The following is a 144,179-nucleotide window of genomic DNA, read 5'->3' on the forward strand; positions in this document are numbered from 1 at the left end:
TCTGCAATAAAATGCAGCAGATTTTCTACCAGACAGTTGTGGCGAGTGCCCTCTTCTATGCGGTGGTGTGCTGGGGAGGCAGCATAAAGAAGAGGGATACCTCACACCTGGACAAACTTGTGAGGAAGGCAGGCTCTATTGTAGGAATGAAGCTGAACAGTTTAACATCCGTGGCAGAGCAGCGGGCTCTGAGCAGGCTCTTGTCAATCATGGAGAATCCACTGCATCCACTGAACAGTGTCATCTGCAGGCAGAGGAGCAGCTTCAGCGACAGACTGCTGTCACTGTCTGGCTCCACTGAGAGTGAGATCGTTCCTCCCCCACACTATGCGACTCTTCAATTTGATTTTTGTATCAGTATGCTGCTGCTGGATTATGTGAGTTTCCCCTTGGGATTAATAATCTATCTATCTATCTATCTATCTATCTATCTATCTATCTATCTATCTATCTATCTATCTATCTATCTATGTTTATTTTAATAGTATAATAATGGAGTACTATCATAATATTTCTGTACATAATGAAATTGATTTGATAAAAATTAAATTAATTTACAATGACAGTACCTAAGAGCCCAACATAATTTTCAAACCTGTGTAACAGGATGGTGTGGTCAGTAGTGTCAAAAGCTGTATTTAAAACTAACAATATAATAATATTCCAGCATCAAAAGTCATTAGAAACTAACTGACAGCACCAATCAATTTCGTTCCTGTAGTGTGACCAGACTGGAACTTTATCATGTAAACTGTAAATAAGCCAGACTGAAGCTATAAGACTGCTACGATTTCAAATAATTTAAAATGAAAAGGTAAATTTGAAATCAATCATCAAAGGTAATAAACATACAGAATGGGTACTACAAGAAAATGGAATGAGCATATCGCTAGTTTTGTTAGGACACAGTCCAAGCCTCGTTTCTTGTGTTCACATTGCTATTTTGTGAATGGTAGTGGCCATGTTTTTTACCTGTAGCTAAGATGGCTGTTCACACATTATAGTGCACCTTGTAATCCCATCACCAATTAATTGTTTAGGACTGCAGTGAATGCTCTCTGTCCTTGTCTTGGTATAATTTAAAAGAACCAAACTTCTCTACATGACTTTGAGTTTATTTTTGTTAGGACTCTGTACTCATTAAATTCTGAATCTCTGCTTGAACTGTTTAACTTCAGCTCTCTCATACCATCTCTTTTTCCCAAAGAACTTATTACCTAGGTTAATTTACTTTCTGGTTCCTGACCTCAGCTCATTTTTTGACTCTGAGATTGCCTAGCCCTTTGAAATCTCTGTTTCTTCTCCTGGTTCTTATTATTTTACAATAATCAAGTGCAGACTTTCATTTGTAGTGGACAGCTGGGAGTTCTACCTGGCCATGATGCCTTCATAAGGGAAGGACCAGGGGAACGAGCTTACATGGGTCAGTACCTCTCCTGGGATGATAGAGGGCTTGCTACGGTGCCATGGGTTTGAAGCATGGAAGCTCAACTCTGTTGGGGCCCATCATCACTACTGGGGATTGTATGGGGAATGGTGGAGCTCTTCTCTCCTGGACTGCTACCCCATCTGGAAGTACGTCCAGAAGTAGATAACGGAACACCAGGAACACTTCTGAGTGTTTTATAAAAGGAGCCACTGCACTCTGCACTGGAAGCCAGAGTCGGGAGGTGGAGGACAAATTTTACTAACAGAGAGAAGGCAAAGTGCTATGTTGGTTATTAGTGCTTACTGAATACTGTATATTGTGTGCATTGGTGTGAAACTGTTGGAAGGAGTTTCCCACCACAGAATAAAGTCTTATGTGTTTTGCTTGACTTGTGTCAGTGTCTGCTTATATCAGGTGTTGGGGAGCTGGAGCCCCCAGGCGGTCACACAGCATATTCATAGCAAAAACAAAGAAAAGCAGTTGAAGGTGAAAATAACAACAGTGTAGCTCCTTCAAACCAGATTCAATGAGATGACAATCTCATCTGTTTCTACTTAAACTTTTGCAGTTACTCAGAAATAGATGCAAACGCCTTATGCCTACAACCCAGTAACATTAGATGGTATATCAAATTACCAACCTTGGCATAACATAACGTGTATCCTTCACTGGCATCATGAAGTGTTAGGCTATCCTACGTTCCAGGAATCAATGGAGGATATAAAACAAATGACAAAAGCATTACAAAAAACAAAAATAAATGGTTTTTAATAACCTGGAATTAGTAGGGTAGTCATTGCCAAGACTTCAACTGGAGGAAGTAAAAGAAGTTAGAAATTTGGAGAACAGGAGGGAGCAGTAAGGTGGGTAGTGGACCAGGCATTCCCATTTGTTGTATTCTTTTTTAGTTTGTATGTTTGTTACTCATTGTTTTTATTTCCACCCTACTCCCTCTTATAGTCTGTTGTTAATTAATTTAATAATAAAAATAAAAACATTTTTAAAAACTCTGGCCTTATTTTCATGAATTCAAGAAACATACCTAACATTAACAGAGAAAGTGTATTTTAAAATTCCAGTTGAGACCTTTTTTGAATCTTCAGCTTTTCGTACTGTATAATAACTTACAAGATATTAGAGAATGTTACAGTTTTTTACAACTATACCTGAAATGTGAGGACATATATATCTTCTCTAGATTTCTCAATGTGAGGCAATAGAGAATTCTATTGCAGGTTGTAGCAAACAATTTGCACAGGTGTCACAACTTTTGTTGATTACTTAAAATCCCTCTCTCTGTCTTAAAGCAGAGCTGCAACAGACTTTAATTGTAACCTATTAGTTGTTCCCTGAAGAAAGCCCATTAGTAAATTAAATTTAATATTTTTTCAGTGTTTGCTATCTTTTCACCATTTTAGGTCATTCATTGCAATTCAATTGATAAAATTTGAAGAAATGGAAAAACTGAGGTGTTCTAAAACTTCTGACTGCCAGCATACGCAACTGTACATCACTTCTTAGACTGGAAAAGCAAAATAAAAGAAACAAAAAACTATTCTTCACAAAAATAATAATGAACCAAACCATAACAACTGAATATTATAAGATTTTGGCTAAAAATGATTTTCCTGAATGCTTCATTTAAAGAGTTAAGTTGAACGCTATTCTCTATGATGAATCTATTGACAATTATAGTATATAGCATCTCAAAATATTCAGCATATAATACTGTCATCACTATACTTTTTTCCATTATAACAACAAATTGAAAATCTCTTGGCTTCTTTCCAAATTAACTTGAAAGGTCTTGATTAACTGCTGTATTGTTTGTCCTTGTCTGAATCCAAGATCACAAAGGTGTTGTTATTCACAGCCCTGATAAGGGCTAATACCTGCTGCACTGGCATTCAAGTGGTTTGCTAAACTACATCTATTATGATTGCTCCAGAGAGAAGAATATAATGGATGCAGGCTGTTCTCAGAGCCACTGCTCAATGCCTAATGAAAGTAAAATGAAATAAAACTCAGGATCATCAGACAATTTACGGTATCTTTAGGAGAGAACGATGGCCAGTCCTGATCCAACAGGGCTGCAGTGGCTGCAGGATTTGCCCCTGCCAGGTTCTTAACTTGATATCAGTTTTTGTTGTTAACCAAACTTCTTTCTCAATCATTTAATCAAATGGCTCCATTAGCTGTATTTGGGAAGTAATAATAATAATAAAAAAACAAGTGAGATTTTTTTTAGCACTGCTTTGAATTTTACACACTGAATTGTATTCATTTTGTACATTTAAAAAAATACATTCACTTGCGTATTAATAATTTCAACATCTGTAACATTTTCTTTTATTTCTTAACCAATAGGCAATTGACATTGATTCTCAATAAACCTTGTTTTGTCTTGGTAGAGTTCTATATTACTCTACTTTGCCCTTTTGTATTATTAATGTGTAGCCTTTGTCAGAATGCCTTAAATCCCATAGACTTCCCACTGCTTATAAGGTATTGTACTTTATAACTTCTCCCCACCTTCCCTTCTACATACTTGCTGTTACTTTAAATATCTGTAGTTAAGTCCTCATTTTATGGTTTTCTTCAGGACAGGCCACGTGCCTGTCTCAGTATGGCTGCTGAGTTGTGGTCTTCTTTTCAATTCATGATGTGTGAGATGCTCCTTCATCATGATGGTGAGAGAGAGATAGGGAGGGGTAAAGCAACTGAACTTATACATTCTTTGTCCAAATCCTTACACCAATAGGGCATTGTGCTACAGAACAATGATTCAAACCAATCCCAAACAGCCATACTTCAGACCAATGGCGGCACACAATACCTTTCATACCTGCCTCCAAAACCATTTGTTGAGCTGATGCTATCCAGCCAGGTAATTTGGCTTTCTTTGTGGGGGTTGATTGAGAGATTCCTGCAGAGAATCACTTACCAAACTGGTTTTAGACACTTCCCCCTGTCATAAAATTACAAGAGTAAGTCCTTAAAATGTTGTGGTTAGACAAATATCAAACCACCATTGTTCCTATCAATGATATAACACTAGTATTACATAGCTTTGCATAAGTTACAAATAAAGACATACAAAGTATTTATCAACTTGTATACAAAATTTCACACCACAACAACCTTTAACTGGTAAATTAAGGTTCTGAGATATCAGAGGTTGAATATTTTGATGTTACAGTCACTTTTTGGTAATCAACACGTATTTGCCTCTTGCCCTGTGTAAAAATATGAGAGTAAAAACATCATTGGGGTCATAAAGTGGGCTCCCTCCTTCCTTGATGTTTCATGGATAGACCCACTATATCTCTTCAGGGTAACCTAGGTAACCCACTTTTAAACTTCCTGCTGGGAGACCATCAGTTTGACGCCCTGTTGGAATCTTTTCTTCTTAGCAATAACTGGTTACTCTGTTACTGTTTTGTTAGTCTGCCTTAAATTAGGACCTAACAGCTTGTCAGACAGCTTGTCCTTATTAATAGCCCTGCGGCTGTTGTGGCTACAAATTCATAGCAGTCAATCTCCATGGGATCACCTTTGTCTCCCAGCCCTATTGTACTGTTTCTGCTCAAATATCTCAATATTATACTAATGTGCTTCATCAGCTTCACAGTTTACAGGCATGTTTGCCAGCATGATTATAAGATCAGCTCTGGCCAGAGATCAGTTGTAATGATCTCTAGTGGAAATGTAGGCATCTAACCAGTATCATCCATAATCTTTCAGTCCTGCAATGTAACAAGCTAGTTTAATTACCTTTTTATAGATTGTTTACTTTGACTTTTCCCTGCCAGTAAAATGGCAGCAGAGAAGGAAAAGCCAGATGCTAGGGCAGGTAATATTGATTATAGTCCTCCTTCCTTCTAGGATTAAATGCATTTGTTGGAGGATAGTGTGTCACCCTTGGTATAATCTTGTTTTGCTGTTAGTAGCAATGTGCCTTAGTGTTGCTCGTATCTGGATAAGTGGACAAGTTTGATATTTTCTAAGCCACTGATTTAGACCTTTAGTAATACTCATTGTAGATGGCTCCAAGGATGAAGCTAATTCTTCTTCCTGCCATTTCCCAGATATCCTAAGTGAGTTTCCAATGCTTTAGTTTTTCCCATCTTGTTTACTGACTTTGCCTAGCCTGTAACACGACCTTTGTGCATCTCTTCCTCCTCCTGGTGATGTACCTCTGTTATTACTAGTGTTTTCCTCTGATTAAGGTTTTTTCTATGCCGTATAAGTCTGCTCATTCCTAGGCCAAAGCCACTTCTTCTATACCATACCTGACCAACTATGCCTCCATACATCAGGGCTGATTTTGCTTGTTGCACATCTTCAGCTAGACCCCACTTCTTCCATTTTTGTCATATTGAGACCAGCCATATTGTTGGCTTATTGGATCACTTCAGGATTATGTTCTAATTATACATTTGAACTCAATATTATTTGTGTTGTTATGCTTCTGATGGACAGGTTCAGAGCACCATTTCCATAAGCTGATGTTAAAAAGACAACTGGGTAGTCCAAGCCATTTCTTTTTATATGTACTGACTACAACATCAGCTTGGGGAACAGCCCACACTGCAAACACCATACTGTATCTTCAATTTGTTAGGAGGTAGGGTTTTGTCTTTGCTTATAAAGACTTTGATGGCTTGTTCTCGGAGTTACTCACTTTGATTTATGTCCCTGAGGCTTAAATCTTACCTCTGGTCTTGACTGATCTCTGCAACACCATCGGAATGGGTATTTCATTAATACTAAATTTTTGATATGTGTTTTTCTTTGGATGAATGAGTTAATTTGAATCCAGCTTTTCCAGCCCTTGCTTAATATATGCAAATAGTTGTGGTTAGGGTGGTCATATCATCCATGTACGCACATATCGGAGGCAGCCGTTCTCCTGTCTTTTAGTGCTTTCCTCCTTCTACCCACCAAGATGCTTTAATGATCAGCTCCATTGCCATAGTGAAGGCTAACAGGAAGATGATATGCCCTGTTATTATGTCTATTTCCAAAGACTGACAGCATGTAATATACTCTTGTGTTGTGACACATAACTGTACATCCTGTAAATAATTTTTCAGCAGATTTGAAATGGTCTTTGGCAAGTGGAAGAACTCAATGGTAGTCTAAAGGAAAGAATAAGATATAGATACAAATGCATTGGTCAGGTTGAGGAATAAGACACTCCATGAAATACTCTGTTTATTTTTCTAAAAGTACTGTATACTACTGTTGCTACTATCACTGTATACTAACGTGTACAATGTAGAAATAAACTATGTAAGAGAAATTAAGAGCAGAATCTCTGCTTCTATGACTTATTAATTAACCATGAAAATTGTTTGTAGTGAAATCCTGTATACCCCTGACTTATAAAATGTTAAATAGCTCACTTGGCATTGAGGAAAACTAATAAAAAAATTCCACCTATAATGCTAAAAGATTTATAAATATTAAGCCAAGGCTTGCAACAATCACAACAGAATTCAGAGAGCTAATATACCAGCAAAATCTGTTGTATCTTCTGAAATAGCATTACCTGCCTGCAGCTCTAACATATACGTCTTAGCATTTAGAAACATTTTGATAAACTTTAAAATATGAGCTGAAATATGAAAAGTAATGTTAGCGGATAAGTAATCTTTTTAGATTTATTTTATCTGGTAAATCAGTTTAAAGGCTTCCCCATTCTTTTCTTTTGACCTCGTGTGTTAATGGAATAAGATGAGTGCATCAGCAGGCCAGGCATGACAGTCGTCTTTCACATGCTGTATATCAATCCATCACACGCATTTAAACTGACTGTAAGCGTTCCCAAATGCCTATGTCTCCACTCCACTTCTGATCCTGCCATTTCCTCTTACTTTTGCTTTAACCTCCAATCCATTTGCCTCTCATCTTTCCTCCATTGTCTCTCCTTCCTATTGCTCTTTTCGTTTCTCTGCTCAGGCTTCTTTTTATCATGGTAGGGATGCAGGTGTGTTGGTGCTGATTACTATTAATGAGACAATCAACCGAACTGCACATTTCTACACAAGAATGCATGATCGGCCGATCGCCCCCATAAACCTCCCGAGTAGCTGTGCTATGCTACCATGCACACCTGCAACCCCTCTGAAGCAGAGCACATAATTTTTATTCATTTTCTTTTAAAAATTCAAGCCACCATAAACCTCTCATATCACACATTATGTCAGGGGTCAGTACAACTTGATTGTGTGCTGAATGTCTTGGAAGGAACAACAACAGAGGTAAGAGAGTGAAGCAGCTCGGAGGAGAGCGTTAATAAATAATAAAATAGTCAAAATGATATTTACCTGCATGTAACAATTAAGTGCAGAAATGAATTCTACATGTTGAAATCCTTTCAAATCATAATGTTATGAACTTTGGATGTAGTGCATATCTTCAGTCTACACTTTGAGAAACACAATCAGACTCTTATGGATGTCTTATGGTGTGTACAGACATGTAGTTAAGATGGATTTGACAAATATGTATGCTAAAAAAATCAATAATAAAGGTTACTTGCCAGCTGTAGCTATGTGGATTATGTGCCCTTATTACTAAGAATGGAGCTTTTCTCCCATTCCATTCAGAGTTTCTGGGCAGAACAATATTTGTAAAGGCAGGGTCAGAGACATTACAATGGAATTTGTGACAAGGAAACAAAAAAATAGCTTTTACAGTAAGTTTAGCTGAAATAGCTTGGAGCATACAAAACAAAGTTCATGTGTCCTGAAAGGCCATAAAAGAACTATTAAAAAGTTAGCCATCTTTGAAATAATACTGTTTCAAACTAAAATACGGAGAACAAAACTATATGTTATTACTGTTGATGACATTTTACCAGAGCTTAGTATTAATATTAATAACGTATTAATGGAATTGAATTTGCCAAATATTCTTTACCAAAACAAATTTCTTCCTGCCATGAAACAAATGTGTAGGTGGTCTGTCAGTAAGATCTTATCAGCCTCATTAGTTGTGTATCAAGTATGTTAGAATTCCATTCATCACTTTTAGTCTACTGTAGATGGAAATGTAAGACCATAGCACTTTCCTGACATAAACATTCGCTGTTTAAGTCTATTAGATGACACGTTATTCTGAGATTTGAGAGCTGATATTTAGTAACACTGTCATTTTTATATCTTTAAGGTGGGTGCTCTGAACAATAGTGAAGGGTCTTATGTAGCACCTATATATATAATTCACTAAGGGCACGCAAGACTGTGAGCGCAAGCAAGACAGAGAGCCATGCCTGCCAAAGCCCGCCCACCAACTCTAACTAAGGGCAAGCTAGACAGAGAGCGTACACAAGACAGAGAGCCACGCCCACCAACTCACAAAGCCCTGCCCAACAACTCTAAGACCATGGGATACGCATGACAGAGCCCCATCCGCCATCTCTAATCCTACTTCCGCGTCCACCATCGCTCTCGATCAAACACCAATAATTAGCAAACAAACAAAGATAACTGGCAGTAACAGTGCAAAATTCACAATTGGTATGCCAGTTTGAAAAGATAAGTTTTGAGGGTAGTTTTAAAATGTGTTATTGAATCGAGCTGATGTATATGAGAGAGAAGAGAATTCCCGAGTTGAGAAGCACTATGAGAGACGCTCGAGCTCCCATAGCACAGAGTTTGATGTGTGGTACAGAAAGTCGAGCTGCAGATGAGAATCTGAGTGAGCGAGAGGAGTGTCAGTCTGTAGGAGATCAGTGAGGTTGTGGAGAGCTTTAAATGTTAAGAGCGGTATTTATTGTTGTATTCTGTAGTTAACAGGGAGCCAGTGCAGTTGAGAGAGAATAGGTGTAGTATGTTCAGTGGATTTACAACAGCAGGTTATTATCCTGGCAGCAGAATTTTGAATAAATTGTAAGCGATAGATACGTTTTTGTGGGATGACAGATAGAATATCATTACAGTAATCTATACGTGAGGTGACTCGGGTATTAACCAATACTTCAGTACTGTGTTGCGTAAGAACAGGATGAAGTCTAGAAATGTTTCGGAGATGGAACAAAGCAGTCCGAGAAATGTTACTTATATGGGAGGAATTATTTAATAATAATAATAATTATTATTATTATTAGTGTATAAATGGATATAAATAATTGCATGTAAACGATTCGCCAAAATCGTTTAAAACGTTATTGTTTTTCATCAGAAAACCCGATTTTCACGTCTACCTGTATTAGTTTAAATGGCACTTTTACCATTCACAATAGTGTGGACGTACTGACTTATCGTGCCAACTGGGCAACACAGTGAATGCGGCGTCTATCTATATATGTCTATGCTTTCAGTAGCCTGCTACAGGAAGGTACTCTTTCGACCATTGGCATTGGTTTCGCTCCTTGCTATTTTCGTTATACTGCGACGGTGGTTTCCTAAGCCTTTCTTATACTGAATTCCTTTCTCACCGTTTTCCGTTCCTATTCTTACACCGCCGTATGCTACAACGGGCTTCGGCTAGTATTCTTTATTATATTCGGTAGTATCTTTTTCTATTGTTCTGATGAAGAGGTTGCCTCAAGTGTCCAGGACCCTTATAATGAAATTTATAAAGTAAATTTCTGTTTTTGCACTATTTCTGTTTGGTGATAACTCAAGTGCACCCTCTGGTGAACATAATGTATTCCATTTGGAAAATTTACACACTGCACAGAAATTAAGTTCTGATTTTGTCTTTTAAAGCTTAATCCTGTAAAGCTAGCGACAAATGAATTTATGGATGTCATACCCCGCAAAATGACATGAGACACAACTGAGGAAAAATGTAAAAATTGTTTCTAGGCTCAGCTCTCGCTCTATCTATCTAAACATTTCCTTTTCTTTATTTTTATATGTTTGACTGCAAACACTTTAACATCCACATGCAACCCACCTACAGTATATATACTAATAAGTTATACTCTGCACCTATACCAAGTCTGAATTTATTTTTTTCTTTTTACTTACATTGATATTTAAATAGCGATGCCCTGTTTCAGAGGTCTTGCTTCTCACATGATGTTGAATCAATATCTGTCTAAATTGCACTCCTAGTATCATATTTCTTGATGGATTATCACATTATTATAAAATTGTAGTTTTTATTGCTTTGTCCAGTGTTAGCACAGATCTGACAATCATCAGTTTTTTTGTCACTGACATGTTAAAGAATGCAATGACAAAAGGGCACTGCTAGTTGACTGACAGCAATTTACTATTTATCTTCAAATTTCTCCAGGTTTTGATTCGCCCATTCATTTTTAATGTTTGTCTCAGGTTGGTACTCTAAGAATAAATTCACTTTAATACCAGGTTATGCACAAAAAATGTCTGAAAGTGAAAATATTAACTGTAGCTCTTGATCTGAAATGTGTACTGACACAACAAAAAGGGACAGAAAGAAATTATTTTTTGTTAAATTGTCATGTTGTAAGAGGCTAATCTTTGTCAGAAATGGGTCAAGGTCAAAACCTAAAAAAGAACATGAAACAAAACATCACCAAAGCCCAAAATTCTAAACAAAGAAGAGTTTATATTGACAGTTCTTTCAAAGGTACTAACTACATTTGTGAAAATTGTTTTGTTTTTACCCAGAAATCTGGACAATTAATGCCATTTTAAATAATGATGACTCAATAAAGTCATGCATTGTTGAGGGCAGTGGCCATCTTTGCCAACAACAACAGACTCACAAAATGGCAGCACCCATTCCTGAAAATTGAATACAGACTGTAGCATTGTAAACATAAAATATAATGGTTAAAAATCAACAAGCACAAAATGAAAACAATAACCCAAAATAAGACACAAATTGAGTATTTTTTCTTTCAAAAGTATAAATTCTTAACATTACTAGAGATTTCAGGGACACAGAAATTTAATATAGTAGGGTAACGTTTTAGAGGTGCAAAATGAAGATGTTTTGAGAAACAGCCAACAACAACAAAACTGTGGCCTTGCTTTGTGATAATAAAATTGAAGGACAGTTCCTTCCATGACTGGCTGTTGGTACACATGTCTCGATCAAGTTATGTGATGTGATAGAATTTAAATTTGAAATGTACAGTATATTAAAGAAAGACATGTTGTTCTGAACTAGGACCTTTTTGAGTCAGAAACCAGGCAGGAGGAAGCTTGTCCATTGCATTGTTTATTTTCTCTTTAGCAAATGCTTGAACAGGGAGCATACCAGTTACAGCAACCTACTAATGGACAGTGCCCTGGGCAGAGGTTGCAAGCAGGTGGTCGAAGAATAAGAGCAGAGGTATATATATATATATATATATATATATATATATATATATATATATATATATATATAATCAACTGAATTTACATAACAGTGCTGAATTACTGCATACACATCACCAGACATTTAAGTCTGATTGGTCCATTGGTATACACGCCCATCATTTGTTTGTTTCATTAGCTTACATACCCAAATAACATATCTAAACATTTCTGCTATATCCTTGGTCCTTATAATACTTTTCAATACTTCTTGAGTTCCTTTGTGCAAGATATCTGTCAAGTCTTAGGGGGTACATGATAATCAGCCAACTACTTGAACTCATCTCCCAGAAACTTATTGTTGCTTGTTATTCAGTTGACCTTTATCTGGTTTTTTGATATGGTTAAAGACGTTTCTGACATTTATTAATCCTTTATTCTGCCTATAAGATGATATATTTACAAAATGAACAGCATACCAAAACACTTCATACACAATAATTATATTACCCCTAAATGACTATGTGACCCTCCTAAGTCTAATTTTTCTTCCACAATGATAACCCACAGGGGCAAGAAAGGACAATGTCTCTAACATTCTCTTCTTCTTCTCTCCCCGCAACACAGTGAAACTGCTCAGTGAGGGCGCATAGCCCTGCAACTTTGGATTGAGTGATATAAGAAGCCCAGCTGCCCAGAAGGAGACATCTTTTGCAAACAGAGTGTCCTGCTGGACAGAGCTCCAGGGATTGACCCTTAGTTCCATGCCAAATATCTTCTGTTGGTTATTTGCCTAAGAAGGCTGCTTTGTAAACACCAAGAGGCGTAATTTTGAGGGACTTCCTTTAATTAAACATGACAACCTAGTTGGTTTCCTAATTATTTATCTTCTCTTGACCTGTCATCCCTGCAGCTGGTCCTTTGATAAATTGTTGATCCCACTCTGTTTTAGATTCTGTCTAGTACCAATGGCTTCCGGCAATGCTGAAACGGATAAAAATTGTTCAGGTGCACATAGGATATGTTCATTCTGCAGCTCTATTCTGATTGTTTTTAACTCATATGTGACATGTGATCTTTTTAGAGAAGTGTAAATGCAAAAAAAGCTAGATAGAATCAGAACTTTTTAGATCACATTTAGACTTGTTCTTCTTTTTCTGTAGCTATTGCAATTTTTATATGGGATCCATATTTGTTTCAAATATACTTCTCCAATAGGGGTTTTGCCATGATTGTTTTGGTGGGCTGCCTTTCCTGACACCAACCCTCCCCATTTATCTGGGCTTGGAGCATTTTCCAAAATGGAGACTGTTTTAGATCAGATTTAGACTATTTTACCCTAAACTACTTTGCAGTTTATGCAAACTTCATATCTCTTCACTGAAAATCAGGGATAATCAGGGTTAAAGACAGTATAGAAAGTAATGAGGCAGACTTTACAAATATTTGTGGCATTTGTTCGCCACCACTACAGCCCAGTTGTTGTATGTTATCTAACAGCAATGCCATTCCTCAAGCAGGTTTTTTTTTCAGAGAATCTTACAAAAAGGCATTCACATAAATAATTGAAAGTCAACATTCTTAGATTGTCAACCTGATGCTTAGCATTAAATCTTGCTCTCACCAATCCAGATTCTTCTCTTGTATCCCCAAGTTTCTATATACAGACCCAACAGTGATAACTGCACTTAAAACGACAGTCATTATTATTTTGTTTTCTACTGCTCTTCCTTGCCGTCATAAGTTTATGAATTTTTAGAAGCCCTGCTTTGTAAACAATATAAAGTATCACAGTAGTAAGCATATCACTGATGTTCATAGTGGCCTATTGCCATCACATCTTCATGATGAATTTGTTTTTATTGTTTGTGTCCATGTGGCACTCATTCAGGATAGGTATCTTTATACCCTCATATCAGATTTGGATTGCTTGAAAAAATAATTCAAACAATCATACAGAAATATTTGTAATAGGCCAAAAACTATAATTAAATCACCTATTGGTATGGTAGAATCACTGCCTCCCCTCTGACATTCCTGTCCAAGACTCTAGAATGAATAATCACTTCTCTATGACAAGAATCTACTACTACTTCAGTCTAGATTCTGACAAGGGTCACTAAACTAAGACTGCATTGCTTTCTGTCACTAATGCTCTTAGATCTGCTCAAGCAGCTTCTCTCAACTTGTCCTTATCCTCTTTAACCTTTCATCAGCATTTGATACCATTAACCGCTCCTTATATATCCCTTTTTTTGAGAAACTTGGAATTAGTGGTTCAGCTTTACAAAGATTTAAGTCCTATAAGTACATCTTGGATCAATCATTTTGTCTCTCCTGGTCTAACTCCCTGTCTTCTTCACAGAAACTTTCTACAGATGTGCCTCAAGGATCAGTGTTGTATTCACTTCTCTTTTCTCTCTATATTCATTCTTTAGTCAATGTCACAGCTTCTCTTACCCCCTCTATGCTGATAATGCAGAGATCTTAGATCTTCCTTTCATTTTTCTCTTACAACCAGTACAGCTTTTAGCCCAGATCTCTATCTGTCTCTCTGCACAATCTCACAATAATTACACTAAACCTTTCAAAGACAGACATCTTGTACTTGTCCTCTGATTCTTCTTCCTTGAATTTGCTACTAAGCATTTCCCTTGAAGTTGTCACCCTTTTACAATTCAGGAATCACAGTGTGACATTGGACTCATCACTTACATGCATTGAAAATCTATTTTCAACAATCCAGTCATGTCTTTTCTTTCTTAAAAATATCCAGAGGATTTCACTCTTCCTGTAATTATGCCATGTAACTCCATTTTCTGGGATTGTTTCTCATTCATTTGGGACTATTGCACTTCTATTGGATGGACTTTCTTTAGCTGCTTTCAGACCTCTCCTGCTAAACTGGTGCTCTCTGCTTCTCATCTCCTACTACTGCCCTTTTTATTTTTTTCCACAGGCTTCCTGTTGCTTCAAGGATCGTGTTCAACACTGATCTTGACCAGAAATCAAATCCAGCGCTGGCTCTCTACTTATGTCCCTTCAAGAAGTCTCCATTCTTTCTCTGCTTATCTGTTGACTATCTCTTCTACTGTCAGATGTGACAAGACTGGAAAATGTTTCTGTTTTTGTTCTATAGCTGTGGAATCACTTCCTTTTATCCATTCAAATTGCACCCAAATTACTTGTGTTAAGGGATCTTTTGAAAGCTCAGATTTTCATAAAATATTTTGGATCTGCTTAGTTCACTCTCACAGGATACCCATTGTTGTATGGAAAGTTTGCAGATGATACCAAGACTGGTGGATTGGCAGATAATCTGGTATCTGTTAAATATTTACAGAAGGACTTAGACAGCATACATATTTGGGCAGATTTGTGGCAGGTAAAATTTAATGTTAGCAAATGTAAGGTATTACACATAGGAAGTAAAAATGTTAGGTCTGAATACACAATGGGTGGTCTGAAAGTCAAGTAAAACTCATTAGAAGGATTTAGGAGTCATAGTGGACTTAACACTATCAGCTGCCAGACAGTGTTTAGAAGCCATTTAGAAAGCAAACAGAATGCTAGTTTATATAGCATGGTGTGCAGAGTACAAGTCCAAGGAGGTTATGCTCAACCTTTATATCACACTGGTGGGGCTTCATCTAGAGTACTGTGTGCAAATTTGGTCTCCATGCTATAAAAAGAAAATAGAAGTGATAGAAAAAGTCCAGAGAAGAGCGACTAGGCTGATTCCAGGGGATGAGTTATGAGGAAAGATGAAAAGAGCTGAACACGATTGAAGTGTTTAAAATTATGACAGGAATTAGTACAGTGGATCAAGACTGTTATTTTAAAATCAGTTCATCAGGAACATAGGGACACAGTTGGAAACTTGATATGGGTAAATTTCGCATAAACATTAGGATGTTTTTCTTTACACAGAGAACCAGACACTTGGGATAAGCTACCAAGTAGCGTGGTAGACAGTAAGACTTTAGGGACTTTCAAAACTAAACTTAATGCAGTGGTTCTCAACCTGTGGGATGGGCCCCCCTAGGGGGGCACGAAGTAACAAAAAGAGGGGCGCGAAGATGTGAAAAAAAGAAAACAAGAATCAAAAATATGAAAACAACATCTGTTGAAACCAAAACAAATTAACTTAAACTACATTCTGATACTAGAACATTAAATATAGAGTTAGATAAATATCAATAAAAGTTAAGTACGTATAATAAAATATGCATCTACATTTCAAAAAAATGTTAGGGGGGGCGCGATTAAAACTGTAATGAAAACTTGGGTCGCAAATACTTAAAGGTTGAGAAAAGCTGACTTAATGTTTTTTTTGAAAGAATTAATCGGGTGGGACTGGTGAGGTATGTTGGGCTAAATGCCCTGTTCTCATCTAGATTGTTCTAATGTTCTAATGAAAAAGAGTTAAAAGTTATTGATTTTTGTCTTTTTTTCAAAGTCTAATCATAGGTATAATTATGCACTATTTCTAGTCCCGTGTGCTCACTTTTTATCTTGTTTCCTGTTGCTTTGAAGCCTCCACCTTCATTCTTGTATTTTAACTTGCCTTGTAAGTTGTGGTGTATAAATGCATCTTCTAAATAAGCCACAATAATAATAGTCTGTTAAAAAATGTGGTCTTTTTCTAGCTGCACTAAAATTGGAAAAGTGTAGCAAACACTGAATACATTTTTATTTTCATTAATAATGATGGTATCGATGAGCTACTGTTTAGTTACTTTTTGTGCAGACAGAATAGCAAATCAATAATGACCATGCTTTTCTGCAGAACTGCCGACCAGCAATTCATGTGTCCAAAATAATGTGGAAACATTAATGATGAAATGTGAAGTTTACTACAGCGGTTTAGTTAACAGGCTTGCACCACACTTCTCTTATTCAAATAACTGACTCAGCTTCTCTCTGTCCTGGTTGCCCCATAAGCCTCTGTGAACAGAAGGCACAATATGCCTTAATTAGTGCTGACTCGCTGTCCCCATCTACTGGCAGAACCAGGTTTTGCATTTAGGCCTTGTCACACCATGGTATTGTCATGAATGCTGTGGGAGTTTTAAGCCAACCATTGTACTTCAGGATTATTGCAGATGGGATACGGGATTTCCAGTTGGATCCAATCTGTGATTTCTAAGATTATTTTTATTCTTACACACCTTGTTCAAAAACACAGTCTTTCAGTTAAAAATGTGACACAAATAAAAATATTTATTGAACATGCTCTGCCTATATACAGTATATACAGTGCAAGTATTCACAGTGCATCACTTTTTCCACATTTTGTTATGTTACAGCCTTATTCCAAAATTGATTAAATTCATTTTTTCCTCAGAATTCTACACACAACACCCCATAATGACAGCATGAAAAAAGTTTACTTGAGGTTTTTGCAAATTTATTAAAAATAAAAAAACTGAGAAATCCCATGTACATTAGTATTCACAGCCTCTGCTCAATACTTTGTCGATGCACCTTTGGCTGTAATTGCAGCCTCAAGTCTTTTTGAATATGATGCCACAAGCTTGGCACACCTAACCTTGGCCAATTTCGCCCAGTCCTCTTTGCAGCACCTCTCAAGCTCCATCAGGTTGGATGGGAAGCGTCGGTGCACAGCCATTTTATGATCTCTCCAGAGATGTTCAATCGGATTCAAGTCTGGGCTCTGGCTGGGCCACTCGAGAACATTCCTTGTCCTGAAGCCACTCCTTTGATATTTTGGCTGTGTGCTTAGGGTCGTTGTCCTGCTGAAAGATGAACTGTCACCCCAGTCTGAGGTCAAGAGTGCTGTGGAGCAGGTTTTCATCCAGGATGTCTCTGTACATTGCTGCAGTCATCTTTCCCTTTATCCTGACTAGTCTCCAAGTTCATGCCACTGAAAAACATCCCCACAGCATGATGCTGCCACCACCATGCTTCACTGTAGGGATGGTATTGGCATGGTGATGAGCGCTGCCTGGTTTCCTCCAAACATGACACCTGGCATTCACACCAAAGAGTTCAATCTTTGTCTCATCAGACCAGAGAATTTTGTTTCTCATGGTCTGAGAGTCCTTCAGGTACCTTTTGGCAAACTCAGGCGGGCTGCCATGTGCCTTTTACTAAGGAGTAGCTTCTGTCTGGTCACTCTGCCATACAGGCCTGATTGGTGGATTGCTGCAGAGATGGTTGTCCTTCTGGAAGGTTCTCCTCTCTCCACAGAGGACCTCTGGAGCTCTGAGAGAGTGACCATCGGGTTCTTGGTCACCTCCCTGACTAAGGCCCTTCTCCCCCGATCACTCAGTTTAGATGGCCAGCCAGCTCTAGGAAGAGTCCTGGTGGTTTCGAACTTCTTCCACTTACGGATGCACCTGAGCTCAATTTTGAGCTTCATGGCAAAGGCGGTGAATACTTATGTACATGTGCTTTCTCAATTTTTTTATTTTTAATAAATTTGCAAAAATCTCAAGTAAACTTTTTTCATTTTGTCATTAGGGGGTGTTGTGTGTAGAATTCTGAGGGAAAAATGAATTTAATCCATTTTGGGATAAGGCTGTAACATAACAAAATGTGGAAAAAGTGATGCGCTGTGAATACTTTCCGGATGCACTGTATATATATATATATATATATATATATATATATATATATATATATATATATATATATATATATATATATGCACTATTTATCTAATAATTTATATTAATTGCACAGTCCATCCATCTATTTTCTAACCCGCTGAATCCAAATACAGGGTCATGGGGGTCCGCTGGAGCCAATCCCAGCCAACACAGGGCAGGAACCAATCCTGGGCAGGGTGCCAATCCACCACAGGACACACACAACCCCCAATTTAGAATCACCATTCCACCTAACCTGCATGTCTTTGGATTGTGAGAGGAAACCGGAGCGCCCGGAGGAAACCCACACGGGGAGAACATGCAGGGAGGACCCGGGAAGCAAACCCAGGTCTCCTAACTGTGAGGCAGCAGCACTACCACTGCACCACCATGCCACCCTATCATAATTTGGTTTATTTTTTAAAAGATGCTATATATATATAATGATTTTCTATTTTTAGTTATTTAGAGCAATATATTATTAAAGAAGCCACTTGCTAATGAGCACAAATATGTCAACTTATGTTTAGAATATTGTATCATTGCATTGATTCAAGCTGCATAGTTAAATGAAGCAATTGTGAAATTATTAAAAAGAACTAAATGAAATTGTTGGGGCACAAATGTAGCTGGAGTAGTACTGCAGAAAACAGTTTGGGAAAGACTAGCTTGGCATAATACTTATTAATATTAAAAATGGTTTTCTCAGAACACAAGATAGATGGAAGAGGAAGAGAAGAGATTTAAGTTTACAGATGTAATTATTCATTGCATCTGAAATTACAAATCTGCCATCTAACAACTATTGATAAAATAAACGTGGGTTGATTTTATTAGAAAAGAAAGAAGTTATATAAATAATTGCTGGCATTTTGAACATTTTCTGTCATTTCATTATTGTTTGTAGTTTCATTTTAATCTTGAAAAAAAACCTTCAATTCAAAAACTCAAAAATATTTAGCGCAACCCACTTTTCTATTAAGGGTGATACTAATTATTTCAGAGAAGAAATATCATATGGAATGTATTACATGCCAGTATGAATTTAATGTACAGTTTTTATGCCAGCTACAATATGCTAAAGCCCATTAACAGAAATCTACACACATTTTTGAAGAGGAAAATTCAATAAAGGGATTTAAAAGAAAATGTAATATGTTGAAGTTTAAAGTTAAACTTACACTGCTGTTTATAAAATATGTTATCTATCCAAATACATTGATCTTGACCAACTTAAAATTCTGGATTGGTTATTTTCATACTCCTATATTCAGCTTTTGTAATAGTTTATTCTACCTGAAGCAGGCACTATTACCTTTTCATCTCTCCAAAGTGTTGGAGTAATGTGAAGGAGACACAGACATATCAAAATGGGAGTGTTTATGCTTATGAAATGCACAATGGAGAGTCAAACTGACACAGCTTGTCAAAATCTGAAGACAAACAAATGTGCTTTGCCTTTACAAGTATTTGCATTTTCTTTCTCTCCCTCTCTAAGAAGTGGAATAGTTTGGACTGATGTCCACATCGTAAACATCATACTAAAGCACTTCCTTCACTCCTTTTACCCCATCCCAAAGGTCTTTTCTCCTACCAGTAGTCCTTCTCTTGAACTCCCCCATCTGGACCTTCAATTTAGTGGGATCTCTGCACTGAAACAGCTGTAAATCTCTGGACAGTCTGGGTAGAGCATCATCCAGAGACTCACAGTGTTCTTTACCCTCATTAGTTCTTAGTAGCTCTTGTAGAACTGGGTCCTCAGAACAGCTTTTTATCTGTATTTATATCTCTGTATCTTGACGAAATTAGCTACCTGTAGATACTCCGAAAACAACATTATATATAATGATTTTCCTTGGCTTTAAACCATTTTCTAACATCTGTTGACTAAGTGGTCTTTGTTTTCGCTTTTATTTTCTCCCACTCAGAAGAGTCACCAACACCAGTGACATCTCTTGGGTTGAACAGAATTGAACATCTTGCAGAAAAAAATACACATTTCCTTTCAGATTGAGATTCAATTCTCTGTCTATCTTTTGCACCAATGCTCCCTTGGGCACTGCACAAGTTTAACTATCCCAAAGGGCTTCTGCCTTCCAACATTAGCTCTTAATTATGGTGCTGTTTCACTAGAAATCACTTCCTAACCTATCTAAAGCTGCAGGACACAAATCCTAGAAACACTTATTATCATGCCCTCTCATTTCGTTGCCCACCTTATTTTGCAAATGTGCAGTGCCCCCAGTGTATTCAATGCTCTTCCTAAAAGGAGACTTAACAGGTAAAGTGGTAAAGTGTTTTGCAACCCAGGTCCTTCTGAGTCTTAACACCATTTGTTGCTTCAGCTGAATGGGTTAATGTTTATGTTTTAGCCATTTCAAAACCAATTTGGTTGTTCTTTTTTAAATTCACACATGCATTCACACTGAGACTGGTATTGATTTATTTTAGCACTTTCAATTTCATGTCTCTACCAATAAGCACACTTAAAGTAAAGGGATTATAGTTCTTCTTTTGAAAATCAGTATGGTCATTATTGAGTTATGCACCTCACTTTCTTCATCCAGGTTGAAATCTTCACAGCTCCAATGCCAAACTCTAGTAGTTTTTTTTTTTTATCTTGTAGTTAAGAACCTTTCATTGAGACTGTGGAAGGTGCTTAAGGAAAACAAAATGATGTTGGTGGCACTTCCCATTGAATTATTAAGTGGGTATGTCCATTTGAGTGATAACTGTAAGTGGAACATAGGTTTGTCAATCAAGGATGGCTATCATGAGGTTATGGTCATATGCCTTGTTGACAGGATCATCAGATGGAGAGAGCAGCAAGTGTTGCAATTCATACTGAACATTTCGCATTTAATAGCTTGAGGTAATTGCCATGTGGAGTTTGCATGTTCTCCCCGTGTCTGCGTGGGTTTCCTCTGGGTACTCCGGTTTCCTCCCACAGTCCAAAGACATGCAGGTTAGGTGGATTGGTGATTCTAAATTGGCCCTAGTGTGTGCTTGGTGTGTGGGTGTGTTTGTGTGTGTCCTGCGGTGGATTGGCACCCTACCCAGGATTGGTTCCTGCCTTGTGCCCTGTGTTGGCTGGGATTGGCTCCAGCAGACCCCCGTGACCCTGTATTCGGATTCAGCGGGTTAGAAAATGGATGGAAATTATGACAACCATTTTCTTTAAAAATACAACATATGCAGAACTAGAAAAATCTAAAAATGAAAGTCCAAAAACATGCTGGTTAGGTGGATTGGTGATTCTAAATTGTCCCTAGTGTGTGCTTGGTGTGTGGGTGTTTGTGTGTGTCTGCCCTGCGGTGGGCTGGTGCCCTGCATGGGGTTTGTTTCCTGCCTTGTGCCCTGTGTTGGCTGGGATTGGCTCCAGCAGACCCCCTGTGACCCTGTAGTTAGGATATAGTAGGTTGGATACTGGATGGATGGATAATTGCCATGTGGGACTGGTGACCACACCACAAGGAGCCGGGAGAACAGCTGGGCCTGTTTAATTGTAAGGCTCAGAGCCAAACAAACAGAAAGCAAAAAAAGGCAGTTTGGAACACAAGAATGTGTTAGGCACAAGAATTAGATATACGTAGCCTCAGAAGTTAAAGAACAAAAGCAAAAGTCTGTTAGTGGGCACGCTATCTTTGTTGCCAGTTGGTTCCAGAATATGCCACCATCTTCCAAGGACAACCCATTTTAATTGAGTCCCAACCAGATAGGGCGTAGCCTGCTCGGGGCTGAAATACAGAAATACTGTAAAATATGGACAGAGGTAGCAGACATATGAAAAAAAAATATTATTCAATTCATTTTGGGGAATTGTAATTATACCTTACAATACTAAAGTGTAATACTGCAGGTGCGGAAAGATTGAAAAAGTGATGACAATGCTGAATATGACACAATGACCCAGCAAAACGTATTAATATATAGTGCAATAGAAATAAACATTAATAAATAAAAAACATTATAATTTAATTATTATTATTAAAATATACCAATAATTGTTTTTTCAGTTTCCTTCTGAGAATTGAGTCCATGGGCACACATAGGGCCTCAATTTACCACCATTTACGGAGGTGTGTCGCTCCTTATGACACCCACCTGATGCCAAACAAAAAGACTTGTTATTTTCTGAGGTATTATTTAGAAGTTCCTGCTTGTCAGCATACCTTAAATTTAGTTTTATTCATTAATTATTTGTATATTTATTTCATGCTTTGTTTTGCTATATTATTATTTTTCTATTACTCAATGCAATAATTTAATTTACAAACTGCTGAATTAAATTCAGTAAATTAATAAATGTAATTATTACTTTTGCTGCTGTTTTGTGAATCATTTGTTGAGAAGGCTTACTAGTTGGCGTATTCTATAAAGCCAGCTCAATGTGCAAACCTCACTTGATTCATCAAGCTGGACTTATTTCAGCCAGTTTTGGTTTCACCAAAGGAATCTGAGGCAACTACGTAAGTATCACCTCTTAGCCTGCTTTGTACCAGGCAAATGATGAAGGTTTGCATTGTATTTGGGCTTAAGAGTTCATGAAATTGCCAAATTATGAGAAACTCAAACTCACAAAACAAAATCTGTCTTTTTTAGCCTATCTAATGTGGCTGCATTCTTAGTTACATCATTTAAATATTGAAAACTATACTGTTTATTGAAAAGAGCAAGAACTAGTAATATATCATGTTGAAATTATTATGTGACATAGGTTTTAATGGTCGTGTTCCACGTAGCTAACATTGTTAATTATAGAAGGTACCAATTCTTGGCAAATGTCTAGCAGAAAGTAGACAAAGATGTTTATAGATATGTAATGTACAAGAAAAAAAATGCCACAGTTAAAGACCTTTCAGGATCAAGTATTGTGAGATCCTTTCCTTGAATGTCTTATTGAAGCAGATCACATACTACTTAGAGCTTTTAAGCCACCTGCAGAAATAAGGATAAGAAAGAAAGCCAATTGTCATTTTTTTCATATATATGCCATGACAATATTTGTATGTATAGTGTATAATAATAAAGAGTAACATCTATTAGATAGATTCAATTGAATGCCTCAATAATTAATTGCATTAAACCTCTTTATTATTCTTATTATAGTTCACATTGTTCCCTTTTCAATAGGGAGATAAAGACAAAATGTTTTGTAATTGAGGATCCTCAGTGAAATAGAAACTATAATTATTAAAATTGATAAGCATGGTCTGGTAGTCATAGCAATGGTTTACATTCAGATGTTTGTGCATACTATTAATGTACAAATAGTCACTTTGCTTTCCATCACCCTTTAGGATTATCCATAATATGCCCATTCCTTGAAAATCTGATAAATAAAGAAGCTGGGATTGGGGGGGTTTACATCAACAGCAAAATTAAAAACAAAAAACTTTTAAATGATAGCATCAACCCCTAGGAATATACCAACAACTGTAGAATTGGAAAAAAAAAAACTAAAATATTGAATTAACTGAAGTTCTGCTTGCCATGTCAACTTGCAGCACCAAATGCTTGACCGTTGTGCATACTTGTTTGAATCAAATTTAGTTTTCTTTGCATTTGGTGTGTTTCTGTGCTTTGTAAGCTATGCAGGGAATCTTGAAAAAGCCTTTGGTGTGCCAGGAGGTTCCCAGTGTGTCCCTAAAAGCAGATTTTACCCTAAACAATCGAAAGCTGCTGCTTTCTTTTTGTTCGCTAAATGCACATTTTTTTGTTTGCATATTGTTTGCTTTATGCCCCTGGTAGGGTCACCCAAGGCAAACTGGTCCTAGTTGAGGGATGAGACAAAGAGCGGTTCATCAAACCTCCTATGAAGAATAAAAATTTTGGACTGTGTTTTCCCTCGCCCAGACACAAGAGGCAACTTGGGTCCCCCTTCCCATGGGCTCACCACTTAGCGGAGGGGCCAAGGAGGTTGGGTGCAGTGTGAGTTGAGTGGTGGCCGAAGGCAGGGACCTTGGTGGTCCAATCCTCGGCTACAGAAGCTGGCTCTTGGGACATGGAATGTCACCTCTCTGAAAGGGAAGGAGCCTGAGCTAGTGCGCGAGATCGAGAGGTTCCGGCTAAATATAGTCAGGCTCAACTCGACGTACAGCTCAGACTCTGGAACCAATCTCCTTGAGAGGGGCTGGACTCTTTACCACTCTAGAGTTGCCCCCGGTGAGAGGTGCCGAGCGGGTATACGTATTGGCCCCCGACTTGTAGCCTGTTCATTGGGGGTTACCCCGGTGGATGAGAGGGTAGCCTCCCTCTGCCTTCGGATGGGGGGGACGGGTCCTAACTGTTGTTTGTGCATATGTGCCAAACAGCAGTCTGGATTACCCACCCTTTTTGGAGTCCCTGCAGGGGGTGCTAGAGCGCATACCTTCTGGAGACTCCCTCGTTCTGCTAGGAGACTTCAGTGCTCACGTGGGCAATGACAGTGAGACCTGGAAGGGCGTGATTGGAAGAAATGGCCCCCTCGATCTGAACCCGAGTGGTTTATTATTGGACTTCTGTGCTCATCATGAATTGTCCATAACGAACACCATGTTCAAGCATAGGGGTGTTCATATATGCACTTGGCACCAGGACACCTTAGGCCTCAGTTCAATGATTGACTTTGTGGTCGTGTCGTTGGACTTGCCACATGTCTTGGACACTCGGGTGAAGAGAGGGGCGGAGCTGTCAACCGATCACCACCTGGTGGTGAGTTGGTTTTGATGGTGGGGAAGGATGCCGGTCGGGCTTGGTAGGCCCAAACGTGTTGTGACGGTCTGCTGGGAACGTCTGGCAGAGTCCCCTGTCAGAAGCAGCTTCAACTCCCACCTCCACCAGAACTTCGACCACGTGGGGGTGGGGGACATTGAGTCCGAATGGGCCATGTTCCGTGCCTCTATTGTTGAGGCGGCTGACCGGAGCTGTGGCCATAAGGTGGTCGGTGCCTGTCGTGGCGGCAGTCCCCGAACCCGTTGGTGGAAACCGGTGTTGAGGGATGCTGTCAAGCTAAAGAAGGACTCCTACAGGATCCTTTTGTCCTGTGGGACTCTGGAGGCAGCTAGTGGAATGTGGCTTCGGTGGTTGCTGAGGCAAAAACTCGGGCGTGGGAGGAGTTTGGGGAGGCCATGGAGAACGACTTTCAGATGGCTTCAAGGAGATTCTGGTCCACCATCCGGCATCTCAGGAGTGGAAAGCAGTGCAGTGTCAACACTGTATATGGGGGGGTTGCTGCCCTGCTGACTTCGACTCGGGACATTGCGGGTCTGTGGGGGGAGTACTTCGAAGACCTCCTCAATCCCACTAATATGCCTTACAATGAGGAAGCGGAGCCTGGAGACTTGGAGTTGGGCTCCCCCATCTCTGGGACTGAGGTCACCGAAGTGGTCAAAAAACTCCTTGTTGGCAGTGCCCCAGGGGTGGATGAGATACGCCCGGAGTTCCTCAAGGCTCTGGATGTTGTAGGATTGTCTTGGTTGACACACCTCTGCAACATCACCTGGGCATCGGGGACAGTGCCTCTGGATTGGCAGACTGGGGTGGTGGTCCCCCTCTTTAGGAACAGGGACCAGAGGGTGTGTTCCATCTACAGAGGGATCACACTCCTCAGCCTCCCTGAAAAAGTCTATTCGGGGGTCCTGGAGAGGAGGGTCCATCAGATAGTCGAACCTCGGATTCAGGAGGAACAGTGTGGTTTTTGTCCTGGTTGTGGAACAGTGGACCAGCTCTACACCCTTAACAGGGTCCTGGAGGGTGCATGGGAGTTTGCCCAACCAGTCTACATGTGTTTTGTTGAATTGGAAAAGCTGTTCGACCGTGTCCCTTTGGGAATCCTGTGGGTGGTGTTCCGGGAGTATGGGGTACTGGATCCCCTGATAAGGGCTGTTGGGTCACTGTACAACTGGTGTCAGAGCTTGGTCCGCATTGCCGGCAGTAAGTCGAACCTGTTTCCAGTGAGAGTTGGACTCTGCCAGGGCTGCCCTTTGTCACTGATTCTGTTCATAACGTTTATGGACAGAATTTCTAGACGCAACCAGGTTTGGTGGACTCAGGATTGGGTCACTGCTTTTTGCAGATGATGTTGTCCTGTTTGTTTCATCAGGCCGTGATCTTCAGCTCTCTCTGGATAGGTTCGCAGCTGAGTGTGAAGCGGTTGGGATGGGAATCAGCACCTCCAAATCCGAGAGCATGGTCCTCAGCCGAAAAAGGGTGGAGTGAGAGATCCTGCCCCAAGTGGAGGAGTTTAAGTATTCATGAGTGAGAGAACAATGGAGCGTGAGATCGACAGGCAGATCGGTGCAGTGTCCGCAGTGATGCGGGCTCTGCATTGGTCTGTCGTGGTGAAAAAGGAGCTGAGCCGTAAGGCAAAGCTCTCAATTTACCAGTTGATCTACATTCCTACCCTCACCTATGGTCATGAGCTATGGGTAGTGACTGAAAGAACGAGATCGCGAATACAAGCGGCTGAAGTGAGTTTCCTACACAGAGTGTTTGGGCTTTCCCTTAAAGATAAGGTGAGAAGCTCAGTCATCTGGGAAGGGCTCAGAGTAGAGCCAGTGCTCCTCCGCATCGAGAGGAGTCAGATGAGGTGGCTCGGGCATCTGATCAGGATGCCTCCTGGACGCCTCCCTACTGAGGTGTTCCGGGCACGTCCAACCGTGAGGAGGCCCCAGGGAAGACCAAGGACACGCTGGAGGATCTATGTCTCCCAGCTGGCCTGGGAACGCCTCGGGATTCCCCCGGAAGAGCTAGAAGTGGCTGAGGAAAGGGAACTCTGGGCATCTCTGCTCAAGCTGCTACCCCCCGCGACCTGATCTCGGATAAGTGGAAGAGAATGGATGGATGGATGGATATAAATGTGTATTCTAGTAATCTGAAGTATGTTCTTTTAGTTAATTTTCACTAGTTGCCAAATGCCTGCCACAGGGAATATGCAGTTCTTTTAAGTATTTAAAGTATGAAATTCACAGTTTATAATCAAAAAGTGTAATTGAAAAGAAATCCTTTAATTTAAAAGTCAATAACATTTAGTTTTTCAATGCACAAATTTAGAGCTGTAATGTATTTAGGCATTTTTTTGATCTGTTATTGACTGCCACAAATATTTTCTAGCTTTCTTAATAATGCTTATATTTCCTTTTTCATGTTATTACAGATTAATTATTAGATCTTGTTCAGCTGCTGGAAAGACCCAGTCCCAGTTATATGTTCTTCTATTTTAGAATTGAATAAAACTTAAAGCTTCTCAAGACTATCAAATAATGCAACATGTATCCTATTAGCTTCACACTAGAAGTCTGTAGATGTTGCGGCCTTCTATGAGCTCTTTGAGTCGTCATAAATGTTCTAGATGATCCTTTTTTGGTGCTGCTTAAATATCACAAGTGTGCACAAGCATAAGCGTCTCTTAAGTTAATGAGAAACACTTTGAATTCAGAGAAACAGATAGATCCTCGATTGTAAAATGAGTTATATTCATACTAGACTTACTCAGATAAATCTTGATTTCATAAGTGTGCTTCATGGAACATACTGCATCTGCAGCTGTAGCCAGCAGCTATTCACGAATACAAATTAATTCTTTTTTCATTTCTGAAATTTTTAAAAGAAGACAGCTAATTCTGTTTAATTTTTGAAGTTGTTATTCGGTGAAGTACAATGTCCTCCTGTTATCTTTATTTAAATCTCCAGCAGACAGTGTTAGGATTGCAGCTGAAGAATGCTAAATCCCACAGTGTTTGCTAGGACATTCTAGTACTGTTTGCAAGTTGTTTTTACATCTATAGAGAGCACATTCTGCTATTCTGTATATTAACCCATTATTTGTTATTAATATATTAATCCAAAATATTTTCTTTGTAATTTAATCCATTTATCCAAACTTTAATCTGCCCAATGTAATTCAGAATAGTAAGGGACAAAGGTTATGCAGGTAGTATTGGCAGTAAAAGAGACTCCAATCTAGGAATAGGTGCCATCACAGGACATAATCACTTAAAATCATGAAGCCAAAACAGAATTGATATTTAATGTATCTTGCATGCCTTTGGGATGTGGGGTACAACAGCAGAGTATTCAGAGAAAAAATCCATACAGACCTGATAAAAATGTATAAACTCCTCACACATACTGAACGGGCTGCAGGTTGTGTTTGAACCTTAGACTTAATATCCACTGTACCATACACCTGTCACTTAATTTGAAAATACAAATTACACAGTCTATAATATCTCAGCCAAAATACTGCAAAAGACAATAAGATTAAAATACATTAACCCAGTACAGTAATTGGATAACGTGTACTTTATTCATTTTCTTTAGAGCTTGTTAAATTTTATTTGCATTTTCCATTTTTTGTATTCAGTTTCACTTTCATTTTCTACTTTTGTTTTTACTTGATACTTGTTATTTTATCTTTACAATGCAGCAACACCGTGTTTTTGTTTTTTTTAGCAAGCACCACCATTTGCTGCAATGCAATGACTCGTGGTTAGTGGTACCAGCATGATGCAATTTAAGTTGGCATCACGTGTCTCTCTTTGTCCATGTTTGTGGATTCTATGAGGTTTTTTTGAGACTACAAAAATCCCCCAGCTGCACGGTGTGCCGAAACTCTGTCAACACAAGCAGGGATTCTTTCTGTGTATATTATAGCGGTAGCTCCCATTTGAATAAAGACATTGACTGTGCCTATTTTGATTGGGATAAAATTGATTTTCCTGAAGCCTGTGGACTCAGCGTTTTCTTACAGGTGCCAGACAGTGACTGACGCGTCACATAGTACCAGATGTGGGGACTTTCACCTATGGATCTTTAACAGCCATACGATGTTCCTCTCCCGCCGGAGCCCGATAAGACTCCTGCAGGCACTCCTGCCCTTGCTCGTACCCGGGATGGGCAGGTGAACCCAACCCAAGTGTTTCCTATTCTGTTTTGAATGCACAGTAACATTGATGCGCTGGGACGAGAGGCTGGGCAGCTATTTTGGCTCCCATTTTGACTGGCTATGCTAAATCTTCCACCCGAAAGGCTTGATAATTACAATATCCTGAAGCAACAGATCCTCTCCTACATGGCTATGAGCCCCTTTGCCCAAGGACGTCAGTTTCGGCTGTGGCAAATTGTTCTGGATCACTCCATTCGGAGACAGGTCCAGGATTTGGTAGATCTGATTCAAAGTTTGTTTCATGGAGACACCTTCAAGCATAATGTGGAAAAGCTCATTATTGACTCGGTCTTGTCAGAGATAAAGGAAGAATTTTATGATGAGATGCTGCCTTTTGTGATGGAAGTGCTGTCTCTTGCCTGCATAGTTCATGGACTTCGATCTGGACCAGGCATGTGATTCTCAGGCTTTCCCTGTCATATTGAAGAGAGAAAACTTCAAGGTCACTTAAGTTGGCCAGATGTGAAATCCAGGCCCTGTTGGACTCTGATAGTGACCTCTGTGTAGTGTGTCATGACTTGCTCCAGCAGGTTACCTACACACATACAGACCAAGTTAACATTTTCTGTGTTCATGAAGACGTTAAAAAATATGAGACTATCTTACTCCCTCTGAAATTAAAATGCAGTAACTTTAAAGTTTGGACTGCCATTATCAGACACTTCACCCTGGCCTCTTTTAATAGGGAAGAGGAATGCCCTCTTCCTATGCGTCCTAGCAACCTGCAGGGCACCTCTCTCTGTAGTCAAGAGGGTGGGGCTCGCTGCTGACAAGGTCAGTCAAAGAGCCAATTTAGAGATTAAACATGACTTGTCCAGTGAGGTAGGGGACAAGCCCTCATCTGATATTCTGGGACAATTGGAGTACTCTTTGCATCAGGTGTTCACACCTTCAACCTGCATAGACCAGACAGCAGCTACAGCCCCAGAGAAACAATGGCTGGAGAAGAGCGGGGAGATTCACCAGCCTGGAGGAAGTGGAGACTGACACTCCAACTGAGTTTGCAGACTTGCAATGGGCTGACAGCAGCTTTGCATTTCAACAAGCACATGTCGCAAATGACTCTTACTATATGTAGCGGAAAGGCACGAATTTCAAAACACCATACTTTTTAATTAGGTATGGTTTCTTGTATTGGGTGATTTCCGATTGCATAGGGGAATGGCTGATTGAGCAGTTGGTGGTCATGAGTGGGCACAGAGAGACAGTTTTAAAAAATGTTCACAGCCATGTCTTGGGGGCGCATCATCTTGACACAGAGAAGACCCATGATCACATTTCGAAATGCCTTTATTGGCTGAATATGGGCCAAGACATGGAACAATTTTGTAAGTCTTGCCCTGTCATTGACCTGCTAGGGCTCCACTTTCACCGATGTCTATTTTGGATGTCCCTTTTGAAAGGGTTGGTTTAGACATTGTTGGCTCATTTCCCAAGTATAAGAATGGTTATCAGTACATGCTCATGTTGGTTGATAATGCAACAAGATAACCGAGGTTGCTGCTCTGCAGAAGGCCAACGCCCAAGCTATTGCAAAGGCTCTATCAGAAATATTCATGTATATACTAGCATTCCTCACAAGATACTAACTGACCAGGATATGGCCTTCACTCCTTGCATCATGAAACAGCTGTGTGAGAACCATGCAATTAAACAAATGAACACCACTGTTATCCAACACAGACAAATGATCTGAATGAACGATTTAACAAGACTTTAAAACAAATGATTCAGAGGGTAGCACACGATGATCCAACCTCCTGGGAAACCGTGTTGCCCTTCCTCCTTTTTGCTATTCAGGAGTCCCCCAAGGCATCCACTGGCTTAAATCAATTCGAACTGTTATCTGGATGCTGACCATGAGGGCTGTTGGATATTATTTGGGAGGAATAGGCAGGAGTATGCAGTGCAACTAATGAGGTGAAATTTGTTGATTTGAGCAGAGCAGATCTTTAAATTTTCTTCTATTGAGGTGGAGCATCAACAGTGCAAACTGAAAGCACAAAAATGTAATTATAACAAGAAAAGCAATCTTCACAAATTCAAAAAGGACAATCAGGTCCTGCTGTTGATCCTTTTCAAAGTGTGGCACAAACTACTCAAGGTGTTTGCCATGTCTGTCTCTCAGACAGAGGTTGCTATTGTTGATGATCTGACAAACACCCAGAAGGTTGAGTTGCTGTCAGTAATCGGGAGGAACTCAAATGTGTTTTTGGCCATGCCTAGGCAGACTGAAATTGGTGGAGACAAGGTCGTCTCCCAGAAGTGATGAGGAATGTGATATGCAAGGAGGTGAGGAAGATGCTTGAACTGGGTGTAAGTAGTGAAAGTAAAAGCAAGTGGCGAAACACAGTTGTTCTTGTTTGAAACCCAGATGGTTTGGTTTGGTTCTGTATAAATTTTAGACGTTTGAATAAGATTTCCAAGTTTAATGCGTACCCAATACTGTGTATTGATGACTTGTTTGAGAAATTTAGTCAAGCCTTGTATATTTCCACCCTGGATCTCACGTAGATACCCCTGGAGGCATCCAGTTGCAAGAAGACCACATTTGCCACTCAGGATGGGTTGTTCAAATTCAGCAGGTTCCCATTTGGATTCCATGGTGCACTGCTGACTTTTTAGAGCTTGATTCATCCAATTCTGAGATCACATTCTGAGTATGCTGGGGCATATCTCGATGATATAGTTATTTTCAATAATGATTGGAGGTTGCATCTTGACTTCTTGCAAGCGGTGCATGACCGATTGAGAAGTGTAAATTGGGGATGTTAGAAATGCATTATTTGGGGGAATGGTTTGATTAAACCTCAGTTTTACAAGGTGCTTGCCTATCCATTTCTGGAAGCACAGAAACAGGTTTGTGCTTTCCTAGGTCTTGGTGAGTATTATAGATGTTTCATTCCGAATATCATGTATTGGGCTGCCCCTCTTACTGATCTGACGAAGGGCTGAAAAAAACTCACCATTTTCTGGATCGATGATTGTGAGAGGTCCTTCTCTGACTTAAAGGCCATTTTGTCTTCATTCCCAGTTCTTCACACTTTTAGAAGTAGTTAATTCTACAGACGGATGTGAGTGCTTATAGTTTGAGGGTGGTGCTATCTCAGTGTTTCAATGGGGAAGAACATCCCGTCATGTTTCTGAGCAGGAAATTACTCCCCAGGGAGCATACATACTTGACCATCGAGAAGGAATGTTTGGCAATTAAGTGGGTGGTGGAGGCCTTCTGCTATTACGTGTGGGGCAGATGGTTTAACCTAGTAATGGATCATGCTCCTCTCCATTGGCTGTACTGGCAGAAAGATAGAACTCCCAACTCACTAGGTGGTTTAATAGGTTTTAGTCTTTTGCTTTTGATGTTCGCCATCAGTCAGTACATGTCATCGCAGACATCCTCTCGCATCTGGCCGAACCCAGCTATGACAGTCGCTTCATTCAACCCCCTGTGAATAAAGCTGGGGGTCCGCCGGTCAGCTGATTGTTGATGCGGGGAACAGTCTAACTCAGCCGCTAACCTGGCCCCATTACTGCTTGTTTGCTGTGTCTGTGTGTATTAAACTGGTAGCTCCCATTTGAATAAAGAATCTGACTGTGCCTGTTTTGATTGGAATAAAGTTGGTTTTCCTGAAGCCTGTGGACTCAGCATCTTCTCTAAGGTACAAGACCCTAACTTACACGTCACAATGCATTCTATAAAACGTTTTGCTTTTAGTGTAGATTTTCTGGTTACTTACTTTGTTTAGCTAAGACTCTTGTGTTTTTTTTTTTTTTTGTTTTGGCTGATATTATTGGTTCTTCAGAGGGTGAAGATTCCTAATAGTACCTAATGGGAATGGGTTGCATATGGAGTGTCTTGCAATGGGTTCCTGCAAGCAGTTAAAGCAATCAGAAAAGCTTCATTATGACGTGCATGAGCAGTTCTTCAAGAGGTAAGCACCTATCCCCAAAGGATGATGGTTGGCAGTGATTCTCAGTGTCAAAGACACAACTAAGGAAAAATTGGGTAGTGTCAAAAAAAAAAAAGTTTTAAGAACCACTGGCTTAGATACACTAGTGTTTGTCTTTCTGACCTCTCATTTTGCTTCATCTCTTCTAGTTAATCATCATATTACATACTACGATTAAATATACAGTATATAATTTTCCAAATCAACTCTGAAGAATGAACAGGTCTTCACCAAGACTTTAATATTTTGCTGATGCTTATTTTAAGAAAAATAACCAGAACAGTTTCAACTTTTGTGACCTGTTCTCTGACTGTTGTACTGTTGTTGCACAGGAGATGAAACAGATGCCAGTAGAGAGAATGTGTCCTTTTTTTGATTGTTGAGAAATTTTAATGAGGTTAATTAGGATATTTTACAAAAACAATTATATAAGATGTGTCGTTTGTATCAATCAACAAAGCTTGGTTTTCAAATGTGTTATAAACAAAAGAAGATGTTTTGTTTCATTTACATTACTAAAGTTTGCTTAGACAATGCAATGTTTAATGCTTAATTCTGCTTTTTTTGTGTTTAATGCAATAAAATGTTTTTCATAAGGAAGGAAAGCAGTTCATTAGTAATAATTAGGTTGTGTCCCTTTTGATGGAACCAATTTTGCACCATCTCCTGTTTGAGAGATAAGACAGCCTTCAGTGACAGCATTTTCAGGATATGTTTATCAAACAGTAGTAGAAAAAAATGCAGATAACATCGGACTGATCAATAGGAGTAACAGAATTCAAAGGTTAAGATGACCTCATCCTCAAAAGGAGAATCACAGGCAAAAACAGCACTTGCAGTTAAGCAGTTCCCCTTTGAGAAAATATTAAGTTCAAATTTTATTAGGAAGATGAGCTTATAAATTGAAAATGATGTTTTAGGGCAAATTAAAACAAATCAGTTATATCACAATTTGAGTTAAATTAAATGGTAGTATCTACTTATTTTTATACTAATATAATTCTGAATAATTGTAGACTGAGTAATACACAGAACAGTTCCAGCTAGATTTCAGTTATTTTACTTAAGTTTTATCAAAACTATTGCAAATCATGGTGCAAATAAGGGATGCTGGGGTAGAATATAATGAAGTAATATATGCTTGTAGCTTTTAAGCATGCCATTGTGATTTGGATAAAATGATTAAATGTTTGGGTTGTGAAATATAAATAAACAGTAATGTGTCTGTAGTTTCCATGAATCCTCCTGTCGTCAGTGTTAGGTAAACATACCACTTAAAGAGCACTGGCTAGCAGATCTACGAGTTTGTGGTACCCATTTTTCATGTAGCACAAGAAAATAAACAGAACATATTTCTGCTCTGCTTTTTTTGAAGCTTGAGCTAAATTAATACATTTTACAATATGTCCTGTGAAATCTCTTGGGCTATGTTGTAATGTGCATGTCGTTAGGCTGAGGGAGCTGTGCAAACTCAACACATTTACAGACTCATAGAAAACCTTCACATAAACACCAAAGAACATGCCAACTCCTCACAGTCACTAGAAGGTTTGAGGCATCAACAGTAAGCAAAGTGTTTAGTCAGCTGAGTTCCACTCTCTACAGCAAAGGAAGTCATCCTTGATGAGCACTGTTATACATGTTCCTCATAAGCACCATCCATTTTCAGTTACCCCGTCTATTACGGCTTCTGCTAATTTTTCTCTTTCCGCCTCTCCAGTATTCACCATGTGTTCAATATGTTGAACCTCATTATTGTTACATACTGGCTCATACAGCTAAGGTTTTCCAATGACAAATGTCGGTTTGGCCCAGCCTTTAGGCATTAGTAAAAGGAGAACTGATTAGAAATATTTGTACATGAAATAAGTAAAGAGGAAACCTAAGCTTTAGTGCTGAAAATCTGCATGAAAATATAATCATAGCTGCAACATTCATAAAACTAGCTACTGTTCATGAAAATACACACAGGAGATGATAAATGATCGAAACTAAAGTGAAGAGGACTGTCAACATATGCAGAAATTGCATACAAATGACAAAGAGAAAAATAATGCACAACTGAGGAATACAGAGTATACTGTATATACATTTAAATCTTGCTGTCCTTAACACTTAATTTTACATTAATGTGTAGGAAATATGTAGAGCTGGTTAGTACCTTAGGATTTTTCCTAACAACTTAAATTTTGGGTTCTGTATATCTGTTTTTAGATTGAGAAATTACAGGTAAAGGTCTTAACATTTGAAAATGCTTTAATAGCTTCTTATAGATGAATAACTCTAAAATAAATTACTGCAGAAATCGGAATGTGACACCTGAAAGGTTGACTCTCTCTGGAGCGGACAGAGATGGTTGACTCTTCTCCCATCCATTTGTTTTCTGTATGCATTTTGTTCAGTTTAGGACTGCAGAAGCCTGCGATATTTGGCACAGGTCAGGAGCCATCTGATTTAAAACAAAACTCTTTATAATGGAGCCCTCAGTATTTGGTCCTGCACTTTCAAACAGCATTTCATACTAAGTGTAAATAATAGACATAGTTTTAGTTTATTTGGTTAATGTGCGTGTAAATACAAAAAAATACAAAAAGTATTTTAATATTGCTAACAGTCTTATTTTTCAATACCAAATAACAAAATGCTTGCTTGTATTTAGAGAAATAAAGAAATAAAAAAAATCTGTAATGAATCCAATTAAACAAATCTATACAATATATCGGAAGAATTTAAAAGTGTTCATCCTTCCTGTTCAAATTATAGTAAGAGAGAGCAAAATGACACCACAAGAGAGGAGATACAGACCCTGTTTTTTATTTCATTTTTCTCTGTTGCATATTTATTTAAATTCTGAATTAAACAGAAGCCTTTCTTCATTCAACTTCTGAAACATTCTTCCAATTTAAGATAACCGGAGAAAAATTATGCTAACTAGTTCTGCACCTGATTTGATCCTACAATGAGGTATGGGCATTAAGAGAAGTGACATGAAAGTATAAAGAGGTCTTGACAATTAAATGACATTACAAGGCATGGGGTTTGCCTACTAAGTAAAGATAAATCAGAGGGCAACCTTTTTGAGTTTAAAATATTTGAACAGGTTATGAGAATAATGTTGGTTTTATCAGAAGATCTGAAACATTTCCTGGAACACTCTGTAGGGCTAATTATGTATTTATTATATAGAATTTTAAATCAAATATATTTTGACTAAAAATAACAGAAAAGACTTCAATAAAACTAAGAATGACCTATTTTTGTTGTCTTTGGGGAAAGTATTTTGACCTGTTTTTATGTTTGTATATTACTTTAAACTATATTACACATGAATATACTAAATGCATGAGTCTACTAATAAATAATAAAAATATCCAAAAAAACTAGCTAGGTATTTTCCCCCTTATTTGTGTAATCGAATTTATTCATATTTAGTTTTCTTATGATCTAAGAAATGAAGGTCGGGAGCATGCACTGATACAGCGTGTTGCTGCACCCACCATACGACGAACACCCTCAGGATCCCAAACATCATCATAAAATACATAAACCAAATGAGTACACACATTAGTGTTGAAGATATAATACATTGTTAATATCTGCTGTTGACTGACAAAGGAGTTCAAATTGACACCACAAAAATAATAAGCAATAAATTACACATTGTTAGCTTATTTTAGAGAATTCACTTGGTGTAAAACTTATAGTTGAAATATGTGCTGTTACAAAATGTATTTAAGCTCTTTGTTTTGCCAAATAGAAAACTTTTTTTACTTAATACCTTTTTCTTAGTTTCACTATATTTTATTTAATTTCAAAATTAATTTACTGTATTACTTTAATCTTGTCTAAAAAAAAAAAACCCATTCTGACGATGATTGAACAGCTATTTTGGGGGAACCCAGTTATATTCTAATATGAAATTGAACTGCAAACGTTTTTTATTATAATTATTTTTGTGTTTGGATTAAATGCCTCAAACTGAAATCAAGGATAACATACATTTACAATTTAATTTACACAGCCATTTCTGAACACCTTAATGATTTTTTTTTTTTTAAGCATTGGAAAATAGCTGGAGTATAGGAGCTGGGAAGAATCGTCTGAACAGTCATTTCAACGAACATCATTCACCCAGTAATCCTGAACTGGCCTCCTGTGCTGCTTCTCTACACTTCCTGTGGCGAGGACATGGGTGAAAGGCCTTCTTTTATCCCTTTTTGTTCGGAGATACAAAAATACACCTGTTTATTTTAATGTATTGTTGCAGATGAAACAATAAACTCCATAAAGAATTACGTATTCAGATTTTTTTAGAAAAGAAACAATAAATTAATTTAAAGAAATGGTGAATACAAATTGGCTCCAGTAGGAGTGTGGGTGGAAGTGGACCCTATGATGGGCTGCCATTCTCTCCGGGGCTGTTGTCTACCTCCAGCCCCTGCAACCTTGAATTTGATTAAGCAAATTGGTTGTAATGTTATGCTTGAATAAAGGAGCAAAATAAAACCTCCATCGGGAAGTATAAAATGTGTAACTGTCATAATCTAATGTAATCTAATCTAATTGGGTTTTTTTTAAAGGGTCACAGGGAGGCCAGAACAAATCCTAGTAATGCTGAGAAGAGGGTCCATCTACCCTGGGTCAGGTACAAGTTCCCTGCAAGTATAACAGCATAAGAGAAATTTGACAAACAGTAGGAGACCACTCAGTCCATCAAGCCTGTTTGTTTATGTAATAGCTAAGCCATCTCAGTATCTCATCCAGATTCTTCTTAAAGGTTGTCAAAGTTTCTACTTGAACTTCATGTGTTGGTAGTTTATTCCATATTCCTACAAGTCTTTGCGTAAAGAAGTATTTCCTGGTTTCAGTCTCACATGCACTTCCCTTTAATTTCCAGGAGTACTTAATTCACCATTAAGTTGAAAGACTTCTCCTGGGTCTACTTTACAAATACCTGATGACAATGATCCTGTTATTTCTAGTTTTCTTGTGTAAGCAATTAATGTATAGCTTAGATTAATAAAGTATCACATTTTGGTTATTATGGAGTTGGCTAAGTGATGCAGTTAAGAAAAAAGCACATCAAATATTTATAGTTCACTTAATTCTATAAGAAATAGCAATGATTTAAACATAAATATCTTTAGTAATTAGCTTCTATTTTTCTCACTATAAGTACAGTAGTACTCATTCCTTCTTCAAATATTATTAATTAATTTGCTAACTTATTTATTTCCTCAACATATTAATTATAATAAAAGGGCAAAGACTGTGTTAATATTTGAAGCAAAATGCAGAAATCAGCCATATTCTGTATGCAATGCCATTTGGCACTCATGCACACACCCACACTTGATTATTAGTATGCAAGTAAGAAGTTTACTGTACTTTGTACATTTTATAATATAATGATAATTTGGAGCCACCTTTACTTTTATAAGTCTCCAGAGAATCCCCTGAGAACACAGAGAATGTGCAAATATGCTGCAGTAAGTATGCAGGCCAAGATTCAGGCCTAGCTACTGTGACCTACAGGGCAGCAATTAGTTAATTTGTGTTAGTTTATCTCATAATACAAATGCTTATCTGTGACCTAGAACATTCTTGGTGACAGTAGGAAGAATTTGTTTGCAATATTAAAAAAAAAAAATCATACTTTGTCACACTGAGTGTCCAACTGTTTTGAAACAAAGAAACCAGTTAATATAACAACATAGAAGTTGAGTTGTTATCAAGCCAGTGCCAGTATTTCAGACTTCTTCAGTGTTTACTTTTGTTTGTTGGTTGTTGAACAAAGATCCCTCCTAGCAGGATCATATAACAAACATGTCCATTAAAGCTTATACTTCAAAGTCCATCTGCTTTAGTTGATTTACAAAGAACAAAATACCAGACTATCTAATTTTTTCCATTAAATTAACTAAAATAATCCCAAATGTATTTACTTCCCATTTAACAGGGCTGGTACCAAGATAAAGAGTCAAAATCACTTTTCTTCTGTTGCAAATAATGCAGTAAAGACTGAAATGTGCCAAGTCTATCCCACAGTGGGGTTCATTTTGCCCAAAATATGCAATTACCATTTAATGGTACTAAATAGAAATCTCCTGAGGGGATCCCTGCTTTTGAGTCCTGGAACTTTTGCTGACTTTGTGGGAATGATGCTCACAGTGCTTTGTGCAAGTATTGCGCCGGGTTGATCCTTGCCTTTCCCCCTGTTCTGGTTCATTGTTACATCTGTGAACTAATACTGGATTGTTTGGATTTGCTTTCTTCAACAGCAGACGTTGTAGGATCTGTTTATCAGATCTTTCCTTCTTAAAGTCATCTTCATAGACCTTTAGCTGTAAAAACATAACAGCAGAAGTTTTAAAGCCTGCCTTTATTAGAGAGTACTCAAAGCAGAGAGGTTTATTGATTGTATAGTAAAAAAAAAACCAAAGGTTCCAACTATAAAAATGAAGGACTAATGACAAAATATAATGAGATCAAGCTGTGATCTTCAACAGAGGTTGGAATGCCCTGTTATACCAGCATTTTCAAAATAATATGAAGTTAGCTTTAGTGGTTCCCAAAGTGCTCATTGAGCCATTCTCCCTGCTTATCTATTTATTTCTGCATCAACTAAACAAAGAAATAAATGATGTGAAATAATCTTCTCAGTATGTCAAGATAGCATATTCAGTAAGGTTTGTTACCATTAATATCATCTAATAAAACATGATTGTCCTTTTTAAGACGTACTAAACTTAACTGTGTTTGTGTGTTTGATTTTATTGAGTGAGAAAATGTGGATGAATTAAATAAAAGCAGTAAATAAATAAATAAGAATAAACTAAAATAATATTCTCAGCAAATTACAAAAACTAGATGTGTGGCTTTATAATGTTACATATAAATTCATTGCCAGAGTTGTAATGTTTTAAAAATCAATTCCTGGCGAAGTATCACTTAAAGCTGATTAGTTTCTTCAGAAAAAAAATAGGAGAGCGAGTTTTAAATATTATTTTGGAATCAATAACTAACAATTATCTATTTTACTCCAACTCCACAAATGAAAAGCAACATGTAAGTATTATTAAAGAAATCGCTGGAATAAAGTCAAATGAATATCCTAATAAAATTGTTTTGCGTTGTATCAATCTGCTGAGCAGCTTCTCATAGCTAGAATTATTTTCACTGTGTTGCTGTTGCAATGAAATAAATTTTGCAGTTAAAGTGGAAAAAATAACTGGTCACTAGAAATAATTATTTTTGTATCAAGCAATATATTCCTTCAAAAGGTCCTCAATTTGTTAATGTGATACTGTAATACAAGTTTTAAATTACATCACTCATCCCTGCAAACACACATATATTAGTGTTGATTTTACTAGTGGTACATTACACTGATTGTTTAGTGTTACATTATAATTATAATTCTTAGCAAAAGGTGTGAAGATGAAAGAAATCAGAAGGGAAAATATTTGTCAGTTTATGCTCATAAGAAGGGAGATGGACATCTGAGCTGCTGTTTGCCATAATACAAATATTTTGAGTTGTAGTAAATAATGACCAGATTATATGTAATACGCAGACATTTTGTTGGGATAATATTACCATACCATATTTTAAGACCACTTAATCCTGAGCAGGGACTGGAGCCTGAAACAGTATTACTTTCATGGATGATATCCCCCAAACCCCACCATACCTATAATGAACTTTCCTTTTCCATAAAAATTACTTTGCAGCCTTGAGCTTGGGAAAGGCACTATATAAATAAAATGTATTATTATTATTATTAATATTATTACTGGATTGGAAGCGGCTTAAAAATGTTGAGCACAAGGCGGAAACCAAACATAAATTGCGTTAACTGCATACCAGTCTATGAAAGGATATTTTTGCACGTGCCTAGTAGTGGCTATTCATTATAACAGAAATTGGGTTGTTACTTGGGCCAGGTAATGGCAGGTATCCGCGCAGACTCATGATCTTGCACAGTTGGCTACAAAGCAGAGCCAGATACTCTTGAATGCAGGTGGTGGGGTCTCGAAGCATCATGAAGGTAGCTGCTCTACCAGCCAATGAACTTCTGCAGCATCATGACTGCATATGTATGAGGTTGATTAGCATAATCCATGTATGGTTGTTTCAACGAGGCAACTAGGCAGATTTCGAGGTGTGTTCATGTATGCACATTTACATGACAAATATACTTTCTAAAGATAAATTGTGTAGTTTGTGTATATGCCAGGTTTTAGAAATCTGATTATTTTTTTGTGGTTAACATATTTCCTGTATTTTGATGTTTGCATATTTTCACACTCGAATGTATGCAACATTTTATAAATTAGACCCTTGTAAAGTAAGAAAGAATGGAGGTATGTGGAAGGAGATTACAAACTTGTTCTTCTTTACTATGTTACTACTTAGAAATGTTTCACCTAATATGCAGTCATGTTTATAAAAGCAAGGAATGTAACTATACAAAGAATGGTTAAATCTGGTCAAATAAAGTTGTGGAAGAGATTTATTATTATTGCAGTTGTCTAAACTTTTTGTAGGAAATAGCAACTTGCTTCCTACTTTCCTAGTAACCAAAATCAGTAGTTGTCATTGCCTTAGAAGGAAGAAAATGTTTCAGCAACACTGCTGCTTTAACAGACCCAGAGCTGTGTTGGTTCAACTACATCCAAAAGACATGTCCATTAGACTAGCTAGAGACTTCAAAATGACCCTGTATGAGGGTGTATGGCTTGCATGTGCATAAGTGCACCCTGAGATTGACAAATGTCCTTTCAATGGTTGGTTCCTGCTTTGTAACTCATTCTGCCATTATAGGTCTCTGCTCAGTGATCCTAGATGGACAGAAAACTTGAATGAAACTTATATTAAAATCTACAGTATTTTCACATACTGGAAAACATTAGTTCAACTATGAACTGAAAAATATAACTCATTTATTTTGGATACTGTAACTTTTGCACTTTTTTGTCACAGAAGTGAAAATTAGCTTAGGATGAGATGGATCAAAGAGCATATGTATAAATCTTTTATAAAGGAAGGATATGTATTTTGTATATATTGTAAGTCAGGAATGGGAAATTTTTATCCTGAAGAATCACAGTGGCTTAAAATTGACATTGCAGCCAATCACTTAATCAGTGCCTTGATTATGTCTGTAAATGAACCGCTTGTCATCTGGATCCTTTCCAGTGGTTTTTTTATGTTATTCTCACACTATTAACCAATTTTAATAAGAAAAGTAAGTGAGCAGCTTTAGAAATAGCTGACTGAACACATTATGTTATAAAAAATGACACCACCATTTTCTCTGAAATATTAGTCAAAAGAGCAGATTTATAAGCCTAAATTAGTGTTTTACTAAGAATTGGGTAGCAACAAAAACCTGGAATAATTACTGCCCTCCAGGAAGTTCCACCCTGTTACTACAGGCTGTTTGGTAAAGCTGAAACACAGAATAAATGCAGTCTTGTGCATGTGAGGAGAACAAAAAGCATGTGGGATACTTTCATGTAACACTGAATTGTGAAAGAAAGTAATAGTTTGTACATTAACAAAAAGGCTAGTTGAAGTTGTACACTTTGCCAAATAACATTTATAAGCAGTAGTACAAACAGATATGAAAACAGAAGCAACTTGACTGTTTGATACAGGCCTAGAAGGACATGTAAGCCATAAAAAAGTCCCCAACCCCGACTCTATCTGCCATCTTATCAGCCATTTTCTGGGTTCCTCAAGGTTGGCCGGTCTCCCACAAAATCTTAGGGGTTATTGGAGGTGAAGTATTTATGGGTGGCAGCCCTTCCTGTTGCCAACCTTCTTTAGGTGCATTTTGTGACACCCAAAACAAGGACAGCGAAAGCCACTGGCAAAACTAACAATGTATGATAAAAGTATTTAATGTTATTTTGACTTCAAAATGTGTGTGCTACATCCAGGATAAGGCATTCAGTGTATATCAATTAAATGCTAAAACAAAAATTGCTTATTGGCAATTTATTTAATTTTTTCCTAATGGCAAGTAGTTAGACATGATTGTAGTTTTACTGAAACCTTTGACCAACCTGTTCTTGTAGTAAAGCCATTTGCTGTCGCATCTCTTCCTCTTTGCGTCTTAGTTTACTGTTTTCCATCTTCATTCGCTCTCGATCTTTGTGCTCTGTCTTATAATCAGCTTCGTAGATCTGTGTCTATGAAAGAAGAATACAGGATTTTTTGTTGTAACTATAACGTTGATGTATTCTTGTGATACACACAGGAGGCCTGATGGCATTTTTAAAATTAACATTTAAGTAAAGTTTCTGAATTCACTATGTGTGTTTACCTTTTTCATATACTGTATATGCTTTTTATTTTAAAAGAAATGTACCATTATATACTATATGTAACAGAACAATAAACAGATATTTGTGTTTGCTGCCCTTGTGATATTCTAATCCAAGGCTTAGCATAAAAGATAACAAGTCAATGTTCCTTCTTTAGGATATTCATATTTCACTGTCAGGGCTGCTATCTCATGGGAACATATTCTAGAAATTAAAATGTATCAAGTCAACTAACGGGTTTCGCCATTTAGGGTGATTTATATTCCTGGTTATATTGATAAACTTATGCATTTGGCACTCAATATTACTGTAATGGATTGTTCACAATTACTCTGACACAAGCGCTTGGGCCGTAGCTTAAGATAGGACTCAATCAAAAAGAAAATTGATTTTCTTGCTGAGACAGAGACTGAATGAAATTCAAGAAATGCTCATCAAAACACATGTAGCCGAAGTTACAAATTCGCAAATGACCATGTAAATGAAGGTTTCCTCTGTGCTGAATGCATTGCAAAATAAATGAGGTTTAATAAGATATTAAATTGATTTTGCTATACCGGATTACAGAAGATGGTGATGTAAGGAATTCCAAACAGTTACTGAGTTAATCTGCATGCAGGGGGTCAAAATCAATAGGGACAAATCAAGTTATGGTAAGACAAGACTTTATCACAGTGCTTTAATATTAAGAATAATTAGTTTTTGGTTTTGAAAGTGCCAAAGGTATAGTAATTAGTGCTTCTGTCTGACATTCTGTATTGATTCTTTGTCATACTGACTGGACACGTTCACGATCACGTTCACCATGTCATTTGTGAGATGAACTGGCATCTATTTCATGTATAAGAAACTCACTCACTGACAAACCAAGAACATGGCCAGGACAAAAGAAATCTTAGGCATATATGAAATGGATTTCTGCATTTGTAAAGACTGTAGTAAAATAATGGATCTGATTTAAAAAAGCAAAGACAGTGGAAGACAAAACAAACACTTGGTGGTCAGGGAATCAAAGGCTTTGTCTAGATAGGACAATGGGAGCTCGTGGCTTGCCAGCTTTTTTGCTTTACCTAGAAGTATGAAGATTTATTCAATGATCACACATGTCAAACTGAAAAACGTGGTACTTTTTCCTCAGTTTGCTAACATTTAATTTAAAGGGCAAAAGGGTCCCAAATGAAATCATACATTTGACAGAAAATGTCTAAGAGCAAGAAAAAAAAATCAGTGACATTTTTGTTAGACACGCATTCAGTTCACAGTTTAGCTCTCAACTGTGAACACCACGAAGCATTTTTTTCTACAGTTAATATTTATACAGTCCTACTGTGGTACAGAATTAACATCAAATAGATTTTCATTACTTTGCAAACAAGCTCAGAAACCGTGAAATTAAAAACAAAACAAAACAAAACAATGGAAGCTCAAGAATAGCTTTCTTTCAAATGGTAGTTGTATTTTAATCTGAATGGTCAAATTGAATGTGGATTACAGTCCGGAACTAAAGTGAGATGTAACAAAAATGTGTGAAAAAACCAAATGATAGTAACATGGCAAGTACAAAAGGATGACTTTATATTTATTTTGTGAAAGAGATGTAATAGATAAATTGTGAAGTTTTACCATTTGACCAGACTAACATCTGAAAATCACTACACAGCTCACATACTGTACTGGCATTTTGAGATAAAGATGATTTTCAGAATCTTTGAATTTCAGGTAGAGCTAAAATGAAAAGAAGGGTTGTCTATATGAAGTTCATCCTTCATAATTCTGAACTTGATTAGGCGTGCTTGGAAATGAAAAGTTTAGAAATACAGAGTATTTTTGGAAATTTATGTATACAGTATAATACACTAGCTTTCAGGACATCACATGAAATACAAAAATATGCCTCCTCTAATACTTTATTTTCTTAGATGTAAAAAATCTCTTCTATATGCAGAAAAAGTCAAATACTGTATGTATATATCTTGTATATAATACAAGTATTCTAATGTTTATTTTCTTTCATTGCCAACTTGAGGAGGGGGTCCTTTCAGAACAGGCAGTTTATAACTTTAGGATAAACTAGAAAGGTATATTTTGAATTTTGCATTATGCATATCTTCAACTATATATTAATAGGGTATATCGGGGTGGGCAATGTCAGTCCTGGAGGGCCGCAGTGGCTGCAGGTTTTCGTTCCAACACAATTACTTAATTAGAAACCAATCCTTGCCAAACTCAGACCTTATTTAATTTTAGGTCTTGTTAGTCTGCAATGTAAGTTTCTTATATCGTAGATTCTTTCCTTTCCAAGGATGTTGTCTAAATGATTTGAAGCCTAAAATGTGTCATTTTCAGTCTGTCATATTTTTCTATTACATTTTTTATTAAATCAAACAGTGCATGATGAACACACACAGGTGTAAACAACAAGATGGAGAACTGCTGGCTGCTTTGTCATTTATATTTTATTGCTAATAAGGAGCCATTAAAACACTGAATGCAGCTGTTTAAGACTGAAATAAGCAATCAAGGGTGGGGAACCTTAACAAGTGAGACCACTAAAATGAAGCATCAAAGTATCACTTAAGCAATAAAGCGCTTCATCTAAATTAATTGACTTCTCATTAAGAAACTGGGTTGGAACAAAAATCTGCAGCCACTGCGGCCCTCCAGGACCGACATTGCCCACCCCTGGTGTATATGTATTGTGATGGGGGCCGGGCCCCATGCCCAGCTGGGACACCCCTGCTGCATATGTTCTGGGGGAGTAGCCATGGAGATGGAGTCCTCCACAGCCTGGTTGGGAGCTGAGGTGGCTGCTAGGGGGAGCTGCCTGGATTCCACAGCCCGGCTGGAGAAATCTTCAGCCCCACCCGGAGGTGCAATTGGGACCAGGTGACCAAGCACCTGGAGCACTTCCGAGTGGACTATAAAAGGGTCCAGCCACAAACACTCAGGGGCCAGAGTTGGAAGGAGGAGGACTAATCGTGAGGAGGAGTGGTGGTAGAAGAAGACAGAACTGTGTTGTGGGTCTTTGTTGTGCTTTGGGACTGTGTTGGGCTGTGGGACACGGGGAAGATGTGCCCCACGGCTGAAGAGAAAATAAAAAAAAGGTTTTCATTTTATACATGCCTCCGTGTCCATCTGTGTCGGGTCAGGCGCCTATATAGCGCCTCTTGTTACAGTGTCTTTGATTGTACTATTCTTTCTTTCTAGGCTTTTCTGCCTTGCCATTAGGAAGAAGGGACTGAAGCACTTCAAAGTATTTTAAGTAAAACTGGTTTTGCACTTATCATGAATCAGCTCCACCTTTAGGTCAGGTGCAGCACACAGGACTGTTCCCACTTAAAAACAAAAGACATTATCATTGTGTTCAGTTTTTGATCTATAAAGCAAAAACACACCACAAGAGCATAGTACATTTTTGCCAGCTAATCATTTTTTCTGATTGTTGCTTAGTGACACTCTACCAATGATGAGATAAATTTGTTCATAAAAGCTGGCTAACTGCAATAGTTGACAGAAGGGCAGATAGTGAGAGTTCCTCACAAACTCTACAAAAAGGTGATTGTACAATTGTCATTCCAACACTTGTTCTGTAGCGTCAAGCATACTTTAAGCCTCTCCCCCATTTGCTCAGCTTGTGTCAGATCATCTTCTGCTGCGTGGATACACTTATGGCAGCATTGCTACAATGATTTGAGTTCTTGTATTTGTCTGCACTTCTTTATGAAAAGGCACTTGATATCATGTTGCAATTAGCTGGAGCTATGAAGTCACATAATGGCCTACTCGCCATTAGCTACTGTTATATACTTTGAAACTGCAAAACGTGTTAATGACAGTTCCTTAATACAAAGTGGTTAATCACCAGTGTATACAGTATACCCAAAATCCACTTTTAATTTACTAAACACCCATATCACACAATTTGAAAACTGACACAATTAACAACCAATCTGGACAGTAGCAGATTTGTATGAATGTACTACTATTTCCATCATGTCATGTTTAATGGCATTTCTTTAGCCCAGTGGTTCCTGGGATGCATCTTTTCATCCAGGCTAACCTCTGCTATTAACTGGATTCAAGGATAGGCTGGCTATTATTTCCTAATTTATATACTTCGATGTCAATTCTTTATTTCTAAATTTTTCTTGGAATGTAGCCAATATGTATATTAAAAGGAGATAATTCAATGGTTTATTTCTCTTCATTTTTAAGATTTTCATGGACATCATAATTTTCATCCTTTTTTTCAGCTGTTCTGGTTATTTAAGCTGATATTACTAATTTAATGTAGGTTTGACGTCAATGGTACGGCAGTACTTCAACATTCAGTGTTGTCTGTCTTCATGTCTACTCTCATTGTCATGAATACTCATTGTTAGGTTACAATTAATGGTGTAGAAAAGGTGAAACTGACAAAAGGGAATTACTGTAAGTTCTTTGACAAAAATACAAATATTTACAAATTAATTACAAATATAAATCTCATACTACTGTACTTTTCTGAAATTGGAATAAAAGAAAAAAAGACCAGCTAATTAAACACTGTGATCAGTTTGAGTAAAATGTAATCACTAATTTAGAATCTGACCGACACAACAACTCCAAACTTTGCCATTTGAATTAGCAAATACCCTCTAGTGATAACCAATAGGTCTGTAACATTATTAGCAAATAGAACTTTCCTTTTTTGCTTTATATACAATAGATTCAGAAATTATTCAACCATCTTTACTTTTTTCACATTGTGCTATGTTGCAGCCTAGCCCTTAAATCATTTTTTTTCATCATTTATATTATTTTTTCACATCATGCAACATTTAAAATATGGCAAAGTGAAAACAGATTTTTACAAATAAAAAAACTGAAATATCACATTGACATACAGTTAGGTCCATAAATATTTGGACAGAGACAACTTTTTTCTAATTTTGGTTCTGTACATTACCACAATGAATTTTAAATGAAACAACTGTTAAAGTGCAGACTTTCAGCTTTAATTCAGTGGCTTGAACAAAAAGATTGCATAAAAATGTGAGAGAACTAAAGTATTTTTTAACACAATCCCTTTATTTCAGGGGCTCAAAAGTAATTGGACAAAATAAATAACCAGAAATAAAATGTTCATTTCTAATACTTGGTTGAAAACCCTTTGCTGGCAATGACAGCCTGAAGTCTTGAACTCATGGACATCACCAGATGCTGGGTTTCCACCTTTTTAATGCTCTGCCAGGCCTTTACTGCAGCGGCTTTCAGTTGCTGTTTGTTTGTGGGCCTTTCTGTCCGAAGTGTAGTCTTCAACAAGTGAAATGCATGCTCAGTTGGTTAAGATCAGGTGACTGACTTGGCCATTCAAGAATTTTCCACTTGTTTGCTTTAATAAACTCCTGGGTTGCTTTGGCTGTATGTTTTGGGTAATTGTCCATCTGTATCATGAAACGCCGCCCAATCAGTTTGACTGCATTTAGCTGGATTTGAGCAGACAGTTTGTCTCTGAACACCTCAGAATTCATTTGGCTGCTTCTGTCCTGTGTCACATCATCAATAAACACTATTGTCCCAGTACCACTGGCAGCCATGCATGCCCAAGCCATCACACTGCCTCCACCGTGTTTTACAGATGATGTGGTATGCTTTGGATAATGAACTGTTCCTCACCTTCTCCATACTGTTTTCTTGCCATCATTCTGGCTTTTTTAGAGGCTTATGAGTGGCTTGCACCTTGCAGTGCACCGTCTGTATTTACTTTCATGCAGTCTTCTCTTTATGGTAGACTTGGATATCGATACGCCTACCCCCTGGAGAGTGTTGTTCACTTGGTTGGCTGTTGTGAAGGGGTTTCTCTTCACCATGGAAATGATTCTGCAATCATCCATCACTGTTGTCTTCCGTGGACGTCCAGGTCTTTTTGCGTTGCTGAGTTCACCAGTGCTTGCTTTCTTTGTCAGGATGTACCAAACTGTAGATTTTGCCACTCGTAACATTGTGGCAATTTCTCAGATGGGTTTTTTCTGTTTTCACAGCTTAAAGATGGCTTCTTTCACCTGCATGGAGAGCTCCTTTGACCGCATTTTGTCTGTTCACAGCAAAATATTCCACATGCACCTCAAATCAACTCCAGGCCTTTTATCTGCTTAATTGATAATGACATAATGACGGACTTGCCCACACCTGCCCATGAAATAGCCTTTGAGTCAATTGTCCAAGTACTTTTGAGCCCCGGACATGAAGGGATTGTGTTAAAAAAATGCTTTAGTTGCCTCACATTTTTATGCAATCTTTTTGTTCACCCCACTGAATTAAAGCTGGACATCTGCACTTCAACTGCATCTGAGTAGTTTCATTTAAAATTCATTGTGGTAATGTACAGAACCAAAATTAGAAAAAAGTTGTCTCTGTCCAAATATTTATGGACCTAACTGTAAGTATTCAGACCTTTTGCTATTACACTTGAAATTTGGCTCTGGTGAATTTCATTCTATTAACTATCATTAAGATGTTTCTACACCTTGTTCGGGGTCTACCTGTGGTCAATTCAATTGATGGACAGGAATAAGAAAAGCACACACCTGTCTACATAAGGTCAATCAGCTGACAATGTTTATCAGAACAAAAGCCAAGCCATAAGGTCAAAGGAATTACCTGCACAGCTCAGAGACAGGATTATGTCAAGGCATGGAACTGAGGAAGGCTACACAAAAATTCTGCAGCATTGAAGTTTATTCAGATCACATAGTTGCTTTCATAAATCTAAAAATGGAAGAAGTCTAGGGAAACCAAGACTGTTCCTAGAGTTGGCCACCAGGCCAAACTGAGCAGTTATGGGTGAAAGGCCAAGATAATAAAAGTAAACATGAACACGATGGTCACTCTGGCTGAGCTGCAGAGGATCTGTGCGGAGATGAGAGGAACTTCTAGAAGGACAACCATCTTCACAACATTCCACTAATCTGGAATTTATGACAGACTGGCCACATAGAAGCCTCTCCTCAGCAAAAAACACATGGAAGCCTACCTGGAGTTTGAAAAAAAGGTACTTAAAGAACTGTCAGACTGTGTGAAAAAAGATTCTCTGTTTTGACAAAACTAACATTAGAATCATGTCTGGAGTTAACCAGGCACTGGTAATCACCCGCACAGCACCAATCAAACTATGAAGCTGTGGGGTTGTTTTTAAGTAGTAGGGACTTTAAGACAAGTCAGGGTTCAGGGAAAGCTAAACAGAGCAAAGTATACTGTAGAGCTATCCATCCATCCATTATCCAACCCACTATATCCTAACTACAGGGTCATGGGGGGTCTACTGGAGCCAATCCCAGCCAACACAGGGCACAAGGCAGGAAACAAATCCCGGGCAGGGCGCCAGCCCACCACAGGGTGCACACACACGTACACACACTCCTACACACCAAGCACACACTAGGGACAATTTAGAATCGCTAATGCACCTAACCTGCATGTCTTTGGACTGTGGTAGGAAACCAGAGTACCGGGAGAACATGCAAACTCCACGCAGGGAGGACCCGGGATGTGAACCCGAATCTCCTAACTGCAAGGCAGCAGTGCTTTCCACTGTGCCACCAAGCCACCCTACTGTAAAGATATCCTTAGCGAAAGCCTACTTCAGAGCACTCTGGGCTTAATGTTCAACTTCCAATAGGACTATGACCGTAAGCACAAAGCAGAGACAACACAAGAGTGGCTTAGGGACATCTCTGGGAATGTCCTTGAAGTGCACAACCAGATCCCAGACTTGAACCCAATACCTGAAAATAGCTGTCCATTGATAGTGTCCTGACAAAATGTGGGTGGATCTGCAATAGAAAAATGGCAGAAAATCCCTAAATCCAGTTGTGTGGATCTTGTTGCGTTATACCCAACAAGACACCAAGCTGGAATGAGTGCCAAAGGTGCTTCAACCATGTACTGAGGAACTGATTTGAACACTTGAACACTTGAGTCAATGTGACATTTAATTTTTTTTTTTTGTTTTGATGAATTTGCAAATATATCTGAAATCATGTTTTTGCTGTGTCATTTTGTGTTTGTTTGATATTGGGAAAAAATAAGTTTAAACAATTTTAGTGCAAGGCTGCCACATAGCAAAATGTGTCAAAATTAAGTGGTCTGAATACTTTCTGAATTCACTTTATGTTATAATAAAGTCTGTAGCATAATTATATATTACTAATATTTTTTACTATTTCATATTTCAATACATAGCTTAAGGATAATGTAAAATAGCAATCTAAGTGAAATAGCAAGTTTCATTTACCACACAGCACTAAAGTGAACTAATAAACAGGTAGAGTTTGCTTTAGTGTATTTCATGTATTAAGCATATTATCTTAGCATTGAATTGTTATACTGCCTGTTGTGTCTTTTGTACAATTCTATGTGTCTGACTAGAAAAGCTACATTTCTATTTTTTTGCAGATTTGTAGCTTTCTTGTCTAATTGTACATACAAGCAACTGCTAATGGCAGATGGAATTTGATTACAGAGTTTACAAGTTGGACATATTGGATTTACAAAAGGCTTCAAATTAGGTAGCCCTTGTCGGTCGAAATGACATTCTGGATTAGAAAGAAAAATATAATTACTGTGCTTGACCATGGGATTTCCGTGGTAGGATTTCAAATTTAATTACTTTGCAATCTGATCTGAGTAGAATTTAAATAAAGCATTGTGCATTGACCATATACCTCTTTTAACTAATCCTTTTATAATAACCAGTTTTCAGCAATGTGATTATTTAAACATGTATTAACCATTGAATCATCTATTGTTCTTTCTTAAATGGGCCAAACATGGCTTCTCCAAGTCAAGATAAATATACTCTAAGGTAAATACTCTGTAAGGGGGGTAAAAGTGTCATTTTAATCACAGGCATACAAAGGAGCAATGTTCATTTTGAAACGTGGACTTGTAAAGCTTTACCTGGCACTTCAGGGTTTGTAATTGCTCTTTCAAATCTTGCACCTCCTTATGCACACTGTTCTTGTCCTTGAAGTTCTGGCAGAGAGTACTCTCATGCTTGCCCCTTCCATGTCTCTGTGGTTCTCGTTCTTGTTCTGTGTTCCCAGGGGATTCAAGACAAGGGGCACAATGAGTGCCTCCCTTTACTGCAGCACAAAGGCTCTCAGAAGAAGATTGCAGTTGTGGTCCTGCCAGTAGTCTATAAACCATCAACTGACTCTGCAATTTAAATGGATATAATTAATAAATGCAATAAAATTTTCCTTTATCCTTTTAGTAATATTAATGAAAAGGAATGTTACGTTTATTGTATTTATTTAGTAATACCCAACAAACTGATCCAACATTAGACCAACATAGTAAGTGTAACTGATACAATAAGATGAATTAAGATTAAAATTGAGATTAAACTGATTTGTTCTAAAACCATCTTAAATTAATACTTTACATTGCTTCAGTGGCTACTGCTAATATTACTAATACCAACAATAAATTAGTGCTCTTGGTTATATTATTTATTTACACAAAGATTTATTACTCCAGATGATATATTTGAAGCATACATTGATGTTAAGACACTTATTTCAAAGTTGTCATAAAACTTTTTGCCAGTGGCCAATGAGGTCTGATGGTCCCAACTCCTTACAAAGCATTGGAGATAATAACAAAATTGGCCATTCCCTACAAAAGCATTTAAGTCTGAAATCAGGAAGTGATTTCATTCATGTACTTTCTAAGAGAAAACACTGCCACTACATACATTTTGAGAGAGACAGAGAGGTGACAATACCTTTTCTATTTACATTTTTGTGAGTAAAACTATATGGTACTGCAAAAATATGACAGAAAAGTGAATGCCTGATGAGACTTTATAGGAACACTGAACACTGTACATATGTAAACCACTGGGACAAAATGATCTAGTGGCTCTGAACCATTGGGCCTAATTAAATTACCTCTCACTTGTAATGGAGTCAAACATAATTGTCTGATGAAAAACAGATATTATTTGTATTGTGTAGCAATTATGAAAAACCAATTTAGCTTACACTGCTCAACATGTTCTAATGACTTTTCCTCCAATGTGGTTCGAACCTACCCTTCATATTTGCAAGAAAGGGCAAGCTAAGACTAAGAGCAAATGAAATGGTTTTCAGATGATGTGTTCCACCAGCTGTTACACTTGATTAGGCCTGTTTTGTTCTTATTCTTACGTTTCCTGTGCTTCCCCTATCTGGCAAATAGAATAAAAATAAAATCCAAATCCCAGACTCTGAAAAAGAATCCATCAAGTCATTATATATATTTGCCATACTGTGACCAAGTTCATTCAAGAATTCTTCGCTGAATTGTGTGTTACCTGTTTCCACCCTGAAAAGGAATGGACTATACTCGAACCAGTTTTACCACAATTTATGTGCTAAGATTTCTTTCAGATTTTTTTTCTGTTAAAGCATTTCAGCAAAGAAATTGTTATCTGGAAGTACTGGCTTATGTCTGGAAATTTTATTTATTATTTTCTGTCATTTATTTTAATGATAATCTTTGTCTGTATCTATATTAGGTTTGTAAAATCTAAAATTGGATGGCTCATTAGAAGTACAAAACACTAAGTAGACCCATGCCTTGTATTCAGATGTTATCTGTTTGTTTTCTAGATTGCTAATATAAAACAATTGGAAAGGCATATTGTATAGGTAATCGTCAGTAAATGAAAAGTTTCAAAATGGTCCTAAAATATTATCCAAAAGGATTGTTTTGTTGACCGGAGGGTGCGTTCCAGCTAAGGAGGGATCACACTCCTCAGCCTCCCTGGAAAAGTCTATTCGGTGGTTCCGGAGAGGAGGGTCCATCAGATAGTCGAACCTCAGATTCAGGAGGAACAGTGTGGCTTTCGTCCTGGTCACGGAACTGTGGACCAGCTCTACACCCTTAGCAGGGTCCTGGAGGGTGCATGGGAGTTTGCCCAACCAGTCTACATGTGTTTTGTGGACTCGGTAAAGGCGTTTGACTGTGTCCCTCAGGGAATCCTGTGGGGGGTGATCCGGGAGTATGGGGTACTGGACTCCCTGATAAGGGCTGTTCGGTCCCTGTACAGCCAGTGTCAGAGCTTGGTCAGCATTGCCGGCAGTAAGTCAAACCCGTTTCCAGTGAGAGTTGGACTCCGCCAGGGCTGCCCTTTGTCACCGATTCTGTTCATAACTTTTATGGACAGAATTTCTAGGCTCAGCCAGGATGTTGAGGGGATTTGGTGGACTCAGGATTGGGTCACTATATTTTGAAGATGATGTTGTCCTGTTTGCTTCACCAGGCCGTGATCTTCAGCTTTCTATGAATTGGTTCACAGCTGAGTGTGAAGCGGCTGGGATGGGAATTAGCGCCTCCAAATCTGAGACCATGGTCCTCAGCCGGAAAAGGGTGGAGTGCCCTCTCAGGGTTGGGAGCGAGATCCTGCCCCAAGTGGAGGAGTTCAAGTATCTTGGGGTTTTGTTCACAAGTGAGGGAAGAATGGAGCGTAAGATCGACAGAAGGATCGGTGCGGCGTCCACAGTGATCCGGGCTCTGCATCGGTCTGTCGTGGTGAAAAAGGAGCTGAGGCGTAAGGCAAAGTTCTCAATTTACCAGTTAATCTACATTCCTACCCTCACCTATGGTCATGAGCTATGGGTAGTTACTGAAAGAACAAAATCGCGAATACAAGCGGCTGAAATGAGTTTCCTACACAGAGTGTTTGGGTTTTCCCTTAAAGATAGGGTGAGAAGCTCTTTTATCCGAGAGGGGCTCAGAGTAGAGGAGTCAGATGAGGTGGCTCGGGCATCTGATCAGGATGCGTCCTGGACACCTCCTTGGTGAGGTGTTTCTGGCACATCCAACTGGGAGGAGGCCCCGGGGAAGACCCAGGACATGCTGGAGGGACTATGTCTCCCGGATGGCCTGGAAACGCCTTGGGATTCCCTCGGAAGAGCTAGAAGAAGTGGCCGGGGAGAGGGAAGTCTGGGCATCCCTGCTTAAGCTGCTGCCCCCGGGACCAGTAAGCGGAAGAGGATGGATGGATGGACTGTTTTGTTTGCATTGTAATCCTATTCTTCACACTATACAATATGTGATATTTTTCTTCTTCATCATCTTTTCCCACTTCTATAAAGGGTCAATGTGCTCAATCAACCTTCTCTAAACAGCTTGGTCCTGCATCTCCTCCCCAGTCAAGCTCTCTTCCTTCTGTTCTTCTTTGAATTTATCCATCCACCTATACTTTGGCCTTCATTGCTTTAACTTCACTTGTATTTCCAATGCTATCACTCTTTTGCCCACATATTTAATTTCTCTCTTCATCACATGTCCATACCACTTCAAACCACCTTCCTATAGTTTTCCAGATATCTCTGCCACTTTTGTTCTACCTCTGATTGTCTCATTTCTTATTCTATCTTTTTTGTAACTCAGTCTAATTTCTTCCACATCTAACTTCTTCTTCTCCTTCTTTGCTTAACATGTGTCAGCCACATACATCATTGCTAGTGTTACCACTGTCTTAAAAACCTTACCTTTAATCTTTGATCACACAATATTATTGATACCTTCCATTCGCACTACACTCTATGGGTTATATCAGAATCTGATTTTCCATCTCAGGCTACTAATGATCCTAGATATTTAAACTTAGTCACTTTTTTCAGTAGCTCTCCCTTCAGGCTAACTTCTAAACCCTGAACATCATTAAACCTTACATATTCTGTCTTCATTCCATTTATCTTCAGCCCTCTATCTTCCAAAGCCTTTCTCCATTCTTCCAACTTCCCCTCCACTTCCTCTTTTCTGCTGCTACAGAACACAATGTCATCAGCACCGGGGGAACTGGTCTTTTGTCCCATTACTCAACATATTCATAACCAGATAAAAGAGGTAAGAACATAAAAAAGATCCCTATGCAATGCAATACTATACAATTTGTGATATACGGTGCCTTAATAAATGGATTTCATCTTCAGTGATTGTACAGTGCTTGGCACACCATGTCAAATCACAGAGACAGTGTCAAAGGTCTCCCAACATTTTACATAAAATGAAAAATGGAAACCAGATTACAAATATACTCATCCCATTTATAACTAATAGGTTAAAGTTGTCCAGACAATAGAAAAATAAAAGGTATTGACTGGTCATTTGGGATTCTGACCTTAATCACTTTGGAAGTCCGTGGCAAGCCTGCATCTTTTAGTAAATTTCCCTCACTTGACACAGATAACAGTTTCACAAGAAGGAATGAAAGATGTTTAAAGTTAACAGAGCCTTAATCTAAGAGATTAATAAGCAACTTTACCTGTCAGAGGTTATTTCATAAATTACAGAACCAGAGGGATACAGACCTAAAACAATATTTCTGATTGTTAAAGTTAAATATTTTATTGCTTGCTATTTCTTTTCTTTGTGAAAGTTGATATGAGAAGAAGAATGAAATAGATCAAAATTCCAGACTGTGAGAGTCTTAAAAGAGAAGAAAATTGGTGATGGTTGCTGCTTTTTCAAGATACTGTATCTGGTGGCAATATGTGAATCCTTCCAAATAACAAAGCACAAACACACACACAAATAGAGCAACTTTCAGTATACGCTACCTCGTCTTCAGACTGGACACAAGGCACTTTGTTTCTGTGAATCTTACTCTCTAGGTATCTCACATACTCTTGAAGGTGCTGGTTCTTTCTGAGTTCTTCAAGTAGTGTTCGTTCAAAATATTCACGCTTTCCCTAAGGAAGATAAAATGGCAGTGAATCAGTTTAAAAGTAACTCAGACATCAGATAAAAACTTAAAAGTCACTAGTCATGGATCAATGTACATCTACCACTGTGTTTTCAATAGGCCAGATATAAATATTTGTCACTACTGTAGCCTAAAAAAAATCAATACATTTCAGTAGGGAAAAACAGGAAAAATAACTGATAATGCTTTGTTCCATAGCTTACCGTCACTCACTGTAACAGGTATTGACATGGCTTAAGGCATGAACAGTATGAATTGACTTAAAAATCAGATGCTTTTTTGCCATATGGATATGATTTCTAAATGTGAAATAATCTGTTTTATAAATAGTTATCAGCTGTTTCATGTTATTTAGCTGACACTTTTCCAAGCTTTTATAAATACAGGTATCAGATTTTAGTCTTATATACTTATGGAGACACATATCCAACATATATTTTTTTTTCATCAGTATCATGGACATTGAAATTGATAAGGTGACTTTGAAAACAGATATATATAAGTATTTTAGAAATTAAATATTATGTGCCAAATTATCATATTTGGCAGATACTGTGTTACTAGCAGTATTAATTAGCTAAACGTTATTATTACTTTAATGAACAAGCTGCTATACTTATAGGGTTGGACAAAGTTTCCAGTGGCATCAAACTGTCATGATAATCAAAACATTCAGATCATGAAGGAACATTTGATAGCATTTACTAACAACATTGGTCATTAAGTTTTGTCCATGAATACAGACAGACACAACTAGTACAATAATAAAAATACCACTAAAAATGAATAACTGCTATTGATTGATATCTTAAAATCAGAATAACTTGCCTCCAAGGTCTAGGTTTATATTTGCCAATAATATTCAATATTGTGGAAATGTATAAGTCAAATTCAATGCTATGTCATGAATCATACATGCAGTTTTTGGATAGTCATTTTTAACATTTATCCTATATGCAAAAACAAAAATGAAATATTTCCTCAGAAGTTATTGCATGAACATTTTCTCCAAACTTCCATTTGCAGGATCATATCATGATTAACCTTTTACCTATTCTGACTAACAATTCAATGAATAATGATCCCATTTTAAAATGTCACTCCAAAAATAGGTGTCGTTTTATTTAGCACTGGTTCTAATGCATGCTCAAATATGTATCCTGGTCCAGTGGTCAACCTTATACCTACTCTAATGCTGACCCTGTGCCTTTATACATAGGAAATTTATTGTCTCTATGCTCTTCTCAGTTTTGCCTACTTGCCTTCTTTTAAATATTGTCATTTTCAGAATTTTCCTCTGATTACCTGTAGACCAATCTATATGTTAATAGAAACACCTATGTGAGGGTCTTATTTGTGGATTTCTGCTCAGCTTTAAGTACCATTGTTATGGAGTTGCTAATCCTGTTAGGTGTACCCTATGGTGTCTGCCAGTGGATTATGAGTTTCTTGACAGGTAGGAAGAACTATGTGGGACTGGGCCCTTATATGTTGGATCCAATGTCAGATAGCATAGCCTCCAAGGCTGTGTTCTTTCACCCTTCCTGTTTTCACTTCATACAAATGATTGTAGATCCATGGACAAATCTGTAAAAATCCTAAAGTTTACAGATGACACATCTGTGGTGGGTCTCATTTCCAATAATGATATGTCTTCCTATCAATGAGAGGTGGGCCGTTAGGTAGAATGGTGTTTTTGTAACAATAGCTTAGTGCTTTAGTGCTATTAAGACAGTGGAGATGAGTATTGATTTCTGCCAACAAGACACTAAATGTCCACCTTTGCAAATGAATGGCCAGACTGTGTTAGTGGTTCAGTTGTTTTAATTCCTGGGGACTACTTTCACTAATACATTAAAATGGGACAAGCACATCACCTACATCATCAAGAAAGTTAGGTAGAAATTGTTCTTCCTTTCCAGGTTAAAGAAGCTTGGCATATCAAGTTGTATATTGTTAAATTTTTATTCCGCCATCATTGAGAGTATTGTGACCTCCTCCATCACCATTTGGTTTCCTTCTGCCTCCTCTTTTTCTAAGACTCACTTGCAGCAGGTGCTTTGGTCAGCTGAGAAAATCATTGGCTGTTGTTTCCCAACATTAAAACATCTGTTCATTGCCACAGCGAAACAGAAAACAGAAAAGATTGCATTTGATTTCACCCACTGCAGCAGCCATGTATTCATTAAATTGCTATCACAGAGGAGACACAGGTCTATTGCAACCCGGATTAAATTCCATCTCCACAGCTTCTTTTCTAAAATTATTAAGATCCCAATTGTTTTTGCAACATATAAATGGTAAATGTGCTGTTTGTCTATTTGTAAATACTTCATACTTGCTCAGCTTGCACTATTTGAAATCTACATTATTTTGTATAGTTTTTCTATCTGTTTGAGTTAATTATTGAAATCTGTAAATGTTTTGTTCAAGAAATTGTTGCATTTGTATAGTTGTTTACACAGTGTCAGGTTAATGGTGAGTTGAAATTGTGTTGTCTTGAGATGTATCTCATATTTTCCACCTAAACAAAGTCAATTCTGGTATATTATCTGATTCTGATTCAATTTTTTTTAACCTGGGTCAAGCTTTATGTCAAGCAAAATCTTTTACAATTTAGTTAGAAAAATGTGTTGTGAAATTAAAAGAATGTGTTTCAAACAAACAGCACAGTATTTCCCTGGTATTATGCATTTGAATCAGAAGGACCTGGAAATATGTTAGCCTATAAACAATGTTTGGCAAGAATGTGGCTCTATTGCTGATGTTCTTTTTCCTATAGAGTGAAAAAAGGGTCAATATTCTTTGAATCACTTTTACACGCCTGGCTCCACATATGGGCAGATGTCACCTTTAACATGCTGCTGACATTGCATCGTTGTAAACACTAAAACAAGATGCTTCAAGTGTTCACATACAGATTGCAATTTCTGTAAAGATTTATTGCTTAGGCTTGACCTTTATATCATGTTAAGTCAACATAATTACTGTAAAAGTAACAACATCTGTGATTCAATCAGTAAACTACCACCATAGCATTAGGAAATGATTATGTTTACAATTTATGGAGTATTCATAAATGCCAATAATTTAGAAGAGCCACAGAAGACCAGCTTTTGGACTAGTAAACTATGATCTAAATGCCTTCATCAGCAGGGTCCTGATTGGAGCCAAGTGAATAATGTATTGATCAAGCATACAGTAAACAAGGACAGTACATGCTGAAAAGATCGCCCATTAATACACAATACATATACACATACAAAATAATTGTTTTTCTGCAATTTATTTTAAACAGCTAAACTATCTGCATTGTTTTTTAGAGATATTGTTGGCCTTTTAAAAACATCCTGCGGCACAGGCAAGGGAGTTCTGGAGGATAAATATGCCACATTAAGGGAATTTACCACTTTATCCCTGTCTTGGCACAAATGCTTCTGTAACCAGTCATGGATATTTAAAATAAATATCTTGGATTTTCAGCAAACATGGGAATTTACACTTTATCCCTCTGTAGTTATACATTCCTCCATAAGCACCATTTAATATTAAAAATGAAACATTACGATTTTCATATGGTCCTCAAATTAAAGTGACAGTTTAGAGTTGCCAGGTACCCTAAGAAGAAAAAGAAGACACCTTACATTTATATAGTACTTTTCTCATTACTCATAGGGCTTTACATAGACAATGGCGAGCACCTTCAACCAACACCAATGTGTGGAGTTCATCAAGATGATGCAAAGGTAGCCAATTTTGCACCAGTATTCTTCCTACATATTAGCTATCATTGGGTGGTGAAGGAGTGAGAGTGATAGTTAGCCACTTAAGGACAGGGGATGATGAGGGCAATGGAGTGATCAAGTCATGGTGGAATATTTACACTGGAGATTGGGAAACACTCTAATCTTTAAAAAGCATGCCCAGGGATCTTTAATGACTACAGAGAGGCTGGACCTCTGTTTAAGGTATAATCCAAAGGACAGCACCATTTCTACAGCACAGTGTCCTCATCACTGCACTGAGGCATTGGGATCCACATACAGACTACAGGATAAACGCACCCTGCTGGCCTCGCCAACACCTCTTCCTGCAGCAACCCAAAATGTTCCTAGAAAAACTTGGATTTCCAACATCCAAGTACTGGCAGGGCTCAAACATGCTTAGCTTCAGGTGGATCACCTTTTCTGAAGTGCAAGTGGTATGCCTGCTAACACACACATATTTGGGATGTTATAGGAAATGTAACACATTTACAGGTAGAATGTGCAAATTCCACAGCACCAGTGTACGGTTCAGGGCTCAAACCCCTGGCCTCAGTTTCTCCCACTAGTCAAGTACTTGCTACCAACCTTCCTTCCAACTCTACAGTCAATGAACTTTTATAGATGAACAAAATTAACTCTTTGGGTCAAGAGTGGCACCTATAACTGCAACAGAGATAAGTACAGAATTTTTCCAAGATACTCCTGGTGTCACTGCAGCCTTGAACCTGGCTTTAAAGAGCCAGTTTTCTTAGGCAGACCCCTGGCTCTCTGCATTCACAGAATAATCCTATTGGATCCTATGGTCCTATTCGATAACTGGTTGCACTTAGTATACAGAAAAAGCAGCTGCCTTTTGGTGGTGCCTGGCCTTTCATCCTGACATGACAATATGTATTGTTATTACTAGTTCCTATTTTTCTCACATGAATAGGGCCTTGAAAAGTTCTTCCCTTGTTATGCATCACCATTGCATGCCTGCGATCTCCGCCCTGATAACAGAAATTTGTACATTAATCTATAAATAGCATAATTGTAAAATTTCAAAAAGTGAATTGTTTTAATTTGTACTGTTTGTTTCCCTAGTTTTTATTTTAATTACACTTTGGACTGTACTCATTACTCAAAAGCTCAACATCAGTGATAAAATGTCAACTAAATAAGGGTGAGCTTTCCACAAAATATAATAATTCTAAGAACATCGTAATTCCGATTTTAAAATCAATTATTAATTTATGAGGGCTTCCCAATACTCATCATTACCATTGTAGTGAGTTCAATTCTTTGTAATCTATCTGTTCCCCAACCAACTTGTTAATCACCAAGTGCTTCCTAAACTGACCAACTGTAGCAACTGACAGCTGTTATTAGACAAAGCACATTAAATTCACGGCATGGCATTTTTTTGAACATTTAGAACATTTAGTTCCCAATCTTTTTTGGTCATGGAAACCTTCAGAAGACATTTTTTTTTCCCGCAGAACCCTAACTCTGTCCCCGATTTTTACTAACCATTGTTAACCCACAACATTCTTCCTTCTTTCATCTACTCCTATTGCCTGAGTGTGCTGCATAACACAGCCGTAGTAGGTTTGGAAATAAAGACAAAATATTTGAAATATAGGCACAAACCTATATTTAGTACAAGAAAATATTGGATTTACACCTAATGTGATAAAATAAATTGTTTAATATTTGCACTTAGTAATAGTTTTAAAATTGGGCTTTATGTCCATCAGCTGAATACATAAATCTTACTCATTGTTTCTGGTGTAAGCATAAGCTGAAAAGCCTGATTTGCAGTGATAGTTGGACACAAAGGGGAGCAGAGCTTGGATAGCCTTTTTGGCTACTGACAGGTCTACATCTATCAGTCCTACCAAAGTCATTCAGTGGCAAAGATTCAAATTTTGTTTTTAAGGCAGAGGTACATTGAATTTCAAAGATGTAGCAACTTCATTAAGTTTCCGACTATTTTGGTGAGGTAAAAACATCACATGAGCCACTTCTCGTTGCGTACAAATTCGTTGTGTTGACTAGGCACAGGAAGGACCTGCCCTATGAAGGAAATGAGAAGCTCATTGTGCAGCCCCAAATTCTTGGCCAGGACTTTGCCTCTTGAAAACCATCGAATGTGTGTAAATTAGAAGCAATTGATATTGACTTTCCATTTGTTCGCAAGTCTTGGATAAATTCTTGACTGAAGTGGGCGAGACTTTAGATAAATGAAATTTTTTAAAATACTAACATTTATCCTTGAGATAATACAGGAAGATTCACTCAAAAGAGGCCCCGAATATTCTGTGATAACTCTCGCTAAGATGAAGCAAACTGGATGAAAGAATGTGAAATGTGCTCCTCAGTAAATGGAGCTTCGAACAAGCCGGGATGCCCCTCCTCAGAACGATGAGGCAGGCGCCGGACAGCCATCGCAACATTTAACCTACATTTGCAACTTCTGGTTGCATACCGCCTGTACCCTTTCTCTCAGTCACTCAACTTCTCATCAGGATGGCGGTGTACAGTATTGAGCAGTGCGTCTTCATGGTGTGAACCTATTGGGTCACCAATTCATTTAAGCGCTGTCAGAATCAACTGGATGATCATGAGTTAACGGAAGGTTACTTCCAGCAAGATGTAGCAACATGTCACACATCGGCAAGGAGCATAGCTGAAATTGAGTTCTTCTATGGCAACAGGGTAGTTTCAATGGGGATTCTGCCACCATGGTCGCTGGAACTGACACCACCAGACTTCTTACTTTGGGGTATGCTCAAAGGAAAAGTCTATCGGAACAAGTCTCACACTGTGGATGATTTAAAGGAAAACATCCAAAGTAAAATTGCTCCCAACCCCCCCGAGACACTTGCCGATACATTCAGGAACGTGGAACGCTGCATCAAAATGTGTCTGGCAGAAAACGGAAACCACATCCAGCACTGCATGTAATGCAACCGATTACACATACGTCAAGATATATAGCATATTTTTTTGGTCAGACTGCTTCATCCTAACGGGAGTTACAACAGAATATTTGGGGCCTCTTTCGAGTGAATCTCACTGTACTCGTAATTTTCATGATGAAATGTATTAATGCATGTACTGTACTGTACATGATTCATTTTTGTAGAATTTTGTTGGATACAGTACATTGTTAAGTTAAAGAATTACTCTTGTTAATAATTAAACATGTACGAGCTGAAAATATTTCTATATCCATTAAAGATTTTGAAGAATCTGTGTTATAGCAAGCTTGACTTTGCCAGAGATGTTTTTTGTGTTGCAACTAATACATGAGAGATATGGAAAGAAAGAAAAGGGAAGAGAAGAACAGAACAGAATGATCTGGAGAGAGCTGGTGTGGCAGCCATAAACAAAAATTTCTGTGAGGGATATCTATTGAATTTTGTGTCTTTGTCTCAGGCCACCACCTCACAAACCCAATATTTGCAGGTTATTTAAATTAAATTCTTGTAGCTGCTACCATCTCCTTACCTCTTGAGCTTATATATACCTATTGTTATGGCTCTCTTGATTGAACAGACAGGTTATTTGCAACCACCAATCCCTTTTTACAAGTAATTTAGCAAAGTGGAATGGGTGTACCCATGGTTTATTCATCTCTGGAACAACTCGTCATTTTGTCAGAAGGCAAGAAAGGGTGAGGTTGTTCATGGATGACTATTGGGTGATAACATGTACTTTATCCCTTGGTGCATGTAACTGATCTTAATCAGTCGCCGAAGAACAATACATTACAGCACATCTGTGAACCTGAAGCATGGTGGAATGCAACATACAGGGATAGCTATATGCAAAATATGCTTCTGTTGCTATTGTAAATTGCTGAGTGGCTTTCACTTAACCCTCGTTATGCTGTATTAGCTGTACATGCAGTGCTGCATAAAATTGCTATAATGGGATAAGGGGTTGGAAATGTCAAAATTCCTCAAAATAGTATAGATGATTTGGGCAGGCCATTGTCACTATTGGTTTTACATAGAGTATTTTGTTTAGTTCACCAGTTTCTAATTAATAGACTCTGTTTTTATTCCATTGTACTTGAGTTACACACATTTAAGAAATAAACACACTACTGTATATGCTGTTTACAGGAGTGAGGAAAATGTAATTGCACAATGGAACTTATTTACTTAAGGAATACAGGATTATGAAAAAAATCTCAAATTAAATAAATCAAATATTTATACAAGCAATTTACAAATTGCCACCAGGCTGCCCAAGTGGTGTTTGTGTCTAAAAACGAGTAAAGTCGTGATGTGCAGGTGTTTATACTCCTTAGTATTTCATTCCAGTGCCTTAATAAACAACAACACTGCACTGTTTGTCATTTCTTTTGCATTTGTCTTAAAAATAGTAGGTGTCTGAATTTGTGATGTTTATATGCTTTATTTTGATTGGCTATTAAATTATGATTTCACATTTACTTCAAATTAATTTTAACAAGTTTACAGTCCCTTGTAAAGGGAGTAAGGGGTCAGTTAAGAGGAGTTTGGAAAATCCATGAAAAAGTAGCTTATATTTTACATACTTTCCTCATAAAGTTACTTGTTAACCTCTAGCTTTCATACATTTTGGGAAAATCAACCTAGACTAAATAATTTCCAACAGTACTTTAATGACCTTTTAATTAATTCATGTGTGTATTTTAATAAAACATATACTATATTTTCATGATAGTCTTGAGGTAGGCTTAAACATCTGTCCCTTAATACTCATTTTTAACAATACCATATAAAAACAGATGTGTCTGCCCAGGTCAGTTTAGTTGTCAAAGCTAAATGTGAATTTGTATGTCACGGTCCAGCCGATGGACTTGATGAGCAAAGTTAGAAGTGGGAGAGTTCTTAGCAGATTGTAAACATGCATAAAATATTATTTGCTCTTTATTACTGCAATGCTTTTCCTATACCTAAATGTAATAACAATATACTTTCAGGCATACCTTTTGCCGGGCTTGGGGAGAAGGGATGAAGACAAGCCAGATGTTTTTTAAAAATATTATTTAGGAAAATGTTAATGTAGCATATTTTTAATAAAGTAGCAAATTTTATAAATTGCAGCATAAATTTGAGCTTTGTCTTTTCAGATCTGTGAGAGAAGAACTTTGTTTTTCCTACCTACCGTACAGATATTCCAGCACAGAAATCTGCAGAATGAGAGTAGTAACAAGGCAACTAAATAAATCAAAATATGAATTAAAGGCTGAACTAACTATTCATTTGAACTGATTGAAATTACAAATAGCAGTTACAGCTGCAGTAAAGAAATGGATTTTTGAATCCTTGATATAGACTGTCCATTACTAAAACTCTATTCATGTCTCAATTTGTGTTGTCCATGAACACTTTCAGAGGACTTATATGCACCTTTCTTTAAACTTATACAAAATCAATGGGAGTGACACTTCAATATAGTATACTAGCCAACCCGCGGCGTAGCATACGCCGAATAATTATCACCGTGAACAGTCAACGTGGCTCACAGCTGCATGTGGACTGTAGCACAGACCAAAGCGAGTGAGGATGTGTTTGGTGACGTGTTGGGGGCGGGCACATGAGCAAGCAGTGTGCATGCCTCGAGAGTGAGGGTGGACGAGGGAGGAGGGTGAGAGTTGGTGGACAGGGCTCTGTCGTGCGTTCCCCATGACGCAGGAGGAGGGTTAGAGTGGTCGGTCGGGGCTCTGTCGTGCGTACCCCATGGTCGGGCGACTTGGTCGATTATGTATACAGTGGAACCTCGGTTCACGACCATAATTCTTTCCTAAACTCTGGGCGTAAAATGATTTGGTCGTGAACCAAAGTAATTTCCCCCATAGGATTGTATGTAAATACAATTAATCCGTTCCAGACTGTACAAACTGTATGTAAATATATATTTGTTTAAGTTTTTTAAGCACAAATATAGTTAATTAAACCATAGAGTGCACAGTGTAATAGTAAACTAAATGTAAAAACATTGAATAACACTGAGAAAACCTTGAACAACAGAGAAAACTAACACTGCAAGAGTTTGTGCTATAGCGCTACGAACCGCTCGCTAAGAACACTTTTTTTTAATGAGTTTTAAGCACAGGGAAAAAAATGAACATTTGAAAAATCCGTAATTTAATAAACAACCAAAAAAAGTAACATTGCAACAATGCATGTGTGTGCCTGTGTGTGTGTCTCTCTCTCTCTCGCGCGCCTGTGTGTGCGTGTGCCTCTCTCTTGCTCGCCTGTGTGTGTCTCTCTCTGTCTCGCGCCTGTGTGTGTGTCTCTCTCTCGCACGCCTGTGTGTGTGTCTCTCTCGCACGCCTGTGTGTGTCTCTCTCATGTGGACTGTAGCACAGACGAAAGTGACTGAGGCTGTGTTTGGTGAGTTGTTGCGTGCGGGCACATGAGCAGGCAGTGGACATGCCTCGAGAGCGACGGTGGACGCAGGAGGAGGGTTACAGTTGGCAGGCGAGGTTCTGTCGTGCATATCCCATGACGCGGTAGGAGGGTAAGAGTTGGTGGGCGGGGCTCTGTCGAGCGTATCCCATGGTCTTAGAGTTGGCGGACGGGGCTCTGTGAGTTGCCGGGCGTGGCTCTCTGTCTTGCTTGCGCTCACTGTCTTGCGTGCCCTTAGTGAATTTTAAATATATAGATTAGACATTCTTAATTAACCTTCATGAGAGTATTTAACTCTCATTAAGCCTAACAGCAAATACTCAGCTATTTGAAGTCAATCAAGTGTCTTACACAATTTGTGTTTGAAGTTGGCTATCAGTATTACCTTGCTAAATATATGTATAAGATATGCAAGTGCATTACGTTTTTTTTATGTTTTAGGTGAATATGTGACTTACAATACAAATACTACCAAAGTATTACAGCAGTTATAAATATTTCAACTTACGACTACATCACAGTCATTCCAACCACTTGCTTATTTACTCTCCAGCTACTGACCACACATTGAAAGCTCATAGTTATTACTATTGTAAAAAGAATCTAAAGGCATTACTTTTAGGGTTCCTCCTTTATCTCTACATAGATTGACTGATATCCCATACAGTTTATGGCTGGTTTCTGCATTGGGCCTGATTCTGCTGCTATAGCATTTCATCAAATGATTAGATGAATGGAGATAAGGTACTATATCATTCCTGACAGTTTATACTGAGAAGAAAGCTAAATTCTTTAGTAAGGTCTAGATATTTCTACAATCAATCTTGAACTCACTTCTTAATCAAATGTGAAATGCATTTTTTCTGAATTATATGGCATCTAATTATTAGGTGGTTGTGGTGCTTGTTGACTTAAAATTTTTTTGAACTTATAGTTTATTTATTCTTCACCCAGTAATTACAAAATTGTTGCAAAGAGTATTCTATTCATCTATAATGGAACAGAAAGAGAGAATATTTTAAAGTACATCACACATATTTACTCACTGCTGCAAAGCTGAAAAATAATGCCAAGCTTGTAAATACTTTTTAACTCTGCATGTTATATAGTAATCTTGTGAACTATACTAAAATAATTCTAAAACTGCATGCCCCATTCTAACTTGCATTCACCTTCTAATTTTACTACTGTACTATCCGTCAGAAATAATTTGTTTAAAATAATATAAATGGCAACAATGTAGTAATTTAGAAAGCATAATAAACTTTACTTGCATTGTAATGATTTTAATTGTCTCAATATTAGTTGTTAGAATTACCGTATATACTCGAATATAAGCCGACTTTTTCAGGACCCAAAACGTGCTGAAAAACGTCACCCTCGGCTTATATTCGAGTCAGGTCCCGATGCCCCTGCCAACCCGACAGAAAGCTGGAGTCTACAGTACAGTACCTGGATTGGTCTGCGGGCAGTAGAAGAACTGCTGCGGGCTCTTTGTGGTGCAGCGCAGCCTCTGTGAGACTCATTCCGCGCTGTGTGCACAATTAATGAGCTAATGCCTCAATTAATGCATGGTAATTTTATTGGTATTTATTTTGATTATTGAAACTTACCAGTAGCTGCTGCTTTTCCCACCGTAGGCTTATACTCAAGTCAATAAATTTTTCCAGTTTTTCTACGTAAAATTAGGTACCTCTGCTTATATTCAGGTCGGCTTATACTTGAGTATAAACGGTAGTTTAAATCCTAAAACTCTTTGAATTTACATTCACAGAGAAATTAAAGATATCCGAGTAGCAACAGGCTGAAGTTGGAAGCATCCCCTAAAGGGAATACAGTATTAGCTTACAAGCTGAGCTACACATGTAAGACTCTTTGAAATCTAAGTAATCAACACAGATTGCAGCACTAAAATTTGCAGTGTACCATGCATAGCATATGTCTCTGTTATGCCGTGTCATTTGATATGAGATTCATAAAAGCAGTGTTAATGTTTGTGATGCACCATCTGTTGGAATGAAAAATGCAATACATTTTATTACTAAAATCTTTTATAATGACAGAATCATAGCAACTGGACTGACAGACAGATGCACAGACAGCTATCCTTTCATTAAGGTGGATCACATGACCTACACAGTGACATAGATCATCATCAAATAGGAGCTACCAATCAAACTAAAAGGAAGAGGTACATACAATACAAACACATAGATACCATACCTAAGACAATGTAGCTAGAAATCGCACTGTGCTCCACATGCTGTGTAGTAGCAACCACTGGAAACTGTGACATAAACATTACAGAGAGACAGACTTGGCATTTCATACATAAAATATTCTGAATATGACTCATGTACACTCACACTTTATCACTTTATGCAAACAGAAGTAAGGAAACACGTACTTTAATATCAACTTCCACACTTCAGTACCCAACAGATGTTCAGAAATTCCCTGAGATGCTGCCACATCAGATATAATCTTCATCTGTGCCTGTATTACTATGCATAGTAATTTTCCTAATGTAGTTTACACTGAAATGTATATTTAGGTCAGTGAATGATGTTGGTGATTATTTCAAGCTTTACCATCACAGAATTCTGTACAAACATCACATAAATAAACATTTGAAGAATGGTTGTCTACCTGCTCATGTTCCAGTTTCATAAGTAGTTTCTCATTTTGCTGCTTAAGCCCCACCACTTCTTGTTGCAAAGAGGTGACTCTCTGCTGTAATCCCATTGTGGTCCGACGATATATCTGGTCCCACTCCTCATTTAGCTTTAGTAACTGTTAAATGCAGAAGGAACAGAGTGAGCAGGAGAATCCAAAATAAATTAAGCTAATTCAAACTGCTTACTTCAAATGAATAATAACTTTTCTCATCATTTTCAAATCCATCAACAATAGTGCAAGTTTGCATTCTCAGAACGTATGGTTTATATTTGCACATATTGTGTGAGTTATTGATGTCCAGTTGGCTGAACTTAAATCTTCTGTGTACTGTAAAAGACCCCATGACAGGTATTAGCATGGTAAATCAAAAATCTTACCAAGTCTGGTCCTAGCTTCCACTGTGTTTTGAAAAAGATAGCAAATTAGTTTATTAACCTATGGTGGGCTGGCACCCTGCTCGGGGTTTGTTTCCTGCCTTGTGCCCTGTGTTGGCTGGGATTGGCTCCAGCAGACTCCCGTGACTCTATAGTTAGGATATAGCTGGTTGGATAATGAAGGGATGGATGTATTAACTTGTCCATTCTACTCTACAAAACCCTACTGTACATGGGAGACTGTGAACTACAATTATACTCTCATTTTTTGTTTTAATGCAGCTTTGCAATGATTTTTAAGGATTGTAAATATTAGCTTGCTCTAGAAAACCTAAGCAATTTATTAAGCTTAGACTCTTACAGTAACATAAATAAATTAACTGTGATAGAGCAATTAGCCCTGCTTTTTATGGTATGTACAGTAACTTGATGAATGATACTTTATTCACACTGCTATATTTTTTCCTCCATTTTTTTCACCGAGGTTCATATATCCTTTTAAAGTCTTGGAGATGAAGCTTACAAACTTTAAAATTTTACTGTCTGATTTTAAGTTCTTGGATCAGTCCTGGTTTGGACACTGTATTACACATGGATTTCCCCTCCTGAGTATTCTGGCTTTCCTTCCACAACCCAAATTAACCGCTAATGCTAAATTGGCATAGCGTGACAATAACCTAAGATGGGTCTTGCATCCCATCCTGGACTAAATATGGCCAGGTCTCTCCTGGGTTAGATACTGACTTATGCAAATGGAACTGGCTGTGGTTCCCATGTGAAAGAAGTAAAGTAAAAAAAATTTAAATTAATTAGACTATCCCCATTGGTGCAATGGTTAATGACCATTTGTATTCTCAATATAATTTCCTATACGATAGAGCTACTGCTATATAGATCTGGTATCCTAGGTTTGAATTCAAGATGATGATCTTTGCCTATGTTTCCTCCAGGTATTCCTGTATTCCTAAAGACAAAAATTATAGGTTGAGTGCATGTGTAGTCCCTGCAGTGGCCTGGCACTTTTGTTCAGGGTTTTTTTTTTCCATCAACAACAACAACATTTATTTATATGGCACATTTTCACACAAATAATGCATCTCAAAGTGCTTTACATAATGAAGAAAGAGAAAAAAGGCAAAATAAATAAGAATTAAAATAAGGGAACACTAATTAACATAGAATAAAAGTAAGGTCCGATGGCCAGGGAGGACAGAAAAAACAAAAAAACTCAAGACAGCTGGAGAAAAATCTAAAATCTACAGGGGTTCCAGGCCACGAGACCACCCAGCCCCCTCTAGGCATTCTACCTAATGCCTAGATATCAGATATATTTGTTATAGACTCTGGTCCAAGCAACTCTGAATTGGAGTTTAAGAACAATATTTCTAATTTTCAAATTTCTTTCTATAGAACATTTTATTAATTAATTGTTTTTTCTGTCTAATGTATTCTTTTCTCTTTCACATTGTTTGGAATAAAATACTTTGTAATAGTTACATGTACTTAGAGCAGAAAATCTGTGGCATCAATAAATGTAGACCTTTTACCAAATGTAATACATCCATAACAAATCAGAGGAGTACGGCTCACATCATATATATGGGGCTAACATTGCAAGAATATACACGATACAGATATCCTTTCTTATTTTTTTCTTCTGCATATTCTGCATTGTTTAATGTAATGCAAATAATTATAATGTGTTCATGTTATTTCAAATTGTAAGTCCCCAGGAAAAAAATAATTTGTTTTTTTATGGTGATAGAATGAAACATAGGAAAGACACAATACAAAAACTTATATTGGAAAATGCCTGAAACATAACAAAAATATTAAAGATAATAAGAATACTTACAACCCAAAGACTTCTTACTCAGTTAAACTCATCTGATTAACTGCTAGTCAATTTGTTTTCACTTATCATCTGGATACTTTAAAAGCTATTAAGAAATGTATTTACAGATTCCAAAAATATGTGTGTGAATAAGTGTTGAGCATTCAGTACTTCCACTTAATATTCTAGGGTTCTAGTGAAAACATTATCCAGCATTTTCTAGATCAGGTTTGTCAAGGTTTTAAGAATTTTGTCAAATAGGAAATTTTGATTATTTCATGAATGTAAATTTTTTATCTTTTGTGCACGTGTTGTAGTTTTACTACACTGTATGAACATTTCTTTACAACCATGATATCTATCAATCTGGATAGGAGTAATACAATTACTTTAGCAATATAATTTCTTCTTTATTCCATCCCACCTCTTTATTTACGTTCCTCAGCTCAGTGTTTCTGTTCAAAAGAAGAAGTTTTTCCTCATCATCTGATGTCACTATCATGCTTTCGGATATGAAGGTTATGTTTTCATCACTGCCACTTGAAATCAGCTTCTTACCATCAGGTCTCTCCTCCAAATCTATTTCCCTATAAAATAAAATTGCAACATAAAGCATACAAAAGTAATATATGTGTTATATTTAACTAAGCAGGTAATCTGATATATAAAAATTTATGAACATATAGTGTAATTTTACACAATTGTAAAATCTTTTCCCTTTTAAACGTGTTATTTTCTTTTGGTATTTTTCAATTACATGTAACATTTAAATTTTTCTTTATTAAGCTGTGTGATAGATTTGGTCCATTTTAGCTGACAAGTTATATTTTATGAAGAATATCTGCATATGTAAAGAAATGTTTTTTATTCAAGCAGCAGATCAGTTTGAGTCAAAGTTTATATAGTTGGGGATGGAAGCGGAAGATTGCATCTTACTTGGTAGTTTTTAGTGTGGTGTTGCTTGGGTGCATAATTATACATGGTGGAGATCAGTATGAAAATTACACCAGAACAAGAAAAGAAGCTCTCGACAAATTGACTCAAGAAGTGGGTTTTAGTGTTTCTATGTTATAAGAGCACAATTGCATTGAATAATTCCTTAGGAATGACAGCAATTTTTCTTCATAGTCCCTCATTTCCAGGGGCTCTAAAGTATTTGGACATTTGACTGACAAGCTGCTCTGTAGCCAGGTGGAAGCAGTTCCCTCATTATTTCATTAACTATGTAGCAGGTAAAGGTGTGGAATTTACATTTGGAAGCTGTTACTGTAATCTCTCAATATGAGGTCCAAATAGCTGTCCATGCAAGTAAAAATAGTCCGTCATAGATTGAATATACAAAATAAACCCTTTAGATAGATAGTAGAAACACAAGGAGTAGTCAACCATTTGGTACATCCTTAAAAAGAAGGAATTCAGCAACATCAGAAGTCTGGAAAAGCACAGAAGACAACTGTGCTGGATGACTCCAAAAGGGGAGGTAAACCTATCATTGCCAAAGTCTACATTCAAGATAGGACTTCATGAAAATAAAGACAGAGAGTCTACCACAAGGAGCAAACCACTGGTAAGCTTTAAACATAGGAAGAATAGATTTGACTTTGCCAGAAAACATTTTTTTAAAATCCTGTCCAGTTCTATGGTCAAAGTAAACTAAGATAAATATATACCAGAATGTTGGGAAGAGATGAGCATGGAGAAGAGAATAAATGGCTCATGATCCGATGAATATCACATCATCTGTGAAACATGGTGGAGGCAGTTTTATGTGACGATCATGCATAGCTGTGAATGGAAGTCAGTTACAAGCGTTTATTGATGATATGAAGTAGCAGGATAAATTCTGAAGTGTACAGGCCTATACTATCTGTTCAGAATCAGCAAAATGGAAAACTGATAGGATGACTCTTCACAGTACAGTTGGACAATAAGCTAAAAATATACTGCAAAAGCAAACCAAGCCTTTTAAAGCAAATAATGATAACAGCACCCATGCTTAAAGTGCTTTACATACAAATAGAATACAAGATAGAATAAAATTGTGTATAAATTCAATACTAAAAGAAATGCCTGAAAAAAATCAAACAACTTGTGATATAGCACACACACAAATTATCCTAAGTATCTTGACAGAGAGGTGAACTTAAAGAAGGAGCAGAATGTTAGGTTAAGTTGAAAGCCTTCCTGAACAGATGACTTTTAAGTTGTTTTTTTTAAGTAATGAATGGAGTCAACTGATCTAATAAATTTTGTGAGGGCATTACAAAGTCTGAGTACTATACAGCTGAAGGCCCTGTCACCTATAGAGTGCAGGTTAGTGTGGGGCAGAAAAGATTGCCAGAATCAGAGGACCTTAGTGGGCAAACAGGAGCATAGCGATGGAGAAGGTCACTAAAGTAGAAGGTTCTTCAATGGCCAAGTCAATCAATTGAACTCAGTCCAGATGGCCATGCATTTAACTTGCTGAAGACAAAACTGAAGACAGAATATCTAACAAATAAGCAGCAAATGAAGACAACTGCAGTAAAGGCCTGGCAAAGCATCAGCAGAGTGGAAACACAGCACTTGGAATATCAAGATGCAGCTGGGGAGGGAAGTGAGTCCAGCCTTAGAATCACATCACTGCTTTTTGCAGATGATATGGTCCTGACGGCTTCATTAAACAGTGAACTCCAGTACTCAATGGCATGGTGAAGTTTGAAGCAGCAAGTATTAGGATCAACACCTCCAAATCTGAGGCCATGGTCCTCAGTAGGAAAATGGTGGACTGTCCTCTCTGATGGGGGGTGAGTTACTGTCTGAAGTGGTGAAGGTTAAGTACCTTGGGGTCTTTTCATGAGTGAGGGGAAAAGGGATGGTGAGATTGACAGATGGATTGGGGTGGCGATTGCAGTTATGCAGTCACTGTACCGATCATATTGTATTGGTGAAGAAGGAGTTGAGTCAGAAAGTAAACCTCTCAGTTTACTAGTCGATCTAGATCTCTACCCTTACCTATGGTTATGAGGTTTGTGTAATGACCAAAAGAGTGAAATCATGGGTACAAGCAGCTGAAATGAGCTTTCTCCACAGGGTGGCAGGGATCTTCCTTAGATATAGGGTGAGAAATACAGACATCCAGGTGAGGTTCAGAATAGAGCTGGTGACACTCTGCATCGACAGGAGCAAATTGAGGTGGTTAGGGATGCCTCCTGGATGCCTCCATTTGGAGCTTTTACGGGCTTGACCAGCTAGAAGGAGACTCTGTGGAACACCGAGAACTTGCTGGGAGGATTATAACTCCCAGATGGCCTGGGAACATCTTAGGATCCCACAGTATGAGTAGGCATGTGTGGCTGTGAAAAAGGACTTATGGGCTTCACTGCTAAGACTGTTGGTCCTGCAACCCGGCTTTGGATAAGTGGTGGAAAATGAGTGGATGGATGGATGGGAAAGAAAAATGTATTAAGCCCTGGAAAAATCAACAGTTACTGACCTTTATAACAGAAATGTAATGTCACCCTGACAGACAGATTTGAGTCAGAAGTGCAGTGTTGGTAAGGGAGACAGAGCAGGTAAAGTATACAAGAAGGTCAGTGTGTAGATCTCTGTTGATGTTTGTGACACAATACTTGTTTAAAAGGTAAGCCAGTGGTCAAACGACTCCCCCAGTGAAGATGGGTCAAAACCTAGGGAGGACTTAGTCCTTAGTCCAGAGTTTTTCTGTCTATTTAAATAAATACTTAACTTCTCCCACTCCATATCCCTCCACATAATATTCTGTATCAAGAAACCTCTCATTTTTAAAGATTGGTGTTTTAAACATTCTGTTCTGGGTTTGAATGGTATAACGCATGATTCCAGGATTACTTTGATCTCTACCGGAATATGAAAGCACACTCAGTACTGTAAATTAGAGATGACCATTAAAAACTGACAGTACTTTCAGGAGAGGCATTGTTGACAAGATTTGTCCCTAAGAATTCAATAGCAGCAATGTTAAATATAGTAGTATTTATTACATTTTGATTGTCCTCCTTAAAAAGTGATTACATTTAGCTTTCAGTTTATATAGATATAGAAAATTTGAAACTAAAATAACAGAAAGATAAGATATTGTCTCTTATGCTCAAAATAATTTATTAAACACATAAATGCATGAAAACATTAATGCAAACAGTATTTCTGCTCCAGACTTGAAAACGTGTTGTAAATGTAAGTTTGAATACACATTTTATATACCTTTTAGTTAACTCTACACCATTTTCTGTAGTGTGTTGAAAAAGTAATGAGTGCACAGTGCAATTTTTACAACTATAGCACAAAAAAACTAACTGGCTTTTTTAGAGTTAAAAAGTGATAAACTGTTTAGGAATAGGCCACAGTGCCTTAAACAAACATACAACATTAAGATAATACCAATATATAAATGAATAAATAAAATGATATCATTTATTAAGCATTTACTCCTCTGCATTAGTGCATTGTTCACCCACTTCAAGCAGATGTAACAGCCAGGAATAATCTTCAATAAGTTACTACTAATTTTGTAAATCATGATGGAAAAATATTTGTCAAGTCCTCACTTCAAATTTGCTGAATGCATTTCTAGTTGGCAAAGAGTGAATTACAACAACTTTTAAGTCTTGACAGAGATTAGATGATATTAATGGAATTTAAGGACTTTTATTTTCTGAGCAGTTAGCGTTGCAATTAAAAGAGAAAAAAATTCTTTATTAATCTAACAAAACACAGTTTTCTTGTTCTGTGTAAACGGCGTACAGTTTCCTCATTTTTCAGATTGGAACAAAGAAAGAATCTTTTTTAATCTACTTTAAATTCAAAATATGAGACAACAAAATATGACAAATAAAAGTGTTTGGGTGGCTAATTTTATAAAGATCCTGCACACTTCTCTAAAATTCTACAAATAGCATATTTACACATAACAGTACTGATGATCTCAGAATTGTCTTTCTAGATCACACGACAGAACGTACTTATGAGAAATACAATTTTTTGTGTTGAACAGCTGCAAGGCTAAGACAGAAAGCTGTTTCTAACCCTCATTATGATTGTGTAGAATTCACTTGTTCAAAAATAATTCAGTTCGGTAAGATTAATAAGAAATAGAGAAAATCAATATAGTTAGAGTGTCCCCTCCAGCACTCCTATTACTAATCTTTGGAGGAAATGTCTTAGTCACTTGGCAATTCCTGCCACTTTAAAGCATTTGTAGATTTTTAACTTCTATCAAATTTGTCACTGACCATTAATCAACTTTGTGATACTAATTAACTTTAAGATTGCTACTTTCTTGTAATGCAAGCTTGTGGCATGACCCTGAAGAATCAAATGTCTTAGTTACTTTATATGACTGCTGATTATGTGTAATAATAGTAATAATATAAAGCACTATAATTTATTGAGCACATTCCATAGAGACTTGTAGCCCAGATTGCAGCAGATACAACAAGGAAATTTACTTAAATGATATAACAGTGCAATTTTGGTAAAGTGTAAGGTTTTTAAAAAAAATCAGAAAGCACTGAGACTTGAAATGACATAAAGTTACAATTCACAGGTAAGACATTGTCGGAAAGCAGTAAAATGTAAGGTAAATGCACTAAAAGCCTCAGATATTCTGATAAAATCAGATCACAAGCTGTCATTTTAAACTCCAGTTCAAACTGGATTCTCTTACACAGTACAGTATATTGTGGCAGAATCTATAACCAAGGGGCATAAAAGCTGAACACTGCTTCCCAGCTTTCCATTGGAAGTTCAATGCAGGACTGGACTCACGTATATTTCTCATAGTTTCTTAAATGCTTAAAGAGTAAGAAAAGAAAGAGCTGAAATTGCAGGGGTAAGGTGGAAACTTTTTTCTTCTTATCTATCTTGCTGTGACAGAAAACAATAATGTGTAATATTTTTGTGGCAGACCACAGGAAGACCATTAAATAATTTATTCTGATCACCATAATGACATGGATTATTTTCTCAGCATATAGTATAATCATAAAAGAAATCATCTACCTTGCTGTTTTTTTACTTTAATACTGTAGTGTTTTCTTCCAAGTTTACAGCAGAGAGAAATAACATCTAAAATTGAATCCAAGTTTAATTGTAAAAGCTTTTACAAAAGCGTCCCTTTATGTGCTTTTGGGTCAAAAATAATTATATTAGTATATTCTTTTTCTGATTTAAGCAAACTTGTGAAAACCTTTTGTATTATAGAGCTGTTTAGAGTCTGCCTTATTTAGTCGATAACTGGTGCAACACAGTGCTTTAGAAAAAATAATTACCACTTTGTCTGTCTGTTATTTCTCAAAATAAATGTACCATGTATAACTTTAAATACCTCATGGCCTATTTAATACTTATTTCATAATTGATACTTTGATGACAACCTCAAGTCTGTCTTAGAGAACATTTTAGACATTATACATGTTGTGTTGGAGCGAGTCTCATTCAAATCTCCTTTCTCGTGGTGACAGTAAAATAAGCATGTTGCTTGTTAACTGTCTAATTATGTTGTTTAACTGCTCTGTTTGACTTGGAATTCATGGGCAAAAAGAAAATAAGTGAACTTTTAAAGATATATAAATCGGAAAATACATAAAATAGAAGGCTGGTAGGGCATTTTGGCTCAAAATACTCATATTGCTGCTACAGTAGAACTTTTCAGGAAAGGGAGTTATCAGGAGCATAGAAGACACAGTGATTGGCATTTTTGATACAATTCAAGTGCACATTTCACACCTAAAAAAAAATCTAATGCATAGAGTACATTGCTTTAACATCCCACACTCTGTTTTATTTCACCACACTGCAAAAAATGAAATCTAAGCAAGTGAAAAGTACTTATATCATGACGTTAAATCGTTTTTTTCTTATTGTAAGAATTATTGACTTGTCAAAAAACTTGTATTTACAATTATTTAGCATGATTTGAGAAATCTTGTCAAGTAAATTTTGCTTACCCCATTGGCAGATTATTTTGCTAAATAAAAGCAAAACAACTCTCATTTAAAGTTTTTTTGTCTAGTTTTTGCATATGCATTTTTTGCAGTGCGTACTTCATAATGACTACTTTTTAGTGAAACAATAAACTATGTTTATAATAAATATTATAATGACTGCTTAGTGTACCAAGTCCAAACCTTTCTCAGACACCAGTACATAACAAATAAATTGAAAATAGAACTTCCACTTTCTTTTTAAAGGAAGGTTAAAGAGGAGGGCAGCACTTTACTAATTCAATTAAACTGCAACTCCTGATTAGAACATTAAAACAATTTAGATGAGATTAGGCCATTTAGCCCAACAAAGTTTGCCATTTCCTTCCACTTAATTCTTCTAAAATAACATCAAGTCGAGTTTTGAAAGTCCCTAAAGTACTACTGTCTACCAAACTACTTGATAGCTTATCTGTGTGAAGAAAAACGTCCTAATATTTGTGTAAAATTTACCCTTAACAAGTTTACAACTGTGTCCTCGTGTTTTTGATTAACTCATTTTAAAATACCAATAATAATCCCTCTTTCACCATTGATTGTCTACTGCTGCTGCATTATTCTTTAATTGAGGTATTCAAGTTTAACTTCCACACAACCTTGTTAATACTTATGTCATAATTAATACTTTGATTACATTCTCAGGCCTGATTAACATTTACTAAAATTAAAGAGAGATGCTTCCAACAAAATACAAATCATTTAATTTCACCATTAGTCATAAAGTGATTTTTAACGTCTGTAAACTTGGATTTACCGGCCTGTTCTCCTGGAATCTCTTTACTCCTTTCCAGTAAACAAGACCTTCTAAAGTTGTGAGTCTCTTTCTTTGGCTCCAACTTATTTTCAAACTTCATTTGAGATGAAGACATGCATATTATATATATCAGGTAATTAATGTATTTCTTCATTCCTTTGTTTATGGATATTTTTTTAGGTTTTTGTAAAAAAAAAAATGTTGACACAAAGGTGCCATTAATAAATGATTGACTTCTGGGTTTATTTCAAAATAGTAAGCATATCAATAGAGCATCTTTTTAAAATTATTTGGGTTAATAAAGTTTGACAATTCTCCATTGTTCTTCTTTAGATCGGGCACTTCCCTTCAGTTCACTAATGTCTTTTTTATATATTTTCTGTGGGTAACAAGAGCCATCCATTTATCTATTTTCTTGAACATTTTTTTCCTGTACAACACTGCACAGAACTGATGCTCTTTCCATCACCACAGATCACAAACCACAAAGCATACCTAAAGAGATATCAGTCCAACCCTGGGCATACACTCACACTCATTCAGTCATGGACCAATTTATATTTGCTAGTCAGCATAGTATACATGCCTTTTGGGTATGAAATTAAACAAAAGACAGATCATGCATTCAGAAAATAATGGAACTGTAACTGAAGCCTAAATCTTTAGAGCTGTGAGGTAGAATGCAGCTGTGCCAACTTAGGTAACAACAAGCTTATGTAAAAACCTCATACACTGCATTTCATTAGCCAGCTTAATAGATATTACACTAAACACCAATGGTAGGCCAATCTGGGAGTACTACAATTATATGATTATAATATGTTGACTGATATGATATATGATATATATGATATGATATCTTAAGGTCTGTTATTAGAATGGTAATAAAGGCAGCATCATTCATGGAGGAAACCACAACATATCAAAAATAGTGTCAAAGCTGACAGAAGAACAACGACATCATTATTTACATGCAAGAAAGTCCAAAACATTGAAAGAAACTAGAAGACATAAAAACAAGATAGTGTAACCAAAACAAGTTTACAAATCTATCAGAAAGATAATACAATTTTAGAAATCACTCCACAACAGTCACAAATAAATTAGCCTACTTGGGCATTATTTTATCCAACTTAAGCCATTATTCTGATGGCGTCAAGCCCAATGCTAGGATCGCCAGCACATCACAGAGCATACTCACATATGCTCCCATCTGACCCAATAAAAGTGGTCAAATAACCTAAAATATATGTTGGAGAAAACCTGAGTATGTGAAGTCAATTGATGCAAGCATGAGGGAAATATTTATCCCTGAAGCTGTCAGGCTATGTAAATAACTGCACAACATTACTGAAGTTGATATTGATGGATAAAAAAATAAACTGAAAGACAGACCTTTCTTTGCACATAAAATTTAATTCTTAACCTAGCTCAAAAATAAGGTTCATTATGTTGTAGTTAATGTTGATGGTTAACAAAATTGCAAAAAGATGACAAAATACATTAGCAATATTTTTTCTAGGATGGTGATTGTTTACCATCAGTGTTCTGCGGTTACTTTATTGTTTAGATTGATATATAAAACTATTTTCTTTTGTTCTCATCTTTGAGTACACCTATTGTTCTATAAGTAGAATATCTAGAGTTAAAGTTACAGTACTACATTTTTCCTCATTGGTCAGCGAACACTGAAATGGTGTTGCTGATCAGTAGCAAAAATGTTACTTGCTGCAATGAAAAAAGTCCCTTCATCTTTACTCAAACCACAGAATGTGGCTTTCAAAAAGATACTAAAGTCTCACGTCTTAAGGCTTTAATTATTCAGTGACACTTCAGGTTTGTACTGTGGACTTTTTGAATGTATTCTGATTAAATACTATTTATTTTGTTCATTAGTCTCTTCATTTGTGGTTTCACTTATTTTATTATGCTTAACAACTGATATTTTGTTACTGTACATTGCACTCATGTAAAAAGTAACACAGTACTGTTAGCATTTGAATGGATAACCTTAGTGTTTGTATTAAGTCACTCGTGATTTGTAAAGTCACTTTGGACAAAAGCATCTGGTAAATATGTAAAATATGTTTTGTGCTTGGTTTTGTGGAACTCATCTTTACATATTAGAATTATTGTACTGTGCTATGGAACTGTTAGCTACTGTCTCGGTTAGCTCTAACTCTAAAGCTCTAACAGTAAATTTTTATTTTACATGATTTCTAGCATCATCACAATATTCTTTACAGAGCAAGCCTATTACAGCTAATACAAAGCAATACTCAAAAAGCACCTAAAATGATGTAACCTTCAAACACATCGACTTGCCCTTAAGTCTCACTGGGCGTCATCCTAGTGTACATAATTTCCATCTTGACACAGACAGTCACATGCTTACTATACATGAGCATTATTAACATGTAACATGCCTTGTACAAGCTTATAACCTCAAGTGAATGTTGTTTCAAAATAAAGAGTAACGGAGAGTCCCATTCCCTACTGCATAAAAAGGCTACTAGAAATGAGTCTAAGTGAATCATTTTCTAAGCAGTAGGCTTACAATAATAATTAATAACAACCAGAAAAATAAACACCCACGGCTAGCCCACTTTGGGAGTGCCCCGACCTTCTTTAATTAAATAACTCCAGCTCAAAGTAAAAGTCTTAGTATTTCACCTCCAACAAGCTCTCCTCATTAGATGGGTTAATCCATGAGAGTACACTGTTGTCTAAAATAGGGCCTGCTTGTGGCTAGTAAGGCATTTAAGGTGGGTTTAACTCTCTTCCTATATCTAGAGTGAAGAAAAAAGAAAAATAGTCCCTTAGTGGAAACTTTGTTGCCAGCAAGATAAATATCAAATATGTATGCTGTCTTATGAAAAAATCTCTTTAATGTTAAAGGTTCAATAGCGTAAATTTGTAAATTGATGTACACAGCCATAAAAAATTAGCCTGCTATTATAACTAGTGACAAGACGGTCCTCACTGGTGTGTGTGAGGTACTGGTATGCATAAAATTGATAGCCAAGAACCAATTCACTGTATACATTTTTGCGTGCTATTCTGATGTTTAAGGGGATATAAATAAAACTAACATAATATTACCAATATTAACCTATCTATCCATTTTATAAACCTATTTAATCCATGTTTTTAGAAGAATGATGCTTCAGTCTTCCCCAGATTCCTTTTTACTCATAACAAGAAACGTTTGGTATAAAGAAAAAATTTTACAAAACATGCTCCTCATAAGACTCAGGCTTGCTTCCTGGGTCCTCCCTGTGTGGAGTTTGCATGTTTTCCCCGTGTCTGCGTGGGTTTCCTCCGGGTGTTCCGGTTTCCTCCCACAATCCAAAGACATGCAGGTTAGGTGGCCAAAGACATGCAGGTTGGGTGGATTGGCGATTCTAAATTGGCCCTAGTGTGTGCTTGGGGTGTGGGTGTGTTTGTGTGTGTCCTGCGGTGGGTTGGCACCCTGCTCGGGATTGGTTCCTGCCTTGTGCCCTGTGTTGGCTGGGATTGGCTCCAGCAGACCCCCGTGACCCTGTGTTCGGAGCTCATATTTTTCTGCATCTGTTTAAATACCATAGTTTTCAAGAACATCATCGATCTTTTCTTATACATAATCTCTGAATCTACACACACTACAGCATATTAAAAGTACATTTATTATATATATATAAAAAAAATCTGTTCTCTTTTATTAAAAGAATACAAAAATATATAGTGTACTTAGCAGTAAGGTTCAACTATGACCAACATAAGTGTGCTGATTTTCACTGTTATATCACAGGATACTACAATGATTGCTATGTTCCATTTGAAGCGGAACACCCCCATAAGTTGGCTTTCCAACTCAGAAACTTGGGGCTGGTCTCTCGTGTCCGGGTTTGTACTGACTAAAATGGCAGCAGACACCATGAACTTTGCCGATTTATACTGTTTATTATCAATTTCCATCTATTTATATCTCATGAAATCATTCATAAACACAATACTGTCCAACTTCATGGGCATGGGGTTGTGGTATTGGGATGCACAAAATACAATATAATGTGTTGTTATCAACAGCTATGTATTCCAATGGAGCAAGCACAACAAAGGTTTTCCTGGGCGCAACAATATTGGTTTTCCAAATGTTTTGCTGGAACATGCTCAACTTGACTGTAATGTCATTCCCAGCTCTGACAAGCTGACTTTTGACGCAAATGGAATGAAGCAGATTTCTTCTTACCAGCTGCCATTAAAACAATGATCAAACACTGATCAAACCATTCAAAATTCACAATAGAAACAAGTCTTCTCTAGCAAGAAAAGTAAGCAGCATTTTAAAGAGACAAGTATGATCGATGTACATGTTTACTTGTGAGAATCATAAAAACAATGGAAGATTTGAAACAGGTACAGTACATGCAGGGTATGCCTACATGAGCAACAACTGTTGTTTTAAAGATCAAGCAGACACATTGTTGCACCATGAGGTTTTAAACATTGACTTTTAAAGTTACATTTCTACTCCAACATTCTTATGTAAACTTTTCTTGTTTTATAATGAACATATGATTGATGGTCTTTTCTTAAAGTCAGCTAATAAATAAACTTCACAAAATCTTTTCATGCCAAACTTCTAAGTTGAACGAAGTGGTGCTGAGTTCATACCATAGGGACACTGAAAAAAAGAAGCTTTCGTCAGCACATACAAAAAAAAGAAAAATAGAAGGGAAGTTAAATAATTTGCCTGGAGGCCCTTCAGGGACAAGCTTGTTTTACATTCCCATCCAATCCTAAACCAATTTTAAAGCTCTCTTCATTTATGTCTTTTTATGTGGCTTTGACCCTGAACTGAGCTAGTCTCATGAAAAAACGCGAGTGAAGTGTTAGTCTTTAGCATACAAGAACGCGCTTGTCCTTCACGAGGCACAAAACAACTCTGGCATACATTTTTCTGCACACTTTTATAAAATTTTAAATATTTTGCATTATGTGTGTATTTTTTAGTCCTTTACACTCTAATCAATCATGGTAGGAGTACTTCAGTTGAATTGAAGCAGCGCAGATTGATTAAACATAAATAAAATGAGTCAATGAAGCCATACATCCTAAACAGTAAATCCAGCACAGTTAATGAGTCTCACATCTGAAGGCAGACACAGAGGGCACCTTGTGGGGTTCCTTTAACCTTCCCTGTTGATTATATGGTTTGATTTTTGTTTTCATTTTAATTACTCCAAAACTGTTTTGCAGGAAGCAACAAGCAGCAGGCTTCTAAACGTATGGGGCAACATCTTACCCACTAAACCAAGAGAAGGTTAAAGACCATGTATGACCAGAAGTTGGATGAAAATAAAAACAAGAGCTTAGCAGCAATAGGGAATTTCTTTCAAAGGAACATAGATTGAATTTTTAGACTTTTTATTATCATGCTCAACAAGCCAGTTATTAAATCATAAAAGCTCCGAAGAACACAATGAGCATTTATGAGTTTTTGGTAGCAACATTTTGACTCGACTACTACCTCATATTTATGGGTGTTATCATCAGAGCATGTAGGGAGATTCCTGAACAGATCATGGTAATATATTAAGGAGCAAGATTACTTTCCAAAGAAACACAATGACATAACTAACCCACACTGAAAAATACTGAAAAGTACCTTTCTACACAACATCAATGTCTCAGTGATATCTGTCATATAAATTTACCACTTCTCAAACCGGAACTGTTTTTACTATGATGTTTTTTATTTGTAGGTAACACACTGTAAGCTCAGTTCATATGAGCAAATCTATCCTTTATTTCACTGGTTATTAGTTTAATTTCACCAGTTTTATTTTACTGCTTAGTGAATGAAGACGCCTGCAAGTATCTACAGTATGTGGAAGTAATTATGAATTACTAGCAAAATACCCGCACTTCGCAGCGGCGAAGTACTGCCTTAAAATTTTTATTAAGAAGAAAAGTAAACCATTTCAAACTGAGGCAAAATACACCAATAATTATTTGTTAAGGATCTCTTTGTATACCACGTTGTCAGTTCGGCCCTCTGGTTGTAATATGACCAAGCTGTGCGCTGAGCTTACTCTTGAGCATGCAACGTACAGTTGGCCATGTGAAAAGCAATCTTGCCTCAAATCAATGCCAACCTTCTGTAGGGTCTGTCCCTGAGACTTTTTAATTGTCATCGCAAAGCAGAGCTTTACTGGAAATTGGAGGCGTTTGAATTGAAATGGGAGATCAGAGGGTATAACGGGGATGTGAGGAATAAAAACTCTCTCCCCTGAGCCACTGCCAGTAAAAATAGTTGCCTCAATTAGGTTCTGTTGCAGACACGTGACCTGAAGTCTCGTATTGTTAAAAAGTTTCGGTGGCTGTAAGTTTCTCAGTAACATTATTGGTGCCACAACCTTAACAATTAGATTATGCTCAGGAGTGCATGGAGGATTCAGAGTGTGGAGAAACTCTACCAGATAGTGCACCGCGTCTTCCACTTCTACAACTGAATCCACAGACTTATATGTTTTCGGTTGTTGGAATGAAAAGGAAATGGGTACCTGAACAATGCAAACTAGGTCTAAAATACCTACACAATAACTATAATCGTAATAAATGAACAATAAAACAACGGAGAAGCTGTGGATTAAATAAAAAGGCTTCAGTTATCAGCAGGGAGACGTGAATACTGTGGAGAAGCAAGGAAGGGAATGAAGAGACCGGAGTGACGGACGGCCTTATATAGGCAGGCAGCCAACTACATGGGAGACGTGGGGATGGGGGATTCAACGCACATGGTGACCAAGCTGCAGGCTATGGACGTATATATGTACATAAGTAGGATTCAGTTAGCGTTGGGAACCCGCGTACCAAATTTCTTGGAGATGGGCCTATAAGTAACAAAGACCATTGAAAAGTTCAATATGGTGGCCAACAGTGGCGTCATACTACCAAAATAAGTATGTACATCGGTTTCGGTTAGCACAGGGAAGCCGGCCATAAATGGGCCATAAATAAGAAAGTTTAACATGGCGGACGTTGTCAACCGTTATGACCGTTACGCGTAAAATTTCGAAATGAAACCTGCTTAACTTTTGTAAGTAAGCTGTAAGAATGAGCCTGCCAAATTTCAGCCTTCTACCTACACGGGAGGTTGGAGAATTAATGATGAGTGAGTCAGTGAGGGCTTTGCCTTTTATTAGTATAGAAGTAATGAAAAAGAAAAGGAAACATTTTGAAAATAACGTAACATGATTGTCAATGTAATTGTTTTGTCACTGTTAAAGAAAAGAAAGAAAACATAATTTGTACAAAATCTTAATTTATCTATCCATTCCTAAATAATTAAATGGGCAGGCTATTTCGTGTCAGTGCAATATGCTGCTTGTTAAAACAGATGACTTCTGCTCTTAAGTGCACTTAGTGCTGCGTGGGTATTATGAACTATTGTATCTGTTCAAGTTCTATTTACATTTTAAATATAAGTAATTTTTATTTAGTCGACAGAAATATGTTTGGTGGGAATGTAAGTTAAATTTAGTCATAATTGCATAAATTTTTCTTCACCATAGAAATTTAAAGACTAAATTCAACTTACATTCCTACCAAAGATACTTCTGTCGACTAAATAGGACCTACTTATATCCAAATAGAACCTGAAAAGATATATTTTTTTTAATCTGATCGCGCATTTTTGTGCCCTACATCAAGCTTGCCTGCCTCAATAAGTCACCGTCGCTTCGCTCTTACTATTTTACCGTTCATTTAATCATGGCTAGTTGCGAAAAAATTAGAAAATGAAAGGAGGATTACACTGAGTATGGCTTTACCAAAACAATTATTGATGGCGAATAAAGTATCTATTATTCATAAAGCTTCAATTGGTGATCTGTTTTTCTGCGTTAACCTCATATTTTTTCATACTTCTTCTCAAACCAAAGGGGTGCGAGTGTAAAATGAATCGGGAAGCGCTGATATATATGTATGTGTGTGTGTATATATATATATATATATATATATATATATATATATATATATATATATATATATATATATATATATATATATACAGTATAAATAGTTTTACTGTCAAATAATGCAAAGAGTACACGGCACGTGTTTCGCCCTAATTCTGGGCTCATCAGGCATACACACTCACTGCACCCCCTATCGGGAATCGAACCTCGGACGTTAGCACTAGAGGCGAAGCCTCTTGCGTTGCGCCATGGTGTGTGGTTCGTTTATTTGACAGTATGTAGATCCAGGGGTGAGCAAGTTCCTTTCTACTACAACTCATAAACTTGCAATATTATTTAGGAAAATCACAACATTTTACTCACCAAAAATTTGGATTATTTGTAAACTAAATCCATCCTCCTCTCTTTCCTCAAAAACAGTTCAATCACTCTGTCGAACAGATTATCCGTGTGCTTCAGTTCCATCAAAAAGTCTCTTTCTATCGCCATCGAAGCTAATGCTGCAAGTCGAACCTGCCCTGTCGCATTTCTGGCATAAGTTTTAATTCGCTTTAGGGCTGAAAATGTCCGCTCGACAGAAGCAGTGTACACGGGAATGGGAATATACCAATGTGAACAGCCGCCCCATGATCTCATTCAGATTTTTCTGATGAAGGAAGTCAAGGAGATCAGTGGGAGATTTTCCTGCAAAACATCCATGGCATACATTACAGTCAGTTCTGTTTTTAGCCGAGACAGATCAAAAACCGCTCCGTGGCTCTTGTGTTAAACTGGAGAAGGCTGCATGCGGGAAATTTTTCTTGTATTCCCGAAACTTTTGGGGCTTGAAGAGCGTGACAAACATCAGGTTTTCATGATCTTGAAAGCTGGTCTGTGTCTGGCAAATAATATTGTCCAGAATCCTGCCATGGAGTTGGCGAGGACGCAAGGAGCGCTTACGGTGCGTTCAGTGGCTTAGTAGAGTTCCTCATATCGGCTTCTATCCAATCAATGGGTCTGAATACGGTGACGTCGCCGTTCGCCTGCTAGAGGGCCATACTGACACCAACTCAAAATCTGATTGGTTGAAGCAACAGGTTAATCGACATTCTGTGTTAGAGTGCCTGCACAACGAATTGTAAAGTCCTCTCTGCCTGGCAACAAATGATGGCTGAAATGCGATTGGTTAAATGCTTTAATACGAAAATACATGCCTGGAAGCAGCACAACCATTGGAAAAGCTATGAAAGGAAGTGGACAGACTATTTGGAATTATTTAATAAGTATTCATGGACAAAATATCAGTTTGTGATTCAGATATTTTTACTTATGAATATGCTAAGCACAGTCCTTCACCCGCCAATATTTACCTTATATGGGCAGGCACTCAATTACGTGGGAGGCGTGATGAGGCGAGACACAACTCCGCCTCCCACGGCCATCGAGCTGCAGTCTATTACAGTATACGGACGAAAAAATAGGTTCCAGTTATGACCATTTTGCGTAGAATTTCGAAATGAAACCTGCCCAACTTTTGTAAGTAAACTGTAAGGAATGAGCCTGCCAAATTTCAGCCTTATACCTACATGGGAAGTTGGAGAATTAGTGATGAGTGAGTCAGTGAGTGAGTGAGTGAGTCAGTCAGTCAGTCAGTGAGGGCTTTGCCTTTTAGTAGTATAGATTAGTCATCATTGGAAACTTTTAAGGGTTGATAAATCATTAGGAAAACCTGGGAAGAGTCTCCAGTGGAAAAAAATGACTTGCACAATGCAAAAAAAATGGAACTATGAACATCAAATTATGTATCAACATAGAGCTGCCAGTAATAAGTAAAAAATTACATAATGATTTGATCAAACTGCAAAAAAAAAGTCTGAATAATAAGCCCTCAAAAAGGTGTAATATAAAAGCACTAAGCCTTTTAAATTAATATTTAGAAACATATGAATATTTTGTGTTTGAAATATTGTCAGAACAGTCAGAAATTTTTATCAGTAAGAGGAAGCGAAGTAGACAGGAGTTTAAATTTTTTTTTTCAAGAAGCTTTAGACAGATCTCTGCCAAGAGATTCTCATTATTAACCCGAGGGACACGTGACTCAATCTGAAGCATTGCAGATGTTTGCATTGCAGATGAGGTCGCGGAAGGAGGAGGTCCGCGACCTACTGCTTATCGTTGTACCCTGGAAAAGACGGACTCGGACATTCCGAAGGGGAAGGGAGAGGAGAGCGAAGCACCGCTCACCCCACAGAAAAGTAAGGAGGGCCGGGAAATGGCTGTTCGATCCACCGACAAATTGACACAGGCAGATCACAGTCAGCCAAAGCTGGCGGCCCGGTCCTCCGATGAGAACTCCAAATCCCAGAAGCCTCCACGAAGCCCGTCAGAGCACGTGCCAAAACCGAGCGTGTTCATTGGCTCCTGGCCGGACTGTAAGGCGTACAAGGAAGTAAGTCTACCTCGGTCGAATTAAATAACTGTTTTGACATGCGGGAACTCGAAAAACTGATCAAGCCCGTGCAAGGTATTTTTCAGATGATAACGGCGATTAAGAAGATCGTTGGTGACCTGGGAGAGACGGCCAAAGTGCCAATAAAGAAGGTGGAAGAATACCTGCAGCGATTAGGCTGGGAGTCTCCCATATTATATGATTTGGCGGTACAGGTAGGTAATGCCGGTACCGTACAGCATACAGGGTCGTAGTGTGATCTGGGCCCGTGTTTAATAAGTAGCGGGTGCCAAATCACCGCGATCCCTACAAGTGTGGGATGATGACAGAGCGGCCGGGGGGAGGGTCGATCGAGCCGGAGCAGCTGGATGGTGCTGCCTCTCGGAGGGATTCAGTCCTGACAATCCCGACCATAATTAAATCTAAATCTAGAGGGGTGCAGACAGGAAAGAGTCTCTCTTCATTAAACAGAGAGACTCAGACTGTAGAAAAGCCCCAAAGCAAACAGGAGATCCCAAAAGTAAAAAAGGGGTCTGCTGACAAAAGAGAAACAGATGTTGAGACTTCAGAGGCGGCTGGGGTCTCCTCCTCAGCGGGAAAAGGGGCGGAGCTAACATTTCCTAACTGTTTTCAGTTCTGAAGGGGAGGCAGTGCTACGGATGTTGAAGGTCGGGCCATATTTGGCGAAATTCTCCTAGATTCTCCAGGAAATGCGAAACAAGGATCAGCCAAAGTTCGACCAGAAACTCCTCATGGAGAAAGACTTCCCTCGCCGGGCTGGCCGCTCCGAATTATAATTCTTCGCTGGGGGAGGAGTACTGTGATATATGGCCAGCCGTTCATCCCAGCCTATACCCCCACACCGTCAGTTGGCGCCCTCCCTGCAGCATGGAGGTGCCCCGAATGCCAGCAGGGCATCATGGACATTGGAGTCTTTATTCACAGCCTTGCTGGATACCATGGGGGCCGCTAGGAGGCACTGCAGGGAGGAACAGCGATTATTTGCCTTACGCCCCGGAAGTACATCCAAGTCACATTGACAAGAGGAATGACGTGCTTCCAGGGTGAAGAAGAAGACTTTTTATCTGACCCAGAAGTGATAGGAGATCACATGGACTGGGGGATTGGAAACACTTCCGGGTCAGGTTAAAAGTATTATCAAATAAAGTTTCATTTTGGTCTAAGGTGACACTGTGCCAAAAGATGAATGGGTAGATGCTGAACAAATTTCAGATTTATTAAATTGCCTCTAAGTAACATATAATAGATAGACGGAGAAATAGTGTAGAAGGACAACAAGCATCACAGTTAGGAAGAAAGCCAGAACAGACAAAGGATTTTTGTGCCCATATGAAATAAAATAATACTTGGACCAGTGGAAGATGGAAGTGGGAAGCAGTTCTATCTTCCATATGGCCAGTGACAGTGGTCCTCTTATTACAGCCGAGTTGGGACACCCACAGGAGTGCTTGGGAGTTTGAGTTAGTGAGTGCAACCCTGTTTGGGTCCCTAAGTGCCGATAGAGGGTGCTATCAGGGGAGGACCTCTCTACCTATATATGACCTGGAAGTGCTTCCAGAAAGACACAGTCTGGCATTCCCAGGTCCAGCCTAAAAAGAGTTGAAGAGTCAGAGTTGGGAGGCAGCAGGCAACATTCAGCTTGGAGGATGGAAGGAGGAAGAATTTGTTTTGTATTGTGGTTTGTTTGTTGATCTTTTGCACAGATGATTGTAAAAGGGTGTCTTAGGTGAATAAACATCTTTTATTTTATCCCAGTATCATGTGGGGCATTACTGTGTCTGAGGTGTTGATGCTCAGTGGTTCCACCTAGTGTTTACAATAGACAGATAGACAGATTATTTATAGCAGGAATCGTAAATAGTAAGTATTTATTTTAAAATATCAAAAAAGTTTTCAGTAAAATTAGAACTAATTAATAATGAAGTTTTCACCCAAATTTTATCATGACTGACATCTACAGTATACGGACATAAAGTTAAGCTAACAAGTGTTCCTTAGCTACATTTTTAAGCAAACTTTAAGTACATTAACTACAGTTACAATTAATGGTGGATAGTCATATTAAAAATAATCCAGTTATAAGGCAATAAAGAACTGTAATTCTTTTGCACATTTTCACAGCAATTAAATAATAAAATAAATAATTTTCATTAACCAAACATGTCTGCACCCTTTTAAAACATGAAGAACACACCTTTTTTCTTCATATGTTTTGGCATTGTTCTCCATTCTCTGCTTTCTAGACTGATGCCTGTCCTTTTCTTTCTGTTAATAGTCCCTCTTTTGCCTCATATATTTATTCTCCTGGACCTCTCTTCTCTTACCTTGACTTCTGTCCAGCAGAAGTTACTCTGTTGGGGTACCATCACAGAAACTAATCTTAGAAATCTCCTGACTTGCTCTCTGTAAACATCTGCAAATTCTCTTCCTTAAACCTTATCTTACTTGAACATTTAGTGGCATGGATCAATGGATCACTTGACTCCAATATAGAGAAATGTCAAGTCGCTATAGTTTTGGTTGGGAGCTGGTTGTCTTGGGATTCCATGTCATGCTACTAATCTTAATTCTTCCCTTTTCTGCTCTCACCTCTTGTGTCTGCCAGGCCTCTCTAACTGATCTGCATAAGCATCTGAAGCTTTTAATCTTGTAGGACCCCTTTTACAGTGTGAGTAATTGGTGAGCCAATCTGGTGGGGTGGTTGATGGGTTGTTTTTATCTACTTGTCATTACAGTTTTTACTATAAGTTGTTTTTGCTGACAGAACTCAAAATAAAAAAAAAATCTGATAAGAAAAAAAAACATTTTTGGAGGAAGGGAGTTGCAAATAAAGAATGAAAAGTCTTAGAGCTCATTTTAAAATGTCTTTTCATTTACCTGACTGCACCAACAATGGTCTTTCTTGTCACCTCTGACATTGAAATCACCCATCTATACAACTTTTTAAAAAACACACGACCAATTCAACTGCAGGCTTGATTAGGATTTGATCAGCTGCCAGATAGTGCTGCTGGATAAAAAGGAAAGTAACAAGAAGAACTGGCTTGAAAGGCATTAGTTAACAGAAATGTCAGGTATATAAAAACAAGCCTTCATGTTCTGGCAGCAGTGAGCCAGGCATCTGCCAGAGCATTGATTTTTGTTGGTATTCTTGCATTTGAAAAGGTCCATGTGGTGCTATAAATACATTTACTAAATTTTAAGTCCTATATAATAAAAGGATATATTTTTCATACTTATACATTTCAGTAGGTAATTATTTATAAATAGGATATTTTGTTTTTTTTCCATTTTATTTAACTTAGTCTAAACACAGATAAATTGTCAGTTACATCACTTAATATTTTGGTTTTGTATTTAATTAACCAGCATGGTGAATTTTTCTTTCAAGGTAGGACTAGCTGTATAATTCATGAGGATTCTGATCATCTGCCTTTCTTAAAAGGACTTACCAGAATCGTTTTACTAATATGTGAATATAATCATTTACAATCAAAATTTTGTACAAAGAGTAATGCAGTTTTGCAGTATGCAAAGTTGCCGTCTTAAAAATCCCGCATCCTAGATTAGATGTACAGCACGCCTTGTTGTTGTTTTTGTGGATTTTTCCATTTTCTTTGCATGCCGTGTGTGTTTTGCTCCAGATACTCTTGTTATCTACCCCATATGCTCAGACAGGTGTGTGTAAGGTAGATTAGTGATTTTGAAATATACAGATCTGAGTGTGGCTTTAGATGTAAAAAGTGCCTGTGATAAGCTAGTGCCCTGTTCACAGTGAATTTATTATTGTGCTTTAAGATGCCAGGATGGACTTTTTTCCACCAAATCCCTGAACTGAGTTAAGCAGGTTTGGGTATATTATGTTAATCTTTAGACAGATTACCATAATCTTTAATAAAGTATGATACAATTAACACTTTATTAATTTAATATCCAGCCATATCCGCTGACTGAACAATTCATTTTACATTTAAGGTGGAGTGCTTTAGGAGTGTCATCAATTATTCTTCATATGACTGTTCATAATAACTGAAGCTCTGCATTTTAGGCTTCCATGATTTCTAACTGCCATTAGTTAGCTTAATACACAGAAAATATTTAGATTCTTGATCTTGATATTTTCAGCTCTCAATAAGTTTTCTGCTACTCTGAAACACTGCTGTAAGAACTCTCCTTTAAATTAGAATTCAAACATATGCACAGAAAATGAGTTAAAAACTATGACTAAGACCAAAATGAGGCTTTGGTGCAATTGCACGTTGGGTAGTACCAATCACATAATTCCTTGTGAAATTCTTTAGATATAGTCAGATATTAACACATCTCATTAGTAACATAAAAACAGTACATACTAGTGTTTTTTTTTTTTTTTGCTTTGCTTTGTAGGGAATGTTCGCACCTTTAATCTTCTGGAAACTACTGTTTAACAACATTCACCTCAGTTAGTATTAGACATAATTAGAAACAATTTACTTACAAAAATAATGTGTGTCTCTCACCTACTAAAGTAATTTGGATTTTTTTATAGATATTTTAAGTATTTTCAATGAAGTGTATTAATAGAACAGAAGGTTTTAGGAATCATGACCTTGAATTGGATTATGAAGGTCCACAAAGCCTATAGTTGAATGGGTTTTCTTAGGAACCGTATAGTTCAGACAGTTATTTTAGAATGTCAGATGAGCCTTTATGTAATGTAACAAAATAAAACTAATAGTTAGTACTGCTGCTTTACATTCTAAAAAGATTATTCATTTAAATCAAATGAAGAAAGCTGCATCTTATCAAAAAAACAATTTAAATTGGGTCCACTGTCTGCTACCTTGAACTGTTTTGTTCAAAATATAGCTTTACCTTTTAGTGTATCTCTACATAAAACATGAAAACCAGAGCAAATGTGTATATTAAATTAAATCACCTTATTAGCTATGTATGTCTCATATTTCGGGATAGTATAGATTTTTCTATCCAATTTTACCAGCAGCAGGAAGTAGTGTATGTCCTTAGTCAAGTTAGAGCTTGTGATCAATCGATAGAAGGAGTTCAGTAATCTTAGTCTTTAAACATCATTAACTTTTTTTTCTGTATATAAACCACTTCACGTGAAACAGAATAGGAACTATTTGTTCCATGCATGTGTATCATTAAAATAATCTTTATAATAAAATGAAAGTAAGTATTCACATTATGTCTTGCAAGAACAAAATTTACTTAAAGTCCATCAGTTCATCAATCATTGATTTCCCAGTTCGGTCAAGTGGTATGGAACCTACTGATGCAGCACAAGCAGAAACTAGACCTGGTCATATTAGCAGCAGGTAAAAACATTACTACCAAAACAGCAGCTCCATTATATTTTGTTATTTAGCAAAAAATAAAATGTCAGATGTGAAATATGCTGCCTCCTGCAGCATTCACACAGTCCCTGAATAGGTTTCTTCTACCTCTAAACTATATGTTAATCTCTGTAGTTTTATTTGCACTCTTGTCCTAACAATTGGACTTTTACCTTTTATGTCCTGCGGAATATTTAATCTCATCTGCTCTTTACAGCATGCTTCTCTTTTTGATTCTAGCAGTTCCTCTGTGTCTTCTCAGTTATTTTTTTCTAACGAACAGCTTAGTCAAATGAGTACCTTCTGGCCTTAGGTAGCTTCATATATCAGTTATCATGTCAGTTAGGCTTACAGAACTAAGTGCCAGTGGGCACAGACAAGAACTGCTTGTTAAAAACTAAAGGTAAAAATGAGAGATGTACAGCTGAAAAAGTGGAGAAACAGTTGGGCAAATATAGATTAGTAATCCATTAGGAAGTGGCCAGGTGAAGGCTAAAGGGTCAAAAACATAACTTAAAGAAAAATACAAACAAAAGAGTGGCAATTAAATTACCGTCACATGATAAATAAGCACACTCTTTTAAAAAAAATTGTTCTGTAATGGCACACCACTGAATGGTGTGGTTCCTTGTAGACTCCTTGATTAGCAAAGAACCATTCTATTCTGGGATATGTTCTTTTTCCATGAAGAAGGTTCCTTGGCCTTTGAAAAGGTTCTTAAATGTAGACAATACAGAAATATTTAATGCCTAGCAGGCTACCTAGGAAGATAGGAGCAGAGCCTGTGTGACTATATGCAGCAAGAGTCCTTTTAAAATTAGCAACCCAATGGTATTTCACAAATCTGTTATCATATTAATGTCATATATGGAGCCTGTTAAGAATCAAAATAAGGATTTGTTCTGGAATCTTCATTTGGAGAACCACTGTGATAGAATTTTTAAGAGTGCACAAAGCTTAGTTTAACATTAAGAAAGAAGAATGTAGATCAGACTCATTAACATTGATACTAAGTGAACAGAAGGATTCCGATTAAATATTAATAAAGTATATCCTCATCCTCATCATCATAATGATGATAAAGACTAAAAATGAATCTCAAAAAATGGCAAAATAGTGGATGAGCCAAGTAAATACAGGTGAAAGGTATGGAAAATGCCAAAGTGAGCATTAGGAATTACAGCATGTGGCCAGTAAAGTAAAGTAAGCTTAAAGAAAGTAATGGTTTTGGCAAGAAAAGGAAATTGCATGTACATAAAATAAGTTCTTGCTTCTATAGAAATCTCCCTGTTATAAATGTGTTGTAGTGTTTTATAAATAAAGAAGCCTGTCTCTTATTAATGTTTACTCTTGACTTTGGTCTTTCTCTCAGGATATTCCAATATTCACTTTTTATGATAATATGAATAAGGTTTTGAAGCAGGAGCTACTTAGTTTTAAAAGAAACTCAGAGTTTGTGATGGATTTCATCAAAATTTAATTCCATCCTTTATCTTAATAGTGTCACTTGTTGAAAAAGTTTGTTTGCACAAATGACTGGTCCACATCTATAGAAATGGCCATCAATAGAGATGCTGGAGACTTCCAAATGTGATATGTCTTCAAACGGCTTAATTGAGCTTGAAGTTAATGCACATTGCATCTCGACAAGCAGAAGCATTGCAGGATTTCCCAGCTGTTATTTCAGACAATATAACACAATTAGGGGGGAAGCTTTTGGTTCTCCTTGAACTCTTTGAAGAAATTAATCTGTGCTTTCAATGTGTTGTGGCGTTATACAATTTGCATGTATCTATAGCACATGATAGACTAAAAAGGAGGTGGCTGAGGGTATCATTTGCAGAATGGATGTCACCTCACTGATTGGTGCTGGCAACATGGTGTAAATACAACCCTGCAGCTAATAATGCTTACCAACCTACTCAGTAGTACAGGGAATACCAACTTTGAGAACTCTACATATCGTAATTAAAAGCATTTTTGCTTTCTTCGTGTTTGAGCTGCTCCCATTAGGGATTGCCACAGCAGACCATCTTTTTCCATATGTTCCTATCCTCTGCATCTTGCTCTGTTCCAACCATCACCTGCATACTCCAGTTTACTGATATATTAAGAATCTAAATTGCAGCCACCTAATTCAGTGATGTATAGTGAAGATGTAATGATAAGTCAAAACCTGTTAATCAAGAAGGTCAGGAAATGAACCTTCTAAATATGAATTTCATCCAAAGGCTTAGATCACACTTCATCCACAAGACACAATCTGGCCAATTTATTACTACCTTTAACTAAATGTTTTAATTAACTAAATTGCTGTTGAAGTAAAATATCTTTTGGGCTTTTGGGACTGACAGTAAAAGATGAAGTAAAAGATAATTTACTTCAACAGCAATTAGTGTTTTACAGTATATTTGGTGACATGTATTGTCCAAACTATTGTGTTTGTTCACTCATTTAATTCTTTGTAACAATTTTTTATGTTCAGATGCATAACAATGATTTCACACACAAGTGATATGCTGAAATCCTGCTTTGCTATTTTCCAGGTTCTGTTTACTGGTAAATGGCAACCAAATCAAGTCAAATAAGGGTGCATTACCACACCCACTACTCGACGAAACAACTTGGGATCCTGGTTTGCAACCCCCCCAGGTAGACACACGGTCCAGTCCCACCCTCCGGAAATTACCCTCTATCTGCCGCGGCCAGGTGATACGTGGGCGACCCCTTGGCCAGGTCCAGTCACTCGGGTCCCCAACAATGAGGATCTTACAAGCCGGATCACCCTCAGGGAAACATGCCACATGGCCGTAGTGCTGTAACTGACACTCCCCCACAATGCAGGTAATATGCCTCATTCGGGTCTCCATGAGCAACCGCTCATTAGACACAAAGTCAAACCAAAGGTACACAAGTTTTTTCCAGAGAGACACAGTACCAAAGGAGTCCAGTCTTCACCTCAAGTCACTGGATAGCGTCCATGCCTCGCAACTATATAGCAAGACAAGAAGCACCAGTACTCTAAAGACTCGGTCCTTTGTCCTTTTGCATTGATATCAGGAGCACCACACACCTCTTTCCAGTGACCTTATGACTCCCCATGCTCTCCCAATCCGTTTACTGACTTCATAGGAAGATTCACCAGAGACAGTAATGTCACTACCAAGGTAAGTAAACCTCTCAGCACGGTCAACGCTCTCTCTGCAAACAGACACACTGCTGATGGCCGTGCCCAAGAGGTTATTAAAGGCCTGGATCTTGGTTTTTATCCAGGACACTCTCAAGCCCAGACACTCAGACTCCTTACTCAGTCTCATGAGCGCCCCGATCAGAGCCTCCATTGACTCCGCGAAGATCACAGCATCGTCAGCAAAGTCAAGATCCATGAATCTTTCTTCACCACCAGATGCCCCACAGCCGCTGGACCCCATGACCTTGCCCAGCACCCAGTCCATACAAGCATTGAACAGAGTAGGAGCAAAAACACATCCCTGACAAACCCCAGAATCAACTGGGAAAAACGCAGATGTCCTGCCTCCACTATGCACAGCACTCACAGTACTAGTGTACAGACCGGCCATGATATCCAGCAACCTCGAGGGAATCTCACGAACCCTCAGGATGTCCCACAGTGCAGCTTGATCAACTGAGTCGAACGCCTTTCGAAAATTGACAAAGGCTGCAAAGAAACCGCCAATATTCGCGTTTGTGCTCCATGAGAACCCTCAGTGCCAGGATGCGGTTGATGGTAGACTTCTTAGGTGTAAAACCAGGCTGTTCCGGTCGCTGGCAGGTGACCAAATGATCACGGATCCTATTGAGGACGACCCTAGCAAGGACCTTACCTGGCACAGAGAGCAGTGTTATCCCTTGTAGTTGCTGCAATCCAGGCAATCACCCTACCCTTTCCAGATAGGGACGACAAGTCCTGTTTTCCAGTCAGTTGGGATGATGCCAGTCTCCCAAATGGAAGCAAAAATTACTTGCAATGCCAGGAGGACAGCCTTATCACCAGCCTGGAGAAGTTCACCCCGGATACCACAGATCCCTGCAGCCTTTCCCCCCCTCAGCTGGTTCACCACCTGTGCAATCTCAGTGAGATTGGGTGGTTCGCAGCTAATTGGAGGATCAGCCTTAAGAACTGTGGACCCAGAGATATCCAATGTCCTAGCCGGAGGATCAGCTTTGAACAACTGCCAGCCCAGCGGGTCACAACTGCAGTGTCATCTGTAATGACCGTTCCATCAGCTGCCCTGACTACGACTTTCTGAGGAACAGATTCAGATGTGCGTAATGCTTCAATTCCTCTGTAAGTAGGACAGGGGTCGCTAGACCACAGATGGTGTGTCACTTGCTCACAGATTCCTCTAACAAACACCTCTTTATCTGCCATTAGAGCCCTCACAGCTGTCCTTCTCAGTTTCCGGTACAGACCAGTGTTGCCATTGAGCCATGCCGATGATATCCTCCTGATGATATCCAGGATGCCCTGTGAGATGAAATACCTCCTTCTGGGAACACCGGTAACACCAACACAACCCTCATCAACCTTCAGGGTCTTGTCACGGAAGGTCTCCCAAATCACATTAGGATCGGCAGTCGTACCCAAATCTGAAAGTTCCTCACACAAACTGCATGCAAACCCATCAACCGTGTGCAAAAAACTATTTAAAAAAATCAGGAGAAGAAATGTTCTATTGACCACTAAATTAAATATTATAAAGAAAATTAATTAAATAAACAGAACTTTGCACTAACACATGAATTCCAAAGTTCTGAGAAATGGAGATTATGCAGTGATGCGAAATTCTGGTTTTACTCTCTGAAAAATGATTAAGCATTATAGTTAAGTACAGAATTCATGTAAATTTGAGGAAATGGACTCTGATTAGGGCGGCACGGTGGCGCAGTGGTAGCGCTGCTGCCTCGCAGTTAGGAGACCTGGGTTCGCTTCCTGGGTCCTCCCTGCGTGGAGTTTGCATGTTCTCCCCGTGTCTGCGTGGGTTTCCTCCGGGCGCTCCGGTTTCCTCCCACAGTCCAAAGACATGCAGGTTAGGTGGATTGGCGATTCTAAATTGGCCCTAGTGTGTGGGTGTGTTTGTGTGTGTCCTGCGGTGGGTTGGCACCCTGCCCAGGATTGGTTCCTGCCTTGTGCCCTGTGTTGGCTGGGATTGGCTCCAGCAGACCCCCGTGACCCTGTATTCGGATTCAGCGGGTTAGAAAATGGATGGACTCTGATTAATAACTGATTTGGAGAGAAATCTAGCAGTCATGTCATTTTTCTGAAGCAAAGTTTTACAGAAAGTAATATATATTTTGATGAAAAACAATAATGATGTCTAGAGGTGCATATTTATTTATATATTAAGCTTTTATGTGATATAAAAATTGCAATCATTAATACTCTACTTAAAGTGCAAACATGTAAAATTAATATTGTCATTAGACAACCAAATGTTTCACTGATTACTTGTTTTAGCAAATAAAACAACAATCCCACTTTGCAGCAATCAGACATGAAATTTCCTACTGCTATCAGAATATACAAACAATCAAGTGATCAAAATCCCAGGACTCCGCGGGCCATCTGAAAATACTATAGTCTCCGAAAACTTTTATTTATTTCAGTGTGTAAAAACTAAAGTAGCAGAGGATGTACTTTTTATTGGTGGGGATTAATTCAGTCCACATAAAACCGAGACAATGACTGCAGTGATTGTGTGATGAGCGTTTAGCACGTTGCAATACAAAACGTCAAAATTTTGCTCTTTAAGTAATAAAGTACAACTGAACTGCGCTTACCCGTCGTTCCCAGGCAGGCTGCCTTCTACAGGGCTGTCCGCGTTGACAGGAGGGCTGCACGTGGTCTGCTCAGCTGGCTCCGCAGCCGTTTGACAGAAGTCGGAGACGTAGGGACAAGCATCCATCACTCGTAGTCTTCGTTTCTTGATGGTATTATAAGAGCTTAGAAATTAACAACACATACTATGAGCCACGTTAGCAAAGCCGTCGCTAAAATTTGCATATTTCAAAGAGGAAGTTTAAAAGGTTTTATAATCTCAACCGTACGCAGTTTCGAAAAGGAAATGATTCAGTATCAGGCGGCTAACTCGAAGGCTGGAGTCAACTTTTCACTACGCCAGAGAAACCAGAGAAACTTTGGAAAAACCAAAAACTCCGGAGTATGAGCATAATGTACTTCCGGATAATTAAAGCAAAACTTATTTACATTATAGTCGTACGTATATTAATATTTTATATACAAGCATCGAAAAGCAAGAAATGTATGAGCATAGCAAGTAAATCTTTTAATCTTGAATAATAAACATTTACATTTAAAAGTAGTCGTTTTCAAATCTAATCACATTCCGTTTTATAATTCCCAAGAAAGCAACATTCCTATTGTACATAAGAAGAAGAAGAACGCAAACGATCGGTGTACCTGCTTGATGAACACGAGCAGTTCAATTGCACATGACTTTGCCACAACTATATTAATGACGGAACCTCGACTTGCGCTTTTTGTTATCTTAACCCTCTAGCGCTTTGCAGATGAGGAAGTTAAGGGAGTATATAAAAAGGCGTTGCCAGTATGGGAAATTCCAACGCACAATGGAATTAAAACGAGAAGTGGGTTGAGCGACCCACTCGATCACACAGAAAGTCGTGGACTTTTTGCGGGTGTAGATCGTACACGGTTTTATTGTTTGAAGAGGTCATCTATTTCTGGCATTGTCTCAACCAGTTCACCGGAGGCTGACATTTTTAAATGTCTGCAGTCAAGCTGATGCCCTCATGTTAGTTCTGAGAAAGTGTAAAAATAACATACTAATCGCATGCAGACTGGCTAGCTTGCAATTTTAATATTAACAACTTTTTCATGTAATATATCCCATGTCTATTATTATCTAATAATAGAGGTGTTGATCATCTCATTCCACGGAATGAATACAGTGCATTATATGTTAATCCCACAATTACTTTTCTTTCTACTCGATAAATAATTTTTTTAAAGCATTAGAACTAGTGCCATCAGTAATTAAAAGCAAAACTCAAACTTGTGTGCTTTCTGAAGTGACTGTATTATTATTATTATTATTATTGAAAGACTGTTTTTAGACTATTTTTTGCTTATTTCTATAGCATTAATCATACATAACAACGTTAGAATTAAGTAAAATTGAATAATATTATTAGTAATTACATTTCTTTCTACTATATACCGTAGCTCCTGGTACCACATCACTGAGGTTCTGGTGCCTGCTCCAGCAACACCCATCCTCATTCATACTGAACAAATTTAGATTTAGGAGTTAACCTAACAAACACATATCCTTGGGATGTGTCAGGAAAACCAGAGCAGAAATGAGGAAAACATGGAAAACTCCACGCAGGCAGTGCCAGGACCAGGACTTCCAGCTGAAAAGGGAGGTACAAAGGAGCTAGTAACGAGAGAGAAATACACACTATCAATGGCATCACAGAGTGCTATGTCAGTGCAAAAAATTAGACACTGGCAGGCGGTAGTGTGTCTTTTGACTGAGCTGAGCACCCAGGAAAGGAAAACAGAAACACTAGCATAAGTGGACTACTCAACCCTGAAAAAACTGGTGGGCAGAGCGCTAGCATGGTGTTTCTTTTGAAATTATAGTACTCCAGACCTCAAAAGTAATTACAAGGTTTGACTGGAAGTGACTCTGGGAAAAAATTAAAGCTAATCCACTCACAGAGATTCTCAGAACACAGAGTCAGGAAAAAACTGGTTGGCACACATTTAAGAGGTGGGAGAATGCTCAGCCTGTTTTTAGAATGAATAAGGAGCTGAGATACGGGAGGGAAAGGGAGTGTTCATTTGTGATACATTTACAGTGGGTAGACAACTGAGCTTGACACCCAACCAGGCAGAGAGGCATTTAACACTCAAGTAGGAGCTCAGAGGAGCCAAAAATTTTGTTTTCTTTTTACTTTGGTACTTTTTATCCTCTTGCTCATTATTCATCCATTATTTTGTTTAATAAATCACCTGTTTTGGAACTTTAGCCTCCTTGGCTTCATTCTGATGTTGAGAATGCTGCTAAAGGAACCAGTCAGTTTATATTGTTAAATAGGAATGTGTTGTCTGGGTATGTGCATTTTGAACATCCTCTGCCATGTTTAGGGCTGATTCTATTTGCATTGTAGCTGATGTTTCTGAGATGGGTACTGAAACACACATCTAAGTACAGGGTTAAGCAGGTGTGATAATGAATGGGTGACAATATAAGCTAAGTTCACCTGACAATAAAACTGAGCAAAACTGTATCTCCAGTCCAAGGGAAAAATGTTGGTGACCTCTGATAAGTCGCTGCCTAGCCTTACCTGGGGCTTAGTATAAAAAACTATAGTTAAGGCTAATGTCAGTGGTTTTAAAGGAATTACAAAATGTCCAGAACATAGGTAAGCAATTTTGTACTACCAAGCACATGCAATATGTTGGATGTCTTACTACTATTTGTAGTCCATCCATCCTTCCATCCATCATCCAACCCGCTATATCCTAACTACAGGGTCATGGCAGTGTGCTGGAGCCAATCCCAGCCAACACTGGGCACAGGGCAGGACACAAACGCCAGGCAGGGCTCCAAGCCCACCACAGACTATTAGCAGTGTTACTTATATTATCACGGCTACAATAAATAGTAATAATAACAATACATTTTTTGAAAAAATGATTTCTTGTAAAATGTTGCGAAAACCTAAAACCCATCCTGAAAACACTGGACACAACCTTAGCACATGTTGGTATTTGGCCAGTTGAAGGAAAATTATGGGTGAAGTACCCAAACAAAATGCACTAAGACACAGAAAGTGTATCTTCCACACAAATTCTGACCCACTGGAAAAAAAGACAGATCTGAGAACCTGTTACACAGAAGAACTAGCTTCTGATAGTTGTAATAATAGGTAGTATTAGTATAGTAGTAGTAGTAGTAGTAATATTAATAACATGAAGAATTTAGATTTCTAGAAGCAGAGGTGGCTATGGTTTCATAGAGGTGTAAAGTCCACACAAGAGCATGGAAGTCTGCCTAAACAAATACAATACTAACACAAAAACAACAGCTTGTCTGGAGTCCACCAAAAGCAGCATAAATGCTTCACTAGTTGACAAAAGAATCAACAACCAGATACTGAAGTGACTTCTAGGGCAGCTCTAAACACAATGTTTCAATAACTAGGTTGGTAGAAAAGTCACCCTTGGATGGCTGGTAAAATCTGAGCTGATGGGGCAGACAGGAAGTCTTCTCATGGTAGGTCAAGATCAGACACTGAATACTGTATGTTCTATCATTAAAGGAATATCCTCAAGACAGACATTGAATGTAAGTGCAGGTTGTGTCAACAACTAGAGTAGCACCTCAGATAGCTGGCTACATAGACATGTCAATGCTCCAAGACTTTGGCCTGCCACTGCCTGCTAAATGGTATTATCATAAGCTTGAAGAAGTCGTTCAGACTGTCAAGTTAGAAGAGATGATGCCTACTCATCTATATAGGCATTCCAAATTATGTGAATATCTCCATCAAGGAAACAGAAAAAGTAAACAGATACAAAGACTTTGAGATAAATGTCTTTTACATATGGAAATCAACACCTTGTGTTATTCTGGTCATAGCTGGAGCTCTTAGAACCAAGAGACCCTGTCTCCAAAACCACCCTAACAAATTGCTCTGCAAATCAAATGCTACTTAGGTGCAGTATATTTTTAATATTAATTTAAATAATTTTATTATTTCAAAACTATTTTTTTTTATTTATTATTTGCACTTCATGTTGTTACACTGTGGACCCTGAGCTTCACAATTTTGTCTATCTGTATACTTGTAAATGGTTGAGATGACAAAAAAGTTCGCTCTGACTTTGATTATATTGCCCTCCTTGGAACAGCCTACATAATCCACAAGGTCCTGGCTATCAAACACTAAAGAATCCAGAGCAGGGGTTCCCAAGTGCTGTCCTGGGGTACCACTATGGCTGTGGCTTTTCATTCTAACCACTTTCACAAATAAACAGTTCAAAATTTTCTTCTAAATGATCAAATTGTTTAATTAGTTGCTTTCTTCTCTTATTTTGCATTCAAATTATGTGCTAATGTTTTGCATATAAACAAAATTCATAAATGTACATTTTTTGTATTATCTTTAAATGTTAACGTTTTTTTACAATGCAGAAACTTGCAAATAACAGCTTGTTTAATAAAGGCAATATTTCAGTTAAAAGCTGACGGTGATTCGGACAAACACTTAAAGTAAAGGTTGTCCGCATGACTGAACTTGAGGACCAACGTTAAGTTAAAAGTTAGGCCTTTTAATTCTAATTAGCACAAACATCAACATAACATTGAAGTACCAGCTCTACTCTAGCATTCAGTGTCATTTGCACCAGTGTCTGTACTCATCATCACTAATTGTCCGTATTTGGATACAATTAAGAGAAAACTCCACAGAAATAAGGGGATGTTAAATAACAATTGTAACAGAATGTTAAGTGTTTAAAACGATGGAAGAGAAGACACATTTCTGAATTTCTTCTAAATGTACTGTAAATATCATACTTAAGCACTTTTCTGAATCCAGAATAAAAACAAGAAAAAGGCCAGCTGAACAATTCAATTGATGAGATATAAGAGTGACCAAGTGATTTGTGAAACTGACTGGAATTAAAGCCGGTAGCCACAGAATTACACCAGGACTGAGCTTAGGAACCCCTGATCTTGAACAACAGCAACTGGCATAAACTGAGAGACTTATTCTTGATTAATATGCAGGTATTTATAGAAATTAAAATGACAAATTATGCTTGTTTGCTTATTGGACTGTCTGCAAGCATTACTACCACTATTAATGCATCCTGGGAGTGATATCATAAAGGAAGAAGTTGTTTTTGCTTAGAACATAAGACATTTGACAAATGAGAGGAGACCATTCAGTCCATCAAGCCTGTTTGTTTAGCTAATGGCTTAACTGTCCCAGTATCTCATCCAGAGTTCTTCTTAAAGGTTGTCAAGGTTTCTGCTTAAACTACATGACTCAGTAGTTTGCTCCAGATTCCCACAACTCTTTGAGTAAAGAAGTGCTTCCTTTCTTCAGTCCTAAATGCTCTTACCCTTTATTTCCTCTGCTGTTCTAGAGTACATGAGTCACCATTGAGGTGTAAGAATTCTGCTGGATCGAGTTTACAACTGCCATTGAAAATATTGAAAACCTGGATTAGGTCCCCACGTAGCCTCCTCTGCTTGAGACTAAACAGGTTTATTTTTCTGAGTCTGCCAGACTACGACATGTCCTTAAGTCCTGGGATGCACTTGTCTTCTTCCATGTGCACAGCTTCAAGTGCTGCTATTATCTTTCTTGTAGCGTGGTGACCAGAACTGCACACAATACTCCAAATGTGGCCTCACTAGTGCATTATACAGTTGGAACATAACGTCCCTTGATTTATATTTAACAATTTTTACAATATAACCAAACATTTTATTTGACTTCTTTTTAATCCCTTCATTATATTGCTTAGATAATGAAAACATTGTGTCAATGTAAACCCCTAAATCATTTTCAGAGGTTGCTTGGTTCGGGATGGTGTCTTCCATTTTGTATTTATAAATTATGTTCTTATTGCCAATGTGTAGCACATTGCACTTTTCTACATTAAACATCATTTTCCAAGTGCTTGCTCAGTTTTGAAGCTGATCTAAGTCCTTCCGAATTGTTTTTGCTGTTTTCTCAGTGTTTACCATTACTATAATTTTAACTATCATCTGTAAATTTTATAAGTTTACTAACTATACCAGAATCATTAATGTAAATAAGAAACGGTAATGGTCCAAGGACAGAGCCCTGAGGAACTCCACTGATGATCACACTTCTCTAATCGGTACTCTTTGTCTTCTGCCGGTTAACCAAACTCAGATACAGTTTTCTCTGATGCCTAAAGCTTCTAGTTTTAGAATTAATCTTCGGTATGAGTTTGTATTAAAGGCTTTTTGAAAGCCTAAGTAAATTAAGTCATATGCTTTGATTTGTCAACTATTGTTCTGTTCAAAAAAATCTAAAAGACTGGCTTGGGACAATCTTCCTGTCATAAACACATGCTAGCTGTTATTTACTATATCCATCCATCCATTATCCAACCCGCTATATCCTAATTATGGGGTCACGGGGGTCTGCTGGAGCCAATCCCAGCCAACACAGGGCGCAAGGCAGGAAACAAACCCAAGGCAGGGCACCAGCCCACCCCAGGGTGCACACACACCCACACATCAAGCACACACTAGGGATAATTTGGAATTACCAATGTGCCTAACATGAATGTCTTCGGACTATGGGAGGAAACCGGAGTACCCGGAGGAAACCCACGCAGACATGGGGAGAACATGCAAACTCCACGCAGGGAGGACCCAGGAAGCGAACCCACGTCCCCTAACTGCGAGGCAGCAGCGCTACCCACTGCGCCACCATGCTATTTATTATGTTATTTTCATATATGTACTTTTCCATCATATTTCTTATAGTTTCTATAATTGTGCATTGCCCAGAAGTAAGAATTTTGGTCTGTAATTACCAGTTAATTTTTTCCCCATTCTTGAAGAATGGACTCACATTTCCAGCTTCTAGTCCTCAGGTACTTCCCGTTTCTCAAGTGATTGCTTAAATATACCCTAATTAGGGTGAAGCCTATGATTACCATATATCAAAATGACACCATGGGAAGAGCTGCACACCCAGTCATTGTCTATACTGAGTTTGCATGCTCTTCCTGCATTTCACTGGACATTCCTTCCACATCTCCAAAGACATGAAGGTAAGGGTACCTGGAGATTCCAAACTGATTCTGTACGGGTTTGTGTATGTTTGGGTTGGACTTGAGTACTGAACGGATTCCTGTCTTTTGCCCAGTGCTGTTAGGATAGGGTCTAGTACCCCACAATCTTAAACTGGGTCTCGTGAGTGTGAAAATGTTACATTATTTCTGTATTATGCAGCAAAATAAGCTGCTAATATGTGATGATGATTCTACAATATACCACAAGCCAACTGGTTAGTCAGTTAGTCATTAACTAACCCACTTTGTCCTGAATAGGGTGGTGGGTGTCTGCTGGAGCCTATCACAGCTAACACAGAGTGCAAGGCGGGGGACAAACCCTGGACAGGGTGCCAGTCCACCGCAGTACACGCACACACACCAAGCACAAAGGGCCAATTCACCTAACCTGCATAGTGTTTCACTATACGCAGTAAAATTAATAGTAAGTGTATTATGATGCCAGCAGTCGACTCATTCAAACATAAATTAATTTCGCCTGCCTACAGTATGTGTTCCCCGTCGTTGGCATTATCACCATTGTGCATTCCTGCTTGGCGCTGCCGCGTCTGTACGTCCATGTGTCAGATTAGACTGGCACGGAATGCGGATGTTTGGAGTCGCTTGCTTTTAGCGAAGCTACAAACCCGTCCTTTTAGAATGAATAATCTGGTTCAGTCTGGTTGAATAATGCACTCGTGCAGGTGTACTCCAAGATACAGCGCTGCCAAAAACAAAACATGCCATTTCGTAAAGATGAGCCTGTGACAGCACTCTGCTTGCGTACTTCCTGTTTACAGGTCTGCGCTTCAAGTTGACACGCTGCCCCCGTCGCCTGCCCGCGCTGTCAGTCCATTCAAAGGTTCCATCCGCACGCCTGCACTCATCGACGGTGGTCGTAATTGTTTCTCTTCCTCCTCCTATACAAAGGCTGTTGTGTCCCTCCCCACTTTCCAACACAGCAGACGACCGATCTGGTTTGTCCGGCTTCAGAGCCTCACATGGGGCATTCCTAATTGAACTGAGGGGAAGTCAGAATGCGGTGAATCAGAGTCGGCCCTTCAGGGTAAGGCAGCATCCGTGGGGTTAGTAAGAAACGTCTTGAAGTAAACAGGTCGAGGTGCTACAACTGTGAAATTGTTCAAGCTCGCGCAACGAATACAGTAACATAAGCGTGTTCGGTATGTGTACATTAAAAAATGTGTTAAATACTCGCACATGTTGCTGTACAGGAGTTTGGATCAAAGGCTTGCCTGTAGCTCCCAGTGTAAAACTGAAGTTTATCAGTTTGTATTTGGACCATCAAAAGAGCGTTTTCATTTTTTTAGTGTTATTCAATTTTATGTGTTCATATTTTTTCTATCCTTAGTTTGCATTTAGCTGTTTTTTATTTTTTAACTGCTGAAATGTTCTGGTTAACCCAGTGGGTTCAAAAATGGGTGGATGAACAGTTTTTCAACATTCAGTGGGATTTTTTTTAGCATTATATTGCATAATTCTCACAGAAAATGCATTTGATTATGCCCTACCAAGTTGTAATGCAACTGTTTAAATTTAATTTGTTTATAAAACAGACATTATTTTTAGATCTATTTTCACACCATAACTCTAGACAAAAGTCATGTCATGTCATTTTTCAACCCTCTTCATTCAGACAAAGGTCATCGGTAGTGCTGAAGCTGTACCAGATACGTAGTACAGGGTGCAAGGCAGGAATAAACCCTGGATGAGGTGCAGATCCATCACAAAGCAACCACAAACACACAAATCAAACCCACACTAGGGGGGATTTAGCATTGCCAATTCACATAACCTTTGTGTCTTTGGACAGTGAGAGGACACCAGAGTACTTGGAGGAAACCCATGCAGACACGGGAAGAACATGCAAACTTCATGCAAGGAGAACCCATGACACAAACCCTAGTCTCTTTACTGAAATCAGAATCAGAGTTCACTTTATTGGCCAGGCACACTAATGTGTACTAGGAATTTATCTTGATGACACTGATTCAGCATACAAGGACAACACAGAATGCAAAAGATAAATAAAAGAAGATAAAATATAAAATGATGAAATAAAGAGTGCAAAACTGCCATGGTGCCTCCCCCTGGACAACAATGTTTTTCAGATGGTTTGCTTTCTGGGAAATGTTTGATGACTAGCAGAATACCCGCGCTTCGCAGCAGAGAAGTAGTGTGTTAAAGAAGGTATGAAAAAGAAAAGGAAAAATTTTAAAAATAACATAACATGATTGTTAATGTAATTGTTTTGTCATTGATATGAGTGTTGTTCCCATATCTATCTATCTATATATATATAGCAAAATACCCACGCTTGGCAGCGGAGAATTAGTGTGTTAAAGAAGGAAAGAGAAACAAAAGGAAACATTTTGAAAATAACGTAACATAATTGTCAATGTAATTGTTTTGTCACTGTTATGAGTGTCGCTGTGATATATGTATATATATATATATATATATATATATAGAGCAAAATACCTGCTCTTACGCAGCGATGTCATGTGTTAAAGAAGTTATGAAAAGAAAAGGAAAAATTTGAAAAATAACGTAACATGATTGTGAAAGTAATTGTTTTGTGTATTTGGCGGCAGCGTCACAAAGTTGTTTTCGTCTAGCTGCATTAGAAAATGTTCCACGACATCTGACGCCTCCTTTTTACTGTTTTCTCACAGCTTGGATTGCTGCTGTCATAATGGTTTTCAGTCTACATATATATATATATATATATATATATATATATATACACATACATATCTTCATATCTATATACATATATACATATGTATATACAGTACATATCTACATGTACACATATATATACATATCTATCTACATCATATATACACACACATACATACATACACACACAACAAATTATATATATGTGTGTGTGTGTGTATGTATGTATGTGTGTGTGTGTATATATATATATATATATAATGTAGATAGGTGTGTGTGTGTATATATATATATATACACATACATACAAACATACACACAGGTATATATATGTATGTGTCTATATGTGTGTGTATAGCTTTGGTCACTGAGTGCAAGGGAAAAATAATAAAATATAGTCTATAAGTTATTAAACAGTAAAACATTAACGTTTTAAGAAGTACAGGTACATTGAGCACTACTCGAGTGGTTGCGGGTAAACTACATTTTAAAAGATGGTATAACAGAACAGGTAAGTAGTACTAACCGAAGCTAAAATGTATATGGATCATCTCTCGGTAGTAGATCCATTTTGAAAGGCACTACGCGACGGCTGTGGTATAGAAATTACATTTTCTATGTGAATGTTCAAATTTATACCTCTGGTAATGTGCCTTACCGGTATTACCAGCAATTAAAGAAAATTTGTTTTGTGTCCTCTGCAGTGTTAAGAGAGAAAGGCTTTGGTTTGGGATAAAAGGAAAAAAGGTGTAAAGAAAGGAAAGTTGCCTTTTTCTTTTATATAGTATAGAGAGATGTGTTCGGTGACATTATGATCGCCTTTTGGGGACAGTCGCGGTGGGTCTTGTGTAGACTGGTGAGACGTCCCTGCCATTAAGCGGCTGTGATGGCACTGTCAGTCCTCCACTCGTGCGTGTCTTCATAATCCGAGCTGAGGACCTCATAATCGATATCGTGGAAAGAAAGTGCGAATCGCCTTAATATTAGTTTGCCGTGGTGTAGAAAAGGGGTCCCGTGTTTGCACTTGTCTGGGCTATAGCTCAGGGGGAGGATGAAAATAATTAAAAGTGCTCACTTTGACTTAAGGCAGAAGCGCAGTCAGCGTTTCAAAGGCCGGCACAGCTATGCGTGCGCGCCGGCTGCTCGACTTTTGCTGGGCAGGAGACCCCAGTTTTTGTACACACGTTCCACAAATGATACACACGGGTTTACCGGCAATGTCAGTAAACATATACTCAGCCTCCCATCGGTTTTTAAAGGCTCTATGTTCAGAATCACCTTTTCTCTTTGGCATCGTGTGGGCTAGCTTCGCAATAACTTGCAGCCTCATAAGCTAGACTTGATTAACGCGGTAAGTGTTCAGCAAGGCAGCTGAAGCGCTACATTATGGAATCTGTAGTTTATTGTGTTACCAGCGCTTCATATCCCCGGGCCATTAATAACAATAACACAGTATATAAAATGATCTTGCGGGCCTTGAGTTTGACACATATGGACTAAATAGAACTTGAAAAGAAATATTTTTTGGAATGTGATTGCGCAAGTCAGATTGAGTTGACGCGCACTACAGTACATCGAGCCCGCGTGCTATTGTGGTTTTGCTTGTGTGCTTCAGTAAGTTACCGTCCCCTCGGTCTTACTTTTTTACCGTTCATCTAATTTATACACTGAGTATGGCTTTACCAAAACAATCATTGATCACGAATAAAGTATCCATTATTTATGAAGCTTCAATTGGTGATCTGTCTTTCTGCATTAACCGCATGCGTTTTCATACGTCTCAAACTAAGGGGATGCGAGGTTAAAATGAATCGAGAAGCGCGCGTACATACTTAATGCATCCCCTCTTGGGAATCGAACCTCGGACGTGGGCTCTACAGGCGAAGGCTCTACTATTGCGCCACGGCGTGTGGTTTGTCTATTTGAGTGTAGCAGTGTAATTCGGTTTTTGTTCAGCACTCTTTGGAACAGTTGCTTTTTGTCTGCGCACTGCGTCAGTTCACATGAGCCGCTGAATATGGTTTTATATGTCACTCGCTCGCTTCTAATTGTTTTGCTGCCTTCATAATTATATAATGCATGTTTTCTTCAGCGCATTTTGTAGCTCTTCCTGGTTTTCTATGTAATGCGTGATTACGTGAGAGGCGTGATGATGTCACACGAAACTCCGCCCCTCGAGCTCAACGCCATTACAGTAAATGGAGAAAAATATCTTCTAGTTATGACCATTATGCGTAGAATTGCCAAATTTCAGCCTTCTACCCACACGGGAAGTTGGAGAATTAGTGATGAGTCAGTCAGTCAGTGAGTGAGTCAGTGAGGGCTTTGCCTTTTATTAGTATAGATTATGACAGACAACTTCAAGCCGAACACAAATATAATTTCAGATTGATTATATCACACATGACTCTGGAGAAACATTACATAAACTTTTAGAATGCGCTTAATCATTTTATGACACTGACATATTAAATTAGCTTAATTGAGTTAAAAATATTTTGCTGCTGATATTCATTTGTACTGAGCATCTGATGCTTTTTGTTTATGTGTATTAAAATAGGACAGAAAAAAAAAACCAATCTGCAGGGGTTCCAAGGCCACGAGACCACCCAGCCCCCTCTAGGCATTCTACCTAACATAAATGATCTCAATCAGTCCTCATGGTTTTCAGGCTTTACACAGAAGAATTTGATGATGATGGTCATGTGGACATCTGGCGTTCGATCCATCAATGTAGGCTAGTGTTTCCCAACCTCGGTCCTGGGGGCACACTGTGGCTGCAGGTTTTTGTTCCAACCAGATTCCTAATCAGTGACAACACCTGATAGCACTGATCTCATTTAATCAGCTGGTATTGTTTTTCTTTTATTCTACATTCAGAAAAGCACAGCAGCATGCTTTTTACATTTATAAGACATTTAGAGATATTTCTGCTTTTTCTATAGATTTAAATGCTTAACTCTCTTCTATTGATTTCATTATATGTTTCCCTTTCTCTGTGCAGTTTTCCCCTTCATTGTATCGTATTAATGACACTTAAAAATGAGCAGAGCAGACACGCTGGAAAACAACACTGAACAAAGGCTACAACTACTTTAGCATCAGACGCACTAATTAGCAAATAATGAATTAATTAAACAATTAGAACACCTAGAAAAGTGGAATGAAAATCAAGATGAAAATACTGTTAAAAAGAAAAAAATACATTATTCCCATATAACTGCTTGGTACATTATATATATATATATATATATATATATATATATATATATATATATATATATATATATATATATATTATTTTATTTTTTTATTTTTTACCAAACTTAGTTTTCTAATTTCTATATTGTTCCCAAAACATAGAACCTGGGAAATAACACATCACTTAATTAGCCCAGGAGTCCAATTAATAACAGAAGCTGGTTGGAACAAAAACCTGCAGCCACACTGTGTCCCCCAGGACTGAGGTTGGGAAACACTGATGTAGGGACTGCATGGGGCCTTGTTCAGGTGGTGGTGGTGCACTTCACAGAAAACCGGAAAAAGAACAGCAGAGAAAGTATAGGTTAGTAAGAATTGCAGAGCCATGATAAAAATGATAATTAAATGCCTATACAGGATATCAGGGTTACATTAAAAGGAAGGTATAAGAAAGCAGTATTAAAATAATGGGTTTTTAGCAGTTTTTCAAAATGCTCTACTTTATTAGTCTGGTGAATTTCAGTCGGTGAGCTATTCTAGATTTTAGGTGGATAACAGCAGAAGGCTGCCGTACCACTTCTTTTAAATTTAGCTGTTGGAATTATAAGTAGAAGCTCATTTGAAAAGTTAAGGTTACGATTTGCAGTGTAAGGCATTCTGAAATATAGGATGGAGCGAGATTATTTAACATTAGAATTACCAAAGCCTATGGAAAAACTCATAAATCCGGCCCACCTTAAGTCCCTTTGCACCTCTCCGTCAGCGCCTTTTGTCCCGTAAATGTATTGATAAAGACATGCAGCAAGCAGCCTGCTATTCCATCCCCCCACCGCCGTCAGTGAGGCTTTAACATCATGGACCATAAGGTGCATTCTAATTCAGCGTGAGCAGGAATACTCAATAAAACTGAATAAAAAAAAATCAAGTGATGGTGAGATACGAAGAAGGCAGATTCACCAGCATTTGTGTGTCAGCTTTTATCCCAAAGGATCAGAGAATTTCTAGTTCCATTGCCTCAAAACACCACTCACATCTACAGTAATTCCCAGTTTCAGATAAAAAGTAACAGCGTCAGATCCCTGAGGCGGTTATATATATCGTGATCATGACTGAGAGAATAAAAATGAAAAAAGAAAAAAAAAACTTTTACAAGTACTATAAATGTACATCAGCTGTTACAGAAACAAACCAAATGTATGTGTTTATTGTATAATATTAACAATAAGAGCAGCTCACTACTCAAAACAGTAAATAAACAAAGCAGTCAGGATCGAACCAGGGACTCTTGATTACAAGTCAGCATATCTTACCGCTACACTACGGAAGCTGTTGTATTGTCTCTGAACTTTTTGTGAAGTATTTATTTGATCTTGGGACTTTAGGCTTCACGCATTATACAGCGCATCCACAAAGTATTCACAGCGTATCACTTTTTCCACATTTTGTTATGTTACAGCTTTATTCCAAAATGGATTAAATTCATTTTTTTCCTCAGAATTCTACACACAACACCCCATAATGACAACATGAAAAAAGTTTACTTGAGAGTTTTGCAAATTTATTAAAAAAAAGCACATGTACATAAGTATTCACAGCCTTTGCCATTAAGCTCAAAATTGTGCTCAGGTGCATCCTGTTTCCCCTGATCATCCTTGAGATGTTTCTGCAGCTTAATTGGAGTCCACCTGTGGTAAATTCAGTTGATTGGACATGATTTGGGAAAGCACACACCTGTCTATATAAGGTCCCACAGTTGACAGTTCATGTCAGAACACAAACCAAGCATGAAGTCAAAGGAATTGTCTGTAGACCTCTGAGACAGGATTGTCTCAATGCACAAATCTGGGGTAGGTTACAGAAAAATTTCTGCCGCTTTGAAGGTCCCAATGAGCACAGTGGCCTCCATCATCCGTAAGTGGAACAAGTTCGAAACCACCAGGACTCTTCCTAGAGCTGGCCAGCCATCTAAACTGAGAGATTGGGGGAGAAAGGCCTTAGTCAGGGAGGTGACCAAGAACCCGATGGTCACTCTGTCAGAGCTCCAGAGGTCCTCTGTGGAGAGAGGAGAACCTTACAGAAGGACAACCATCTCTGCAACAATCCACCAATCAGGCCTGTATGGCAGAGAGGCCAGACGGAAGCCACTCCTTAGTAAAAGGCACATGGCAGCCCACCTGGAGTTTGCCAAAAGGCACCTGAAGGACTCCTAGACCATGAGAAACAAAATTCTCTGGTCTGATGAGACAAAGATTGAACTCTTTGGTGTGAATGCCAGGCGTCACATTTGGAGGAAAACAGGCACCGCTCATCACCAGGCCAATACCATCCCTACAGTGAAGCATGGTGGTGGTAGCATCATGCTGTGGAGATGTTTTTCAGCTGCAGGAACTGGGAGAGTAGTCAGGATAAAGGGAAAGATGACTGCAGCAATGTACAGAGACATCCTGGATAAAAACCTGCTCCAGAGCACTCTTGACCTCAGACTGGGGCGACGGTTCATCTTTCAGCAGGACAATGGCCCTATATCAAAGGAGTGGCTTCAGGACAACTCTGTGAATGTCTTTGAGTGGCCCAGCCAGAGCCCAGACTTGAATCTGATTAAACATTTCTGGAGAGATCTTAAAATGGCTGTGCACCGACGCTTCCCATCCAACCTGATGGAGCTTGAGAGGTGCTGCAAAGAGGAATGGGCGAAACTGGCCAAGGATAGGTGTGCCAAGCTTGTGGCATCATATTCAAAAAGACTTGAGGCTGTAATTGCTGCCAAATGTACATCGACAAAGTATTGAGCAAAGGCTGTGAATACTTATGTACATGTGATTTCTCAGTTTTTTTATTTTTAATAAATTTGCAAAAACCTCAAGTAAACTTTTCACTTTGTCATTATGGGTGTGTGTGTAGAATTCTGAGGAAAAAATTAATTTAATCCATTTTGGAATAAGGCTGTAACATAACAAAATGTGGAAAAAGTGATGCACTGTGAATACTTTCCGGACACACTGTATAGTTTATGCCTACATTTTGTCATTTATTACTAAAATATGAAAAACGTTTCTGTTTTAACAATGTGTTTGCACAGATTATTGTAGAAACAGAACACACATGAAATGCATGTGTTCCAAATAACAATCTATTATTTCCACTCCAGCACTTCACTCCCAGATAATCAAGGCATGAGCTGGGAGAACTTTGTGCACTTTATGGGGATGGAATAGCAGGCTGCTTGCTGCTTGTCTTTATCGGCACATTTACAGGACAAAAGACGCTGACAGAGAGGTGCAAAGGGATTTAAGGTGGGGTGGATTTACAAGTTTTTTCGTAGGCTTTGGTAATTCTAGTGTTAAGGCTTTGTAAACCATAAGCAGTATTTTAAAGTCAATTCTAAATGGCACAGGTATCGTGTAGTAACATCAAAACTGGAGAGATGTGCTCAGATTTTATTTTCCTAGTTAAGATTCTAGCAGCTCCATTCTGCACTAGTTGCAATTGATTGATGTCTTTTTTGGTTAGCCCTGAGAGGAGTGCGTTACAGTAATCTAGCCGATTGAAAACAAAAGTGTGAACTAATTTTTCAGCATCTTGCATCAGTCCTAACTCGATACCTTTTTTAACTTCAGATGAGATTTCCACCATAAGGCCAAACCTAAAGTCTACTTCTGTCTTGAGATTCATTGGCTATAAGAGTATCAGGTTCCTTTTACTGTGCCCCCTAAGGCTGTATGATTACAGTATCTTTAGTATCAGAGTTTGTAAACAGTATGTAGGGGGAATTAAACAGGAATTCTGAAGCAGTTCATCATTAAAAAAATGCTATAAAATATTTTGTTCATGAATTCATTATTTATTATTATAAAATATTTTTGAAATTGAATGTTTTAGTTAAAGCACTTTGTAATTTTTTTTAAATAAAACATAATACAACACAACTTAATCAGTCAAATGAAGATACCTGGTACTTCAAAGACAATCCATGAAACTTAGCACTAGCAAAATATACATTTCTTTGTTGTGTAAGAACTGGAAAGTACAATGACACCTGTTTAAACACATTAAAGAGAAAACTCACCAAGGGCCTTCCTTTGTAGTAAAAAATAAGCATTTATCTTTTACGTGAAATAACAGTTTTATATAGTTGTAAAATTTTAATTATAACCTACAACAAAATACATTTGGATATCAGTGGTGTTTGTTATTTCAGTTCATACAGTAAGCAAAGTATTAATTGCTACCTAACTATAACACATAATACAAATTTCCTTTGTAATAATTGCTATAAAGTTAATTATCTAGCCTAGTCCTACAATAAAACTGAAGTGTGCATATCTTTTAAATGTTAGCTAAATACTCAGCTTGCCATTTTACTTGGGGATTGATTTTTTTTGCTTTGCGTTTGTTTGAAAAGTTCTTAAAATGTAAACAAACTTATTTGTCTCATTTATGACTTAACCATATAGTAGCTTTTTGGCATAACATTCTGGTAGGGCCATACAAGAATTTTCTTATGTGTGTGTAGACTTCCCTAACATAAACATTCGTTTAGCTAAAACATAATATTTGTCCCTTTTTGTTAATGACTAGCAAAACATGCAAGATGTCATACAAAAAAAAATTAAAACAATCAAACAATGTGCTGCTGTTGTCTTGTCTGTCTCCATTGGTATTAGATCATTGTGATATCCTCTGACATCATCATAATCTGACAAATTACAGTCATATGGATTTAAAGCTAAGTCAGAACTTTGCAACCACTTGCTGCTCATGAACTGCATGAAGTAAAACACCTCAAGTTTAGAATCAAATGTTAAAGTCACAATGACATAAGAAGGACATGCAGACTACACACAATGCATGACTCGAACAACATACTGTAAGTCCAGTAGCAGGGCTATCTACCATCGATGTCTATCCATCCATTATCCAACCCACTATATCCTAACTACAGGGTCACGGGCATCTGCTGGAGCCAATCCCAGCCAACACAGAGCGCAAGGCATGAAACAAACCCCAGACAGAGTGCCAGCTCACTGCAGGGCAAGCACACACACACACACACACACTCAGCACATACTAGGGACAATTTAGAATCGCCAATGCACCTAACCTGCATGTGTTTGGACTGTGGGAGGAAACCGGAGTACTTGGAGGAAACCCACGCAGACACAGGGAGAACATGCATACTCCATGCAGGGAGGACCTGGGAAGCAAACCCGGGTCTCCTAACTGTGAAGCCGTGCCGCCCTACCATCAATGTGAGACCAGCAAATGATTTTCTACATATAATCTGTTCTTTCTGCACCAAGGTTCTGCACTTCTATAAAACAGGAGCATCACACTGCTGGCTCATTTACCACAAAGTCTAAAGAGCTCATACGGCCTTCCTTGGTGGCCTGTTCAAAATAAGTGGATAAAAATTAAGATTCAGCATAAAGTCTTGCAAATGATGCATTCCTAATATTGATTGCCTTTCTTTTTTATCCAATTGCTGTTGCTACTTTTAAGGAAGCAAATAGGACTGGATTTTTCATACCTCTTTACTGGTGTGTGCTACACAACACAAGGCTCCAACTCAGCAGAGCAAACATGATAAAAAAAAAATTATCCATGGCCCTCATTTTAATAAGAAAATGACCTTCAAGCCTCATTATTAAACTGATAAATTCAAGCTGGACATGCACACCCACATCCAAGGTTATAGAGGACACTTCAGGGCAAGGTCTTTCAGACCTTCATGGTGCTACAGATTTGCAGCAACAATCTGTAAGGTAATTTCACAAACTATAAGAAGCAGTATGATATATGATTAAAAATGTGAAAAATGCTTAAGAAAACAAAAGTGATGGTTGTTAAAAACATTTTAATAAGAAGTTACATTTCTGAAGGAAGCTTGTTACTTATTTTGTTCAATGTCTGTTGGGGCTATGCCCTATTGGCCCATAATGCAGAAACACACTGGGTGACATTCATAATTATCATTATGATTCTTGATGTAAGGTTCAAAATTATTTGTAACATGTTGTTATGGATTTTTACTGTTCATAATAACACGTCTTTCCTAATAATTTTCTCTGGCAAAGGCGAACACAGCCTCGTCAGGCATTTAAATTGCCCAAGTGAAAAGGGAATAAAAATAAATGAATGAAATTGTTGTAATGCTGCTGCCTGGAATATTTCCATTGGTTTTACTAGATCAGAATAATCTTAATCAAGCCTAATGCAAAAATGTTCAAATCTGTCAAGTGTGCTATGAACTGATACAAGGAGTGTTCAGTGTCAGTCAGAGTTTTCAGTTATTTTTCTGTACCTAAAGGTAGAATAAATCAAATTCAAATCCATGTGCATGTTGGTTTGTCCTGCCAATAAGCTAAAATATTCCATTAAAGAAAAACATTTTATCTCAAAGAATGAAAAGCAGTTAATAATGACAAGTGAGAGAAGAGCAAGCAGCAGTCAGGCCCAAAAGTACCAGAATATGTTATCGATTCATTAAAGCATGTCAGTTTTGATAAACTGAACTGCAAGGCATTAAGGTACCTGCAAAGTGATAAAAATGAATGATTATTAAAAAGATTTGGTTTTATTAAACCCAATACAGTGAATTAAGGCAGGAGTAATATCATTAAATTAATTAATTAATGGTATACAGATAAATCAATGCATATAAAATTAGTTTTTTCTTGTACAGCATAGGAATACATTTTAGCTCCTTTAACAGTGTCATGTTTTTAGTTTTTTTATTAGGCTTTAACTTAAAAAATTGAATTGCTACTTTTTGTTGTAGTGAGATTTTTTCTTTTTTTCCGTTAGCTACCATATTCAAAGAGTGGATGAAACACATTTGATTATGTAGTCTTGTCAGTCAAATGTGTTCTAACATCTTATCCATTTCAGTCTTATGGAGAACAGGGGCATATTCTGGCAGCAAAGAGTTCAAGGTGGGGAAACCTTTCTGGTTGGCTTCTTTCTGGGGATAACAAGCTTAAGAGAGTGTACAAATTAATCATTTTTGGTACACAGCATATGTTTTCACTTTAAATTGTAGTATACATTTTCAATTAAGAAAAAATACTTTCCACAGTTGCACAGCCGCTGGGCAGAAAATAGGTTCAGTATTTATTAGTGATAAACAAAACACATGAAATAACAAATGTTTTGAAAAATTTTTGTACAAGTAGTTATAACCAAGCTTGCATATTTCTGTGGATATGCAAATATAGTAGTTGTGAACAAGAAATGGCATGTAGGCTTATTAAAAAACAGAAGTCAGCACAGATTCTTGGCACTTTACATGGTTTAAACAGTTTTGTTTTATTTCATTTATATCTACACACCTTGTACTGCTTTGTTCTACCATTAGTGAGAGGTGCCTAGTGGAATGCTATGACACAAGATGCTATCCAAATACACTTCAGTATTTAATTGTTAAAAGTAAATCAACACTTTTGATCAACTTTTAATACCTAAATTGAAAAGAGTTCAAAAAATTACAGCCATACTTACATATTTTATAGAATAGGTAGATAATTAGCAAAAGACACGATTGACTAATAATAAAACAGCAGTGCACACTCATTTTTTCAGTCTTGAGCAACTCCTGCACCAAAAATAGTGGCACTTTCATTCACTTTTGCTTTGTTGCCTGTTCTCACCTATCACTCTCTCTGCAGTTTCAAAGCTGAATGACAGCTCCCATCTCATTTTGTTTCAGTACAGAGCAGGCATTTTTAGGAAACCAGTTTATTTGCCATGGAAAGTGATATTTCATCAAAAATAATTGCTCATTGATAGTTTTGTTTTGTCCTTACTTATAATGCATAATGCATGATGCAATTCTGAATGAACTGTGCCAAGTGTTCAGTATAGGAGCAAAAATGTCAGCATACAAAAAACTGCCACTCCTTATTCAGGAAAAGATCCCAGTTTTCCCATGGGAGAAATACTTTCCAAAAGCTGTTTTTGGACAAAGGCAGAACCATAACAACAGTTGCATGAAGTGCGATAGGAGCTTCCACCTGCAGCTAAAGTCGCTTCAGTACACGTACCTTGTCAGTATGCCCATGTTGATCAAACACAGGAAGCTCTGAAGTCTACTTATGACTTTATGCTGTAGGAAGATAAGTAAATAAATCAAGGTAAATAGGTAAACAACATTCAACAACAACAACATTTATTTATATAGCACATTTTCATACAAAAAAATGTAGCTCAAAGTGCTTTACAAAATGAAGAATAGAAAAATAAACATTAATTAACATAGAATAAGTAAGGTCCGATGGCCAGGGTGGACAGAAAAAACAAAAAAAACTCCAGACGGCTGTAGAAAAAAAATAAAACCTGCAGGGATTCCAGACCATGAGACTGGGCAATCTACCTAACATAAATCAAACAGTCCTCTTTGCATTTAGGGTTCTCATGGAAGGACTTGATGATGATGGTCACGTAGACTTAGGGCTTTCAGTCCATCAATGTTGGAGCATCATGATGCTTTGAGTAGGTGGTGGTGGCGCAGACCGCCACCACAAAGAAACCGGAAAAAGAAACAGAAGAGAGAGTAGGGGTTAGTACGGATTTTAGAGCCACTATGAATAGTTATTGTGATGAATTGAACATGCAGAGTATCAGGATTAAGTTAAAGTGAAGTTAGGAGAAGGCCATGTTAAAGTAATGTGTTTTCAGCAGTGTTTTAAAGTGCTCTACTATATTAGCCTGGCGAATTCCTATTGGCAGGCTATTCCAGATTTTAGGTGCATAACAGCAGAAGGCCGCTTCACCACTTTTTTTAAGTTTAGCTTTTGGAATTGTAAGGAGACACTCATTTGAGGATCTAAGGTTACGATTTGGGATATAGGGTGTCAGACATTCTGATATATAAGATGGAGCGTGATTATTTAAGGCCTTATAAACCATAAGCAGAATTTTAAACACAGGTAACCATGTAGCGGTCAGAAGCCGCTAAGATTCACACCGTCATGAGTGATGGTGATTTATTTATTTTACTCGAGGATTACCAGGGACAACCCCAGACTTGGCACGACACACACACACTACAGAGACAGCAAAGAAAAACACGCGGGGAATTTAAACGATAAAAAAGTATAATGAAATTAAATTAACTAAATGAAAACAATAATACCACCCCTGATCCCTTCAGCGATATTACATCCATCCATCCATCCATCCATCCTCTTCCGCTTATCCGAGGTCTGGTCACAGGGGTAGCAGCTTAAGTAGAGAGGCCCAGACTTCCCTCTCCCCGGCCACTTCTTCCAGCTCTTCCGGAGAATCCCAAGGCGTTCCCAGGCCAGCCGGAGACATAGTCCCTCCAGCGTGTCCTGGGTCTTCCCGGTTGGACGTGCCCGGAACACCTCACCAGGGAGGCGTCCAGGAGGCATCCTGATCAGATGCCCGAGCCACCTCATCTGACTCCTCTCGATGCGGAGGAGCAGCGGCTCTACTCTGAGCCCCTCCCGGATGACTGAGCTTCTCACCCTATCTTTAAGGGAAAGCCCAGACACCCTGCGGAGGAAACTCATTTCAGCCACTTGTATTTGCGATCTCGTTCTTTCGGTCACTACCCATAGCTCATGACCATAGGTGAGGGTAGGAGCGTAGATCGACTGGTAAATTGAGAGCTTTGCCTTACGGCTCAGCTCCTTTTCACCACGACAGACCGATGCAGAGCCCGCATCACTGCGGATGCCGCACCGATCCGCCTGTCGATCTCACGCTCCATTCTTCCCTCACTCGTGAACAAGACCCCGAGATACTTGAACTCCTCCACTTGGGGCAGGATCTCTCCCCCAACCCTGAGAGGGCACTCCACCCTTTTCCGGCTGAGGACCATGCTCGGATTTGGAGGTGCTGATTCTCATCCCAGCCGCTTCACACTCAGCTGCAACCGATCCAGAGAGAGCTGAAGATCACGGCCTGATGAAGCAAACAGGACAACATCATCTGCAAAAAGCAGTGACCCAATCCTGAGTCCACCAAACCGGACCCCTTCAACACCCTGGCTGCGCCTAGAAATTCTGTCCATAAAAGTTATGAACAGAATCGGTGACAAAGGGCAGCCCTGGCGAGTCCAACTCTCACTGGAAACGGGCTCGACTTACTGCCGGCAATGCGGACCAAGCTCTGACACCGGTTGTACAGAGACCGAACAGCTCTTATCAGGGGTCCGTACCCCATACTCCCGAGCACCCCCACAGGATTCCCGAGGGACACGGTCGAATGCCTTTTCCAAGTCCACAAAACACATGTAGACTGGTCGGGCAAACTCCCATGCACCCTCCAGGACTCTGCTAAGGGTGAAGAGCTGGTCCACTGTTCAGCGACCAGGACGAAAACCACACTGTTCCTCCTGAATCCGAGGTTCACTATCCGACGGACCCTCCTCTCCAGAACCCCGAATAGACTTTTCCAGGGAGGCTGAGGAGTGTGATCCCTCTATAGTTGGAACACACCCTCCGTCCCCTTTTAAAGAGGGGACCACCACCCCGGTCTGCCAATCCAGAGGCACTGTCCCGATGTCCATGCGATGTTGCAGAGACGTGTCAACCAAGACAGTCCTACAACATCCAGAGCCTTAAGGAACTCCGGCGATCTCATCCACCCCGGGCCCTGCCACCAAGGAGTTTTTTGACCACCTCGGTGACTTCAGTCCCAGAGATGGGAGAGCCCACCTCAGAGTCCCCAGGCTCTGCTTCCTCATTGGAAGGCATGTTAGTGGGATTGAGGAGGTCTTGAAGTACTCCTCCCACCGACCCATAACGCCCGAAGTCGAGGTCAGCAGCGCACCATCCCCACCATATACGGTGTTGACACTGCACTGCTTCCCTCCTGAGACGCCGGACGGTGGACCAGAATCTCCTCGAAGCCGTCCAAAGTCGCTCTCCATGGCCTCTCAAACTCCTCCCATGCCCGAAGTTTTGCCTCAGCAACAACCAAGCCGCTGCTCCGCTTGGCCTGCCGGTACCTATCAGCTGCCTCCAGAGACCCACAGGACAAAAAAGTCCTATAGGACTCCTTCTTCAGCTTGACGGCATCCCTCACCGCCGGTGTCCACCAACGGGTTCGGGGATTGCCGCCACGACAGGCACCGACCACCTTGCGGCCACAGCTCCGGTCAGCCGCCTCAACAATAGAGGCACGGAACATGGCCCATTCGACTCAATGTCCCCACCTCCCTCGGGACGTGGTTGAAGTTCTGCGGAGGTGGGAGTTGAAGCTACTTCTGACAGGGGACTCTGCCAGCCGTTCCCAGCAGACCCTCACAACACATTTGGGCCTACCAGGTCTGACCGGCATCTTCCCCCACCATCGAAGCCAACTCACCACCAGGTGGTGATCAGTTGACAGCTCCGCCCCTCTCTTCACCCGAGTGTCCAAGACAAATGGCTGCAAGTCCGACGACACGACCACAAAGTCGATCATCGACCTGAGGCCTAGGGTGTCCTGGTGCCAAGTGCACATATGAACACCCTTATGCTTGAACATGGTGTTCGTTATGGACAATCCATGACGAGCACAGAAGTCCAATAACAAAACACCGCTCGGGTTCAGATCGGGGGGGCCATTCCTCCCAATCACGCCCTTCCAGGTCTCACTGTCATTGCCCACGTGAGCATTGAAGTCTCCCAGCAAAACGAGGGAATCCCCAGAAGGTATGCCCTCTAGCAACCCCTCCAGAGACTCCAAAAAGGGTGGATACTCCAAACTGCTGTTCGGCGCAGTCTGATGAATATGCGTCTGATGAATATGCAATTTAAAATTCAGGTCACAGTCGACAGTTACCCCAGTTTTTTACTTCCGTCTTAACTTTTAATCCTAATGCATCAAGTTTATTTCTGATAACCTCATTGAATCCATTATTGCCAATCACTAAAATTTCAGTTTTCTCTTTATTTAGTTTGAGAAAATTACAGTGGAACCTCGGTATACGTCCTTAATCCGCTCCAGACCCTTTGACTTATACCAAACAGGACGTACAGTAATCCCTCCTCGATCGCGGGGGTTGCTATGTTACTATGGTTATTTTTATATATTTTAAGCCCTTATAAACTCTCCCACACTGTTTATAAATATTCCCCGCAGAGTTATACAGCATAATCCCTTTGTATTCTCTTAGATATTAGGTAAGATTCATTGAAATTATGCATATAAACACACTGTTTATATACAGTAAAACCTAAATATTATTTTAAAGATATTGAGTGTCTCCGATATCACATGTTACAGCCATTACGATAGACATGCCACCAGCAATAAATACGTACAATGCAACAAAAATAGTATACAGTAAATGTGTGTGTACAGTGACACTAAGCGTACGTACATGTACTAAGTACTGTAAGTAGAAAATTAATTATGGTTACTCACCAACAATGACACGATGACTTGTCCGATAACAATGAGTTTTATTTTACTGCACAACAAAGGAGAGCGTTACAGCCGTTAAAGGAGCCACTTCAGGCGATTGTGTAGCACTGCCGTTGTTCTTCTTCTGGCAGTCTTCAATCCAGATCCCTAAAGCAGATTCCATCCAGACTACTGCCTTATTACATCCACTTACAACTTGTTTTGCACCCTGGTTAAAAGGACACTGCGGCCGTAGATCTTATATTCCTTTCCCACTTTTTAAATAAAAAGAATCGTAGCCTTCAACAAATCCAAAACGTTTACCTTTTCGGCAGTCGTTAACATCTTCTGTTTGCACTTGGGTACGGCCCCTGAAGCAGTAGCAGATCGTTTTGGAGCCATAATGAAGGGCTTGACTATGCACAAAGATAAACACAAAAGAGCACAACTCTTTACACAGCGAAACACGTTGATGCTGAATGAGCGAGACGAGACTTCCTGGTTAACACTGCATTCAGCAAGCAGGAACTTAACTGCGTGCTCTGATTGGTTAGCTTCTCAGTCAGGAGAACTTAACTGCGTGCTCTGATTGGTTAGCTTCTCAGTCATCCGCCAATAGCGTCCCTTGTATGAAATCAACTGGGCAAACCAACTGAGGAAGCATGTACAGGAAGTAAAAAGACACATTGTCCATAGAACCCGCGAAGCAGCAAAAATCCGCGTTATATATTTAGTTATGCTTTCATATAAAATCCGCAATAGAGTGAAACCACGAAAGTCAAAGCACCATATAGCGAGCACGATATACCAAACAAGTTTTTCCCATAAGAAATAATGGGAAAATGATTAATCCGTTCCCATGAAAAAAAAAATCCTATTGCTATTGGCATATTATACATTGATGGGGTTGTATAAAATAATTTAAACACTGCTTAATACTAAAATGCATAAATACAAAAGCAATTAGATGAAATAAATGAAAATTTTTACCTCACTTTACTTTTTAATAACATCTTTGTTTTTTACAATCGTAGATACCGTCATTCTCGGCAAACAGCCATTCTCGTATGCAACAGCCATGTCCCGGATACGCATGCCCCCTTCATACTTTTCAACAATCAATTCAAATTTACATGAAAAAAACACAAAATCACGTTGTGACGATGCAGGTTTGCTGTATGCTCCCAATTGCTGCCGGGGAGCCCTTGAATCCTACACCGTCGGTAATGTGCCTCGCTGCTAACCTCATCGGTAACAACAAAGCAAGGGGATGGTGAAAAAGTGCAAAGTGCTTTTATTAAAACAATTAACAAAACAAGGTGTTCAAATTAAAGTGCAGTCTCCAAAGTTCCAATAAATAATCCATAAAATCAGAAGTGAAACGTGGAGGTTAAAACAATAGAAAAAGTCTTCTTAAAAATACGAAGTTAAAAGCAGGAAGCATTCTTTAAAAAAAAAAAAAACAAGAAGCCTGCTTCCCAACTGGAGAGTCGCCCTACTTGCAACTGACCTTCGCTCTGCCTGCTTCAGCCACTTTATCCATGCGTGCTCTCGCTCTCTCTCTCTCTCTCTCTCTCTCTCTCTCTCTCGTCCGTTCTTTCTTTTTACTCCCCTTCAAGCCAACTCGCGCTTCTGTTTATCAAGATAAGCAGCCCTCTCTCTCTCACTCACTCAACCTAACATCTTTTTTTTCTTTTTACTCCCCTTCTAGCTATCTCGCGCTTCTGTTTATCAAGATAAGCAGCCCCAGGAACAATCATGAATGCAGACGGTCCCTCACAAGTGCACTTTGGTGAGAAACGCCCACATCGCTAATCGCCCTGACAACCTTCAGCCACATAACCACCACGCCCCCTCACCAAGCTGCGAGCGCGGTGATTATTTATTTTAAAGCTGGACTTTGACAGGAGCTGTGGACCCGCTATATTACACACGTGAAAGTTCACAGAGACTTATAGCGCGGGCTGTTCACTGAATGCTAGCAACTGGCGCACTAACGCTCGTGGGCAGTCGTGGCTTTGTCTCGAGAGAGGTAAACAAGGTTAGCACGCGAGTTGTATTCCAAACAAAGGTCGTATACCAAGCAAAATTTTTTGTGTCCAAGCAGGACGTATATCAAGTTGGACTTATTCCAAAGCAGACGTATACCGAGGTACCACTGTACTATTATTCCATTCAGAAATACCAGTAAGACATTGTGTTAGTGAATCGAGAGAGTCGGTGTCATCAGGTGCTATTGATAAATACAGCTGTGTGTCATCAGCATAGCTGTGGTAGCTCACATTGTAACCTGAGATAATCTGACCTAACGGAAGCATACAGATTGAGAAAAGCAGCGGACCCAGGATAGAGCCTTGTGGAACACCATATAGAATATCATGTGTCTTTGAGATGTGATTACCACAACTCAAAGAATTTTCTCCCTGCCAGGTAGGATTCAAACCAATTTAAGACACTGCCAGAGAGGCCCACCCATTGACTAAGGCGATTTCTAAGAATATTGTGATCAATGGTGTCAAATGCAGCACTCAGATCTAAGAGGATGAGAACAGATAAATGGCCTCTGTCTGCATTTACCCGCAAGTCATTTACTACTTTAACGAGTGCAGTTTCTGTGCTGTGATTTGTTCTGAAACCTGACTGAAATTTATCAAGAATAGCATGTTTATTGAGGTGGTCATTTAACTGCATAATGACTGCCTTCTCTAGAATTTTACTTAAGAAGGGCAGGTTAGAGATGGGTCTAAAATTTTCAAAAGCAGAGGGGTCAAGATTTTTTTTCTTGAGCAGGGGTTTAACTACAGCAGTCTTAAGACAGTCTGGGAAGAACCCCGTAATTAATGACGACTTTACTATGTCAAGAATATTATCAATTAGCAGCCTGATACTTCTTTGAAAAACCTTGTTGGTATTGGGTCAAGGACGCAGGTGGAGGGTTTCAGTTGAGAGATTATTCTATGTAAATCAGGTAAATCTATCCTGGTGAATTTAATTTGTTTATAATGGAGTACTGGGGCTTAGGAGGTTCTGCAGTGTTGGGGAGATATACTATGTTATTTCTAATATCATTAATTTTTTGATTGAAAAATACAGCAATGTTCTCACAGGTTTCACTGGAAGTATTCTGGGGGCATTCCTTTGTGTTACCTGGGTTTAGGCGATCAATTGTAGAAAATAAGACTCTGGGATTACTAGCATTGTTATTTATAATCTTAGAGAAATAGCAGTGCCTCTCAAGACGGACTGTGTTATTGTATTCTGTTATTTTAACCTTCAATATCTCATAATGGATAGTTAGTTTAGTTTTCCTCCATTTACGCTCAGCTCTACGACATGCTCTTTTAAATCAGACACTCTTTGGGTCTTCCATGGAATAACAATGCTAGAAGATTTTTTAACTGTCTTTTCAGGTGCAACTATGTCAACAGCAGCTCTTACTTTAGAATTAAATTTTCCACCTTACTATTTACATTATCCTCGCTATTATAGTTGGCACTATAAACGGACTGATTGCTTAGAATGTTTGTAAGTTTTAAAGCTGCTGATGAGTCAAAGAAGCATTTTTTAACAATATGCTTCTCATGAATGTTTTCTATCATTATTTCTATATTAAATAGTAGAAGAAAGTGGTCTGATAGACCAATATCAATGATCTGCTTTATATCAACTTTTAGTCCTTTAGTAATCACTAAGTCTAACGTATGACCTGCTTTATGTGTAGGCTGATTAACGAGCTGTCTCAAATCAAAAGAGTCCAGGAGGTTCATGAATTCCTTTACTTTTAGGTCACACTGATTATCGATATGAAAGTTAAAGTCGCCGACTATTAAGAGTGTGTCATAGTTGTAATTAAAATTGACATTAAGTCAGAGAATTCCTCAAAGAAAGACGCGTTAAATTTAGGAGGTCTATACACGGATAATACTAGAACGTGAGAATCTCCATGAATAACAACGGTGAGATACTCAAAGGACTTAAATTTACCAAAACTAACATCTTTACACTTTAACTGGTTCGAGTAAATGTTTGCCAAGCCTCTTTTTTCCCTGGCGGTCTGCACGAGTAAAACTGTAATCCGGAGGCGCAGATTCGATTTAAAACAGCCGCCGTCTGAGTTAAGCCACGTTTCACTTAGTGCAATAAAATCAATGTTTCTATCACTAATAAGATCGTTAATAAAAAATGTCTTGTTAGTTAAAGCTCTAACATTTAATAGTGCCATATTTAATGTTTCGAGGGCAGAGCTGAATTCTATGCGTTATTGGTATTTGGAACAAAACTTAAGTTATTTTTGTTAACGCCGCTCTGTGTGTATTTTTTATGTAATCTACAATCTGTTTTTATAGTTTTAATGCATTGTTGATCTAAAGTAGTAATTGCAATTAAATTATTGGTGTTTATGCCGCACTGCCTAGATTTTTTTACGTGCATTAAGATTGGTTATTAGATTATTAATGTTGTGCACTTTACGGAAGACTTGTTAAGCCATTATGTCCTAGCAAAGCAGTAGCATTACGGAAGCGGTTTAAAGTAGAAATAGACAGTCAAAATAGACGAATTACCTTAGCGATGTTTTCGAGAGGACCCGGGCCAAATCTATTGGATGCAGTCCATCCCGCTTGAAGAAACGCAGCCTTTCCCAAAAGAGGTCCCAATTTTCAATAAACCCGATGTCTTGAGTCTCGAGGAAGCCTTTCAGCCAGTTGTTTAATCCAAGCAGACGACTGTAGTATTCATTTGATCGTCTGACGAGAGGTAGTGGACCCGAGATGAAGATTTTTGTCGGTGAGGTCATCTCCTTTGTGTCTTTAACTAGTGCTGTGAAGTCAGCCTTGAGAACCTCTGACTGTCGGTGCCTTATGTCGTTTACGCCGGCGTGTAAAATAATGGATCCAACTGCCCTCTTGTGCTTCTCGTAGATGGTCGGCGCCCGTCTCATCACATCTCGGACTCGAGCACCGGGAAAACAAGAAACAAAAGATTTTCTATTTGGGCATGTGATATTGAGGTTTAATACAATCGAATCACCTACCACGATTACATCACCAGGGATTGAAGGCAAACTGGAGACGCGGAGAGGGTCGAACCGGTTCTGGATTGAGATGCTTGCCTGTGCCGATGGAGGTGTTCTAGCCTTGAACCTCCGCCTGCATAGCTGAAACACGCCAAGGTCTTCATTGGCGTCGTCGTTGCTCCTACGAGGCGCGGGGGTGAAGCTTACTTGCCCTTGGAATTGAGCGGCACCGGTGGGGTTGATGTTACATCGACTTCAGATGTTGAGGGTGGTTTATTCAGCAGCCGAGCCTTCAAGTCTCTAAGGTACCTTCGTCTGGATAGGAGTTTCTGAATCTGTTTGTCAAGTGCCTGGAGTTCTTCGACAACGACGGCAACGCGATTCATCTCACTGTCAGCCATTGTCTACTTCTACTTCTGCTTCGTGACCTAGGAAAGAAAGAGAGAGAATGAGAATGAGAATTCAAAGCTTTTATATAAGTAACATATAAATGTTTTTTTATATAAAGACCATCACAAAACATAATCACAAACAGGACAATGCGCAATACCTTGAAGAGCTCTGTAGGCCCTGCTGTTTCGTTGAAGGTCATGGTATGGCAGATTCACTGGCAGGATGACGCGCTGCCTCTTGCTGCATCCAAACGGTGCCATCTTTCACCTTTACACCTGGTGCAGCTGCATTGTTCTTATGTGTGAGTTGACATTTCTTGAAGGGAGGGCTTCTGTTCTCTTTCTCCAATGAAGAACCCTCATCCTAATCTGAGTTCACCTCTCTTATAGGATGTCTTTATTTGAAACCTAACAGTGTCAGATCGGGGGGAGCGTGAATGTGACTGAGAAAATAAAAGTGAATAATGAAACAAAACACTAACTTTTACAAGTACCATAAATTTACACTGGGTGTTACAGGCGCAAAATAAATCAAATGTGTGTTTTTATTCTATAATAGTAATAATAAATAGCCACTCCCTACTCAAAACAGTTAATGCATGACAGACCTGGGATCAAACTTGTCACCTCTCAATTTGGAGACAGCAGTTCTTACCTCTACACCAGCCAAGCAGACATATATATGTGTTTGTGTGTTTGTCATATCCTATCCCAATTTCTTTTACTTGGGTTAAATTCTTGAAAAAGAGTGCTCTTATTTTGTTATATCTGTGTCTTTTGTGAAAATGTATATTTGATACTTGGACTTCAATCTTCACACATTATACTCTTCACGTCAGCATTTTGCCAATTATTAGTAAAACATGAAAAACGTTTCTGTTCTAGTTATCTGTTCAACATTTCTTGCCTCACATTTCCTGTAATCCTACATTTACCCAGATTGTTTTAGACACGGAACACACATGAAATGTATGTGTTCCAAATAATTATATATTATTTACCCTATACAATTCTAGGCACCTCACACCTAGATGAACAGATTTGAGCTGGGAGAACATTGTGTACAACTAAAGCTGCGTAGCTGCCTGCTGCCGGTGGTGATCGACACATTTGCAAAACAAAAGATGCTGATGAGGAGTTGCGAGAGAATTTAAGGTGACCCGGGATTATGAGTTTTTTCATAGGCTTCAGGGATTCTATTGTTAAACATTTGTTACAAAACAACTGGAAAAAAAAAATAATGCTTGGATTAAAGTTGGGAAAAGTTCCTTTGCAAGTGGATAATTATAGCAATACTATTACTTCTATTTTGTGTAAATTCTGAAAAAGATATTTGCCCTGTGTATTTCATGCAGACTATTTGTCGGGCATAAGAAATCCTACAGGAATTTGCCTGAGCTTATACAGCGTTTCTTTCTCTCCTTAGCCTTATCACCTTGCTTTACCATACAAAAGGCAACATATTTAAGTGTCACTACAGGCACTCCACTATAAGTGACAGGCAAGAAATTCACCTTTCTCCAGAATGACAATTCACAGGACAATCATTGACATATTACTGGTGTAGAGCTTAAAGAAGATTTCTGGCAAAAGTAGTTTTCTTTTTGACAGGGCCAAAAAAGAAACTCTGACCCAGACTGAAGAAAGATAGGACTTACCTTTATAAAAAAAATGCAAGAAAAGTTTTTTTTATTTTTTTATGGTTCACAAGTATTGCTTGTCTGCAATATTCAGTGATGCACGCTGATTCAACAGTGAGAAAAAATAGAAGTATTGCAAATCCAGGCAATTTTAAATGGTAAAAGGTGTCATTTTGAAAATATTATTGATCTTGTTTTTCATGATAGATCTGTAATACATTGATAAGTAGCAATACTATTTAAACTCACTGATCTCCATTATTGAGCATATTGTCGTGCAGTATGCATATGTGCTAACAGGCTGAACTTGATTAGTGTAAGAATGACTGCAACAAAAGGTAAATTTCATTTTAGTAATTTAAATAGACAGATTTTATTTTTTACAACAGTAATATCAACCTGTTTTTTATTGTGCTGTCTATCTGTAGAAATGAAGTATTTGGCAACATTTTATGGATGATACCAATAAAGTAGAGGTAATTAAATAAGATATAGCCCAGCATGAGAAGGAAAACGAAAACAGTTTTTAGAAGTGTTAATTATGGTCAAGGGCTTTTTATTTAGTCATGTTTACATAAGAAATTTGCCTTCTTGGCTGGAAACAAGGAAACAACCAAATTAAAACTGAAGTAAATAACTAAAGAGAACCTCCAGAAAACAAGATCTTAAAAAATGCATGAGTCAACACTGTGAAATCAAATGAACAAGGCATCTAAATCAAAAACTACACTGTTTTATCTTGGTAGAGTAATATATTTTGCTCTACTTACCCCTATTGTATTATTAACATGTAGCCTTAGAATACCTAATCTCACAGACTTACCACTGTTTATAAGGTATTATTGTATATAACTTAACCCCACTTTCCCTTCTATATCTATAACCTCAGGCAATTAGATGTAGTAAAAAGACAAGAAGTAGTTAAGTTACACATAAAATAATGTATTACTGATAATATTCATAAATAATAACAAAATGCAAAGTACATTTGAATATTGGCAACCATACAACCTGATAAAATGGTGATGTGTAATTCAGGTGGCACACAGACTTGTAGTTACTTAATGTCTCTAGTTAAGGCATCACTGGTGGTCAGCTTTTAGCCACATGTCTGTTCAAAATGGCTGAAGCTGTGCTCTTCATTGTGTTTTCTCCAGTTCATGGTGTGATGATCTTCTTCAGTTGTTAGCAAGAGAAAGATACTTCTACATCATCACAGGTTAGCAAGAGCGATGCTTCTTTTCAGATGTTAGTAAGAGAGAATGTGAGGTTAAGCAAGTACATTTATAGATGTTCTCTCCAACCCCTAGAACTAATAGGACATCATGGTACTTAAAGGCCTCTGAGACAAGCCAATTCCAAACAACAATACCTCAGACCAATGGGTAAAATAGAACATCTTTACACCTGCCAACCCCACCTATAAAAAAAAAAAACATATGTTACACATCCTGGCATCCTTGCAGGGGGATTGAAAGACTTTAGCAGAGAAATACTCATCAAACTGGTTTAAGACACATCCCCCCCCCAAATCCTGTCATAAGATTAGTCGCTTACCCTGGGTGGCAAGCACGACTACCTCTCACCAAAGTAACACTAAATTACATTGCTTTGCCTAGATTACAAATAAAGACATACAAAACATTTATCAAGTTATATGCAAAATCTTACATCACAACATACACTTACAAGATATTTCTACCCACAGAATAGTCCTTACCCTAGGCAGTCTAGCCCCAAATCAAATGGCAGACTTCTGGCTGTCTCAGGCCCAAAAATGGGGCTAATATCTTTAAATATGAAAAATGTCTATAATAATAAACAACTCTTGTCTACAAAATCTAAAATAAATTTCCTGTAATCTTTAAGAATTTAGTATTTAAAAATTCAAAAGTATTGAACAAAAATAAGGTAGTCCAAACAAGCAAACCTTAAAGCAAACACATTTAAAATCATAAACCAGATATACATTTAAAATGATGTGGGAAATCAAGAAATCCATTAATCAAAGCAATATCTGTTAATATTGCTAGTAATAATAATAGTTAATAATAAATAATATTGTTCATTCACTGGCCCTCCTTACACATGAATATGCTATGTAGAATTGCCCAAAAGTAAAACATTCATGCTGTATGTCAATTCTTTCTTTTCGTAGTGACTGAGCATGACTTTAGTTGATGGTCATAGGAAAATACGGTTTTACAGGAGACTGTAATATTTTTAATTCAAACAGTTATTTAATAGGGATAATGGGAATTTAGGGTACAACTTCACATTGTAGCACATCCTGTAAAGGTAGTATCAATTAGAATGGAATGTAACTCTTTGATCTGTAATCTTGTGCTGTTACATAGTTTTGGAAGGTTTAGATCAAAACCAGTATGCACTAAATCATGATTTAGTTTAACTTACTACATACAAAAATAACTTTTACGGGCTGCACATGTAAGTGAGCCATAGAATGAATTGAACATTTTAAGCACTGTACAGAAATAAACAGGTGAAAAGAAATAATATTATGAACTATGTACAGTTTTCCAGTGGTTGAAGTGGAACCATTTTACTAATAGTACTATGTTTAGTTGGTGTCTCACTTTTCTTCACCTTTTGTTATTACTTTTACATGACATACACTCCCGGTCAAAATTTTACAGCACCTCAGTTTTTCCCCTTTTTTCTACAAATTTAATCAGTTGAAATGCAATGAATCATCTAAAATGTCATTGATGTAACCTCATCACACCACTTGCAGTCCCCTCTCCAACGTAACACACTACACCCTAGTATGTACATTCTTAGAAATCGCCTTAGTCAATGGGTGGGCCTCTCTGGCAGTATCTTAAATTGGTTTGAGTCCTACCTGGCAGGTAGAAAATTCTTTGTTAGTTGTGGTAATTATTCTTCAAAGACACATGATATTCTATATGGTGTTCCACAAGGCTCTATCCTGGGTCCACTGCTCTTTTCGATTTACATGATTTCGTTAGGTCAGATTATCTTGGGGAATAATGTGAGCTACCACAGCTATGCTGATGACACACAACTGTATTTATCAATAGCACCTGATGACCCCGACTCTCTTCATTCACTGATACAATGTCTTACTGGTGTTTCTGAATGTAGTAATTTTATCAAACTAAATAAGGGGAAAACAGAAATTTTATTGATTGGCAAAAATGGATATAATGAGGTTATTAGAAATAAACTTGATCCATTAGAATTAAAAGTCAAGATGGAGGTAAAGAATTTAGGGGTAATTATTGATACTGACCTGAATTTTAAATCACATATTAATCAGATACTAGGACAGCATTTTTTCACTTAAGAAATATAGTAAAAGACCCCTTATAACTTTGCAAGATACCGAGAAATTAGTTCACGCTTTTGTTTTCAGTCAACTAGATTACTGTAACGCACTCCTCTCAGGACTACCCAAAAAAGACATCATCCATCCATACATCTTCTTCCGCTTATCCGAGATCAGGTCGCGGGGGCAGCAGCTTGAACAGAGATGCCCAGACTTCCCTCTCCCTGGCCTCTTCTTCTAGCACTTCCGGGGGAATCCTAAAGCGTTCCCAGGCTAGCCGGGAGACATAGTCCCTCCAGCCTGTCCTGGGTCTTTCCCCTGGGCCTCCTCCCGGTTGGATGTGCCCAGAACACCTCACCAGGGAGGTGTCCAGGAGGTATCCTGATCAGATGCCCGAGCCACCTCATCTGACTCCTCTCGATGCGAACGAGCAGCGGCACTACTCTGAGCCCCTCCCGGATGACTGAGCTTCTCACCTTATCTTTAAGGGAAAGCTCAGACACCAGATCAACTGGTAAATTGAGAGCTTTGCCTTATGGCTGAACTCCTTTTTCACCACGACAGACCGATGCAGAGCCCGCATCACTGCAGATGTCGTACTGATTCGCCTGTTGATCTCACGCTTCATTTTTCCCTCACTCGTGAACAAGACCCTGAGATACTTGAACTCCTCCACTTGAGGCAGGATCTTGCTTCCAAACCTGAGAGGGCACTCCACCCTTTTCCGGCTGAGGACCATGGTCTCAGATTTAGAGGTGCTGATTCTGATTCCCATCCTAGCCGCTTCACACTCAGCTGCAAACCTATCCAGAGAGACCTGAAGATCACGGCCTGATGAAGCAAACAGGACAACATCATCTGCAAAAAGCAGTGACCCAATCCTGAGTCTACCAAACTGGACCCCCTCAACACCCTGGCTGCCCTAGAAATTCTGTCCATAAAAGTTAGGAACAGAATCAGTGACAAAGGGCAGCCCTGGTGGAGTACAACTCTCACTGGAAACGGGTTCGACTTACTGCCGGCAATGCGAACCAAGTTCTAACACTGGTTGTACAGGGACCGAACAGCCCTTATCAGGGGGTCCAGTACCCCATACTCCCAGAGTGCCCCCCACAGGATTCCCCGAGGGACACAGTCGAATGCCTTTTTCAAGTCCACAAAACACATGTAGACTGGTTGAGTAAACTCCCATGCACCCTCCAGGACCCTGCTAAGGGTATAGAGCTGGTCCACTGTTCCGCGACCAGGATGAAAACCATACTGTTTCTTCTGAATCCGAGGTTCGACTATCTGACGAACCCTCCTCTCCAGGATTCCCGAATAGACTTTTCCAGGGAGGCTGAGGAGTGTGATCCCTCTGTAGTTGGAACACACCCTCCAGTCCCCCTTCTTAAAGAGGGGGACCACCACCCCGGTCAGGCACGGTTCCCGATATCCATGTGATGTTGCAGAGGCGTGTCAACCTGGACAATACTACAACATCCAGAGCCTTGAGGAACTCCGGGCGCATGTCATCCACCCCTGGGGCCCTGCCACCAAAGAGTTTTTTGACCACCTCGGTGACCCCAGTCCCAGAGATGGGGGAGCCCACCTCCGAGTCCCCAGGCTCTGCTTCCTCATAGGCATGTTAGTGGGATTGAGGAGGTCTTCGAAGTACTCCCCCCAACGACCCACAATATCCCGAGTCGAGGTAAGCAGCGCACCATCCCCACCATATACAGTGTTGACACTGCACTGCTTCCCCCTCCTAAGACGCCGGATGGTGGACCAGAATCTCCTCAAAGCCATCCGAAATTCGTCCTCCATGGCCTCCCCAAACTCCTCCCATGCGCAAGTTTTTGCCTCAGAAACCACCGAAGCCGTATTCCGCTTGGCCTGCCGGTACCTATCAGCTGCCTCCAGAGTCTCACAGGACAAAAGGGTCTGGTAGGACTCCTTGTTCAGCTTGACGGCATCCCTCACTGCCGGTGTCCACCAACGGGTTCGGGGATTGCCGCCACAACAGGCATCGACCACATTACGGACACATAGCTCCAGCCAACCGCCTCAACAATTGAGGCAAGGAACATGGCCCATTCGGACTCAATGCTCCCACCTCCCTCGGGACATGGTCGAAGTTCTAACGGAGATGGGAGTTGAAGCTACTTCTGACAGGGGACTCTGCCAGACATTCCCAGCAGAACCTCACAACACGTTTGGGCCTACCAGGCCTGACCGGCATCCTCCCCCACCATCGAAGCCTACTCACCACAAGGTGGTGATCAGTTGACAGCTCTGCCCCTTTCTTCACCCAAGTGTCCAAGACATGTGGCCGCAGGTCCGATGACACAACCACAAAGTCGATCATCGAACTGAGGCCTAGGGTGTCCTGGTGCCAAGTGCACATATGAGACATCAATCGATTGCAACTAGTGTAGAATGCAGGTGACAGAATCTTAACTAGAAAAAGAAAATCCGAGCACATTTCTACAGTTTTGATGTCACTACATTGGTTACCTATGTCATTTAGAATTGACTTTAAAATACTGCTTATGGTTTACAAAGCCTATAATCTCGCTCCATCTTATATTTCGGAATGTCTTACACCTTACACTCCAAATCGTAACCTTAGATCTTCAAATGAGTATTCACTGTGATCAACAGCCAGGTCCCATGCCCGGCAGGGACACCCCTGCTGCTTATGTTCCAGGGGAGCCACCATGGACAGTCAAATACCTCCCTCGGGATGTTTGGTGGCAGCCTCCCTGGCCGACGGTTATTTCCCAATCACCCCCAGGGCTCCATGGGAGATGGAGTCCTCCACAGCTTGTTTGGGTCCTGGGGTGGCCGCTAGGAGTGGCTGTCTGCTTCCAAAAGCCCGGCTGGACAAGTCTTCAGCCTCACTCGGAAGAACAATCAGGACCAGGTGGTCAATCACCTGGAATGCGTCTGGGTGGGCTATAAAGAGCCCAGCCACCACCACTCGAGGAGCCAGAGTTGGGAGGAAGGAGACGAAGCTTGTGGAGGAGTGGTGGTAGAGGAAGAAAAGTGTATTGTGTTTGTGCTTTGGGACTGTGTTTGGGCTGTGTGGCACGGGGAAGACGTGTCCCACAGCTGAAGAAAAATAAAGTCTGCGTTTTTTATATGTGCCTCTGTTTCCCTCTGTGTCGGGTCAGGCGCCTATATAGCGCCTTTGTTACACTACTTATAATTCCAAGAGCTAAACTTAAAAGAAGTGCTGAGGCAGCCTTCTGCTGTTATGTGCCTAAAATCTGGAATAGCTTGCCAATAGGACTTCGCCAGGCTAATACAGTGGAGCACTTTAAAACACTGCTGAAAACACATTACTTTAACATGGCTTTCTCATAGCTTCATTTTAGTTTAATCCTGATGCTCTGTATATTCAATTAATTATCATTATTATTCTTTGTGGCTCTAAAATCCGTATTCCTACTTTCTCTTCTGTTCTTTTTCCGGTTTTCTGCGGTGGCGATCTGCGCCACCACCACCTAATCAAAGCACCGTAATGTCCCTACATTGATAGATTAAAGACCAGAAGTCCCCATGATCGTCATCATCAAATTCTTTAATGAGAACCCTGAATACAATGAAGACTGATTGAGGTCATTTATGTTAGGTAGAATGCCTAGAGGGGGCTGGGTGTTCTTGTGGCCTGGAACCCCTGCAGATTTTATTTTTTTCTCCAGCCATCTGGAGTTTTTTTTTTTTTCTGTCCTCCCTGGCCATTGGACTTTACTTTTATTCTATGTTAATTAGTGTTCCCTAATTTTAATTCTTATTTATTTTGTCTTTTTTCTCTTTCTTCATCATGTAAAGCACTTTGAGCTACATTACTTGTATAAAAATGTGCTTTATAAATAAATGTTGTTGTTGTTGTTGTTGTAGTAGGGATAACTTTTTATTTAGGCCCTGAATAAAGCAATTATAGTTAATAGAGGCTTAGATTTTGATGCTCTTTGGTCTAGGTTTAGGGGCCACACACATCAGCCCTCCATCACAGTCACAATGATGTGATGTCTGTAGCAGTTCTTGCAAAGTGTCATGACACTATTCCGATATCAGCGGAGCTTTGCTGGTTTAAACATTTTTGTGATCCGGCCATAGACATCAGAAAAAAAATGTTGTCACTACTGATAGTTCTCAAGCCATGAATAGTTAAATGTAAGGATTTGTCAGACTAACAAGGATGGCCTCTGACTGTGAAATTCCATTACATCAGGAACATCTTTGAAACATGCATAAATTCTAGTATGAATTGTGAAATGTAAACTGTTGAAGAAAATACTATTTCTTGTATTTCCTCAGTCTTCCTTGACACACAATCAGTGTAATGGATAATGTATTCAAAGATTTGTTGTAACTTTGTAGTGTAAGAGGGCTATGTTTTGGACAAGTACTCAGAGACATTTTATAGCTTTGATTGAAAAGGGTAGCACTACAGTGAGCTAAAGGCTATGCAATAGCTTGGGAAGATTAATATTTTAACAGACATCATAGCACACTTTAATAAGCTTAAGTTCTGTATTCATTGTGAGGAACAGACTGATATATGCTTCTATGAAACATTGAACATGTTTACCATTGAAATAGCGATGTTCTACTACAGTACCTCATACACCTAGAAAAGATGTCAACAAATTATTTGATTAAAGTCAAAAAGTTTGAGTCACTATTTTTCAGGTAATTTCTACACTAAAGAATATGGACTGATTTGTTTAATTTCTCATCAGCCCATATAAGGTGAGCACTGTACATTTAATAGCGTTTCAGTGGAGGAATTTGAAAACTGCAGCTAATCAAAGAATTCAAAGCTTTGTAAGGGGTGTACACTACTTCCTGCTGCCAGGAAGGTGTGTGTACATTTTTCATCTGTTGAACTTTGCTTCCAGAAAAATGTAGCTGAAAAAGTTTGTATATACAATGCTGTCTACATTAAGTTTTCCATATCTGTGACAGCACAGATTTTCTCACAGATGTTAATTCTTAGCCACCCTTGATTCTAGCATTTATAAGGCCGCTCCAGGACCTGTATTCAGCATTAACACATTGAATGTGAGGTATAAATGAACTTATATGTTATTGAGCCTGTTAAGGCACAATGTATGAGATAACTCGTACGTCAATATACAGCCACTATAGAAGCAGCCCACTTGCTAGCAATCCCTGCTGCCACATCTGAATTACCTACTACAGTGCTGCCATTTAGAGGATAGTCATGGGGTTTTTTTTGGTAGCAACAGCATGTATAAAATAATATTATAAACACACACACTGTAGTTATGTCATCATGGAAATATTATAAAGCCTGTTATGTTTTGAAACAACTACATTTGTTGCACTTTGATAATAATGACAGTGATCAACTATAGCTAATGGTTTGAAGTGTGCCACTGTGATCTGTGATTTGTATTCCAAACATATTTTATTAGAAATTGGTAATTGATGCCATAAATAAATACAGTTGAAACCACATAAATTAGCTGAAAGAGAGAAACTGACCCTACATGTTAACAATCTGACAAATAGATGAGAAGAGAGAAGTGGGAACAACTCAGGCAGGATAGTAAAGGAGAGTAGGTGTGCCCAGTGGTCTAACTGTTAGTTTATAGTATTGCAGTAACGGGGTGCTATTTTGTATTAATGCTATGCCAGGAAAAGATTGTATCCATGTTTGGTGGTTGCATGCTCGTATTTTTGGAACCTTGAACTGTAAAAAAAACATAAAAGCTTGGACAACTGCACTGAACCTTAGAGCTCACCTATGGAAGGATGGAAGACATCACTCCTGCCCGTACCTAGTACAATATGCCTTCTGCACTGTCTCTGTCTCTCTCTTTCTCTCAAAGTGGACAGAGTTAATCACAGGGATCCCCAACTGCATCATATTTTCGCCAGTAGCTCAGTATATTCTTCCTTTAGTGTTACTTATTATTTCTTCCTTCTTCCTTTTACAATCACCACCAACCACTAGGGAAAGATATAACACTATATATATATATATATATATATATATATATATATATATATATATATATATATATATATGTGTGTGTGTGCTGGCAGGCATGACACCCCAGCACTCTATATTAAGGGGGAGCAGCCCTGGATGGTCCAATACCTCCCCCTGGACGCTAGATGGCTGGGGGTCGGAGCAGTGCCTCGGTTTCCCGCAGGGCTCCATGGGAAATGGAGTTGGGTGCATCCCTGTTGGGTCCCGCAGGCACTGCCAGGGTGTGCTGCAGCTAGGACTCCTGAGCCTGTATGGGCAGCGTATTCACCACACCTGGAAGGCCAGCCGGAACTCAGCAATCGGGCACCTGGAGCACTTCTGGGTGAACTATAAAAGGGGCCAGCAGCCACCACTCCAGGAGCCAGAATCAGGAGGAGGAGGATGAGGTTGCCTGGGGTGAGTGGTGGAGGAAGAAAAGAGTGCTTTATTTGTGAGTTTTATTTGGTGTTTGTGTTTGGGACTGTGTACTGACTGGGACACGGGGAAGATGTGCACCCACAGGTGAAGAAATTGTCCAACCTGCTATATCTTAACACAGGGTCATGGGGGGTCTGCTGGAGCTAATCCCAGCTAACACAGGGTGCAAGGCAGGAACAAATCCTGGGCAGGGCGCCAGCCCACCGCATGGCACACACACACACACACACACACGAAGCACACACTAGGGACAATTTAGAATCACCAATGCACCTAACCTACATGTCTTTGGACGGTGGGAGGAAACCGGAGCACCTGGTGGAAACCCACACAGACACAGGGAGAACATGCAAACTCCATGCAGGGAGGACCTGGGAAGCGAACCCAGGTCTCCTCACTGCGAGGCAGCAACGCTACCCACTGCGCCACCATGCCACCCTATATATATATATATATATATACAGTGGAACCTCGGTTCTATGAACGTCTCGGTACACGTACAACTCGGTAT

General features: G+C 38.5%; 1 protein-coding gene across 1 annotated transcript; it reads right to left on the reverse strand.

Moving 5' to 3' along the window:
* Positions 1 to 37,922: 37,922 nt before the first annotated feature.
* On the reverse strand, positions 37,923 to 102,317 carry si:ch211-153b23.7 (TNFAIP3-interacting protein 3). Its single transcript, XM_039765858.1, has 8 exons — positions 102,232 to 102,317; positions 101,592 to 101,753; positions 72,710 to 72,872; positions 70,048 to 70,191; positions 57,097 to 57,228; positions 52,442 to 52,699; positions 43,241 to 43,366; positions 37,923 to 39,511 (listed from the first exon to the last, which is right to left on the reverse strand). The coding sequence occupies exons 2-8, from the start codon at positions 101,714 to 101,716 to the stop codon at positions 39,260 to 39,262; spliced, it is 1,200 nt and encodes a 399-aa protein (XP_039621792.1). The 5' UTR covers positions 101,717 to 101,753; positions 102,232 to 102,317; the 3' UTR covers positions 37,923 to 39,259.
* Positions 102,318 to 144,179: the final 41,862 nt, after the last annotated feature.

Source organism: Polypterus senegalus, chromosome 10 (assembly GCF_016835505.1).
Source record: "Polypterus senegalus isolate Bchr_013 chromosome 10, ASM1683550v1, whole genome shotgun sequence".
NCBI classification, from domain to species: Eukaryota; Metazoa; Chordata; class Cladistia; order Polypteriformes; family Polypteridae; genus Polypterus; species Polypterus senegalus.

Excerpts from the sequence above, each read along its gene's own strand:
- si:ch211-153b23.7 (XM_039765858.1), bottom strand. The coding sequence starts at position 101,716 with ATGGATGCTTGTCCCTACGTCTCCGACTTCTGTCAAACGGCTGCGGAG. Across the intron at positions 70,192-72,709 it reads TGAGGAACGTAAATAAAGAG|TTACTAAAGCTAAATGAGGA; the intron begins GTGGGATGGAAT and ends TGCATTTAACAG. Across the intron at positions 52,700-57,096 it reads GTGTCCAGTCTGAAGACGAG|AGTCAGTTGATGGTTTATAG; the intron begins GTAGCGTATACT and ends TTTAAATTGCAG.